We start from the raw sequence: 144,179 nt of genomic DNA on the forward strand, positions 1-144,179 counted from the left end.
TTACCCTAGAAATGGCCCTTACTTTCACTCTGGTCACTCATTTTCCTCATTTGCTTAGCCCAGCTTTCCCACAAGTCTTAAATGACATTTTAAACTAGGATTAACTCACTTTAGCCTCCAATTACCACTAAATCCAGATTTAGCTTTTCAAACCCTCAAAGCCTCACACTTTTCCACTCATATCACTACCATTCTCACTTTTTAACCCTAGGTTAGCTCTACCCTTCATCTCTATCAGTTTTCTATCAGCAATTTCAGCACACAACCATCACAAAGCATCATCATAAAACCCTAAAACAGAATGGGTAAATTTGACTCACATCAAACATGATAATTTTAGCATGCTTTCAACAAATTCCTTCACAAATAACTACCATAAGACATAAACCTAGTAAAACTACCCATCATATCTCCCAAACACCCAATACCCACGAAATCATGTGAGAAGAAGTCTACCCAAACCTGAAATTTGAAGTCCCACAACGTTGAGGTGCGCTTCACGACTCCGAAAATGGCTTCCTTTTGCGATTTGGAGTAGAAATGGTGAGTAAAGTTTGGAGCTTTGATGGAGGCTTCAATGGTGGAGGAGAAAGGGAGAAAAAGCAACGTGAGAGTGAGGGAAAAGCTTCTGAACTTTTTGGCTGAGTGAGTGAAGAGAGAGAGAACGTGGCTTTGTGTTTTAAAAAGGCTTTCTTTTTTTTTAAAGTTGTGCCACATGTCTCCTTTTGAGTGGAGCAAAAAAGGGCCCACTTTTTCTCTTGATGTGACTCATACTCAGCCACAAGAAGAGAAAAATCTGACCTTTTGAAATGCTAAAATCTTGCCTCAGTTTGCGTGCCATTTCTATAGTTCCAGTCCCTAGCGTTTCTTTGCACCCGTCGGGGCCCGTTTTCGAAAGTAAGCAATATATATATCAAAACGCTCAGAATGAAACCCCGAGCGTGGTTCAGAGGTTGGTTTTGTTAAATTTTAAGTTGCATGCAAAACGATAATTTTAAGACTAATTAATTGAGAATTTATCTATAACTGTTCAGTTATGGATTTCTCTTCGTTAATTAGCCTAACCCGCGTATCTTTCCCCCAATATACCTACTTCTACCAGGAGTATATATATATATATATACACTGAATAATACTTATATATAATTATTCAAAATGCATCGTTTACAAAATTCCGGGTAGAAATTTCCAGGATGTCACATTTTATGCTTTTTTCCCTTGCTTTTGGTGGAACTATTTGTCAGGTCATTAATGGTGAGTGTTGGATGGTGCTTCACTTGCTTTGTTTCTTTTCTTTGTTTTGCATGCAGTCAATTCTTTCCCCGTTGGCAGGTTGTCTATTAATCGGATGGTGGAATGGAGTCAGCAACTTAATGTGAGGTATGTTGTTGATCTTTTATCCATTTTTGGCCTGCCTTTCGTGGGGTTATTTGTCAGGTTATTAATGCTGAGTGTTCGATGGTGCTTAGCTTGCTTTGTTTCCTTGGTTTGTTTTCATGCAGACATCTTGCATTCCAGTTCACCTTTCCTCTTGCTGACACTTGCACTTTTGTGTTCTACATATGAGGTTTTGCTTTTGTTGCCTTCCTACTAAGTTTAGTTGCTGATCGAGGCCGTACCTGAATCAAATAAACATGAAAATGCAGTAACTAGGAAGTGATCCTAGGTCGTTTCCCAACGAGCAGTGACAAGCCAAATGTTCATAATATACTTGCAGTAACAGTAACGATGGGGGGGGGGGGGGGTTGGTTGTTTGGTAATTAAAGAGCAGAATAAATAAAATGGAATACGAAACTACTAATATTCAAAACGGGTTGTTTCCTCTGATTCAGAAGCCACTCTCTTATCCTGGGTTATGGAGAATTCGTCCCTAACAGTCAACCACTTAATCCAACCCTATTTCAATTTACTAAGCGAAAATCAACTTAGGGTTTTCAATACATGATTAGGCACCACATACACCAGTTAGCCCTTCGTCCATTAAGCATGAACGCAAGTTAGGCTCAGAGGCAATTAATCGAACACGAAGCGTGCACTGATTAATATTCACGAAATTGGGATAACTGGTGAAGGGAAAACTGCCAGGAAACCACATTACAAACGAAACCTCAAAGAGAGTTGGGCTTCGTCCTCAAAAGGAAACAACACCAGAAAATCTAGCCTTCCATGGATTCAAACAGAAAACGCAAATGGAACATGAAGCAGAAACGTAAATGACCAAGAACGTAAATGAACAGAAACGTAAATGAAAGTAGAAGAAGAAGCAAGAATGAACTCGTAATTAGAAGCAGAAAACGAAAATTTGCATTAAGAACGAAAACTGTAACAAGGGAACAGAAAAACGTGAAAACCTAAAACCAAAGCTCTGAATAATGAAAATAGCATAACCGAATGCCTTCACGAATCCCAAGGCAACTATTTAAAAAGAGTCACTCAAAGTCACTGGGCCCTATTACAATACTCTGGCCCAAAACGAAATAAACACTGAACAACATAAAATAAAATTGCGAATTTTCCTAATTAGAAATTAACTAAGGTAAGCGCTGCTTAATTTGCCCTCTTCAAGTCCACAACCAAAATCCGGATTAAGCCCAATGTTTCATTAATTCCTGAAATTAGATTAAAAACATCAAATTAGCTAAATGAGCCCAAATAATAAAACTGCCTAATTAATTGACAATTAAGATCAATCAATGATTAAAATGGTGCAAAAAGGGTTTAGAAAATAGAAGAAAATGATGGCACATCAAAACCCCCTATACTTAGCCTTTTGCACTCCTGGGCAAAATGAAACAAAGAACAAAATCCAAGGATATCAAAGAGAGACAAACAAAAACATTCATATATTTCTCAATGAACATCAAGGAATGAAAGGAATGGGTAACATCTAACATAAGGAGATCCAAAAAGTCAAGACATTCATGAAAATCATCCAAGCAACCCAATCATGGCAAAATAGTTAATCAGCTCAAGAATGAAAAGTGATAAAGCCTCACAAGATATACACTCTGTCTCTCAAGTGTCTAGGCTACTATTTACCCTCAAAGCACCCATGAAAGCAAACACCACATAGACTTGGCAAGATTCTAAAATTGACAATCAACCCACAAACACAGGTGTGGCGTCCCTAAATTAATGACTGGTTTAATAGTAATAATTTAAATAACAAAAACCATGGTAAATTTTTTTTTCTTCTTTTTCTTTTTCATTTCTTTCTCTTTTCACCATAACTAGGTTTAGAAGGAAACTCCTCACTACAGAGTCCTGAATGGCCAGTTCACAACTCTATTCGGAGTCATTTCTTTCTTACCGCTCATAATCTCTAAACTATTTTGCTGTTTCAAAAGGAAGAATGTACCAGCCATTACTTTAGGTCGTCACATGAAAATAAAAGAATAAAATACGGTCGATAAACTCTTTTACAAATAAATTTGCTAATGCTTTCTTTTCAAATAACAAGATCGATCATAAACGCATTCATCATTTAAAGCTGTCCAAAATATGGGAGTTTTACAAAATACATAGTGTCATCCAGAGCAAAGGTGTCCATAGTGGTGGCTTCAGCCACAAGTATACAATAATCAAATTCCTATACATCAGGTCTACCCATACAAAATAAAAGACTAAACCTAACAGTCAGTCCTAGATACACCCACCCTCAAAAATACACAAAACTAATCCAAGGAGCTGTCCACTCCACCGTGCGCTGAAGCGTCCGTGCAGGTTCATCTGGATGCACCAAAGAAGTAGCCATGAATCGAATGGTGCCCCGAAATCGGCACCTCGTGTTGCCTTCGAGGGTCTCCCAAGCTCCCTCTAGGCACTCCATCTCTACTCGATCACGGATTAGCTGCGCCGCCATCACGATCTACAAGAAAGAAAAGAAAGGGGTAGACTCTTTCACAAGAATCTAACTATGCCACCGCACAATGCGTCTCATAACCACTACATGCAATTAAAAGGAGTATCTTAAGGCTTTTCATCTCTGGTAATCGATTACACAGCCTTGGTAATCGATTACCAGAGGCTAAACTTGAATTACACAACCTCAGGACATGAAATATGCAAAAATGCACTGTGTAATCGATTACACATGCCTGGTAATCGATTACCAGTGACCCATTCCTCTGTGTAATCGATTACACAGGCTGGTAATCGATTACCAGAGGCTTCCACCATCTCCCAGTTCCCTTTTTAAGCCTGGTAATCGATTACACCCCTTGGTAATCGATTACCAGAGGCTTCCTTAGCTCCCAGTTCCCTTTTTAAGCCTGGTAATCGATTACACCCCTTGGTAATCGATTACCAGAGGCTTCCTTAGCTTCCTGACCTCGTTTTCAAGCCTGGTAATCGATTACACCCCGTGGTAATCGATTACCAGAGACCATCTTAGCCTCCTGTCTTCATTTTTTTAGCCTTGTAATCGATTACCCACCCTTGGTAATCGATTACCAGAGGCCATAACCCACATATCAATCAAAGTTCACAGCTGGCCAGCCACCACAAGCCTCCTTGCTTTGTGGTCTTTGTTCCTTTTATCTGTTGACTGCTAGGAGCTCACCTGCTTAGGTACATCACAGGTTCTCACTGACCGACTATGCCCGGGTTGGGACGGGATTGGTCAAGCTTGGTTTTGGGCAATAGCACCCCACCTGACGTCCCCAAGGTCTCCTGACCCCCGCGACATATCTCCAGGTACCACTCTGTGGTCAACAATAAAAGCAGGAAGTTTCACCCTTCAACACTTCCTCATCTCAAGCTTGTAGGATTATGGGGTACCCATCACATGTGGTACTAGGTGGCGGTCGGGCGATGGTGCACAACAAGTTTTCCACATCCACAATGCACGCATAAACCCACCATCCCCTGTTGCCCACCTCCAACTGAGCTCACGTACTCCCACGTAGCCCATATCCTCGTTTCTCTCAATACCGGGTCCCCATCAATCCTCCCAAGCTTCCACAACATCCAAGCAAAACAACATTTAAACAGCACAAGCTATCACAGCCAAGCAAAACAGGGCAAAGGCAGAAAAACTCTGCTCAACACACTAACCAAAATCACAGCTTTTCTCACTTAAAGACCCCAGTAACAATTCCTTCGATCCAATTCTTTAACCGTTGGATCGACTCCAAAATTTTACTGGAAGTCTATAGTGCATAAGCCTACATTTTGACCGTTGGGATCTACTAGCAAACATCCAGAACTCATTCTGCACTACTCTTTCCACAGCCAATCACACACAAGCATTTTTCTGCACTTGTGCAAAATTCTGCTGCACAATTTCACAGCAAAAATCTGCACAAAGTGCAGATTTCGAAAACCACACTTCCCCTCATCCAATCTTGCCCAAATCAAATCCTACAAGTCCCAAATCATGTATCAATCATGTCTAACCCAAAGTCAAGCTTCAAAACACAGCAACACAGAATCTAGGTGTCCAAAACCCCTCAATTCAATGGGTTTTCTAGGTTTGAAAAGTGAAATTTAGAATGAGGTAAATTTGAAGCAAACTCTCACCTCACACAAGTCCATAACATCAATCTAAACTTGCTCAAACTGAATTTACACCTAAAATTCCACCAAATCAAAATTTGACTCCTCAACACCCAATTTTGCCCTAGAAATGGCTCTTTATTCACTTTGATCATTTGTTTTTCTCTCTACCACAGTCCAAGCTTTCTCCCAAGTCCTAAATGACATTTCAAGCTAGTATTAACTCACTTTAACCTCCATTTACCACAGAATTCAGACTTAGCCTTCCAACTCTCAAAGCCTCACTCTTTTTCCACTCATAACATCACATTCTCACTTTCTAACCCTAGGTTAGTTCTACCCTTCATCTCTAACAGTTTTCCATCAGCAATTTCAGCATGTAAACATCACCAACATCATCACAAAAACCCTAAAACAGAATGGGTATGTTTAACTCATTCAAACATGGCAATTTCAACAAGCTTTCAACAAATGTCTTCACAAATAATCATCACACAGCAGAAACCTAGCAAGACTACCCATCATATCTCCCCAAACCCCATACCCACGAAAATCAAAGGAGAAAGAAGTCCACCCAAACCTGAAATTTCGAAGTCCCACTCGTAGCCACGCACTTCACGACTCCAAAAGTGCCCTCCTTTCGCGATTTGGAGCAGAAATGAGCACCAAAGGTTGGAGCTTTGTGTGGAGCTTCAATGGAGAATGAGGGAGAAAGAAAGGCAACGTGAGGGAGAGGGAGAGAGAAGGCTTCTGCAATTTTCTGCTGAGTGAAGAGAGAGAGAGAGTTGCTTTTTGGTTTTTAAAGGCTTTTTCCTCTTTTCTTATTATTTTATTCAAGCAATGCCACATGTCTCCATTTGAGTGGAGCAAGAAGGGCCCACTTTCTCTTTTGACTGTGACCCATACTCAGCCACAAAAGTGAGAAAAATCTGACTTTTGAAACGCTAAAATCCTGCCTCGGTTTGTGTGCCGTTTCTCTGGTTCCAGTTTCTCGCGTTTCTCTGCGTCCGTCGGGGCCAGTTTTCGAAAGTAAGCAATATATATATCAAAACGCTCAGAATAAAACCTCGAGCGTGGTTCAGAGGTTGGTTTCGTTAAATTTTAAGTCGCACGCAAAACGATGATTTTTAAACTAATTACTTAGGAATAAACCCATAACCTCCCAGTTATGGATTTCTCTTCCTTAATTAGCCTAACCCGCATATCTTGCCCCCACTATTCCTACCCTTACCAAGAACATATATGCATATACACTGAATAATACTTATATATATACAATCATTCAAAATACATCGTTTCCAAAAATTCCGGGTAGAAATTTCCAGGATGTTACAACAGGCACATGAGGATCAAAAGGTCTTTTAAGGTTGTAATGGGGCCAAGGACAAGGTATGGAGAAATATGGAATAAGTGGCTAAATCCGAAAGGAATAGAGGAGCAATGGGGAATAAGTGCATATTAAGAAAAAAAATAAGAAAATAAAAAGAAGTAAAGATAAAATTTAAAGATGAAGAGTAGAACCAAGAGTTTCATCATTCTTGTGCCATTTAAGATCTTATTCACTCAACTTTATTGCTTTTCTTTTTCTTTTTCCGAATTTTTTTTTTTCGATTTTTTTTTTTAGAACCCTATTGCCTTTGAGAAACAACATTTCATTCAGCATGTCCAACATTTAACCAATATACAATGTACATCAAGTATGACCCAGAATACATCATGAAGCATAGCCAACAAAACAAGTTGTCCAATGACACAAAAACCCCCCACACTTATTCCCAAAACAATTCCAAAGCTCCAAAATTCCTTAAGGATATGGTGATATCATGGTTTTTCACTTAAGGCTTGTAGTGAGCTTCAAAACAAGGAAAGGGAAACAAGGCTCAAAAAGGGCTATCAAAGGAATTAATTCAAGGTAAGTCCATTTGGCTAGAAGCTTATAAGAACAAAGTTGCCTCAATCATTTCCAAATATGCATGTGAATTAGGACGCATCAACAAGAATCAAGCCAAGGATATTGTGCAAGCAATCAATGGGGCAAAACACACCAAATGATTATGATGATGGATGGCTCAAATTCTCACAAAGGTAAACTCATCACTTTCAAATTGAGCTTTCAAAACTATCATGACATGTAGAGAAGAATCAAGGATTTCAAGTCACAAAATGTCAAGAACTTTTATTTTCAAAACAATTACCCATTTCTTGAACATATCCTATAATTCAAAGAAAAACATGCAAAATCGTACGTGCACACAAAATTGACCCAAAATATTAAACTAAAAATCCGACGAAACTAACAACATTAACAAATTAACACAACTAACAAATTAACAAAACCAACAAAACTAGCAAAACCAAAGAACACTCCCCCCCATACTTAAACAACACATTGTCCTCAATGTAGCACAATTAAAAGATTAAAAACAATTAAATCATCAAAGAGAATCGGACAAGTGTAATAAAAGCAAAGAAGGAGATAGGAAAAGAAAACTCCCTAAGTCATGGTGGAGGAAGAGTAGGGTGGAGTAAGGAAGTCTCTTCCACCACTACGTCCACTAAAGAAGGGTTCGTGAGGAATGGCTTAAGTCGATGTCCGTTGACCTTGAAGCTCTTGTTTGTGGAGTCGCTTTTGATTTCAACTGTACCATAAGGAAAAACATTAGTAACAACGAAAGGACCAATCCACTTAGATCTCAACTTACCACTCATGAGTCCAAGCCTAGAATTATACAATAACACTTTTTGCCCAACCACGAAGTCTTTTTTAACTATCATGCTATCATGGAACTTCTTGGTCTTTTCTTTGTAGAACTTGGCATTCTCGTAGGCTTCTAGGCGGATTTCATCTAACTCACTCAGTTGCAACTTTCTTTCCTCACCAGCTTGATCCATAGAGAAATTGCAAGTCTTCACTACCCAGTAAGCTTTGTGCTCAATTTCTACTGGAAGATGACATGCCTTTCCAAAGACAACCCGATAAGGAGACATTCCTATGGGTGCTTTGTAGGCAGTCCGATGTGCCCAGAGAGCATCATCAAGCCTGGTACTCCAATCTTTCCTGCTTGGCTGCACAATCTTCTCTAAAATTCGCTTGATTTCTCGGTTAGAAATTTCTGCCTGACCATTGGTCTGGGGGTGGTATGCTGTGGATACCCTGTGTACCACCCCGTACTTTTTAAGCAGGGAATGCATTGTCCTGTTGCAAAAATGGGTTCCTTGATCACTAACAATTGCTTTAGGTACTCCAAACCTGCAAAACAGATTAGACCTGACAAAGTCTGCGACAACTTTAGCATCATTAGTTCTAGTGGGCTTGGCTTCCACCCATTTTGAAACATAGTCAACTGCAAGGAGAATGTAAACATAACCAAAAGAGACAGGAAAAGGACCCATGAAATCTATACCCCAGACATCAAACACCTCACAGAATAGCATAGGTTGCTGAGGCATTTGTTGTCGCCATGTAAGTGTATTTCCTGCTCTCTGACACTGCTCACAAGTGCTGCAGATCTTCACGCATCTTTAAAGATGGTGGGCCAATAAAAACCACAATCAAGCACTTTGCGAGCTGTCCTTTGAACACCCAGATGACCTCCCGGTGCGGAAGAATGACAGAACTGCAGGACTGAGTCAGTCTCATGATCTGGAATGCACCGTCTAATGACCTGATCACTGCACAATTTCCACAAGTAGGGGTCATCCCAGATAAAATGCTTAGCATCACTTTTAATTTTATCTTTTTGGGCCTTAGATGCTAAGGGAGGAAAAACAGAGGCAACTAAATAATTGACAATGTTAGCAAACCAGGGAGTAGAAAGAGAGTCAGAAATACTATACAATATATACAAATGATCATCCAGGAAATCATCCCGAATAGGTGAATCCACATCAGATACACGTTCGATCCGACTCAAATGATCAGCAACTAGATTTTGTGCTCCGCTCCTATCACGGATCTCCAAGTCAAACTCTTGGAGCCAGAGCATCCATCGGATCAACCTAGGCTTAGAATCAGCCTTCTTCAACAAGTACTTTAAAGCTGCATGGTCAGTATAAACAATAATGCGGGTACCAAGCAAATAAGATCGAAATTTTTCAAGAGCAAAAACTATGGCTAGAAGCTCCTTCTCAGTAGTAGTATAATTTGCTTGGGCAGCATCTAAAGTCCTAGAAGCATAGTATATCACCCTGGGCAATTTATCAATTTTCTGAGCAAGGAAAGCCCCCAATGCATAATTTGATGCATCACACATAAGCTCAAAAGGGGTTGTCCAGTCGGGTGCCTGGATGATGGGGGTGGTAGTCAGCGCTCTTTTGAGGCAATCAAAAGCCTCTTTGCATCTGTCATTAAAGTCAAACTCCACCTCCTTTTGCAACAAGTTGGACAATGGAAGGGCTACTTTGCTAAAATCCCTTATAAAGCGCCTGTAGAATCCTGCATGACCAAGAAAAGATCGCACCTCTCGCACACAAGAGGGGTAAGGCAATTGTGAAATAACAGAAATTTTTGCAGGATCTACTTCAATACCCTTATTGGAAATAATGTGGCCTAAAACTATACCTTGCTCAACCATAAAATGACATTTTTCAAAATTTAGAACAAGGTTAGTTTCAATGCATCTATTCAAAACTTTTTCCAAACTATTCAAACAACCATCAAAAGAGGATCCATATACAGTGAAATCATCCATAAACACCTCTATGCAATTTTCTAAAAAATCACTAAAAATACTAATCATGCACTGCTGGAAGGTACCAGGGGCATTGCACAGGCCGAAAGGCATCCTCCTATAGGCAAAAGTGCCGAAGGGGCAGGTGAATGTGGTCTTTTCCTGATCCTCAGGAGCAATAGTAATTTGCATATAACCAGAAAAACCATCAAGGAAACAGTAGTGGGATTTACCTGATAGGCGTTCAAGCATCTGGTCAATGAATGGCAGGGGAAAATGGTCCTTTTTGGTAACCTGGTTCAGCCTCCTATAGTCAATGCAGACTCTCCAACTGTTCTGCACCCGAGTAGGAATTTGCTCCTCCTTCTCATTTTTTATCACTGTGAGGCCGGTCTTCTTCGGGACTACTTGGACGGGACTCACCCATTGGCTGTCGGAGATAGGATAAATGATTCCAGCTTGCAAAAGCTTGGTTATCTCCTTCTTCACTACATCAAGAATCACCGGGTTGAGTCTTCTCTGTGGCTGTCTCAAATTCACTCTCAGATTCACTCTCAGCATCAAATTCAGACATATGATCAGTACAATTTCAGGAAACAGTAGTGGGATTTACCTGATAGGCGTTCAAGCATCTGGTCAATGAATGGCAGGGGAAAATGGTCCTTTTTGGTAACCTGGTTCAGCCTCCTATAGTCAATGCAGACTCTCCAACTGTTCTGCACCCGAGTAGGAATTTGCTCCTCCTTCTCATTTTTTATCACTGTGAGGCCGGTCTTCTTCGGGACTACCTGGACGGGACTCACCCATTGGCTGTCGGAGATAGGATAAATGATTCCAGCTTGCAAAAGCTTGGTTATCTCCTTCTTCACTACATCAAGAATCACCGGGTTGAGTCTTCTCTGTGGCTGTCTCAAATTCACTCTCAGATTCACTCTCAGCATCAAATTCAGACATATGATCAAGTACAATTTCAGACTCAATGCATGAAGAGTGAGAGGCATGCAGATTAGAATAAAGATCAGTCATGTATTCATCAACAACATGGTCAATTATTTTAGCACGAAATACAGAAAGATCTTCAGATGGGTATTTCATAGCATCCAGAATATTAAAATGAACAGTTATATCACCAAACTCCATGGATAGTGTGCCTGCATAAACATCTATCTTAGTTATAGCAGTTTTCATAAAGGGTCTACCTAGAATGATGGGAACTGATCCCTGAGAAAATCCATCTTCCATATTCAAAATATAAAAATCAACAGGGAAAATCAGTTCACCAACTCTAACTAAGACATCTTCTATGAAACCAACAGGGTAGGCAACACTTCTATTAGCTAAATGAATTACCACATCAGTTGACTGCAAGGGACCTAGAGATAGAGAATTAAAAATAGACAGAGGCATAACACTAACAGAAGCTCCTAAATCTAGCATGGCATTGTCAAACTTACTATTCCCTATAATACAAGGTATGCTGAATGTACCTGGATCTTTGCATTTTTCAGGAATTTGAGGAACAGATTTACCAATCAATGCGGAGACATTTCTGCCCATGCTAATCCGTTCACTTCCTTTAAGCTTCCGCTTATTTGTGCACAACTCCTTCAAGAATTTGGCATATCTTGGAATTTGCTTTATTGCATCCAACAGAGGTATGTTTACCTCTACTTTTCTAAACGTTTCCAAGATCTCTTTCTCTGCCTCTTCCATTTTTTTGTTGGAAACTGCTCTTGGAGGGAATGGAAGAGGGGGAATGTGCTGCTTCTGCAAATCAGAATTACCTGTGGAAGAAGATTCACCTGCACAGAAATTGTTAGGTAAATTTTTGTCATCACCTTTTTCTAGAGTAGAGTGAAGTTTGGCAGGTTCATTTGCAGATGAGGAAGGTGCTACAGGTTGAGGTCCTTGACACTGCTTTCCCGACCTCAATGAAATGGCACTGACATTTTTGGGATTTTGGACAGCTTGAGAAGGCAGCTTGTCAGAATTCTGGGACTGTTGTTGATTCAATTGGGTAGCCAATTGTCCCATCGATTGGTTAAGCTCTGAATGGAGGCTCTGGTCTCTTGCTGAAACTGCATGTTTTGCATAGTCATTTGCCTCACAAGTTCTTCGAGGGAAGGTTGTGGAGGGGCCTCAACTGTTGGTTGTTTCTGGGGTTGTTGCTGTTGTTGGATTGGTGGAGGAATGTATGGTCTGCTTGGGCTAGCAGCATTTTGGAAGGAAGGAGCATGCTGCTGTTGTTGTTGTTGAGGGCTGGACCATCTGAGGTTAGGGTGATTCCTCCATCCAGGGTTGTATCTGTTGTTGGAGAGGTCATAATTGTTCTGCTGTGGTTGATTTTGCTGCTGAGGTTGAGGAGGTCTATTGTAAATATTTGCAGCATAAGCTTCAGGCAGCTCGATTGCTCCAGGTTGCTGCATGGAAGGGCAAAGGTCTGTATGGTGGTCAGCAGAGGAGCACAAACCACAAACCCTTGCAACAGGTACAGATTTCTGATTCAAGTCCAGCTGGGTTACCAAGTTAACCAATGCATCCAGTTTGCCTTCAAACTTCTTAGTCTCAGATGATGCAGCTGAGTTTGTAGCTACCTCATGCACTCCTCTAATGACTATGGCATCATTTCTGGCGCTAAACTGCTGAATGTTGGAGGCCATCTTCTCAATTAAATTTCTGGCTTCAGCAGGAGTCATGTCTCCAAGGGCTCCACCACTGGCAGCATCTATCATACTTCTCTCCATATTACTGAGTCCTTCATAAAAATATTGCAGAAGAAGTTGTTCTGAAATCTGAGGGTGGGGGCAACTGGCACATAGTTTCTTAAATCTCTCCCAGTACTCATACAGGCTCTCTCCACTGAGTTGTCTAATACCTGAGATATCCTTCCTGATGGCTGTGGTCCTAGAAGCAGGGAAAAAATTTTCTAAGAATACTCTCTTAAGGTCATCCCAACTCGTGATGGACCTTGGAGCAAGGTAATACAGCCAGTCCTTTGCCACTCCCTCTAATGAATGAGGAAAAGCCTTCAGAAATATGTGATCCTCTTGGACATCTGGGGGTTTCATGGTGGAGCAGACAATGTGAAATTCTTTCAAATGTTTGTGCGGGTCTTCACCTGCAAGGCCATGAAACTTTGGAAGCAAATGAATCAGTCCAGTTTTAAGAACATATGGGACATCCTCATCAGGGTATTGGATGCACAAGCTTTCGTAGGTGAAATCAGGTGCAGCCATTTCCCTTAGAGTCCTCTCACGGGGTGGAGGTTGTGCCATGTTCTCAGAATGTGCAAAATCAGAATGCTCAGAATCAGAATGCTCAAAATTATAATGCTCAAGATCAGGATGTTCAAAATCACCAATAACAGAATGCACAGATTCACCAGTAATGGAATGCTCAGAATGATCAAAAGGTATAAAATGATGCCTAACTAATCTATGAAATGTCCTATCTATCTCAGGATCAAAGGGTTGTAAGTCAGATGGATTGCCTCTAGTCATACACTACATTCAGCATGCACACAACTAGTTGCCTTGTCATGTAAATAAAGGTGTAGGTTTGAACTACAGCTACCCTCAAATGATATCCAAATGACTTGAAATTTTGTGAGCAACCTTATAAAATGATGAGAAGATAGCACAAAAAATTTCAGACAAAAATTCAAAGTCTAACTATGAAAGCTAAAATTGGTAGGTAAAGAAAAATAAGTGAATAAAACTTGAAAAATAAAAAACTTTTGACAGAATCGCTTTTTTTTTACGATGGAGACCTCAGCCGGCCATAGGCCGGCCGGCTGCCATGGCGTAGGAAATTTTTTTCTACCCCAAATGCATATATAATAATTGCGATTCTGATAACCGGAGCAAAAGTTATGGCCGTTTGAAGTTTTGACAAACACAAAATTTGCTAGTTTTTTTGGAACTTTCAAATCTGACCAAACTAAAGGCTCTAGCTATTTTTCCCACAAAATATGGATTAAAAGAAGTTACCACAAAAAAATTCAGCCAAAAATAACAACCCTAGCAACTAAAACAAAAAATCCCAAATAATTCAGCATGGGTGGTCGCTAAAATCCGTCTCTAATTGATTTCTACTACTACTTTGTTTTTCCGCAAGCTGATTTCTACTACTACTCTGTTTTCAAGCACAATCTTCACAGCAAAACACCCAAGACTGAAACAGGGGAAACGCTTAATGGGAAAACTGAAACAGAACACACATTAAACAAAATACCAAGACACTAAACAACACTAACACACATACTAACACAATACTAACAATTAAACATAAAACACGAAAGGATTAAACACACAACACTAGCTAGCTATTATGAACCTTTGGACACTGCTCCCCGGCAACGGCGCCAAATTTGATCGAGGCCGTACCCGAATAAAATAAACATGAAAATGCAGTAACTAGGAAGTGATCCAAGGTCGTTTCCCAACGAGCAGTGACAAGCCAAATGTTCATAATATACTTGCAGTAACAGTAACGATGGGGGGGGTTTGGTTGTTTGGTAATTAAAGAGCAGAACAAATAAAATGGAATACGAAACTACTAATATTCAAAACGGGTTGTTTCCTCTGATTCAGAAGCCACTCTCTTATCCTGGGTTATGGAGAATTCGTCCCTAACAGTCAACCACTTAATCCAACCCTATTTCAATTTACTAAGCGAAAATCAACTTAGGGTTTTCAATACGTGATTAGGCACCACATACACCAGTTAGCCCTTCGTCCATTAAGCATGAACGCAAGTTAGGCTCAGAGGCAATTAATCGAACACGAAGTGTGCACTGATTAATATTCACGAAATTGGGATAACTGGTGAAGGGAAAACTGCCAGGAAACCACATTACAAACGAAACCTCAAAGAGAGTTGGGCTTCGTCCTCAAAAGGAAACAACACCAGAAAATCTAGCCTTCCATGGATTCAAACAGAAAACGCAAATGGAACATGAAGCAGAAACGTAAATGAACAAGAACGTAAATGAATAGAAACGTAAATGAAAGTAGAAGAAGAAGCAAGAATGAACTCGTAATTAGAAGCAGAAAACAGAAATTTGCATTAAGAACGAAAACTGTAACAAGGGAACAGAAAAACGTGAAAACCTAAAACCAAAGCTCTGAATAATGAAAATAGCATAACCGAATGCCTTCACGAATCCCAAGGCAACTATTTAAAAAGAGTCACTCAAAGTCACTGGGCCCTATTACAATACTCTGGCCCAAAACGAAATAAACACTAAACAACATAAAATAAAATTGCGAAATTTCCTAATTAGAAATTAACTAAGGTAAGCGCTGCTTTATTTGCCCTCTTCAAGTCCACAACCAAAATCCGGATTAAGCCCAATGTTTCATTAATTCCTGAAATTAGATTAAAAACATCAAATTAGCTAAATGAGCCCAAATAATAAAACTGCCTAATTAATTGACAATTAAGATCAATCAATGATTAAAATGGTGCAAAAAGGGTTTAGAAAATAGAAGAAAATGATGGCACATCAGTTGCATATGCATGTTTTTTGGTGGAATTGTTTGTTTTTTGGCATTGATGTATAATATTTTTTGCGTCTTATTGATTTTGTTATCAGTTTTATTTAATTGTTCGTAACATTTATTTATGTTTTACAACTTATGCAGCTATTTCTGGTGCTGAGTGTTTGTTGGTGCTTTACTTGCGTCATTTCTTTGCTTTGTTTTTCATGTAGGTATATTCATTACAGTCTATGCGGCTTTGTGTTCAGCATATGAGGTTTTGCTTTTGTTGCCTATCGTTTCTTTGCTTTGTTCTTCATGTAGGTATATTCATTCTAGTATGTGCAGCTTTGTGTTCTGCATATGAGGTTTTGCTTTTGTTGCCTTGCTGCTAAGTTCGATTCCATGTGTATATGAGCTTTTGGTTTTCTTGCCTTCCTGCTAAGTTTATTTGCATGTGTATGTTTTTTAGTGGAATTGTTTTTTTTTTTTGTTGTCATGCAGGTGGTCCCTGAGGGTACCTTTTGTCCTTTGGTGGGGTTATTTGCCAGGTTATTAATGTTGAGTGTTCGATGGTGTTTAACTTGCTTTGTTTCCTTGGTTTGTTTTCATGCAGGCATCTTGCGTTCCAGTTCACCTTTCCTCCTACTGACACTTGCACTTTTGTGTTCTGCATATGAGGTTTTGCTTTTGTTGCCTTCCTGCTAAGTTTAGTTGCATATGCATGTTTTTTGGTGGAATTGTTTGTTTTTTTGCGTTGATGTATAATATGTTTTGTGTCTTATTGATTTTGTTATCAGTTTTATTTAATTGTTCGTACCATTTATTTATGTTTTACAAATTATGCAGCTATTTCTGGTGCTGAGTGTTCGTTGGTGCTTTACTTGCGCCTTTTCTTTGCTTTGTTTTTCATGTAGGTATATTCATTCCAGTCCGTGCAACTTTGTGTTCTGCATATGAGGTTTTGCTTTTGTTGCCTGTCGTTTCTTTGCTTTGTTCTTCGTGTAGGTATATTCATTCCAGTATGTGCGGCTTCGTGTTCTATGATGGAAGCTTGCTTGTGGGGCTTCTATGGAGGCTGGATCTTTGAGCTTCAATGAGGTCCTTTAATGGTGATTTTCCACCATGGAGATGCAGCGGAAGACAAAGGAGAAGAGGTGAGAAGAGGTGCCATCCACTAGGGAATAAGCCATGGAAGAAGGAGCTTCACCACCAAGATGAGCCTTGGATAAGAAGCTTGGAAGGATGCTTCAATGGAGGAAAAGAAAGAAGGAGAGAAAGAGAGAGGGGGGAGCACGAAATTGAAGGAATAAAAGAGGGAGAGAAGTTGAACTTTGAGTTGTGTCTCACAAGACTCTCATTCATCAAAGTTACAACAAGTGTTACACATGCTTCTATTTATAGACTAGGTAGCTTCCTTGAGAAGCTTTCTTAAGAAAACTTCCTTGAGAAGCTTCTTTGAGAAAACTACCTTGAGAAGCTAGAGCTTAGCTACACACACCCATCTAAAAACTAAGCTCACCTCCTTGAGAAGCTTCCTTGAGAAGCTAGAGCTTAGCTACACACACCCATCTAAAAACTAAGCTCACCTCCTTGACAAAATACATGAAAATACAAAAAAAAAGTCCCTACTACAAAGACTACTCAAAATGCCCTGAAATACAAGGCTAAAACCCCATACTAATAGAATGGCCAAAATACAAGGCCCAAAAGAAGGAAAAACCTATTCTAATATTTACAAAGAAGAGTGGATCCAACCTTGACCCATGGGCTCAAAAATCTACCCTAAGGTTCATGAGAACCCTAGGGCCTTCTTTAGTAGCTCTAGCCCAAGCCTCTTGAAGTCTTCTATCCAATACCCTTGGGGGGTAGGATTGCATCATTCTGCATATGAGGTTTTGCTTTTGTTGCCTTGCTGCTAAGTTCGGCTCCATGTGTATATGAGCTTTTGGTTTTCTTGCCTTCCTGCTAAGTTTATTTACATGTGTATGTTTTTTAGTGGAATTGTTTTTTTTTGTTGTCATCCAGGTGGTCCCTGAGGCTACGTTTTGTCCTTTTCAGATTGATGTCTAATATGTTTTTGGGCTTATTCATTTTGTTATCGGTTTTATTTTATTGTTCCTACCATTTATTTGTGCTTTTCTTCTCGAACAGATCTGGCTTATACAACTATTTTCTGGCTGTTGTAGGATGGTATTCATTCTTAGTTAGGAATTCTTTGCTCTGTTGCAAGTTGCCTATTAATCATTCGGTGGAGTGGAGTCACCACTTAAACCAGAGGCATTTTGCTCATCTTTGATGCATTTTTGGCCTGCCTTTGGTGGATCTATTTGCTAGGTTATTAATGGCGAGTCTTGGATGGTGCTTTACTTCATTGGTTTCTTTGTTTTGTTTTTGTGCTTTTCTTACTTGGTTTCTTTGCTTTGTTTTTTATGCGGCCAGTTCTTTTCTCCCTTGCAAGTTGCCTATTAATCATTGGGTGGAATGGAGGCACCACTTAAATCTGAGGTATTTCACTAATTTTTAGGCATTTTTCCCCTGCCTTTGGTGGAACTATTTGCCAGGTCATTAATGTTGGGTCTTGGATGGTGCTTCACTTGCTTTGTTTCTTTTCTTTGTTTTTCATGCAGTCAATTCTTTCCTTGCTGGGAGGTTGTCTATTAATCAGCTGGTGGGATGGAGCCAGCAACTTAATCTGAGGTATTTTGCTGGCCTTTTATCCATTTTTGGCCTGCCTTTGGTGGGGTTATTTGCCAGGTTATTAATGTAACTTATGGGTTAAGATTTCATGCTAGGTACTAAACTGTAATTAGAGTAACTTATGGGTTAAGATTCAATCTTTAATTTATTGTGCCATTGCTTCTTATATACGATATATCTAGCATATATGCATCATTGCTTCATGATGATGAGTACTAAACATTAATTAGAATGTGTTGTTTGATTGCTTCTGAATTCTGATACTGATGTGATATATCTAATATGTTCTATATCGAACATAAAGCATCATTCCTTCATGGTAAGTACTAAATTGTCATTAGAAAGTATCTTATTAGTTAAGATATGTTCTCTTAATTTGTTGTCATAAACAACACTTTCCACGTAACCAAATTACATCCGAGCCCCACACCTTCTCATTAATTCAATAAAAATAACATTGTTTGACTACACAGATAAGTTCCGAGATTGCAAAAACCGGATACAAAATCTGAAAGAAACACAGGGTTGGGGTGGTGAGACCCATAATTAAAAGGGACAAAAATTTATATGAATCAAGAGAAGTTGTTGAATCAAATGACAAAAGGATCGAACAAAGGGAATTCTCTTAATTTGTTGTCATGAACAACACTTTCCACGTAACTAAATTACATCGAAGCCCTACACCTTCTCATTAATTCAATAAAAAATACATTGTTGGACTACACAAAAAAAATCCGAGATTGCAAAAAACGGATACAAAATCTGAAAGAAACACGAGATTGGGGTGGTGAGACCCATAATTAAAAGGGACAAAAATTTATATGAATCAAGAGAAGTTGTTGAATCAAATGATAAAAGGATCAAACGAAGGGAATTGAGAGAAACTCCTGGTGGACTAGAACCACCAATTAAATAAAAATGTGCTCCAACAAAATCAAAAAGCAAGACAAGAAACCCACAGAGGTTCAACATTTCTTTTGGTTGGAAAAGTTTGAAAAAAAAGTTGCAAAACATGCAGATCACATATGAATATATATACGAATAGACGTTAGCCCAAAAAGAGGAACAAAGCCATAAATAAAAACAACCCATGGAAAATAATCGGACGCAGCAACAATCACGAGAAAAAAAATTGCAAAACATGCAGATCACATATGAATATAAATAATCCGACGCAGGGACATCCACGAAAATAAATAAGTTGTTCAATGTGCATGTCAAACGCAATGAAAATACTAATGTCATTGGATGATATCAGAATATAAAATTGTTCAAAATATTTAAAAATTAAAATTACATTTCTTCAAAGTTGATGTCGTCGTTCTCCCATTCAATATCTTTCTTATCCAGCAGTTCCCATGCATGGTCATCAAACCGGTAGTAGAAGACTACCTCATCTCCGGGGATCAATTTTTTTTCATCAAGTAAGTGGAACCATGGGTCGGCAACTGATGGGACATCATTATGGATGGTGATGTCCCAGTGGGTGCGTTTTGCCAGTCCTCGTTGAAGGGTGATAAATTTCTTTGAAGCATGGACAAATCTTGATGCTGCTGCTGGAAGTATCTGTATGGAAAATGAAAATGGAAAGGAATGGTCAAACAGTTTGATCAGAAAGGAATGAGCAGGCAATGGAACGAAAAAAAAAATCAAATGATCATAGATGATTAAAGGTGCAGTGAAACCCACCAAGGGGAGGCTACGCTGTATCATGTCCTTTGTGACATCAGCTGTAAAAATATATCTCCTTTTTTATATAAGGACCTTTACACACAATTGCCTCTATGTAGGTCCGATGACATGAACCGAGAAAGTAGTATTTTTGTCAGAAGCAACACAACGGAGAATGACACTCTCATTTAGATCGTGTGCCCTTCTGTATTCCTTTAGGCCATCAGCAAAAAAACATTTGCCACCGTGCCTCCTTACTCGAATGAAATATTTGTTGCCATCATAGTGGAATAAAACATACTTTGGGTATCTGTACAACCATTGCCTATGAAAAGAGAATGGGACTTGCAGAAGGTTCTACATTGAAAAGCAGTCAACAGAAGTAGACAATAAAAGAATGAAAAATTATGTTAACTAAATGATGTTTGTCAGTGCGAATCCTAACCTTTTGAACATGAAATGGTGCAGTGAATCTGATGATGGCTAAACAATTGGATGACTGCAACAGGAATGAAATAAAAATAGTAAGCAACCAAGCAATTAGAGGAAAATAGATATAACAAAGATTAGAAGGAGGAATCGCAGGAAAAAAGTTACAATAGTTGAGTTGGATCTGGAAGTGCTCAGGTTTGTATGTTTATTTAAGATACAAGGGAGTTTAAAAAGCAATGTGGTATATATATATATATATGCCACAACTGATAGAGAAATCTTGCGCCAATTAAATGGCCACTCCTCGATGGTTAATGTAGAATAGAGTGGCGAACAGTCGCAACTGATAGAGAAGTGTTGCCCCGATTAAATGGCGACTCCTCGATGCTTGGTGCAGAGTAGAGTGGCGAACAGTCACAGCTGATAGAGAAGAATTGCAACAATTAAATGACAACTCCTAGATGGTTGGTGCAGAAAAGAGTTGCAACATTTTTTTTATCTAAGTTTTTTATTCTTAATCATACAGGCAAACGCGAAAGGAACGAAAAAACTCATGAAGTTTGTTAATTTTAATCAACATTTATTAGTTTACCATTTTTTTACTAACACCCAATTTTCATTACTGCGTTTAATCAAATAAAAAATTAGAATCGATTGCATGTCACATATTAATATGCATATATGTATAGTTAAAACTCATATAGTTTGGTTACAAAAGCTTTGCCTCACACCACAAAATTGACTTTCTGAAATAATATATTTATTATACATAATATAATTACTTTGGTAACACCTGTCATATTAAATATATCGTGATTTTTTTTGTTCATATATTTGTTTTCCTGCATTTTTATAAATATCAATGTTGCTTCTGGACATTGAGTCAACAAAAAAAAATACTTTGGCTGTCTACACTACCACAGATACATTCACAATGATTGATATGACTCTCCATATCCAATTTTCCCATGCTGCATTGAATGCTCGACAATCCTTAAATTCATTCGTATTGCGGGACTTATACATTTTCACCAACCACTATGTCAATTCAACATTTATTCTCCACAAAGCACTTCTTCAACACTCAACAGATATTCAGTTTTCATTCCTTGAAGAAAAAATAGTAAAACTGCTCAGAGACTGGCTTCAGAATCATCCGCTGACTTAACGAATACAAGTAGCAGTTCTGATTCATCAACTGCTACAAGCAAGGTCAATGTCAAAGCAACTAGGTTGTTGGTTGCTCTACGTATTGGTGGACGTATCTTTTTTTTCTTAAATTGCTTCCAGGTGTCATGTGATGCTGGATTGCCGGTCCATTCTGTTTTCTTTCTTCTTCATTGTGTTTTGTTTTTTTCTTTCTTTGTTGCCTTTGTTTCTTCTTCATTTTGTTTTCTCTATTTCTTTCCTTCTTTTTTTTTTTGTTTTCCATCTTAGTTTGTTGTTTTCCATATCAGTTCTGTGTTTTGTGTTTTCCTTTATGCTTATATAGTTAAAGTTGAGATTTTTGTTTTCAGCTATTATTATTGTCCGTTTTTGGTTTTTCCTGTTCAACTTTTGTTTCGTCGATTATGGTTTTTGCTATCGGGATTTTGTTTCATCCATGCATGCTGTGTTTGGCAAGCAATGTTGTTTATTTTTGCTGTTTTGGTTTTGCCTTTTCAGGCTTTGTTTCGTGCATGCACTATGTGTTTTGCAGGGATTGTTGTTTCAACATGGATTTGGTATTTGACAGAGCAATGATGATGATGGGTCGAATGTTTCCTAATATCTATGCATGTTTAGTTGTTTCCTTTTTTCCCCAATTCTGGCTTAGCTTATGTCATTCGGTGTATGTTTTGGTTGTGTTATAGCCAGATACCCATAGGCTACAAACGCATCACAGATTCCATGACTAACTTAGCACATCCATAATTTAAAAGGAAAAGAGTGCAGTGAGCCAATCCCATGACACAAATTTTCCAATTAACATCAATCATGGCCATAACGAGAAGAATGTAGCACATGATTCTCCAATCAGCTTCATAACTATTTTAAAAAAAAACCATATATAACATGTTAGGAAATTGTTATTTGTTCTGTTTTTTCATGACTTTGAGTGTCTTATCACGTTACAAATCCTTTTTTTACCATTATTCTTTACCTCAATTGTGTCTGGATAGGGAATAATACTGCTACAATTCGAAATTTCGACCTATATTGGTCTCTCATATTCAATAATATTTGTTTGCTTTCTGGCCAACTGAAACAATCTGAAAACTTGGCCATGGCTTTTTTATTTTGATTGTTAATCCAGATTCCATTGGAAAGATACTTTATGTCAGCAGCCTATTTTCATCTCAATGTTTAATTCCAAAATAGACTTAATGTGAGCTGTTAAGTTAGGCATGAGTATTACCTTGAAAGTTTGATCCAAAAGATTATAACCACATTTACACCAATCAGAATGCTGCATAACTTTTATATTTGTTTAGTTTGGAAGTTTTTCATTTTAGTCATTCGATGATACATTGATTCATTTAATTATGTTGTTGTCATTCTCCACATATTTTAAATTTTACTATTTCAATACCATACTTGATTTATATTTTTGCATTTCCTCTTACTGCAGATTCAATATCAAATTCACACAGAACCATTAATCCTACAATTCACTACAGTATTCCGCAATGATATGGTAATGTTACATACCAATTGTTTTTATTCTTTATTCAGTTTCATATTTGCTTTCTTGCTATGATTTTTTTGTAGGACATGATAGAAGTTCTGTCTTTTTACCACCGACAATGGGCACCAGATTACCCTGAGTTAGTTACTTTTAGATATGACGGAATAACATACCAAATCAGGCTAAGGCAGCATCATGGAAAAGTCTACTTTGCGGAAGGTCTGGACGAATTCAGAAAATATTTATCAATTTTTGAATTTGTGATCATTAAATTCTTGGCATGCAACAACAAATCCATCTTTGATCTTTATTTCATTTCCTCACTGGAATGCCAGACTTGTGGGAAGCCACAACTTATGTCAAGACAATATATTTGGACAGTTGAAATCACACAATCGATGCTTGGTGCACCAGGACCATTGGTAACTGATGTGCCATCATTTTCTTTTATTTTCTAAACCCTTTTTGCACCATTTTAATTATTAATTGGTCTTAATTGTCAATTAATTAGGCAGTTTTATTATTTGGGCCCATTCAGCTAATTTGATGTTTTTAATCTAATTTCAGGAATTAATGAAGCATTGGGCTTGAATCTAGAATTGGGCTTGGACTTGAAGAGGGCAGACTAATTTATTCTATAAAATTAGATCTTATCTTATCTAGATATTATTTAGATTTGAATCTCTCATCTAGATATTATTTCATCTAGATCTTATCTTATCTTATCTTATCTAGATTTGATTTGATTTTACTTATGGGCTTGGATTTAAAACATATTTGTAAGCTTTGGGGCTGAAAAAAACTATATAACAGCACCAAGGTTCTAGTTTAGGGGGCCCCTCTCTCCCTCGCGGGAGACTCTCTCTCTCTCTCCTCTCTCTCTTCTATTTTTCGTTTTTAGTTTTAGTCTCTCTTCTCTTTCTCTTTTATTTTCGTTTTTTTTTTCAATTCCAGTTCAGACTTTTAGTTTTATCAATAAAATTTCATTCTCTATTTGATTAATGGAAGGCTAAGTCCGCAGCGTTGTTTTCCCTTGAGGATCAAGCACAGTTCTCTTTGAGGTTCTATTATTACTATCAAATTCTGTTTAGTTTTTCCTCTTCACTAATTACTTTGAATTTGTTGCTTTTAATTCATGCATGCTTAGTGTTTGATTAATTGTCTCTGCGCTTAATTTACGTTCATGCTTAATGATCGTTTATGAGTAATTGGTGTATGTGATGCTTAATCACATAATGAATGCCTTATGTTGAATTTCGCTTAGTAATTTAATTTAGGGTTGGATTAAGTGGTTAAACTGATAAAGGATAAACTCTCGTAACCTAGGATAAGAGACTTGCTTGTGAATCAAGGGGAAGCAACGTGTTTTAATTCTGATATTTTCTAATTCACATATATTCGCTGTTTAATTTACAAAAGCAAACAACCCCCCCCCATCGTTACTGTTACTGTTACTGCAAGTATATTATGAACATTTGGCTTGTCACTGCTCGTTGGGAAACGACCTAGGATCACTTCCTAGTTACTACATTTTAATGTTTATTTGATTCGGGTACGGCCTCGATCAGTAACAATGAAAACCTTTTTAATGTTGCTTATTAATTCATGTTTATATATCATGCTATTTTTTTCCCATGCAGAGGCTCCCTAATTGTGTCATGCCGCATGTAAATGCCTGTGGTCAACACATGACTATTCTTTGGAGATTTGGACCTCCATTACAGTGGAATGTCGTGGTGGTTGACGGTGGAGTTGGGCGTAGATATGTTGTACAACCATGGTATCAATTCCTTGTAGATAATAATTTCTCCCACGGTGATGAAGTGTCCTTCTATTGCAGGAGCATTGACAAAATATGGGAAATTGTCATCTGCCGGAGAAAGAATTGGGACTACTAGATTTAGTTTATGTGCTTTCATTTCTCTATCATTCTGTGTTTTATAAACATTTTTTCAACTGCATGGTCTCTTTCTTATTAACTTATTTGACTTTGAACATTAGATATATTATAAATGTTTAATCTTTTTAATTTTAAACATTAGCTCAAATTTTATTTATGGTTTGCAAAAGGAAAAAGTCTAGGTGGCAAGAAAATTGGAAACCAGGGGAATACAACTGATCCCCGATAACAAAGTCATCTGCTGCATCCTCTTCATCATTGTCCAATACAATGCAGCTTAATATGACTGTTAATTTGGTGCTTATACAGCTTTTTGAAATATATATCATGTCTGAATAGTTGACATTATTAATGCCTTTCATTTAAGTTCTTTCTGGCTATCCTTTCCTGCCTGCAGATGTTTTCATTTTATGAAGCTTCGACATTCTCTAATTTTTACTATATTCTGGTGCCTATCCATGTTTTTCGTCTCTGCTGTCATTTAATTGAAACAAATTATAAAAGATATTCTAGAATAAAACAACTGATTGTCGCATCACCATAGTTTTATCTTAGACATTACATGCTGCAGTCATTTCATGTTTATTTCATGCCTATTTGACTGCTTATGTTTTACAGACCGTGTAATTTCCATGTTATGTTAAGCTTGATTAGCATCACAGATTAGCCATCTTGTTGTACTGGTTTTTTCACATTTTATTCAATTATATTAACAACTTTGTTAGATACTTAACTCAATTCTAATCTTTTGTCCTCTGCATTTAGTTATTTAAGCCTCTATTTCTTTGCACCATCACCAAATATAACTTCTTTTGCTAAGACAGCATAGTCAAATGGTAAGTTGTGTTTTTTCAAATTGTCTCGGACAGCAAATCAAGCACTCATTTATATTGCAGTCTATAATAGCATTCAATTGTTATCACGTTAATAAAATGCTTATTTTGGCAAATTTTGCCTATACTGGTTTGGATATTGTTATTATTTTGTTCTGCTGTTTGAGCAAAATGGTGTATACTTCTGTAATTGTTATTATAACCTTATATTAATCGCTTTTCTATTATCCTAATTGTCTTGATCGAAATATGCAAAAACAATTTTTCCTTTTCTTTCCTTGCCATACAGTTATATCTATTTTGTCAAAACACTATATACCTATATTATTGTAATTATTATATTATATTAATCGTTTATCTATGATTCTAATTGTCTAAATCCAAATTTGGAACAACAATTTCTTAGTTTTTTCTTTTTTATACATTTATTTCAAAGTTAATTGATGATATATTTAATAACTTTAATTAATATGTAACCAATTAATTCATTCCAACTAGAACTAAATGTCTAAGAAAAAAAACTTTGTAACCTCTATTTATTCCAATTTTTGTAAGCTTTTTTTTAAAAAAAAATGACTATTTTTTATTTTTCTGATTTTGGAAAAAAAAAAGGACAAAAAAGAGTTGTTACCTGATCTATCAACCAAAACAGACTATTATTCAATAATAGCAATTTCTATTATATATTCTCATGCGCATTAAATTTACAAAAAAAATCATCTCATATATTTATAATTATTATTATTATTATAATATGTGACTCTTCACATACAATCCTCAAACGCACAAAACATTCCGTAGAAAACATACGCATAAAAACCTCGAAGGCATAAAAACCTTACAAATAGTTGCATATGTGACTCTTCACATACAATCCTCGAAGGCACAAACCAGTTAGTCAGTGAGTCTCCCACTTCTTCTTCAAAAACCATTCCGCTTCTACACATCCACCCAATTCGTTTTTACTCATTTGTATTTATCATCCAGAAGAACTTTAGACGAGTTGGTCAATATTTTAACCAAGGTATAGCACTAATCCCTGGTCTGACTCCCATTTCAACTCAACCGAGACAAGCATGGCTTCACATTCATCCTCGGCTACAAGCAAGGTTTTTTTTTGTCCTCTTTTATTCTATACATGGATTAAGAGCCTATTATCTATTATAGATGACATTTTGAGTGCATGCATACATATATTTTTGTTGATTAACATTACCCATTTTGACTCCCAAATTTAATTCCTATTTTGACTGCTACACCAGAAAAAGATCACTTTTTTTCCCTATCTCTTATGTTGCTTCGTATTAAATTGCAAGATGTTTCCATATATTGATCCTAATTTTTAGTACTCCCTCATGCATGTTGAATATTCTGACAACTTTAGGTTTTTTGGAATTAACGATCCATATTCAAGGGTTGTTGTCTGTTAGAGGTCATATATAAATCACTCTCCAAGTTTTATAACTTATAATACTAATTTCAGAACAAAAGCTTTTCTACATTAAAAATTCAGGGTCATAGAAATTCTGTAATACAGGTCATTCAATATTGTCTGCCCTAATATACACAATACAAACAACCTCGCTTTTACTTTGATATTTTCTTATGTGTACTATTTGTGCTTAATTTTTTCCTATCCAGTTTTTGATTAATTATTCCATGTTTTGTTCTATGACAAATTTAATTAATTTTTGTGCTATAGGACCGATCAAACTGGTTGACGACAATACGGTTTTCGGCTGCATTCTGTGTTTCCAAGGTCAGCATTCAACCATTTACCCTATTGTCTTATTTCATATGTAACAAAATTTTTTTAATTAATGTTAACATGTTTCCCTGCAGAACATCATTGAGGTTCCACTGTCTTACCATAGACAGTGGAGGCCATATTATCCGACGTATGTTTTGTTTCAGCATAATGGAACCACACATTTTATTAGGCTTCGCAGATATGGTAGCCGATACTTTTTTTTTATGGCCTCAAAGAGTTTAGAAGAACTCACGAAATTGACGACAGTGTCATCCTACGGTTTTTTAGTGGTGACAAAAATACCACCTTCGAGGTGGATGTCATTGGATCTATCTTTGGCCAACGTCGTCCAAGGTCGGTTCTGACAACCAAAAGACACATCTTTACAGTCGATGTCACCGAACACATGATGCAACAGAGTCTTCCTTTGGTAATTATTTGCTAGCCACCCAATTATGTTCATGCTATTAAATTATTTAGTTTTATTTTGGTTTAACGCTGGCCACATGTTGTTATTTTTCTCACCCCACTTTTCTTTATGACAACAAACCTATTCTATTATTTAATTTTTGTCTTAATATTGGTCAAATTTAAATTACCCTAAGTACTGTAAATACAATACAGGAAAAACATTCAGTCATATGCTCACTATTTTTTTTTCAATGCAGGTCCTTCCACCAACAGCTTTCAGTTTTTGTTTGGATCACAAAAAATTGTTCCTGTTTAGAGAGGCTATGGGAAACGTCAACAATGGAAAATCACCATGCACGATGGTGTCCCATCTGTTGCCCAGCCATGGTTCCAATATCTCTCTGAAAATAATTTAATGCATGGAGATGAGGTAATATTCTTCTTCAGATTTGACGAACATGTATGGGAAGTTGTATTTAGAAAGGAAGTTATATGGGATGATGAGGACCTTTCCCACTGAAGATAATGCGCAGACACCATGGACACAACCTCTTTTTTGTTTATTTCTTTTATGTTTTTATTAATTTTGTTACTCAAATATCTGTTATTTATATGTTGATTAAGCTTGGTTATCATTTGTCCATTTTATTGGTTTTTTGCACATTTCCACATCCCACTTGCAACCTGTTGGTTGCTCCACTTAGTGTTGCAAGTGTCTTCTTTTGGTTAAATTGGTTACAGGTGTCGTGTGTTGCTGTGTTGGCTCTGTTTCTTCTTCATTTTGTTTTCATCTAAGCGTTGGGTTATAGTTAAAAGTTGCCATTTTTGTTTTCAACTATTATTCTCCACTTTTGGTTTTTCCTGTTCAGCTTTTGTTTTGTCGATTTGGTTTTTGCTGTGGGGATTTTGTTTGACATTTATGTTTTCAGCTATTATTCTCTGGTTTTCGTTTTTCCTGTTCAGCTTTGGTTTCGTCGATTATGGTTTTTGCTGTACATCAGAAATACTATTATGATTATTATTTGCTCACCATTTTTTTCAGACTTTTTTCCCTGCAAGACTATTCTTCATACATTGTTTTCGACACAATTTATATGCATTTCTTCCCAATTTTTGTTTCCATTTTTAAAACAATTTTTTGTGGCTTTACATTTTAAATGTATAATGATACATGTCATATTGTTAATTATATCAATTGTAGATGTTTGAATATATATAGTTGGAGTTATAGTTTTTATTTTGTCATTCAATATATATAATGCATTTATTATATTTTCCCAAAACCGTGCTTTCTAATTATATTGATAGTGTCATTTTTTTTTTTTGCTGCAAATATTTATCATGGAATTTATAATGTTATTCATGACTTAGCATAGATATAGTAAATGATTAATATTAGTATGAATTATGGAAGTAAAATATGGTTACCATAGTTTGTTTTTATAGAAATTTTATATGAAAGAATAGATAATATTTTACTGCATTTGTGTTAACTGTTATTTTTTTCCAAACAAAAAATCAAAATTATTTTATCAATATTTCAAAAAAAAAAAAAACAATCTCCATTTTAGTATAACATGTTTACCACATTATTTAAATTTACCATGTCTGATTATTATATTGCTAATCTGGATTTAAATTTTCTTAAAAAAACCATGATATCATTTTCCTTACAAATGATAGGAGTCTATTGTTACAACTATATTTAAATTGGGCCTTCAAAGTTTACAAGAATTTGTCTTCTTTTGATTATCAATTAGCACAACAATTTATATTCTTACAGGAAGATTCTTGAATTCAAATTAAGCATTGCTGCTTAAACGATTTTTATTAAAAAAATAATATGCAAATTAACAAATGTTTTTTTCCTATTCATTAAAAGTTACCATTTCATCAAATTCTATTTTATTTTATTATATTCATTATTACTATTATTATTATTATTGTTATCATCAATAAACTCTAAGTCGGGTTTTTTTTTCTCCGTTGTTATGCTTTAACCTCAAATACTATCATTATTATTATACCCTGAATTTTTTAAAATAATATTGTAATAACCTCTATTAATACAAATTCAAACATTCCTAACTTTCACCAAGACCGCTTCACCTTCAACACTAAAATTATTAGACATCCATTTCTTAAATAATACACACAAATAAAACACATTCGAGGGAAAAAAATCCCTGTTTGTTGGTTTTTGGGTATATGATTCTGGCTCCAGCTGTCGCTTTCTGCATGCATTTGCGGTCATTCCTTCAACTACTACTCCAGCTTTTGCATGCATTCCTGATCATTCAAGAACAAAGAAATTCATACTCTGTCTTTGCGCATTCTCTCACGCTTTTCTTTCCTTGGTTTGGTTTCTTTCTTTTTGGTTTTTGTTCCTCCATTATTTAAAGTTCGATTTTGAAACTACTCTCAGGCTTTCCATTTTTGTACGCATTTGGTGTTTCCTAGACTTTTCTTGGTTCTTAGGTTTAAATTTTCCAACAACTCGAACTTTCCAATTTGTGTTGATTTCCTATTGTCGTGCATTTTGGTTTGAGTTCTTGCATTTCTGTTTTTGTGTTTACATTTCTTTACAATCACAACTGTTTTGCTTTGATACATGCATGTTTGGTGTTGTTTATGCATATTTGTTTGTTACCCTCTTTAACGATCGGCCTGTTGGGTGGTGTTTTTTTTTGTATGCTTTTAGCCAGGGCAAACAAAATCGGGTTTAAATTTTCCAGCTGGTTGGAGTTTCCATTTTGTGGAGAGTTCGTGTTGTCGTGCATTTTGGTTTGATTTCTTCTGGTTTTGTTTTTTTCTTTACATTTGTTTACGGTCACAGCTGTTTTGTTTTAATACATGCATGTTTGGTGTTGTTTATGCATGTTTGTTTCTTACTTTTTTTATGATCGGCCTGTTTGTTGGTGTTGTTTTTTGTATGTTTTTAGGCAGGTCAAACAAAATCAGGTAATAGCTAAGCTATCATTGCGAGAGTACTATTTTCCTATCGAGGTCACCTTGAATGGCTATACCTGCAATGTTTTTTGCTTGTGGGGCCTTAAGTTTTGGTACATATTTATGCATTGTTGCCTATTCGTTGTTTTTTTAATTCATGTTTTCTCTGATGTTATTCATCATGACAGAAATTTTTTATGTTTGATAGATACTATATATTCTTGTTCCTTTTTGGTGCTCCTGTTGGCTGTCGAAAAAAACAGAATCAGGTCAGCTCCATTATTCTTTCTATCTAATTCATCATATTTATAGTCTGACTTACCATTGTTTTTTTCAATAAATATCATTCTATTTGTTGTTGTTATCAAGTTATCTGATTGTTTTGTGGTTTCAATTTCTATGTAAGTGTCTGACTTTTTGTTCAGACTAATGGCACGTATTGCTGACAAGATAAAAACCATCGACGGATCTAAAGAAACTCTGAAACTTGCTGTAAGGATAACCGATCTCTGGTTTGTTGGGACACCGAGCAGGTCTGAACAAGCTGAGATGATCATTGTTGACTCTGACGTATGCTCTTAATTTGTTCTTTTTGTTCATGAATTGGTTCTGTTTGTAGTCGTTAATTAGATATTTGTATTATTCATAGGGTGATCAGATCCACGTGGTCTGTTAGCAAGACCAGTTAAAGGCATGGAAAATGGATTTGAAGGAAGGTTGTAGTTATGTGATGCACAATTTTAATGTCACCAAGAATGATGGATAGTACAGAGTTTGTGATCATCCATATAAATTTACATTTATTGGAGTTACCGTTGTCAAATAGTGTGGCTTAGATGGCGTTTGTAGATTTTTCAGATATCATTGTTGGCCAATTACAATTTGACCTATTAGTAGGTAAGCGCAGCTAGATTTACATTTCTAATTTCAGCACCAGTATTTGTGGGTTTTGTTTTCCGTTATTGATTTTTACTTGATTTTTTAGACATCATTGGTGTTGTTAACGAGGTTGTCTTTCGTCATATTTCACCTAGAAGTAAGAGAGTTGTTTTTAAGCTTATGAATTTGAGGTAAACGTATGATATGCTCTATGAGTTACTGACGGTTGTATCACTACATGGCTGTATGTTGTTAATTCATTGTTTGTATAATGAATTGTTTTGTTTTAGTAATGAATTGGTGTCTTGCACTCTATGGGACGATTATTGTGTCCAATTTCTGGGGGTATACTATGATATATAGTTAGTTGTTTTTCATCTTCATTGGATCCAACTTATGCTTTCATTTCTGAGTGGTACAGGATCCTATCCATGCTCGGTTAGCAATTCTTTGAAGGCTTCTAAACTGACTATTAACGAGCCACTGGCACCAATTGAAGAATTCAATCAGAAGTATTTGCCTCTTATTGTTATTAATATATGTTTTCTTCTTTTTCCTTTGGTCTATTATTGATTTTTTATGTATAGGCTTTCAGAATTGGGCATTGAGATCCGGTCAATTTTGACACATCGTTCCCAGTGGAGTTCACAGCCTTCAGGTTATGCTCAGTTACCATCAAGGGAGACATTCATTTCCAAGTCAAAGGCAAAGAGCATTTCTGAGATAAACAACCTTTGTGAAGTAATTCACTTATATATGTTTACCTGTTTATCGTTTCTTTGGATGCCTTCTACTGAATTTTATAGCTGTAATATTTCCTGCAGGAGTTTGTTTGTGTTACTGTTGGTACAATCACAAGGATTCTTATGGACAATCATTCATGGTGTTATCCATCTTGCATTCAGTGCTATAAGAAAATAGATGTCTATCTAGAACCATTTGTGTGCCCATGTGGCAAACATAATGATCGGGTTGTGCTTAGGTCTTTGTTATGCTATTTAAATATCTATGCCCTTATATTTATGTTTTAATTTCTTTTTAGTATTAAACCCTATTATATATGTTTCCACATATAGAGTTGAAGTCATGGTCAATTATAAAGATGAAAACACAAAATTTCTCCTGTGGGATCGTGAATGCACTGAATTGATTGGGCAATCAGCTGATGAAGTCAACACCCTCAAAATAGAAGTAGGTGTCTATAATTTCAAAATACAAAATTTAATGTTGGCATAATGTTTAATTTTATTTATGTTTTTTCCTATTCAAGGATGGTGATCTAGATTTAAATGCCTCCCCAAAAGCACTTGATAAACTACTGGGTCGTCTGTTCGCCTTCAAAGTCAAAATCCAGCCGCAGTATAAAAATTCTACTATTTTGAAGTGCTCCAGTGACTTAACTTTAATTAATGATGTTCTGGACATGTTGCCTGATGCTGAGGTCCTATTTTATGGAGTTGTTCCTCTTCATTATTGGTATATGTATATCTTATTTATATATGCTTATTTATTTTTCATTGACTCTACCAGTATCAATCAACATCTTACGCAGACATGTTCAAAGATTGAAGTTGCAACACCGTTTGATTCCAATGATCCTGTCCACGATGAATGTGTAAGTTTTAAGTTTTACCATCTTATTCCAATATAGTATTTTCATAGACATATTTGGACCAAGATTCTAATCCACATTCATAAACATTATCGAATGGGATCAAGAATCCTGACTGCCATTTGCATAAAGTTCAGCTTTTGCATCCACTTATTCTTATTGTTTGTTCTATCCAGCAATCCATTTCTATAACAGCAAACCATGATCCACTTATTGGACTTCCCTTGACACCAACAAAACGACAGTCATTTAATGAATGTGATGATGAAGCAAGAAGCTCCCAGATTTCACCAACTCAGCTATCGTCCAACAAATTAGCAAAACATGGGAAGATAGAATAGATTTTGTTGCTTAGAAATAGCCAACGCTTTTTGATTTTTTGTTGGTTTTTTGGAAATTGTAATTGAACTATCTTTGTTTTATTTTGGTGTCTAATCCTGGATGGCATCGGCTATTCCAATCTAACATCCTGTTTATTTGCAAATTCTAATAGAACTCTTTAATTTGTTTTATTTTCATCTATGATTCTGTCAAACATTACACTTATACTAGCATGCATTATTCCAGTCTGACATGTTGTTTATATCTTTTGCACAATGTTTAGATGTGTTAATTTATTATCCGAGATTATGATTTATTATTTTTTTATAACATATTTTAAAAAAAACATTATTCATTCCACAGTAACTGAAGCATGCGTGGATGATTTGTTGTTTATGATTAAGCAAATGTCTTGATTACCAAATTTGGTCAACGCCTCTGTGGATCTTAATAGCTTAAGCTTAATTTAATTTAAGTTAATTTATGATATGTATCGAGCAAAATTTGCTATCCACTTCCGCATCTATCCAGGAAGAAACAAAAATTGCTCTCATGTATTAATCATATAATTTTGTACACTTTTATAAAATAACATAAGCTATGACTTTAAAGAAGGGCAGACTAAATGTTTTATCAATGAATGCATTATACTTCTGTTCGTCACAACATACTTGATATTAAATTCCTTATCAATCAACACTTGTATCGAGCTTAATAGCCTAAGTTTAATTTAAGTCAATTTATCATATATATCAGGCAAAATCTGGTATCCAGTTCCGCATGTATACAAGAAGAAACAAATATGGTTGTCATGTATTCATCATGTAATGTCGTTAAGTTTTTAAATATTATACAAGATATTTTAAAGAAGCTGAGGGTAAATATTTTATCAATGAATGAATGCTACTTCTATTGCTTGCAACATATTTGATATGAATTTTTTTTATCAATCTTACCTATCCATGTCTATAGGTACATGTGTCATTACTATTTAAATTAAAAGTATCCAGATTTTGCCAGCTGTAAATCCCAAATTTGTTATTACACTCTTTTAGTTGCATTTCATTACTTACTGCTTAAGTTAATTATGATAGAGCTCATTTGAATAAGCTTTAACCAAAAAAAGTTCAACTACAACGTCCTCAACAATCCTCGCTGTTTGTTTCTGTCTTTTACCATTTGAGTTTGCAATATAATTGTTCCTTCCAACAACACTCCACTGTCCAAATATAAACTATAATATCATCAACTGAACACAATAGGAACATGGAAAACCATAGATTTATAAGCAAGTCTGATTCAACAAAAGCCAAGAGCAACAGAAAGCGTATTAGACAACAAAAAGTCCATCTTGATGTTCAGCATAGTGTCCAGGCAAGTCTCAATCCAGCTTCATCCCACACTGAAGATGATTATAACCAACCAAAGACACCACCTCATAGTGTTCATGCAATTGCCGATCGGGCTCCACACGATGCTGAAGATCATTGTGCGTTATCAAAGTTAACATTTTAGTATCTTTACATTCAGCTCATATCAGTAAATTATGTTAATACAATATCCATATATAGTTTGTTGTTAAAAGGTAAGAAATTCGTAGATTTGATGCAAGATTATAGCAATGCATGTCATTTCAACATTCGGATTGAATCATTATCATTATTTGCTATTTCTATCATGCTTTTTCTGTTTTGAAGTTAATATCTGCGATTCATCTGAGAATGAGACTTTTGGATCAGCAGAAGGTAGGATAACAAATCTTCTTCATTTGCTTATTAATTTCACTTCTAATCATAATACCTAATTGCAACTTTCGTAGAATCTGAGACTATTTCTTCAGTTCGATATCCAAACTGTGAATCCTCGCATCATGATTCTTCAATGGACACAGGAGGTAAATGTCTTATACAATTTTTTTTGTTTTTTAAATGACACAATAAAACATATTCTAAAGTATTCTACCAGTTAATGTTCTTATATCTATTTTAGTAATTCCTATTAAAAAAATCTCGATGCTTACGGTTATGGTCTAATATCTAATGTTATTATTCCAGAATATTTTGATCTTGGTGACCAGCTCATACAATGTAGACATTGTAATGCTAAAATGTGGTATCATGAAAACATATCAAAACGTTCAAATGCCTCAAGCCCACGATTCAGCCTATGTTGTGGAGATGGCAAGATTGAACTTCCATTGTTACAGAATCCACCTAAATTTCTGCAGCAACTTCTATTTGAGCAAAATACAGCTTATGCAAAAAATTATCAACAGAACATAAGAACTTATAACATGATGTTTACATTTACTTATGCTGGTATTAAATTTGACAAAACAATTGGTCATTCCAGAGGTCCTCCTACAATCAGAATTCAGGGTCAACCCTGTCACAGAATTGGAAGTCTATTACCAATGCCTGGAAAAGAACCTAAATTTGCATAATTATATATCTATGAAACAGAAAATGAAGTTCAAAATAGAATTAACATCATGAGGTAGTTAACAACACAGTGCCAATATAAGATCCCTGATTTTGATTGATGTCCATTGTTTATTTTACATTAACATCCGCTTAATTTTTGACATATTTGAATATCTGGATTTTTAGCCACTATAATGAAATAGAGGCACATATTGTCTCAAATTTGCAAAAAATGTTGGATGAAAACAATGCTCATGCAAAAAGGCTTTAGGATGGCAAGGGATAGATTAACAGACACTCAAGTGCATAATGTCAGACTCAAATTGATTGCTGGTCGAGAAAAAGATGGTCATACATATAATATACCAAGTGTCCCAGAAGTTGCTGCACTTATTGCAGGTGATATTAATGCAAATTCGAACAGAGATATTATTGTTGAAACTCAAAATGGGCAATTGCAGAGGATATATGAATTACATTGTAGTTATCTAGCTCTACAATATCCTCTATTGTTTCCTTATGGAGAAGATGGATATAGGACTGACATTCTACATCGTGATACATTAAGCGGGAAAAGAAGAAAAAGGAATCGTCTTACAATGAGAGAGTGGTTTGCTTATAGACTATAATGCAGACCCAATGAAGGTCAAACTCTGCTGCATTCTAGAAAACTATTCCAGCAATTTGTTGCTGAAGGATACACAATGATTGAATCCGAAAGACTCTCCTATGTTAGAAACAACCAAAAGAAACTCAGAGTTGATAAGTTCTATAGCTTGCAGCAGTCATCCGAAGCTGGAAATACAGAAGGTTTAGGCCAAGGCAAGAGGATTATCTTACCTTCAACCTTTGTTGGCAGCCCACGTTACATGGATCAACTTTATTTTGATGGCATAGCTATATGCAGTCACGTAGGCTTCCCAAATCTTTTTATTACTTTTACCTGCAATCCAAATTGGCTTGAAATTCATAGGCTGCTGACACCTTTGAATTTGACACCAATAGATAGGCCAGAAATAATCTCCCGCATTTTCAAGCTTAAATATGAGCAGATGTTATTAGACCTTACAAAGAATCACCTGCTAGGCAAAGTCGTCGCATGTAAGTTGATGCTAATTCCTATTTGTAGTGCTACAAATAGATAAGCAATTTATTGTAAATTATGTTTTCTTTAATACCTTTCTATTAATCATATTTGGTTACACTACAAACATGTACACAGTGGAATTCCAAAAACGAGGGCTTCCTCATGTCCATTTATTGTTATTTTTACACGCCAACAACAAATATCCATCTCCAAATGATATTGATAATATTATATCAGCAGAAATACCTTCACAGAAAGATGATCCAGAACTCTATAAATTAGTCCAAAATCACATGATTCATGGTCCATGCGAAATTTTGAGGCCTGCATCTCCATGCAGGAAGGAAGGCAAATGCAGTCGATTTTATCCAAAAAAGTTTCAGCCCACAACTCTTATAGATGGAGATGGTTATCCTGTATATCGTAGAAGAAATACTGGTCAGACAATAACCAAGAATGGTATTATAATTGATAATAGATGTATTGTACCCTACAATCCAAGATTGTTGAAAAAATACCAAGCACATATAAATATTGAATGGTGCAACCAAAGCACTTCTATCAAATATTTATTCAAGTACATCAATAAAGGATATGATAGAGTTACGGCTGTGATGGTACATGATGACAATGAAACAGTTTCGCATGCAAACACTCCAAATGATGAAATCAAGGAATATCTGGATTGCAGGTATGAACCAAGTTTAATATGTAAATCATCTTATGATTGTATTTTAAATATTTTTTATTAAAAATACATTTCTCCATGTGAATCTGCTTGGAGGATCTTTGGTTTTCCAATACATGGTAGAAAACCTTCTGTAGAGAGGCTACAGTTCCATCTTCCAGGCCAACATAGCGTTCTCTACCAAGACCATGATGATATTGATGATCTCCTCTCTAACCCAAGCATTTCTAAATCAAAATTTATAGCTTGGATGAATACAAACCAAGCTTTTGTTGAAGGTAAAAACTTGACTTATTCTGAATTTGTGACTAAGTTCGTGTATAACCAGAAACAGAGATGTTGGCAACTTAGGAAAAAGGGTTATACTATTGTCAGACTTCAATGGGTTTCTCCAACTACAGGGGAATTATTTTATTTAAGGATGATGCTGACTGTCTGTAGAGGACCAATCTCATTTGAAGATATCAGAACAGTTGATGGTATTGAATATTCTACATATAGAGAAACATGTTTTGCTATGGGTTTTTTACAGGATGATAGAGAATTCATTGCTGCAATCCAGGAAGCAAAAGACTGGGGCTCAACACCTTATCTAAGGAATCTTTTTGTATTATTACTTTTGACAGGTACCATGAACAAACCTGAAGAAGTATGGGAAAAAACTTGGCATTGGTTAAGTGATGATATTGTATATAGTCATCGCAGATCATCAAACACTCCAGGTTGGCTTACATATAGCTTGACACAGAAAACTTTAATCATAAATATTATCTAACTTCCTTTTCAAATGTCTTAGGATTACATATTGATGACTCCAATCTGATGAATCTGGTATTGCTTGAAGTTGAAAAGCTGTTACTAGTCAATCAAAGATCACTTAAAGACTATCCTTCCATGCCATATCCTGAGAACGCAAATTTACTAACACATGTAGACAACCACCTCATTTTGTCTGAGCTGAATTTCAACAATGAAGAACTTAGATCTGAATTCCTTAACCTTTTTTCTCAAATGACAGGTTTATATATTGTACTAACTTGCCTTCCTTTTTTTCCTCCTTTGTGTTTCACTCTGGAATTTCAACCTGTTATTAAAACCAGAACAATCTTTATGCCTACAGACCAACAAGCATAAATTTATAACCAAATTATTCAGGCTGTCAATAAAAATGAAGGTGGAATGTTTTTCTTATATGGATATGGAGGAATGGGAAAAACATTTATTTGGAAGACACTTGTAGCCTCATTGAGAGCTGACAATAAAATTGTTATTATGGTTGCTTCTAGCGGCATAGCTTCTTTGTTATTGCTTGGAGGAAAAACAACACATTCAAAATTAAAAATTTTTGTTCCTATATTTGAAGACTCGACATGCAATATTAATCAAGGAACACAATTGGCTAAATTATTGAATGAAGCAAGTCTTATCATCTGGGATGAAGCCCCCATGGCTCACAAATTTTGTTTTGAAGCACTTGATCGAAGTCTAAGAGATGTTATTAAGGCGAAATCAAGTGCTTATAAAATCTTTGGTGGCAAAGTTATGCTATTTGGTGGAGATTTCCGACAGATTCTGCCAGTCATTCCTAGGGGTAGCCGCTCTAATATTGTTAATTCAACTATTAATTCATCTTATCTATGGAATCATTGCCATGTTTTGACACTGTTGAAGAACATGCGTTTAGAAGCCAATACAGATGCAATAGACAAAGAAGAAATTGCAGCTTTTGCGAAATGGATCCTTAATATTGGTGATGGAACTGCTGGCCAGCCAAATGATAGCTATGGTTCAATTGAAATTTCAAAGGATCTGTCTGTTAATCACAGAATATGATGACTCACTCTATGCAATAGTTAATTCTACATTTCCAAATTTATCTAGCCATCATACCAATCCTGAATACTTTCAACCCAGAGCCATATTAGCTTCCACAAATGAAACCGTACAAGAAGTTAATGATTATATACTATCATTGATACCAAGTGATTATAACATACTTAATCTAATTCTTATTATATATAAATTTGGACTCTATGTCATTCTTATCAAACATTCTGCAGGATTACTAATCAAATCTATTAAATATTTTTTCTCCATACTGATCTTCTAATTTTTTACTCTTTTTATTCTTTATCCGATATGATAACCTAATAAAAAAATCACAAGTGACCAAATGGAATATATAAGTGTTGATTATGTGGACAAATCAGAAACACTAGAGAGTTCTCATTTTCGATCACTAACAACAGAATTTATTAAATCATTAACAACATCCGGTCTACCGAATCATAACATCAAAATCAAAATTAGATCACCTATCATGTTGTTGAGAAACTTAGACCAAACTCAAGGACTATGTAATGGCACTAGATTAATTGTTACAAACTTAGCTAAACATGTGATTGCAGCTGATATAATTTCTAGCAAAAATATTGGTCAGAATGTTTATGTCTCCTTCACAATCACCATGGCCTTTTAAACTTTTGAGAAGACAATTCCCAATAATGTTTTCTTATGCAATGACAATTAACAAGTCCCAAGGTCAATCACTTTCCTCAGTGGGCCTTTATTTACCTAAACCTATCTTCTCACATGGACAATTATATGTGGCATTGTCAAGGGTTAAATCAAAAAAGGCCTTAAAGTTTTAATACATGACAAAGACAAAAAATTCAAATTCTACAACCAATGTTGTCTTCATAGAGGTCTTTGCAAATCTTAAAAGGTTAATCCATTTCATATATATTCTCAATGATTAGTTTGTATGCTATAATATTCGATAGTTGCTTATTCATTCTCTAACATGCAATTAGATACAAAATTATAGCTGCCAGCTTTCGACACATCAATTCCAGTTCCTACATATGATAGCTCCATTTTTGCTACAACCTTACCAGATAATCCAGCAAAAAAATAGCTCAAGCCAAAAGTTCAAGATATAGGCAAAACCATATTCTTCATCCATGTACTTGAATAAATATTTGATACAAGTATTTTGCTTACACCATTCAATATTTAAATGTGCTTCCTGTATTTTTTTCAATTGTGAATCATAGAGCTCAATATATCTGCCATCAATTATAATCCCTTTGTTGGTTATTGTCCCATCAGCATTTCTTGACTTCTCATATTTCCCTTCTTCATACACGAACATAGAAGCCTCAAAATTCCACATGAATCATCAACCACATAATTTTGCAGTAAGAATAATATTTGTCTTCGAATTTGCATCAATATCACCTGCAATAAATGCACCAAATTCTGAAACCATTGGCATCGTAAAACTCTTTGAATTAACATTAATAGAGAATGGAAATATCTAAGGCAAATCTATTTTCCTGATATTTCATTCAATAATTGGTACTGTCCAGCAATCCAGCATATATATATATATATATATATATATATATATATATATATATATATATATATATATATATATATATATATATATGCGTAACATAGAAAGCCAGCATTCAATATTAACAATCATCCACAGCAAGTTGAATCATTCGATAAATGCTACTATCCAGCAAATACATAAATAACTTAATTCACATTATTTAATTAACATGATTTTAGGAAAACAAACTATATTTATACCATATATTCATTGATAAAATATTTATCCATTTCTAGAATACCAAATTTACTATGAAATACTATAAATACGTTTAAACAAAAAACTAAAAAAGATACTTAATCTTTAAATTCTTTACATGAAAATAAACAAGTTAAACTTTTTTTTTTACAAACACTTATTTCTTACAAATATCATCTAATATTGATCAATTACACCATATTTCAAGTCTTCCATTTAATCATCAGCATTTGTACAAACAACACTTTTGCTTCCCTACATTTTTTAAGATATATATATTGCTCAAGACATTCAACCACTGAAGGAAAAGCAAAAGGTAAAAGAAAAAAAAATAGACACACGATCTAAACCATGATTCAGCTCTTGGATAATTTACAGCATTCTGTGGTGTAAGGGAACAAATTAACTATTACCAAAATTCAACTGCCCCTACATGTCCAATCTACTGGGCCAGCATTCAATATTCCACGATTTCCAATTTACTTGCCACGCCTCAGGTCACATTTGTTGGCTAACCAGCACTTTATTGACTAATTTATAACACAAACACCATTTCCTTACAAACATTCACCTTTTTCAACTTTGCTAAAAAACAATAGCAACTGGACTCCAACTATGAGTTCAGACTCATCAACTGCTTCAAACAAAGTAAAATTCTTGACTCTTCTTTCCGATTTTGACTTCTATTTATGATTCTATGATGAAATTTATTATCTACATTTCAAATTTCCTCACTTGGTTGCGGAATCCTTATCGGCTTTTTCTTCTCTCTCAGTTAATGTTTTGAATGCATGCACCCATATATTTTATGTTTTATAGTTGGCATCCATTCGACATGTCTAAAATTATTCTGCATTAGGAACTATATCAATTATTTGGACTGTTGTTTCCGTATGACCTTCAGTTTGTCTGCTTTGGAAATTTTTTTTTTTGTTTCATGCATGTTGGAATGCATTCTCTAGCATTGCTTCAACTATTCTAACCCTGCTTCCTCTGTTCTGGTCTTTTCTCAGTTTGTTGATCATTTTTGTATCTTCATCACTTCCACTTGATTTTTTCGCCTGCTCACACCTTCCATTTTGTTATGGCTTTGCTTCAACTTCAACCTTTCTTGCTTTTTAGATTTCATTCCTGTTCTTGCTTACTCTGATCGCCCATTCCTAAAACTGCCATATCACAACTTAGATCTTAACTGAATTTCCTAGCTCATGAAACCATATTAAATAATTTCAGACTATCAACTATACTGATTATTTCAACTGTTCTTTTCATATCCTATTTATTTGTGCATGTTAACCTCCCTCATTAAATTTTGTTGTTCATCATTCTATCACCACAACAATCAAAACACTCCAGCTCAAGATTACTTTTTCTTACATATATCTTTAAAACATTCCATTAAACTTTAATTCTCTTTGATTCCCTTTATGTTTGATCAACAATTGTATAAGGTTATATCCATCTAAATGTCCTAATCTAGAATTACACATGTCTATAGAGGCTTAAATAACTAGATGAACACGACAAAAGATTAGAATTGAGTTAAGTGTCTAACAAAGTTGTTAATATAATTGAATTAAATGTGAAAAAATCAGTACAACAAGATGGCTAATCTGTGGTACTAATCAAGCTTAAGATAAGATGGATATTACATGGTCTGTAAAACATAAGCAATCAAATAGGCAGCAAATAAATATGAAATTACTGCAGCACAGAATGTCTAAGATGAAACTATGTTGATGCGACCATCAGTTGTTTTATTCTCGAATAGCTTTTATACTTTGTTTCAATTAAATTACAGCAGAGAGGAAGAACATGGATAGACACCATTTTTCTATCATTTCAGCATATTGTTCGACAATTTTACTCCTTTAAAATGACTAACCATATTTACACTTTATGTACCGGCTTCATAGATTAAACTTTATTGCTTTGTTTCTTCCTAACTCCACATCTTTGATTATTATCTATCTGAAAAATACAGCTATATTGGTTTTTATGTCCAATCTCATTCTAAGTAGAACTTCCATTTATCAGAAAACCAGCAATCATGCAGTTTAGAGCCACATTCCATTATGACAGGGTAATATTGGATTAAAACTCATTTCTTTTTGGTTTTCTTCCCAGCTTATTTATTATAATTTTACATTCAATATTTTCTTGCTGGACATCATAAAAGTCCCATTTTTTTTACCACATTCAGTGGGCACCAGAATATCCCGAATATGTTTGTTTCAAATATAATGGACTTATATATCAAATCCAACTCAGACTCCATAAGAGGAAAATCTTTTTTGCTGAAGGACTGAAACAACTTAGAAAAGAATTGGCGATTTATGAATCCACCATCATCCATTTCTTTGCAATCAACCACATCTCAATATTCGACTTTCATTTCAGTCCACCGCTGGAACACCATACTTCCGAAAGACCCTGGATGATATCAAGACAACATATTTGGACACTTGAAATAACACAATCAATGATTGACAAACCGCAACCTTTGGTAATGATAAAAAAAATTAGAATGACTCATATAAATACAAAACTAACTATTATTATTGTTTATCCTCTTTTGCAGAATCTTCCAAACTGTATAACTAGACATCTAAATGCCTGCGATCACCACATGACAATCCTTAGAAAATTTGGACCTCCGTTACAGTGGAATGTTATTGTTCTTGATATTGGAATTGACCAAACATATGTTCAGCAACCTTGGTATCAATTCCTTGAAGACAGTAATTTTTCTCATAGTGATGAAATCTCATTCTACTATAGGCATCATGAACAAATTTGGGTAATTATTATTAAAAATAAAAGAATTGAAATAACAATGATAGTGACTAAAGTAAGTTTAGGTTATTTCTTTTGTTTATTAATATTATCTTCGTCAATGAAATACAAACAATCTAATTATTATTAATATTACACATATTTGTGTTCATTTTTATTTTGTTTTATTGAATAAATTAAAATTCGTATAAAATAAATTACAAATAATTTGTGCATATGCACAGGTTACCAACTAATTTAATCAAATTACGGACACCATTATTCAGTTGTGTTATGATTTACCTTAGGCCAAATGGGGATCGCAAAATGCATATTGGGGAACAAAGTTATTAATTAGATCCAAAATTAAAAGAGTGATGCAAATCTGCAATACAAAGAAAGGTATACTCCTATCCCGTGATATACTATTCACTTTTTTTTTTAGGTGTGACACTATTCACTTAACTTTCGTGTAACTTTGCTGTGAACTATAATATAAATTTATTTTTAATTTAATACTTTAGGACCAAAAATTTCATTGACGCTATGTAACCACATAATTCCTTTTAAATTTTAGTGTAAACAATTTTCTGTTGTTTTTGAATGACTATAAAAAGAGGTAAGGATAATCATTGAGGCATGTTATTTATCTTCTATAACCTATTTTTTCACATGAAGGTCATTAGTCAAGGATTATTTTATGTATCGTTTTGAATATATTAATATCGGACAATAAAAGACAAATATCTAAAGAGTGAAATTTATAAGGAAATTTTTCAATGTTACCTAATCTTATTCATTTATCTGAACAAGATTCAGCACAACAAATTTTTAAGTCTCAAATTATCAACTTACAATTTTTAACTTAAAAAAATGTTTTTTTTTTAATTATAACGTTATATTACATTTTTTGCAATGCACCGTTCATTATTTAGTTTTATTTTAATAAAGAGATAGTATAGTAAGAGACAAAAAGTATATTTTACCGAATAAAATACTACTTTATTTAAAACTTAATTCTGGGACAGTTTTATGCCTGTGTTACACGTAAAACACCAATTGCCACGTACGTCCGTTTGTTTCTTCCCCTTTTCTTCCTTCCCTCGTCTTTCTGGCTTGTGTTTCAGTCTCAGTGCGACTCACGCCATGGTGGATTCATCTCAACTCCTCGAAGCAGCTTCTGATTTCGCTCACTACACAGGTTCCTAACTTCCCTATTCTTCACTTCCCTTCTCTTTGATCGTTACATTTTTCACTTTGTGAGTAACATTGCTTCGATTTCAGGGGCGCACAGCGATGATTCCGCCAGGGACTTTCTTAATCGCTTCCCTCTCCCAGTCATCTTCAGGTTTTATTCTTTTTCTCAATTTTGTTATACCCTTTTGCTCGTTTTGGGTCTTGTTGCTTGTTGGAGTGTTTCCTTGGTTTTAAAAGGGGCGCATTTGTTGTGAGTGTATGCATAGAATTATTCTTAAAAAAAAGGAAAATAAAAGACAAAGAAGTGTTAATGTAAAAAAAATGGAAATTTATTTATTTGTTATTTTGGTTTTTTGTGTTGAATTTTGGTGGAGCTTCTGGTTTGACATGTTTCAGACTTGTGTGCATTCAGTATCTTCTTCATGACTTGAATTGAATGCATTTTGAGTAAAACTATTGAACTTATTGTTCTGTTGAGGTACATTAGATTTTGTTTTAAAGTCTTGTTCAGTGGAGGACTATTTTTCATTCCTGTATGATTTAGTGTTGTAGTCTTTTTGTTAAATTCTGATCTTGGTCGTGAAATAAAGTTGGGTTTGTGTTCAGTGTTAATTCAAGGACATTATACATCCTTCTAGAGAAATTTTCCCTTGATTTTCTCTGTTAATTTTGCAGTGCATTACAGACTCAGTTTGATGTGCCTGGCCTAGAAAATACTCTTGTTACATGCCTTGAAAGGTTATTCAATACGAAGTTGGGTGCTTCTCTGATCCCGCAGTATATGGTTTGTGATATACTCCCTTAGCTCATCCATTCTATTTTTGGTTTTAGTGGAACATCGCTTGCTCGCTACACTGAAAGTAAACTGAAAATTTTCTGAAAGTGGTATTATTTGTTTTGCCAAAAAAACCTATCCACTTTACTTATAGTTCTAGTTGGTTAAGTTTTTTTTTTTTTTAAAAGAAAAAAATTAAATTCACAAAAGTGTGCTGGCAATAATTGACTTTTTTTTTTTTGTTTCTGTTTCTTATGCACCGTAAAACTAATTGAATGCGAGTTTCCTTCTTTCTCTGTGACGAGTAAATTGATCATTAATCTATGGGTGGATTGAGTGTTTATTTTACCTTTGTCTCTGTTTGCTAGCCCATGGAGTGTGATTGATCGAAGTCTTTTCATCCATTTAAAGCATATATCAGTTCTATTTTTAATTTGATATAATCATTTTCTATCTTCATATACCGTTTCAGTATTACAGGAATAGCAACATTTGAATCATTAAAAAAAGAATAGATAGAGTATATAAGATAAAATTTGGACTAAGGTGCAATAAATTTGGATTAGTAGGTGAAAACATGTGGAAAATTTCATATTAAACTATGAACAGGAAAAAGCTTTGACTTGATACATTTTGTTGAGAAGTGTGCACTCAACAATTAAGACCTGTGATGAACATGCAAGCAAAGTACATAAAAAAATGTATCTGTGCAGTTTAACCATTGATTGAAGAGGGCATTAAAAAATTGTTTTCTGTGTTCAAGCATTAATTTTCATTCTGCATACATAAAGATGCATTATTTCTCCTGTCACATCATATTATTCTTGTAGTAGTTATTCTTATTGCTTTGTTATTATGTTTTTGGTTCAGCCTTTTGTTCAAGTTGGTCTGCAGGCAGATTCTCAAGCAGTCAGATCCTTAGCTTGCAAAACAGTACGTGGATATACTTTATTTATGCCAAGTTTATTTAAATCCTTCTATTGTATGGACAATGAGATTCATCACCCTATGCCCCTCCAATAAAGACAAATATTTTATGTTTAATGGAATGTACTTTACTTTTTCCTTACATAGATCTTTGCAATATCTAGTTGATCAATCCTAAAAAATGATTTTTATGTGGTTTGACACGTAAGCCCATTGTGCACATGTGTAGAGATATAAAAATAATTTTAACTAATAGCTTAAGCTGTTAAGATAGTATTTGACATGATGCTATCGGGATCCTTTATGACCAAGTAAGTAATCAGGTATTCAATTTTTGACACCCTTTCATTATAAATAAAGATTACTTTCAGCAACAGGTAGAGTTTGCTTGAGCATTATCCATGCTTCAAGCCCAAAGGGTTGTTGTTTGAAGGGTGTTTTAGAGATATAGAAATAAGTGCAGACCTTCACCTAATTGGTGTGTGTTTGCTTTAGCTTATTTTGCTGAAATAAATACCTATTTTTTGTTAGCTTCCCAAGAGAAGCATAATAAAATACCTGGTTCCCAGATATGCAATAAGCTTTGGGGAGCGTCTGTCCTTGACTATTGCAACTTACTTTTTTAGTCTTTGCATATTCAATCATTTGCTTGCAACTTATTGTAATGTTGGTTTCTCTTACCATCATATGTGTGAATTTCCTTTTCTTCTATTATTTTACTCATATTTTCCTCTTATTATTCCGGTTATCCCAGTCCACTCTGGTGCTTCTTATTAAAGAATGCTGGCCATGTGGCTGTGCATTGGCACTTAATATTTAATAAAGCAGTTAGTCCAAGTTGTATATGCTCTTCAAATGGAAGTGAAATGGTTTGATAATTACCTATGAATTTATACATTTGGAAATAAATTTTGCTAGATATATTTTTACATGTGCAAATTACTAGTTATGTGGAACACTTTGTAAGCAATATTACTTTTATATATGACTTCAACTTTCAGGTTACATGCCTTATTGAGAATCTAGACAATGATCACAAAGTTGCAGCTAGTGTTCGTCTAATTAAAGACTTCAATATGTATCCTCTTTTGCTTGATTGCTTTATAAAGGGGTAAGTAGAGAAGTACTACGGGTTTGTTATCATTCTTGCTTCGCCAAAGTGTTTATTTCAATATCATGATTGTGCCGATGATTGAATTACCTACAACTAAGGGATTTGGTTAGATTGAGTGATTTATTGCCAATTAGGGTAAGCTGAATTAGTTAAGAATTCATTCCAAGGAGGTGCTTGATATTCATTCCTTTTTCATTTCTAATTGTTTAAGAAGACAGTATAAAATACATGGGAATGTAAGATCTCCATATTTTGTACAAAAAAGTTGGATTGGAACTTATGCAACAAAGGCTGATATTGATTATTTATAAAAGTGAGTGAAAACTTGTACTTGAGAATGTTGGTTCCCCTCACATTTAGGAGGTATTAGATGAGAATGAGATTCTATTAATTGGCTGTAATCATGTCTACTGGGAACTTAGATGCCACTATAAAAGTAATTTTATACCTACCACCAACAGATGCACCTCTTCCCATATATACCTATAGAAAATAAATAGGCACTCAAAACAAAAGCATGCTCAAATATCATTGACCCACTCTTATCAATTTTTATTCATTTTGATACGAACAAGAAGAATTCAATGGGTTTAGGCATCAATGATAACCGGAATTCATTGATGCCTAGATGAGAATGATGGTGTAGCAAACACCTCCATAGTTTCATATTGATGTCAACTGTATCCAACATTTGTATTTATTGTTGGTTTGCTGGTGCTTTGTATCATCAAGCATGATTTCCTCTGGTGCACTTCTGATGCAATCCTACCCCCCAAGGATATTGGATAGAAGACTCCAAGAGGCTTGGGCTAGAGCTACTAAAGAAGGCCCTAGGGTTCTCATGAACCTTAGGGTAAATTTTTGAGTCCATGGGTCAAGGTTGGATCCACTATTCTTTGTAAATATTAGAATAGGTTTTTCCTTCGTTTGAGCCTTGTATTTTGGTCATTCTAGTATTATAGGGTTTTAGCCTTGTATTTCGGGGCATTTTGAGTAGTCTTTGTAGTAAGGACTTTTTTTTTATATTTTCATGTTTTTTGCCATGGGGGTGAGCTTAGCTATTATAGGGGGTGTGTAGTTAAGCTCTAATTTCTCATCTCAAGGAGGTGAACTTAGCTATTAGAGAGGTGTGTGTAGCTAAGCTTTAGCTTCTTTAGGAATCTTCTTAAGAAAGTTTCTCAAGGAGGTGACCTTAGTTATGAGAGGGGTATGTGTAACTAAGCTCTAGCTTCTCAAGGAAGTTTTCTCAAAGAAGCTTTTCAAGGAAGTTTTCTCAAGAAAGCTTCTAAAGGAAGCTACCTAGTCTATAAATAGAAGCATGTGTAACACTTATCATAACATTGATGAATGAGAGTCTTGTGAGATACAACTCAAAGTTCAACTTCTCTCTCTTTTTCTTCTTCAATTTCGTGCTCCCCCCTCTCTCTTTCTCTCTCTCATTCTTTTCCTCCATTGAAGCATCCTCTCCAAGCTTCTTATCCAAGGCTCATTTTGGTGGTGAAGCTCCTTCTTCCATGGCTTATTCCTTAATGGATGGCGCCTCCTCTCACCTTTTTTCCTTTGTCTTCCGCTGCGTCTCCATGGTGGAAAATCATCATTAAAGGACCCCATTGAAGCTCAAAGATCCAGCCTCCACAGAAGCCCCACAAGCAAGCTTTCATCAAGTGGTATTAGAGCACGAGAGCTTCAAGTAGGTGCTCCTTAAACCTCCATTAATTTTTTGCTTTACCTTCTCTTCCATTGTTGTTTCTTCATTTTTTCTCCATGTATTTCCTCACATGTCTTGTGCTAAATGTTTTTAACATGATTCTTTAGAGTTTCCACCGATTAAACTTGTTATAGAAGCTAGATTTAATTTTCTATGGTTCAAATTTCTTGTTCTTGTTCTTGAACCATGAATTGTGTTGAGTTTAGGTTCCTTTCAGTTTTGTCTTGTTATTTTTTGTGGCTGAAAACTAAATCATAAAATTCTTACAAAAATATTAAAGTAGAAGAAAACCTCAAAAATCTAGAGTGACTTGTTCACCTATTGTAGTTTTGTCATAGAAGTCATGTCTAGTCATGAAACTTGTCACATAAGATTTGTTATGTTGTGCTGAATTTTATTTTCTTGTTTTTTTGTCTAACTCATTTGTTCATGTGTGTATGAAATTCTTTTAGCCTATTATTTGATTTGAGTCAAATCTTTCATGTTAATTAGTCCTTAACATATTCATGCAAAATTCTTCGAGAGTCTTTGATTGTGAACCTTTTCTTGAACTTTTAGGTTTCCTTATGATTGTGTCTATTGTGAATTTGAGTTTTGGTGATTGAATTGCTGGCTGAAATGTTGATCCTAAGTGAATATTGAACTCCTAAACCTATGTTAAACAATACTAGTGAGTTCAACATACATAGGAAGGTTGAAAGTAAGCCCAAGGCAATCAATATATCGTGCTTAAAAAAAAATCGTTGGTGCTGGCAGCTTGGACATACAAACTTGTAAAAATTACTGAGAATTGGTTACTTCGAATTTTGAGCTGAAATTTTTACTGAATTTTCTAGACATCTAGAAAAAAGTTAGAAAAAAAGAAACAAGTGATTTGGATAAAAGGAAAAAATACGAAAAATCACACAAGTTGACAGGAAAATCAGTATCCAGAAAAAAAAAGGTGAAAGGGAAATGTGCTTGTTGTTTTGGCTCAAAATTTATTCTATAATTGGAAATTTCAATTGAAAATTAGTGTGAAGACAAGTGCCAAAGCTAGAGGTTTGTTGAGTCTTTTTTTTTAGTTTTTTTACTCTACTCTAGAGCCATTCTAAGTTTCTCTTTTAGTCCTAGTTTGCTTCTATGTCTTTTTCATTGCTTTAATTGTTGAATAATCCTTGAAAAATTGTCTTGTTAAAACTCCACTGGTTTAACTTTCATTTCATTTTTTTTTTTTTGGTCTTTGGTTATTGCTTGTCTCTTTGTTTTCTTGTTTGTGAGTTGCCATATAGGGAATTGGAAAGGAGGATTGGTGTCATCCCTTGAAGAATTTGAGTCAAGAAGTAAGGGGCCAACCACCTTAAGAGCTATTGGACTAAGAAGCACTCCAAATTGAGTGAATCACCAAAGAGATAACAACCACCAAAATTGAGGATGTTTTGTAATTTTTTTCATTGGAAGTGTGTTGGGAGTCTCCAATAAGTTACCAAACTTCCATTTGTGTGTAATAATTTTAGGCAATATTTCCTTAGGATAGTGAGTGTTTTGTTCGGAACCTTGATGTGGTCATCCAAACACTCTTAGGATTCACTTAGTTTACTTTTCTTGCTTACTTTCATAGCTTATTTCCTTTACCTTCGATTGTCAAACCGCCTAGATAGCTTTCCTTTTATCAATTAGTTGTTTACCTTATCTGTCACACCTCTTTTAGTGTTTATTTTGGCTAGTTTCAACCATAGTTTCTTTTACCTTTTGTTTTCAAACCTCCTACAAGAAAGAACCACAACTTAGGAATCAACATGAGTCATCATTCATCTAGTGTTAATGACGAGGGTACTAGTCATAAAGACCCTTTATCTAGAATCTTAGATGAGTTGAGTTCCCTCAAGTTATGGAAAGAAAAACAAGAGAGAAAAGAAAAGGGAAAAAAAGAGTAAAAGAAATAAGTCAAGATGAAAGAAAGAAAATAAGAGAGGAAGAAATAAGAAAAATAATGAAAGAAATAAAAAGAGAAAAACATGCCTCCTATAGTAGTCATAACTCTTGCAAGAGCCTAAGTGAAGAACTTCGTGACTATTATGAAGGAAGACATAGGTCACATCTTAGACCTCACTTCCATAGAAGAGAAAAGGAAAGAAAGCCTCAAGAGGCTAACATTAACTTCTCATACTTCCATGGGAAGGACAATGTAGAGACTAACTTAGATTGGGAAATAAGGGTAGAGCAACAACTTAAAAAGAAGTCTACTTCAAAATCTTATGGCTCTCACTCTTATCCAAAGAAAGACCAAGGTCAAGGCATCTTAGGAGTGACACCTTCTAAGCCCAAAGATGATAAAGGGAAGATAATAGAAAAGCAAGCCCCTAAGGCTAGTATACAAGAGAAAACTAGCTCTATAAAGTGTTTTAAATGTCTTGGAAGAGGACACATTACTTCTCAATGCCCCACCACAAAAACCATGATTATGAGGGGTCAAGACATTTATAGTAGCCAAGATGAGCCTACTATTTCACCTTCCTCTAGTGAAAGTGAAGAAGCAAAAGGGGAAGAATCTAGTGAAGAAATCTACCCCCAAGAAGATGGACAACCATTAGTGGTTAAAGAGAAGTGTAAGGAGGTAAGTGTCTCCTCCAAGAGGTTAGCTAAGAAGGAAACTCATTTTACGATAAAGACAAACATTAAAGAAACTTTCCCTCTTAGACAACCTCCACATTTTCTCTTTTGTAAAAAGACACTTGCTAGCATTGCCATACCTCTTGGGCTTGAGTTTATTCCTCAAGTAAAGAAATTGTTGGATGAGGGTTTGGTTCACAAGAGCTTAAATCCTTGTGCTTTGTTGGTGCCCAAAATAGGTATTATTAGGCACAAGTCCCTAAAATAAGTGGTATGATGAATGTTTTGAGTGGTGCAACCCTCGTTTGTAAAATCACTCGTACACCTAACATCTTCATGGTGTGTGTACATAGGGACCCATTAGGTAGGTTTGTTCTTATTTTTAGTTTCAATACAAACTTAGATACTCATATGGGACACCTTAGGTTTGTTGTATTTTTTTGTAGGAATAATCAACATAAAAATACAGAAAAAGGTACGCTTTATTGCATTACTTTCCTTAATTTTGTAAATAGTGATCAAGGGGTTCCCACGAACCCTAAGAGAATAAAGGTTATTCCTGATTGGCGCACTCCACCAAGTATAAGGGAAATCTGGGGCTACCATGACTTAACAAACTTTTACAAAAGGTTTGTCCCATATTTTTCTATACTTGTAGCACCACTCATTAAGTTGGTGAGGAGCCATGTTCCCTCATGGGAAGATGTCCATGAAAGGGGTTTTCAGACCTTATCATACTCTAACATACCCAACACCACTAATACATATGTTTTTATTATTTTTACAGGTGTCGAGGGAAGGAGCCTAGAGTATAAAGAACCTTGGGATTTGAGGTCAAATCCTTTCCAAGGTGGAGGGGATGATGCAATCCTACCCCCAAGGGTATTGGATAGAAGACTCCAAGAGACTTGGGCTAGAGCTACTAAAGAAGGTCATAGGGTTCTCATGAACCTTAGGGTAGATTTTTGAGCCCATGGGTCAAGGTTGGATCCACTCTTCTTTGTAAATATTAGAATAGGTTTTTCCTTCGTTTGGGCCTTGTATTTTGGCTATTCTAGTAGTATAGGGTTTTAGCCTTGTATTTCGAAGCATTTTGAGTAGTCTTTGTAGTAAGGACTTTTTTTTTGTATTTTCATGTTTTTTGTCATGGGGGTGAGCTTAGCTATTATAGGGGGGTGTAGCTAAGCTCTAGCTTCTTATCTCAAGGAGGTGAACTTAGCTATTAGAGAGGTGTGTGTAGCTAAGCTTTAGCTTCTTTAGAAATCCTCTTAAGGAAGCTTCTCAAGGAGGTGACCTTAGTTATGAGAGGGGTATGTGTAGCTAAGCTTTAGCTTCTCAAGGAAGTTTTCTCAAAGAAGCTTCTCAAGGAAGTTTTCTCAAGAAAGCTTCTAAAGGAAGATACCTAATGAGAGTCTTGTGAGACACAACTCAAAGTTCAACTTCTCTCTCTTTTTCTTCCTTCAATTTCGTGCTCCCCCCTCTCTCTTTTTCTCTCTCATTCTTTTCCTTCATTGAAGCATCCTCTCCAAGCTTCTTATCCAAGGCTCATCTTGGTGGTGAAACTCCTTCTTCCATGGCTTATTCCTTAATGGATGGCGCCTCCTCTCACCTCTTTTCCTTTGTCTTCCGCTGCATCTCCATGGTGGAAAATCATCATTAAAGGATCTCATTGAAGCTCAAAGATCCAGCCTCCATAGAAGCCCCACAAGCAAGCTTCCATCAACTTCTATCCATTTCTCTCTATTAATATTTGTTGGAAGATATTGGAATTTGATTTCATCATCTTCAGTCTAACAATTCATATACTCTAATCCGTCTATCTCTGCAATCTAATTGCAACAAGTTTTTGTTGCAAATGTAATGGGTCTCTTGCTGGTTTGTGTTGATTTCATTTGCCAATTTACCACGTACTTCATGTGATATGTTTCATAATTTAATACTTATTATCAATGAACTAGAAACTATTGATATGATGCAACCTGATTAAGTCCTTGTAGCAAAATGTTACCTTGCTGGGGTTGTTCCTCTTCATTTTTAAAGTGTCCATGTGTTTTCCGCACAATTTAATAATTGTTATGAAACAGATGGAAACTGTTAACTCATGCATATTTGTTGTGCTATTAAATTGATAAAATCAGGTGTTAAAGTTGTTATTTCGTCTATTGATGGTAGACTTCAGTCATTGGATGCTTTAGATAGAGATGAATGTGAAACTGCACTTGAATCATTGGGTCATATGGGATCATGTAAATATGTCATGTCATTACCTACTTTTTAACACAATTTTTTTTTTATCTTGTAAGAAAATGGATTTTAGTTTATTATATTATATTGATCTTGTGGTCATAGTTATCAATATTGGATAACAATGTGGAGCAACCACAAGAGCACTATAGTGGGATGACCACTATTATGAATTTTATAAATATAATATAAATAATTTGTTTATATTACATACACATAAATGCTCAAATATTAAAAAAAATACTCATAATTAGAGACACATTCATAATTAATAATTAAAATTCATAATTTTAAGCCAAATACAGAAGTTAATAAAAAGAGTCAAGTAATATTCAAGAAACAAAACAAAGTATAGCAAGAAAGGGCTACGTAAGGCTACCTATCTGAACACAACAATGAAAGAAAGAAAAAACACAACATACATATTGAAAAAATGAATGAATAAATAAAACAGACCATAGACCCTGTGGTCACCTCTAGCTGGCCTTAATTGTGGCCTCTGAGGGGTTGCCATAAGGTTGAGTTAGGCCTCAAGCCCAAATTCTAAGATGGTATTAGAGACTATCTTAGATCCATTGTTGGGCCACCTAGGCACCTACTTGTCACATTCCAGGCCCATAGCCCTGAGCATGAGGTGTGTTGGAAAGCCGCCTTAATTGTGGTCACCCCTAGCTGGCCTTAAAGATATGGCTTAAATAAAACTTATAAAGCTTGTGTGATCCTCAGCTTACAAGCCAATTTTGTAGAGTTGAAATAGAACCTAAGCCCAAATTTTAGGAAGTTTTACTCTGGAGAGCCTTACATTCAAATGAAAGGCATCACAAAACAGTAAAGTTTGTGTGATCCTCATGCTTCCACAAACCCTTCCAATCCGTCCTTTGACTGAAACCCCAAAAATGAACACTGAGCATGTTTCAAAGCATTTGGACAAACTCATTGTTAGAAAATGTTTGCAACACCCAAGCCTTCTAGGTTCTGGCTGCTTCCTGTTACACATTTGTACATTTAGAAGCAGTAATTTATGAATCAATATGATATAGTACATATATGATTCTGTAGAATGTTCAAACTACTTAATTATCAATTTATATTTCATTATTGAAAATTGGTTTAATGAGAACCTCTTCCTTTTTAAATACTACAAATTTTAATTTATGGTTTTTGTGATCATAGATATCCAGGGAGCTACATTACTACTCTCAGGTTCATCACCTGCTGCTCGACATGTTATAGATGCTGCTTTTGAAGGACAAGGACCAACAGGGCATGGTAAACAGCTGTTTAGTGAACTGGATTCTTGTTCTTTTCTTTTCAAAGTGTTTCAAGGTATCCTGAACTAATGTAATTTGATACTCCCGGTAACTCCCATAGTCCCGTTGTATGTTGTGTTCAATTGCTTGCTCAGGCAGCTTGAAGGAGCATATTGCCCTCAAGGTTAAAATAGCTGAAACTGCATTTATGGTGCGTTGATGCAATTTGCAGCAAGCAGTGTTGTGGTAGTAATGTTCTGAATCTTGAAAGTGTTGTTTCCTAGGTTTATAGCATCTATTTTTGGAATCATGAGAATTCCCAGTTTACTGGAACATGGTTGCCTCGCTGACATCAATCTGATTGTAGCATTCAAGTAGTCTGTGTTTTGGTAACTGTGTGTGGACATGGCATTCAATCCCTAAGTAAAATGTGAAAACATTTACATTTGTTGCTACTGCTAATAATTTCCAAGGATAACAAAAGCAATAATCTAATTTTGTTTTTGTACCCTCTAGAAGGTACAATTCAAAAGAAAATGCATTACTTCTCAATTGTAGAAAAAGTTGGAATTCCATTTTACTTGGAAGATGTTATGTGCTAATAACTTCTCTTCTAAGTTGGAACTTACATGGTCTCTTAAATGGCAATCACAGGCAGCATTGCATGCTCTAGGAAATATCTCGGGAAAAACCAGATCCGAGAATAGCATCATACTCAATGCTGAAGCAGAAGTAAACCTGCGGCGCTTAATTTATGAAACAGCATCCAGAAGCACAAAGCTGACTCCATCGGTTGCCTATTTTCATTCTTTTAGTTTCAAGTGCTTTTTATTGGTTAATTTTTTTAAGTTCTATTTATAATGGTTTGGTTTCTCTTTGAACTAAAGGGACTAGGCATATATATGAAACTTTATCTAAGCTATAGTTTTGTCCTAACTTAATCATGACTAAATGTTAAAAAAGTAAAAGAGGACCACGCTGATCAGTACTATTAGTATCATTATCTATCTCTATATGGAAAGTAACTTTCAAGACAAATCTTAGTCACACGGTGAAAAGTCCATTGTGATATATGCTCATAACAAAAAATATGTTAACAGAAGTATATCTAACAAGTGACTGTATATTCAATAGTAATTGTGCTCCCTCATCATGTGGGAGCATCTTTGCTTCATGGATTTTAGAGAAAAAATTATTGATCAGTTACGTGCATTTTCCCTCTACCCAAGTCCTCTTAGAACCAAAGATCCTCAAGTCTACAATGTTCATCGAGTTGTCTTGCATAACAGCTTTTTAATTAAACATTGAAATGCTGCAACCTCACCAAGTTCATGCAATTTGCAGGGTCTTTTTCTGTCAGTACTGCAGCAGGATTCAGAAATGCGTCTAGCGGTGAGATATTCATATGAACTTCATATTGTTAGGTTATATGCACTATATTGTTTAAATAATTTCCTCAGTGCAAATACTTTAGTAGTCAATCAGTCTAGGTGATTTTGTTGGATGTAAATGCCAATTCCAGGTCAATATAAATCTAAAACTCAACAAAATGTTTATACTAGCTTCTTTGAAATTGTAAAAAGTCAATTTGCTGTAAAGCGAAACATAGCTATCAATAATGAAGCACTTAGGATTATATAGGGGACATATCTAGTAAGAACATTCTCATTTTAAAAATGTGAGAACTAATAAATTTGAGTTTTAGCTTTGGTTTTTAACCATGCTAAATGGCATTGTGTCATGTATAGCTGATTTCACCTTGTGAGATAAGGTTTGTTGTTGTATACACTTATACATGAATTATTAAGATAAGTTAGCTAATGGCCATATGACCACTTAAAGAAGTTACGTACATTTGTATTCTATTATAATTTAATGGTCTATATTTATTGTTTTTATTTCTTACAATAACCAAGAGTTCTCATCTAATATGTTTTCTCCCTATATAATTGCCCATGAAAAATTTACTAAAACAACTCTTATGCGATATCCCGTTTACATATTTTCAGGGCTATAGAATGCTAAGTGAATTGGTTGCCCGACCATGGTGCTTGATGGAGATATGTTCAAAACAAGAGATTATAAATAAAGTGACCGACCCAAGTACTGAAACCACAAAAATAGGTATGTATTATGCTTTAGATGGCTGTTAATATTGCCTATATAGTCATACCGTATGTTTTCCATTACTTTGCTCCAACTGTATTTTCTTAACACGCATGATCTTAACATATTCAGGTATGGAAGGCAGATATGACTGCTGCAAGGCAATACACAAGTCATTGACAGTGTCTAGTAGAGTTTCTGCTAATCCAGCTTTTGCAGGAATAGCTGCAAAGGTTAGATACCAGACCTTTCTGCCATATCATAGTTTTGAAAACCAAACCGGTGAATAATCCGGTCAAGGCATTGACTAATTGACCCACATGATCCCGTCCCTGTTAAAAAAATTGAAAATTTTAATATATATATATATATATACAAAATTATAAATAAAATTTAGTGTAAACAATGTTTTTAATCCTCGAATTTTTCAACATTTATGATTTTGATCCTTAAACTTTGCGAAGACTAGTCAATGTCCCTAAACTTTTTTTATCCAGTGTTTTCATCCTTTTCGTCCATTTTGACCATTAGGTGATGCGGAATGTTGTTAATGACGGATGGCGTAGCGGCAAATGACGGACAATATATATATATATATATATATATATATATATATATATATATATATATATATATATATATATATATATATATAAATATTAACAAAACAATAGATAAAAAATAAATATAAATAAAAAATAAAAAAATGGATTGCATTCAAATAAACTAAAAAATTTTCATGAGTTCACACAATAATTAGTAGAAGAGGGCTGAACAGAAAAAAAAAAAAAAGTAGAACCAAAAATAAAAAAAAGGGTGTCAAACAGGAAAAAAAAACAGAACAAAAAAAAACAAAAAAAAAAACAGAACCACGGTGTTGCCGTTGCAGTCTGTAGTCGTTGCCTCCACCGTCCATTGCTCGCGTGCGTGGTGCGTGGTGCTCCCGTGCTGTCGATCATTGCTCGCGTGCGCTGGTGCAGGGTGCTGTCGTCGCTGGTGCGTGGTGCTCGTGCTGTCGTCGCTAGTGCGTGCTAATTGTGTCGTCGTTGCGCTGGAGTTCTCGGGGTGCCGCTGGTGCTCGCGTTGGAGTTCTTGTTATTGTTTGTGCTTGCGCTGCTCATCTCATTTTCATTTGAAAATCAGGTTAGGGTTGGGTCAGGTCAGCCCAACACGACTCAATCTGTCTGTTGCGAAAATTTCAAAAAATAAAAAGGATCTTCCGTCATAACCGGCATTCCGCCACCACCGTTTAGGCTATGGCGGTCGTCATGAAAACCGCAATGCCACCGCTATTTGGTGGCGTTTTTCCAAAAAACCGTGCCACCATACCATCATGGCGCCGTCGTAACCGCAATTTAACAACACTGGTGATGCGTGACGTTGCTTTTATAATTATTTTATTTTATTACATTTTTTGGCTGTTAAAGCCACCAGAAATTACTTGAATAACTTATTTCAAGGTCTTGAACATATTCTAGCAGCTAAGAACCCTAGAAATTGTCATATCCCAAGTTCAAAATCAAACCTGAAAACGATTTGCCCTAATTCAAATTCTCCTATACAAAATTTCACATCCAGATTGAAACACAATTTCAATTCCAAATTCAATTTCTCCCTAAATTTTCCTCTTGCTGAACTCCAACTCTTCATCCCATGCAACACAACGATGGACCTTCCTCACCAGATTTGTTGCGATCACAAGAAAGGAAGAGAAGAGGATATTATTATTCTGCTCCATTCATTACATATCAAGCATCTATTATAAAGGCATCAAACAAGGATAAAAATGTGAAAATGGAATAACAAAATGAATGGAGTAATGGAATGGCTAGAAGCATGCAGCAGACAACTTATTCCTCCTTAGTAAATACGATCCTGCCAGCTCAGCACCTTCTAAAACATTCTGTTAGACGAAATCCACCAGGTACTTGGCTGCAATGATTCTGCGTTTGGGTCTTTGATTCGCGCCCTCAGTGGTGCTTGGCTGGTTTGCTTTCTCCTTCCTAACATTACCCCTTCATCAAAGAATACCTTGTCCTCAAGGTGATGCATCTTTCAAAGTTTCCCAGTCCTCCCATGTTGTATTCTCCGGAGGCCAGCCCTTCCACTGGACTAAAACAAGTGGTTTGGGTTCACTCGAAGTGTAATGCCATCGAGTGTTGATAATTGCGAGTGGAGCAATTACAGGCTGGTTTTCTATTGTCGTGGGCGGTAACTCCACGGCTGGCTCAGAGGTGGAGGAGGAAGAGTGGAAAGGTTTGAGAAAGGAGTAGTTAAAGGATGGATGAATATGAGACCCTTTAGGTAGTTGAAGCTTGTAAGCCACCATGCCAATCTTCTGTAGAACCTGCAAGGGACCATAAAAACGTCTAGCCAATTTAGAGTAAGATTCTCTTGTGGTTGAGGTTTGTCTATGAGGGTGTAGTTTGACTAAGATCCAATCTCTAATCTTGAAGCTTACATCTCGTCTATGATTATTCGCAAAATGCTTCATGGTTCCTATGCCTTGAGCAACTTCTTTCTGAAGCTTTTGAACATAACCTCTTGATTAACCAAGAAATCATCAACTGCTTCGACCTTCGATGACCCCATAATGTATTGAGGGGGACTTGGTGATTTCTTGCCGAATGTAATTCATAAGGTGAGAGTCCTATACTCGAGTGTTGGGAAGTGTTGTAGAACCATTCTGCCCATAGCAAGAACCTTCCCCAAGAAGAAGGATGTTTATGAACAAATGCTCGAAGATATTGCTATACAACGCGGTTCACCACTTCGATCTGACCATCGGATTATGGGTGGTAGGCCAACTCATTCTCTATTTGGCCCTACTCATATGAAATAGCATCTGCAAGAAGCGACTGATGACAAGGGGTCATGATCCGAGACCAGGCTTTGTGGCATGCCATGTATTTTACCAACAAGTTCCATGAATAGAAGAGCAACTGAGTGAGCAGTATAGTGAGAATGAAGCATTCCTAGATGAATGCCCTTAGAAAAGTGATCCACGACCATTAAGATAGCATTATGACCACGATACGCCAGAAGTTCTTCAATGAAGTCTAAGGAGAGATCCTCCTTAAGATCCTCTTTGAGATCCTCCCAAGGTCGAGATGGAACCGGAAATGGTGTACTTGGTGTGTTGGTAATCAATGCAATCCTTAACAAATTGCCAGACATCATCCTTAATTTCAGTCCAAATAAAGTTCTCCCTTACTTGCACCAATGTCTTTGTGATTCCAATATGCCCTCTTGTGCGGGTCACATGAAATTTATTGAGCAAAATTGGAATGAAACGAAGTCCTTTAGGTAGCCATATGCATCCCTTTTTGAGAATCAATCCTTGCACAGTGGTACAATCAGGATGCATCATCCTTAATTTCAGTCCAAATAAAGTTCTCCCTTACTTGCACCAATGTCTTTGTGATTCCAATATGCCCTCTTGTGCGGGTCACATGAAATTTATTGAGCAAAATTGGAATGAAACGAAGTCCTTTAGGTAGCCATATGCATCCCTTTTTGAGAATCAATCCTTGCACAGTGGTACAATCAGGATGATCAGTAAGATTGACCGAAATCTCTTGCATGAAGGTGATGAATTCTGGTTGAAGCAACAACTCATGTTTCAGCTCCTATAGAAAGGTGAAATCAACATGAACAAATTTCCAACGAAGGTCTTTGGAATGTTGGGGACAAAGCATCTGCTACAGCATTCGATTGCCCAGGTCGATATTGAATGGAATAATCATATCCAATTAGCCTCGCCAATTACATTTGCTGCTCTGGGGTTTGGATCACTTGCGTCATCAATTCCTTGAGACTCTGGTGATTAGTAAGAATGGTAAAATGGTGACCCAGTAAGTATTGCTTCCATTTTTTAATTGCGGCAATTATGGTCGCAAGTTCGCGAACTTAGGTGGACAAGCGAAGAAGCTTTCGACAAAAGGATTTGCTAAAAAACGCAATGGGGTGGCCTTGTTGGGAGAGCACGGCTCCCATTCCCACTCTGGACACATCTGTTTCGACCACAAAGTGTAATGCGAAGTTTGGCAATCTCAGGACTGGTGCCTTGCTGACAGCCTTCTTCATTTTATCAAATGCATTATGGGCCTCTGTGGTCCATGTAAACTAGTCCTTGGCCAAGAGTTGTGTCAAGAGAACAATAATTGTGGCATACCCTCGCATGAATCTGCGGTAAAACCCCAACAGCCCTAGCAATCCTTGCAAGGCTTTGATGGAGCAAGGGATTGGCCATTGTTGAATTGCTTGAACCTTCTCTTGTAAGGGTGCCAAATGTTGAACTACTTGAACCTTCTCTTGTAAGGGTTCCACACCATACTTACCATGTGACCTAAGTGGAACCACTTGAGTTTAGGCAAACGAGCATTTGGATAGCTTAAAAAAGAACTAGCCCTCCATCTGGAAAGTTTGCTCTAGATGTCACAGGTGTTCCGCAAACGTTTTGCTATTAATCAGAATGTCGTCAAAAAAGACAATGATGAATTTGTGCAAGGTTGGAATATGCTATTTATGGGGGCCTGAAAGGATGATGGTGTGTTGCATAAGCCGAAGGGCATGACGTGAAACTCAGTGGTTGTTATGAGTTCTAAAAGCGGTTTTGCTTACGTCTTCCTCCTTCATCAGGATTTGATGATATCCTTGTAACAGGTCTAGCTTTGAGGACCAGCAGGCACATCGATCGTCGTGTGATGGTGTTGAGAGCTCGATAGTGAACACAGAACTGGCATGAGCCATCTCTCTTAACCAAAAGAACGGGGGAGAAAAATGGACTCGTGCTTGGACCATATTTGCATCATTGATTCTACCTGATTCTCATTCTGAAAGTGTGGGTAAGGTAGGGCCACGCAAGGCTCCATTCATTAAGTTTCTCCTCCTGGAGCCTCGCGAGGGCCACTGCTTAGACTAGAGTGAGGGGTTGAAGTGCCTGGACTTCACGTCTAATCATCGGAATCAACAACTAAGCAGAAATGGTGCCAGAAGCGGACAATGTGATTGGCTAGAGATTCAAATTATGACAAATATTTGTGGTACCTCATTACAATCATACTTAATTCGAAGGAATTGTTTGATCTTAAAGGGGGTAATCGATAATTTTGCACGTGAGGAGTTATTTCTTGGTTTCGATTGTGTCGATTTAAATAAGGTTCCGGTGGAATCCTCATACTGAGAAGGAGAAATTCACCCTCCGAAGCCTGAAAAAGACCTGACCAAGACGATATCTAACCATTCCAAGTCATCCATTGGAATCAAGCCAAGGCTAGACCCTCCATATAGAAGGAGGCAATGGTGAGTCTTTCATGGTCCAGGGTGGAATGATATTCGAAGAATTGCATGATTTTAAAGACCCATTCTGAGGGATCAATCTCGTCAAAGCATGGTACATCCAACTTCATAGTGAGGATGCGAAGAAGGAGGTCCAAAACTGGGGTTAGCGGAGGAAGACAGGGAGAGTGTTGTCTGGTTTCTAGAATGGCCATTTTTTGGAGAAGCTCATCAAGCTTGGTCGTCATTGGGTCTAGGTAGCTTGCTTGTGAAGCTTCTATGGAGACTGAATCTTTGAGCTTCAATGAGGTCCTTCAATGATGATTTTTCACCATGGAGATGCAGCAGAAGATAAAGGAAAAGAGGTGAGAGGAGGCGATATCCATTAAGAAATAAGCCATGGAAGAAGGAGTTTCGTCACCAAGAATGTGCCTTGGATAAAAAGCTTGGAGAGAATGTTTCAATGGAGGAAAATAAAGAGAGAGAGAGAGAGAGAAAAAGAGAGAAGGGGAGCACGAAATTGAAGGAGGAAAAGGGGGAAAGAAGTTGAACTTTGAGTTGTGTCTCACATGACTCTCATTCATCAAAGTTACAACAAGTGTTACACATGTTTTTATTTATAGCCTATGTAGTTTCCTTGAAAAACTTCCTTGAGTAAGTTCTTTGAAAAGCTAGAGTTTAGTTATAAACACCCTTCTAATAACTAAGCTTACCTCCTTGAGAAGCTTCCTTGAGAAATTTCTTTGAGAAGCTTCCATGAGAAAATTCCTAGAGAAGTTAGAGCTTTGTCACACACACCCCTCTAATAGCTAACCTGACCTCCTTGAGATGAGAAGTTAGAGTTTAACTACACACAACCCCTATAATAGGTAAACTTCCTCATGCCAAAATACATGAAAATACAAAAAAATTCCTACTATAAGGACTATTTAAAATACCCTGAAATACAAGGTTAAAACCCTATAATACTAGAATGGTCAAAATATAAGGCCCAAAAGAAGGAAAAACTTATTCTAATATTTACAAAGAAGAGTGGACCCAACCTTGGCCCATGAGCTCATAAATCTATCATGAGGTTCATGAGAACCCCAGCTTCTTTAGCAGCTCTAGCCCAATCCTCTTGGAGTCTTCTATCTAATTCCTTAGGGGATAGGATTGCATCATCCGCTTCACCTTAGAAAGGATTTGACCTCAAATCCCGAGATTCTTCATACTCTGGGCTCCTTCCCTCGACACCGTAAAAAGAATAAAAATATATGTATTAGTGGTGTTGTGTATGTTAGAGTAGGGTAAAGTCTGAAAACCCCTTTCATGGACATCTTCCCATGAGGGAACATGGTTCCTCAACAACTTAATGAGTGGTGCTACAAGTATAGAAAAATATGGGACAAACCTTTTGTAAAAGTTTGTTAAGTCATGGTAGTCTCATATTTCCCTTATACTTGGTGGAGTGGGTCAACCAGGAATGTCCTTTATTCTCTTAGGGTTCGTGGGAACCCCTTGATCACTATTTAAAATATTAAGGAAAGTAATGCAATAAAACATACCTTTTTTCTGTATTTTTATGTTGATTATTCCTATAAAAAATACGACGAACCTAAGGTGTCCCATATAAGCACCTAGGTTTGTATTAAAACAAAAAATAAGATCAAATGTACCTAATGAATTCTTATGTACATGAATCATGAAGATGTTGGGTGCATGACTGATTTTACAAAAGAGGGTTGCAACACTCAACACATTCATCATATCACTTATTTTAGGGATTTGGTATCTAATAATATCTATTTTGGGCACCAACAAAGCACAAAGATTTAAGCTCTTATGAACCAAACTCTCATCCAACAACTTCTTTACTTGAAGAATAACCTCAAGCCTAAAAGGTGTGACAATGCTAACAAGTGTCTTTTTACAAAAGGAGAAAATGTGGTTGTCTAAGGGGAAATTCTTTAATATTTGTCTTTATTTCAAAATCTCTTTCCTTCTTAACTAACCTCTTGGAGGAGACACTTATCTCCTTACATTCCTCCTTAACTAAACTCTTTTTTTCTAACTTTTTTCCAGATGTCTAGAAAATTCAGTAAAAATTTCAACTCAAAATTCGTAGTGACCAATTCTCAGTAATTTTTACAAGTTCGTATGTCCAAACTGCCAGCACCAACGATTTTAGACTTCTGAATTTTTTTTTTTTAGCATGGAATATTGATTGCTTTGGGCTTACTTTCAACCTTCCTATGTATGTTGAACTCACTAGGCTTACTACAGTTTTAGGAGTTCAATATTTACTTAGGATCAAAATTTCAGTCAACAATTCATTTACCAAAACTCAAATTCACAATATACACAATCATAAGAAAATCTAAAAGTTCAAGTAAAGGTTCACAATCAAAGATTCTCTTAGAATTTTGCATGAACATGTTAAGGACTAATTAACATGCAAGATTTGACTCAAATCAAATAATAGACTAAAAGAATTTCATACACTCATGAACAAATGAGTTAGACAAAGAAACAAGAAAAATAAAATTCAACACAACATAAGAAATCTTATGTGACAAGTTTCATGACTAGACATGAGTTCTATGACAAAATTACAATAGGTGAACAAGTCACTTTAGATTTTTGAGTTTTTCTTCTACTTTAATGTTATTTTTAAGAATTTTATGGTTTAGGTTTCAGCCACAAAAAATAACAAGACGAAACTCAAAGGAACCTAAACTCAACACAATTCATGGTTCAAAGAACAAGAACAAGAAATTTGAACCGTGTTAACAACATTTAGCACAAGACATGTGACGAGATACATGGAGAAAAATGAAGGAATAACAATGGAGGAGAAGGTAAAGCTGAAAATTAATGAAGGTTTAAGGAGTACCTACTTGAAGCTCTTGTGCTCTGATACCACTTGATGTAAGCTTGCTTGTGAAGCTTCTATGGAGGCTGGATCTTTGAGCTTCAATGAGGTCCTTCAATGGTGATTTTCCACCATGGAGATGCAGCGGAAGATAAAGGAGAAGAAGTGAGAGGAGGTGTCATCCACTAGGGAATAAGTCATGGAAGAAGGAACTTCGCCACCAAGAATGTGCTTTGGATAAGAAGCTTAGAAAGGATGCTTCAATGGAGGAAAAAAAAGAGAGAGAAAGAGAAAGGGGGGAGCATAAAATTAAAGGAGGAAAAGGGGGAGAGAAGTTGAACTTTGAGTTGTGTCTCACAAGACTCTCATTCATCAAAGTTACAACAAGTGTTACATATACTTCTATTTATAACCTAGGTAGCTTCCTTGAAAAACTTCCTTGAGAAGTTTCTTTGAGAAGCTTCTTTGAGAAGTTAGAGTTTAGCTACACACACTCTTCTAATAACTAAGCTCACCTCCTTGAGAAGCTTCCTTGAAAAACTTCTTTGAGAAGCTTCCTTGAGAAGATTTATAGAGAAGTTAGAGCTTAACTAAACACACCCCTCTAATAGTTAAGCTCACCTCCTTGAGATGAGAAGCTAGAGCTTAACTACACACAACTCCTATAATAGCTAAATTCATCCCATGCCAAAATACATGAAAATACAAAAAAATTTCTAGTACAAGGACTACTCAAAATGTCCTGAAATACAAGGCTAAAATCCTATACTATTAGAATGACCAAAATACAAGGCTCAAAAGAAGAAAAAATCTATTCTAATATTTACAAAGAAGAGTGGACCCAACATTGACCCATGAGCTCAAAAATCTATCCTGAGGTTCATGAGAACCCCAGAGCCTTCTTTAGCAGCTCTAACCCAATCATCTTGGAGTCTTCTGTCCAATAACCTTGGGAGAAAGGATTGCATCAACTTCTCCCTCGAGCGTTTTTGGATCTAATTATGGTGTAAGAGTGGAAGGGAGCCTTTTTATAGGAAAGACAAGATCAAATGTGAAAAAGTTTAGAAGAATGAAAGGAGGTAACAAGGAGGGTTTTTAGCTCCGAACCTTGTCGTGTGCTGCGGGCCACCATTATAATGATTGTTGCAAGCACACATGCCACACGGACATTGAAATCGATAGAATTGCGAGGACCATGCTGCTGTAAGCTGACACCGCATGCTCTTCGTTCCTTGTTAGATGGATCATTGCTTCTTATTACCAAAATTGTGAGAACTACTATACACAATCTAACAATGAGAAATTAAAGGAAGAAAATGAGGCCATTAATGGTGATAAGGGCCCACAATTAACAGTGACAATGTTGTTTAGGGTTGTTGATTTGGGGATTTTGTTAAGGGTTTTTTTTGTTGATTTGATGATTGTGGCAAAGAAGAAAGATGGCTTTTGATTTGGGGATTTTATTTTTAGTTTGTTATTGATTTGATGATTGTATAGGATCTTCATTATCTTTGATTTGGGAATCAGGAAGAAGCAATTTCTGGCGATTTTTAAGCTACTAGAAACTGTTTGATACAGATTTTAAAGTTGAACTTACCATTTTCTAGCGGTTAAAAATTATCAAAAATTAAATAAAATAATAAAAACAATGTCATATAATCACTTAACAGTTAAAATGGACGAAAACATTGGACGGAAAAAAGGTTCAGGGACATTAACCAATCTATGCAAAGTTTAAGGACCAAAATCATAAAAGTTCAAGGACTAAATACATAGTTTACCCTAAAATTTATCGTGACATAAAATTATAGTAGACATATATTATGTTTGTACATCATACAACAAAAAGAAAACTATAGGTAACATAAAGAGTATATATATATTGTATTTATTTATTAAATAATTGTGGTGATGTGGTGGTAAGGTGTAGTGCTAATTCCAAGAGAATTTTTAGCATATTTTTCTTCAAATTGTGTAAACGTTATATGTATATGATAAATATAACATTTGTTGATATTATGCCATCTTGAACGCTTTGGAGCAGCATCAATGAGTGTTTATGCTACTACGGGACCTGGGTTTGAATCCAAGCTGGTTACAATTTCATTATTTTTTTGGAAAATTGGCTTTGAGCTCCGCAACCCATTTCGGGTCATTGCAATTGGCGGTTAATCCGGAAATCCGGCCTGGTCACACCGGGTTTTGCCGGGGGAACTCCAGGACCGATCCAATTTGCAACCCAACTCGAACAGAACACCGGTTCACGGTTCAATCGGTTGGATCTGTCTAGTCGACCCGGGTTTTAAAACACTGCACCATATTGTGCATGTGCATTTGAGTATTTTGAGTATCCTTTCCAGGCTTTTGTGCATCGGCGTGTTTGTATTGTGTTTGGTGTGCACGCACGTTAATGTATGTGACATTTTTAAGTGGGTTATGTGACATTCACCTATAGTTTTATGGCTCGTGTTGTTTTAATTTCTTGCACTAACCAAAAAATTTCACTTGATATGCCCATTTTTATACATACATACATAAAGGGAACAAGAAAAGAACAGCAGCATGCTTATTTGCCTATTCTTTTATTGAAGTGACAATTCAGTAATATTGCATGCAGTTGCAGGAAGCTGTTGAAATGGGTCCATATCTTATTAAAAGGCATGTTGAAGCTCAACCTGCTGTGATGACGGCTGATAGATTTTAGTTTTCACATCTGAGTGGTCAAGCAATACCTAATGGGGCAGATTTTCTTTTCTTGTCCCCTTCAAATACAGTGTGCAGTGCTATAGAACAAAAACCTGTTCCCCCTCAAATCTTGGAACTTGATGGAATGAGTATATTAATCATAGTTTTTTAGTGGATTATATTTCAATGGCTTTTGTCAACTCTAGCAAATATAGATATTCTTTTTGCCTTTGGATGCGTATTGCGTTTGTGAAGTAGTCTTTTTCAACAATTACATTGTTTACTAACTGACATATATACTGAACTTGCATTCAGCTATCATTTAGCTTATTCAAGTTCGATTGCAGTATGTTGTTTCTCAAGTTCTTCTCCAAGCAGTAATTTGTCTCTACATTAGAAATAGAAATATCATAACAGAAAAATATTACAGCAGTTTTCAACAAATTCAGCTTTTTATGGTTTTTACTAGTTTTAACGGAACATCGTGCTTATGATACTGAGCTTCTATGATGTATAGTTAAATTTGAGGGTATAATGTTGAGAAATATTCCGTATTGTAACTTTTGAATATTTAAGTTTGACAAATACGAGGTCTATACACAATTTTTTGGCAAAATCATGTGCTTTCATTATTTTTTTCTTGAAACAATATTTTGCATATTTACATAGCATACAATCCAATTAATTTGAAATGAAGCTCGTTTTTTTATCAGATTGGTTGTAAAATAATAATAAAAAATTTATCCGGTTTAGGTTGTAAAAAAAAAATTGACCCAATCCAAAATGTATGAATTGATTGAAGGGTATTGCTATTGGTACTATAACTTTTGCTAATAGTACTACTCAGGTGGATGCCTTTTAGGCATATTCTGAAATTGTCCCTTGAAAAATTGCATAATAGAATTGTGATTCTATTGTGTAATGGGGTGAAAAAAATTAATAATGAAAATATGATTTTGTTATATGCTTGTACAACATAATCATATTTTTATTGTTATTTTTTTATATTGTTAAATAACATAATGGAATCATGATTTTGTTGTATTATTTGATTACATTCACAAATTTGTAACCAAAGTATGATTTTGTTTTGTTATTTTATTTTTACCCTGACTAGGGAATGAAATCATGATTCCGTTGTATTGATTAATACAAAGGAATTATGATTTCATTGTGTTTTTTTAAGTGTTTTAATTTTTAAAAAGTAAAACTTAATGTTTTATATTGTGATTTAGCAATCATATTTATGACAGTCTGACAAGCCAACAATGTCCTTGTAGAGCTCAATGTAATTTGAATCTTATATTTTGTCGTGCAATCTTGGTTGTTGTTGATAATTGACTCACAATATAAGATGCTAATAAATACAAGTGGTCTGATTCATTGCATTGTTTTGATATTTCACCATATTGGGTTGAAGATGGAGGGAGTCGTTGCTATTATGTAATATGATGGTGATGTGGTATCAACTTATGAGAGGGTATTGTTTGAATATCCTAATGGTATCAACTTAAGAGATCATTGGTCTAATGTGTGGATCAATGGCGACAGGAAGCTTTAATGAAGATGATGAGTCTATGTAGCCCCATGTTTTTAATTGATCACATTATTGGACGTGTGTTGTTTAAACATAAATATAAAATTGTACAAACACATCATAAGTTGAATACATAAAAATAATAAGAAAACAACATCAATTCCCTCTACGACCACCTCTTTTTGCTACCTTTGTGGGGTTTCTTCCTAGCGGCGATCACTGCTTGACTGAGCTACATCCAACTGCAAGACCCTTCTATGTTATTAGTAGAAGTTGTTGTATGACCTGATGACTATCTATGCTATCAGGTACAACTCTCATGTCCAACAATCTCTATGTGGACGCTAACATTATCTAGAATTGATCCTACATGAATATTAACAATACAATTAGTAATTATTTTTTGATTAAAGATTAAAACAAAATGATGACAATATTTGTTTGCGTTACCTGACAAGAGTATCATCGCCTGGTACATAATCTGGTATTTGACCACCACCAGGCTATGGTTGATGTTGAGGTTGAGGCTGTGGTTATGGTAAAATATGTACAAGACTGCATGGTGCCTCTCCCTCTTGTGGCGGAATCAAGTATGGACGTGAATGCTCGTAATACCAAGGCAGATAGTCTATAGTGCATGCCCATAAAGCCCTATGTAGAACAACTATGCCTAATAGCACCACATGTTCCTCTCACTCGTTCCATGCCCTATAACACTTTTCATATGGAGAGGATGCCCAGGTGGCTCCAAGCGAATCCTCTATACGTACTGAACTATCTCAAAACCCTCTCCGATAGATACGACCACATGTTTGTCCCAACTTTGATGTAGCCAAAGTCCTCAAAAGGTCTGATGTCTCTGCGTGATGCATATGGTGACCAAAAAACATCAACCATCTGCAATCGATCCAAAAACTCCCTAGTCGCAACAACCTTGCCGGTAGCACTCAACATAAACCACAAAGGCGCAAGTGGGTGCTTGCGACCTTAATCTAGCACCTTCTCACTACAAGAAATGGTTGATAGATGCTCAAACACCTATTCTGTAAAACAAAATATATTGTTAGTGTCATATAATATTAAGAAACAAAGAATTATGTATACAAAAAAAAAAAACGATTCTTACAATGAGCAACGTCATATAACCTCTCATTTGTTGGTTGCCATACTTGCTTGCATATGACTGTTGATCATAAAGAAATGCAAGTGTAGTTGCTCCCCATGTGTACTCGTTGCAACAATCTAGATCACTGAGGTAGTGCAAGTAGCAAATGTGTACATGCGTCAAGCTCTTGTTGGCTAATATGGTATTACCGACCAAATGCAACAAATATGCCCTAGCTGCCCATACGTATGACTTACTAGCAACATAGGTGTGATACATCCCTTCTAACCAACTCAATGTCACTCTGTTGCATGCTAACATCACAACATCTGCCTCCTAGTCAGTCATAGTACCAAGCTCTAACCTCAACAAACCTTTGATCTCCTTCCTCATGTAGCTCATGTATGTGTGATCAAGGAGTTGTCCTAAGACATGACATGTCATCCAGGGTGATGGTCATCTCTCCAACTGGAAGGTGGAAGAAGGAGGTCTTCTTGTGCCATCTCTCAATAAAGGTGTTGATTACACCTTTATTTGTGGACTTGTATTGCACATCATGCATGCTCTTAAGCCTTGACCTATTCATGCACCCCTTCATAGTCAGCTAGGTAGGGTAAGGCATAACATTGCCACCATGGTTGACCAACTTTAGCTCTACTCTGAGCTCACTGATCCATACATGCCCAACTAGTCAGCTACATAATCCTTATAGGACTGAAGCAGCGTCAAAGTCCAAAGGATCTCCTCTAAATGAGGGTCTGATGATACAATTAGCAGGTGGTATCTGTGATTGTGGTTGTGGTTGTGCATAGAACAAGAATATTTCTAACTACGAATGATAGAAACACACCAAACACAATAGCATAGCAAAGGTTATACACAAATATGGACAAAACAAAGATAAAAGAGAAAAGGGAACATGAATGAAGAAGAAGTCATGATAAACATTGCACACTGATCGAATGGCTTAACTCTCTAACAAGTCCCCAGTGGAGTCATCATCTGTCGCAACCTACCCTTCGATGGGAGGGCGAGGCAAAAGGTAAAAGTGCGTCTTCTCATGAAGAAAACGCGTGGAGTCGCCACCAACGTTTATTTGAGAAAAACGTTAGAAAAACCAAAAAAAGCTCTACGAATTTTGAAAATAAGGGTTCGGGAGTTGTTTATGCATAGGGAAGGTATTAACACCCCACGCGCCTGTCACAAGGGACGACAACCTTTAATCGAGTGTGCATAACATGACTTCAAAATTATGTATTTTCCCATTTTATATATATATTTTTTGGGGTCGACAAGGGTGTTGCCTTTGCTCTTACGTATCCTCGGGTGCGATGAGGAATTCAAACCTATGTAGTTCTTTAAGTCTGAATGTTTGTGTGTTAAATTGATTTTTATGTTTTTGAAAGATTCATTTTAATTGCGAACAAAAAGTCGTTTAAGGCATTGGACCTTGAAACGATGTTTTAAATTTTGAAAAGCGAAGAGAATCGTTAAGGCGTTGAACCTTGAAACGATCTCAAGTGATATTTGATAAAAAGAAATTAGTTATGAGTTGGTTTTGTTTATTAACTTTCAATCTCTTTAAAGACAACTTGACAACACTAGTGATCGATTAAGATTGAACTTTACAAAGGAAAACGGGATCGCCGATAATAGATGTAGAAGATGAATGTGCACATAATAACAAGGGGGACCCCTAATGGTACATAGATCACATTCAATCCCTAAAAGTAAAACTAATCGACGGTTGCACGAAGAACGTAGAACAAGAAAATGACGTAGGGAATGATCGCGGTCGCGATTCAGCTTCATTTCCTCTTCTTTCTTCTTCTTCTTCTTTCTCTCTTCTCTCAATTCTCTCCACTTCTGACACTTGGACCTTTAGAACACCCCTAGGATGTGTATTTATAGGCAAAAGGTCACCTTGGGGCGATTGCAGCTCGCCTAGGCGAGCTGAAACTTAACCCTGAAGCAGTGAGCTCGCCCAGGCGAGCTAGTCCCTTAGCCTTGAAGTTATTTGGTGGCCCAGGTGAGTCAAATGCTGGCCTGGCGAGAGCTGGGGCCTAGGAAAAACAAGGACCAGACCCTTTTGCCCTCCTTTCTTAGTATCTTTTGTCTTCCTGATCAAAACACTGAATGGTTCCTTGCTTTGCACTGTAATTGGCGTTCAACACTGTAAGTTGACTAGCAAGGATCAGAAGATCAATGAACGATAGTTCTCGAACGAAATTAGGGTATGACAGTGGGAAAACTACCTTAAGGACAATTTGGTCTATTCTGACTATTTTTCATAAATTAATAGTGGGAGTAATAATTCCCTTGATTGATTTGGATTTTATTTTCTTCCAAATATAATTCAAATTAACCCATGAACACCCTTATGTAATGGTGCATCTAAGTTTTGTTCAAATAAAAATTGTAGTGCATCTAAGTTTTATCCAAATAAAAGTAAGAAGACTTCAACAACCACTTTTCTACATCAGACTTAAACAACATTTTGATCCCTACAAAATAGGTTTTTTTTTTATAAAATTATTGTAGTCATGGAAAATTCTTTTGTTTTTATCCTTTAAAGATTTTTTTTTATTCTGGTTGCTAAGTAATAACATTATATGATGATGTAAGAACAACGTTGCCAATCAAATAATTTATCATAAAAAATATGATTTATAAAAAAATTTACACGTGACTCTTCTTGATGATGTAAGAAGTTAATAGATTGTCAATATTGTTTTTAAGTTATATTATCTTCATCTAATATTGTTCCTTCCTTCCTTGGGAGTAATGACTAAAACCTTTAAAAATCTTTAAAGGACTAAAATAAAAAAACTTGTATTTTATAGGAACCAAAAAGTTATTTAAGAGAAATAAAAAAAACATTTAAATATGATTAGTCCCTCAGTTTTTTTAGAGGAGTCCCTCAAATTTAATAACTATATTTTTAACTCTTTAAATTAAAACTTATATTATTTAATCCTCTAATTCATGAAATGTATTTTTAGTCTTTCTAAAAACACACACAACACTGCAAATTATGCATTTTTAATTGCCAAAAATCAATTCGAGAAACTTGAAAAAATATTTTATGAAATTGAGTGATTAAAAAGTATAAATTTTATTTTTAAAAAATTCCAAAAAAATGAGAAATTAAAAATATATTTAAACTGGAGATGAAATAAAGAACGCAGCAAGAATATATTATACTATCTGAGTTGAGAGCCTTCAACAGATAACAATCATCATCCCCTCTCCCCAACGGATAAAGAGAGAGAAGGGTCCCTTCATTCTCTCACACAGAAAAATGGCAGCGTCAGTTTCGTGCTCATGGCTAACCCTTCCCTCCCAAATGAGGAGCCTCTCCCTCACATCCTCTTCTTCATCCCTTTGCATCTCCAATTCCGCTTCTCTCAGTTTCTCCAGAAACCTCTCACGCCCTTTCTTCTCAAAAGGTACCTTTTCACCCACTCCATCAGAAAGGGCGAAAGATTTGATTTTGGTTGTGTTTTGAATCATGGGTCTGTGTCGGGTATGGTTTTCAGGTAACTCCTTGTCGCTAAGCACAGTACTGAGGCGCGCGTCTGTGGTTTGCGAGGCTGCGCCGAAGAAGAAGGTGGATTCGGCGGTAAAGAGAGCGCGCCAAGCCGAGAAGCACCGCGTTTACAACAAAGCTCGCAAATCGGAGATTAAAACACGTACCAAGAAGGTAACCTTTTGTTTCAATTGAATGGTTTTGAATTGGGTAGAGTAGAGTGGAGAGTGAAATAGGATGGATAGTGTGTTTCATTTATTTCCATCTTACACTTTTTGTTTGGGATGGAATTAGTCTGTGATAACGAGAGAGTTAGTTTTATGCTGTTCTGTTATAAAATATCTGAACTATGAAGTGGTAATTTTATGAGTTGAATTTTCACACACGAAATTCAATTTATTAGAAATGAATTTTTGAAGAAATTATTATAGAAGTCAACAATCTTATCGAAATGACAATGTATGATTGTATAAAAAATTATTACACTGGTACCCGTTTTTGCATTTCATTTCATTCAATTCTAGTCATTCTTAGTTTTAGGTCTTGTTTGAATAAATTTTGTCAATTGACAGCTGTAAGAAAATAAGGAAAAAAGGTCTAATCAATTAAGCTTCCCCATAAGCTAAAATTAGCTTGTGCATAAGTTAAATCCAATTTTTGGAAAAGCTAAATGAGAGAGTTTCTATAAATTAACTTATGCAAAAGCTAATTTTTAATTATGGGAGAAACTTAACTCATTTTACCTTTTATTTTCTCCTACAAGTGTTTATTAAAATGGAACCATTTTGAGTATTACTTGTTGTGGCTGACCAATTGTATACCATGTTTAAGAATGCAATTTAGAAAAAAATCATGTTTTAGTCACTTTTATTATTAGTTTCACTATAGTCACTTTTATTTAGTTAAATTTTATGAAATTTTACTAAATTGTTAGTTTGATTATTGAGTTGTATTTGTGTTTTTTGATATGATTAATGTTAGTTGCATGTAATGTGGAACTCAGGTGACTCACATAGGGAAATGTGTTATGTATGTAAGAAAACGGGGAGGGAGAGAAAGAAGAAAAATAGATGGTGATGATATGAAGTATGACTGTAAGAGAGCTATGCGGGAGAATATGAGAAATGTGTGGAAATAACATATTCTCTTCACTCTAACTCGTTGAACTTGGAACTTACTGTGGCTTTGAGATCTGTGTGCAGGGTTGGTTTAAGTTTGTATCTAGTTTTTTCTCTTTTGGAGGCATGGATTTTGTTTACAGCCAAATTTTCTTTACATGTTTTGGTAGATTGCTAGCATAGACTGAAAATGAATAAGTATACTTTTCTTCATTTGTTTCTATAAAATTTTATTGATGTTCATATTAAATGAATGATTTGCTTTCATTGGAAAAGATTGTGATATCTTTTTCTTCTGGTGTCTAAAATTAAGTGGTCACAGGTATAGCAATAAAATAGTATCGAATATCCCTCTCGTCCCTAATACCCTATTTGTAATTTGTAACAACATAATGCTTGAAAAAACTTTTTGGTTTTCTATCAGCATGAAACTATTACTAGACTTTAGAGTGGAAGGCATGATTGCTCTTATTTGTCCCTTCTTTAGAGTCACTTATTCTAGCAAAGCGTGGCATGTCGTGCATGACGTGCATGATGTAAAAACACTTTAGGAATGCCAGAAGTACAAATAGGACTCTTACGTGTGATGTTAGTATGACTGCATAACGTGCATGATGAAAAAATACTTTACTGATGCCCCAAGTACGTGTTAGTATGTATTCTTGGTCAATTAGTAGTGTAATACAACTTACAGAAGTTCAGTCCATTCTAACCTAATGTAGGACTCCAAAAACAATTAAGAAACCTGATATCGTAGCAGATGATGTAACTGCAAGTGCTTATATTGGGCACTTTTGAACACTAAGATGTATGTTTACTTAACATTGTGAACCATAGTTGTGGGTACTTTAAACTGCATCAAATGCTTCTGATCTTGCTCAGGGTATAAAATACTCTCATAGAATACCAATTCTGTTTCTTGTCGAAGCTCGACTAATACCTCTCCTTATCAGCTCAATTTCTAGCATTTCATATGATATCATTTAGGGGGAGGGGGAGATTAATTATTTTTACAATCTTCTAATCAACTGTCTGCAGGTTTTGGAAGCTCTAGAAGTACTTAAGAAGAAATCAGATGCGCAGGCCGAAGAAATCCTCCCAATTGAGAAGTTGATTGGAGAGGCATACTCAATAATTGACAAAGCTGTGAGAGTGGGCACACTGCACAGGAACACTGGAGCAAATCGCAAGTCTCGGCTTGCCCGAAGAAAGAAGGCAGTGGAGATCCATCATGGCTGGTATACCCCAGCTCCTGAAGCCATTGTCTGAAAGAATCCTCTTGCTAGTTTACATGGAGTAAAATGAAGTGCCAGTGAAGACTTTATGCAGATTTTTTCCACCTCTGTTCAAACATTGTATGTAGTCTTTGGTGTTAGTTTAAATTGGTTTACAGTTCCATACTTCATGTGCACTATCATCATGTAGAGCCATTAATTTTAACAGCATCTTCGTAATTAGACTTTATTGTACTTTTCTCCATATTGTTGTATAATGCAATGCCTCCTTAAACTTAATAATACTTACACTGGTAAAAATTTGATGGTTGTTGTAATCTTGCACATGATAGCAGGTATTTGCAGCTTTTCTGGTAGAGAATTTGCTGTTTAAGATTCTTCAGGTGTAGCACCTTGGTAAGACGACCGGAAGGAAACTGATAGTTCGCAATAGCTAGGTCAGGTTTCTCTGAATATAATGATATATAAGCAAACTAACATTTAGACAGCTTATGAGGAGTGCTAGTAACATTCTAACATTTTTTAAAACACACCTTATTAATATCTGTTAAAATTTATAAAATTATGAATGGAGCTTATTAAATAGAGACTTAAAAAATGAAAAAAAAGGTTTTGTATTGAAACTGTAAAAAAATTTATATAATCGTCTAATCACAATCCATTATATATGAAAAGTTTGTTAGTTTTTAAAATAATTATCTGATAATAATTTAAACAGTGATTTGTAGTTGGATAAGAGGGCAAAATTGTTTTGTACTACATAGACATTAAACTCTAAAAAAAATATGATTTTCTTAATAAATTTTAGCTAATAATGATGTTTTCAAAGAGTGTTTGCATTTTTCATTAGTATATAAGTCATTCGATAACATCATCTTGGTTCCATTGGCGTTTGATACTTGGAACAAAAATGAAACAATTGGATTGTTATGTTCCATTTTCCGTTTTCGTTGGTTATACTCTTTTAATAGAGCTAAAATATAATCATTTTTGTAACCAAGTATCTCATTCTGTTCAATTTTTAATATATTAAACAACTCATTCTGTGGTTTGTTTCATTGTAGCTTGATTAACAAATTTATTCCTGTAACCTTCTTAATGGAGCTAATTGTGCGCCTTGGTTTGTTGAAGTATCATCTTTTCACCACAACATTTTGGCTTTTGTTTATAAATTCGCATGCCATCATTTATCATAATTGAAAAAAAAAAAAAGAAGAAAAAATCCCACGAAACAATCCAGGATGAACAGAGCAAAGAACTGTGTAAGTCGTACAAGGGGAGTGTTCAACCTAGAACGCGACTGAGATTTTTTTATTTCTTGTCAAGATTTGTTGCTTCCTGCCTTCAAAAATTGCTTCTTACAACTTTTTGGAATGCTTTTTGTTTTACTTTACAGATTAGCCGTTGCAGAAGTCAAAAGGTGAAATCAATCCAGAATATAACTTTACATCCCGAATTGGCCAATCCAAAAGACCAAAAGAGGTGCAGGAAGCAATTTTTTGGTACAGGAAGCAACAACTCTAACATTGTCAAGATTTGCTTATTATTGTTATCGGTTTAAAATTTTCATTATACCTGAAACTTGCATGTATCTTTTGGTATTCTTGGTCAACTCAAAGTTGTGGGTTACCTGAAACATGTTTAGAGTGGAGGAGAAATCATGGTGGAATTTTAGCGTGGGGAAGGGCACATAAGTGGTGATGGAGATCGGGTAGGGCAACGAAAGTCAATCACAAGTAATTTATTGGTGATTTATGGTGGTCCAATGACGAAAGCTCTAGTTAAATAGAGTTAAAGTTATGGATTTTTCTTTGTGCACCCAACTGAATTGTTGGTACATGCAACAAATTATTTGAAGGCACAAAAATGTCCTTCACTAAAAATTTAAAATCGTGCCTCCCTCAGCCTTTTGCTTTCCTCGCGATTGTGCTACTGTTCATTCTGTTTGTTGCATGAAACCAGCTCCACCGTCGCACTGTGAAAGCAGTCTATGAGTCCCTCATTGTTGCTCCGCTGTCATTGATTGTCCCACCATCATCTCTATCGTAAATTCTTGGGGTCCCTCATCGGTTGTTTGTTTATTATGATTGTGTGGATTGTGAAAGTAATCCGTATGACTTATACGGATTATCTAATCCGTATATATTTTTAATTTTTTTAATTTAATATTTAAAGAAATAAATTTTGTTTTAAAATTATAAATAACTTAAATTTTGTTAAAAAAAATAATTTTTAGTAAATAAATATATCTTTGTTTTTTTATTTAAATAATTACATTTATTTTATGAAGTTGGTTTTTAATAAAGAAGTTAAGTACTTTGTTTATTTTCCAAACAATGTATATATATTATTGTGATTTAATATTGTTTTTAAAAGTATAAGTAATTTAATTATATTTGGTATTTTGAATTTTTTTTTTATAAATTTGTTACATATCATAAATTCCAATTTTTTATTAGTATATATTTCAAAATTTAGTGTAAGAAGAAAATGTAAAATTTTAAATTAATTTTTTTTATTAATATAGCCGTATATATATTATTAGATTCATACTATTAAATATTTATATAAATAGTGTTTGGAAGTTTAAAATTATAATATTTTCATTACTTTAAAAAAATTTAAAGTTATTGTCATAGTAATTTGTTGAAAAATAAAATAGTGATTTGTTAGAAATAAAAACCAAAATTGTAGTTACATTTTGGTCATTAATTTAAGTTTACTAGAATTAGTTATGTGAGGTCTATGTATTTGAAAAAATAATTTCTATATGCATTTATGAATATATAAAAGTAATAAAAAAAGTTATTTAAAAATTAATAAATTTTTTATTTATGAATTAATAAATACTAATTGATTGAAGTAGTGTTTAAACACTTATATAAATTGTTATGACTATTTTAATGTGCAAATTATGGTTAAAATCAGAGGTTTGAGTTGAGCTTTAGGTAGAGTTATAGGAAGAGCCTTAGGGAGAGAAGGGAGTGGTGATGCTGATGAAGCCCCAGCAGCATAGGCCAATAACATCTGCACGTAGGCAATGAGAAGCTGCACCTATTGCTAAGGATGTTCAGCACGTGGATCATGTAGCTGATGAGGTCCATGAACAACCTGAAGAAACAACTGCTAATGATGTAGTTCTTGATGCTGAGGGTTTTCCAAGCGGGTCCCATGACACATTAGTTCTGATTGGCTATGTTCATCATGTTACAGTGACTGTTTGGAATGGAAAGATATTTATATTTTTAAATAAAAAATATTTTTGTAAGTATTTGTTATTATTTTTGAAATGATTTAAATTGTGATTTTCATGAATGTCCTCAGTTGAAGTTATCTTCTCATCGAATAAAGGTTGAGAAATTTGGCAGGCATGCTCCAAAGACTGAAGACTTAGTCGTTGCCACAAGATTAAGTCATTTAATCGCATGTTCCTTGGACACTGGCGATCAGGGACTTATATCAACTTTTGCGAAGAGGTAGCATAAGGAAACTAGTAGTTTCCATCTTCCTGTAGGAGAGATGACTATCACCCTTGATAATGGGCATCGTTGCTTCATCTACCCATCACAAGCGCCTTCCATAGCTTCGAGGCTCTTCGTATGGACGAAGCCATGTTGTTGTTAGTTGAATTGCGTGAAGTTAGTGCAAAAGAAGCAAGAGCTAAGGCAGTACAATGCCATGGGGCGTAGTTCGACTATCATGGTTGCAAGACATTTATCGTAGCAAATGTGATGCCGCACAGTGGACTGTAGCAGCTTAAGCATATTTGTTGCATCTGGTAGGTTGCACTCTCTTTGCTAACAAGAGTGCCACACACGTGCATCTGGTATTCTTGGACGCCTTTCGTGACCTCACTTAGAGTGGAAGCTATGCAAGAGGAGTTGCCGCCCTAGTCCATATGTATGATAATTTGAATGATGCATCCAAGAGCAGTGCAAGACAACTTGCAAGATATATCACACTTTTACAGATAATTATAATTGAATTGAATTTTTTAGTTTTGTTATGTATTTTATGTTCACTATTGTTTTGATTTTTCTTTTTTGTTTTCAAAATATGTGTAGTGTTGGATCTAAGAGCATTTTCCTTCTGTTGTTGAGTCTATTATGCTGAAGATTATGATGAGAGGAAATCATGTGCCTACCACTGGAAGTCTGGGAAGGCATTACCAGTGTCAACGTATCGGAAGCGGCTAGATAGATTGATGTCTGATCCTGTGTGATGGATTCCTTATGATGACCACCATGCATCCGTGCATATAGAGAATTCGAGTTGATTTCACTATTTTTTGGACACATCTGATGGGGTCCATCTGTTGTCATACACCAATTAGAAAGGGTTGTGCGATAGTTTGGGTATGTGTAGAGCATTCCTCCACACTTTGTTGTGTCAACATTATATGCATAAAAGATATTGATGATAGATGGATTCAATTTTCTGAATATCTTGCACCAATGGGTCAGATATGTGTTGCCCCTGGACAGTGTGCAATATATTACATGGAGTGGATCTACATAATTTCTCATCCCTTCATGAGTTTGGCACAGCTTGGGGATCCACCTAGACATCCACTTGTGGTGCACGATGACACATTTATTGAATTAGATATTCCTCAACACCCAGTGGCGGCAGAAGCTATGAACGAAGCACCTACAAATGCACCTGGTCATGTAGAGCAGTCTCAACATGCAATGGTAAAATATATTTTCAATTGACTATGTTATTCATTTTATTTCAACATGCATTAAGTATAAACCTTTTTTGTTGTTGTCAATGTCATAGAAGGCTTGCTAAGCAATAGCTGAAAGGTTAGAACGAATGCTCAACCTAAGGATAGTGACAAAAGGTACAAAAGCATACACTGTCACGGAAGATTGCCTAAGGATCGTTAGAGGTGTTACTATGGAACGCAATGTATATGCGCGATCGCAACGAAGGCGACGTATGGAAGACGCATGAAGACATTTAGAATTTATTACGTTTTATATGATTTTTGTATGCAATATTATTAGACAATGTTCATTATTTTTTTTTATTTGAGAACCTCTTTATTTATTTTTGTAACTACACAATGTTTATTATTTAATAACTCAGGAAACACTAGACCCTAGGTCGTGAATTAAACCATAAATCCTATATTTGTCACATAACAATAAACCCTAAGTACTTAATTAAAACTAAACCCTAATTAGTTACACATCACTAAACCCCACATATTCAAGTAACCCTAAACCTTAATAACACACGCAACACTAAACCCTAGGTATTATAGTAACCCTAAACCATTTAAACGTCCAATGAAATATATTATCGTTTTGCATGACAATTATATAAGTAACAAAATGTTCAATCTTCACTTAAATCAACAAAGTCTGTTTTCAACATCAACAAATTTTTGTATTGTTGCATTCTACTAATATATGAAGTAGGGCACTGTTTTGCCTGAGGATGACAATGTGTAGACCATAACAAAACTATTGGCGGTAAGAGACAACGGTCTCTTAGGAATATTTGTTACATATGGACATACACATTCAAATTATTATAACACAATTTAATACATAAATTAAACAAATAGGATGATCATGCATTTACTTGAACAAAATGATTGTCATACACATAACCGATAAATATTACACGATATATAGAACAATCGGTTGGTGGTTGACTTCTTAGAGAGAAAAACATCATGTTCTGTTGGAGAGAAAAAGAAACAAGGATGACATTATATCTTGATGTAATCAAATATCCCATGTCAGTTATATTCATCCACTTATCCATGATAACCATGGATAATCCATCAACAAGTAGTGACCGCTTTAATTCCTCAAATCTGTCTATGCCACCAAGCACGTTGATATACTCATCAGACCATTTGGCAAGTTCTTTAAGCAAATGGCTGCGCACCAAAGACCATGAATCTTCACCCATAACTAATAAGGCAGTAATTGCACAATACCCACAGTTACCGTCCGCTTTGACATCAACAATGTTTTCAATGGAATCATGACTGCATGGATGAAATTGATCCAACATCGGCATAGTCCTTCTTGGAATTGCTTGCTCAGATCACTATGCACTACATTTGACTAAAGAATTACTATTTTGCATAGAATGTAATGCATCAACATACTCCTGTAGAAGCAAGCTTCATGATGATGAACCAAGCAATTTTGATGATGCCAAAAGCCCAAGTGCTTGATTCAATATTGATTCAAGACTTCAAGATCAAGCATCAAGAATCCAATCCAAGATTCAAGAGAAGAAATCAAGAAGCAACAAGTCAAGACTTCATATAGGATAAATATTAAAAGAATTTTTCAAAAACCAAATAGCACAGTTTTGTTTTACAAAAGAATTTTCTCAAATTTTCTAGGTTACCAGAGTGATTACTCTCTGGTAATCGATTACCAATTGGCATTAATCGATTACCAGTGACCAGTTTGGTTTTCAAAATGTTTTCAAATGATTTATAATTTTCCAAAATGATTTTCAAATAGTGTAATCGATTACTATATTAGTAATCGATTACAAGTGAATCTGAACGTTGGAATTCAAATCCAATTGTGAAGAGTCACAACTTTTCATAAAATACATTGTGTAATCGATTACACCATTGTGGTAATTGATTACCAGTGAATAGTTTTAAAGAAAAAGTTAAGAGTTATAACTCTCAACATGGTTTTCTCAAAAGTCATAACTCTTCCAATGGTTTCTTTGACCATACGTGAAGAGTCTATAAAAGCATGACTTTGGCACACGTTCAAAATATATGTGATATTCTTAAAAACAATCATTTTTCACAAACTTTCTCTAACCACTGCCCATTGCTTTTTCTTTGCCAAAAAGCTTTTTAAAGTTTGTTTCAAAACTTTGTTTTTTCTGCAAGTGGAAATTCTGTAGAAAACAAAAATGTGCTATCTTTTCATTCCTTCTCCCTCTTGTCAAAAGATTTCAAAGGACTAACTGCGTAAGAATTCTTTTGATTCTTCCTCTTCCATTTAAACAAAAGATTTCAAAGGACTAACCGCCTGAGATATCTTTTGTTTCCCCTTACAAAGATTCAAGGGACTAACCGCCTAAGAATTATTTGTCTTAACACATTGGAGGGTACATCCTTTGTGGTACAAGTAAATCATGCATCTACTTGGGTTGTAATACTAAGAACAAGAGAGGATACATTTCTTGTGGATCAGTTCAAGTGGAGGGTACATCCACTTGGTTGTTCAAAGAGAATAAGGGAGGGTACATCCCTTGTGGATCTTTGCTTGTAAAGGATTTTACAAGGTTATTGGAAATCTCAAGAACCGGTGGTTGCTTGGGGACTGGATGTAGGCACGAGTTGTTGCCGAACCAGTATAAAAACTTGTGTTTGTTTTCTTCTTCCCTGCACTTTTTACTTTTCCGCTGTGTACTTTTTATTTCCGCTTTACTTTTTTCTAAGTTATTATTTCGATTCCTTACTTTCTCATAACTTAGTAGTAAAGCCAAATTGAATCTAGTAACATTAAGAAGGATAAGTTTTTTTAATTAGTCAAGACACGTTCATAATTAATTCAAACCCCCTCTTAATTATTCTGAGGCCACTTGATCCAACAAGTGGTATCAAAGCAAGTATCTTGAGAAAAGTTTCACAACTTCAAGATTCATGGCCTCCTCAAATTCTCTGTTTCCCGAAGGAAACTCCATCCATAGGCCACCTATCTTTAATGGTGAGGGTTATCACTATTGGAAAACCCAAATGCAAATCTTTATTGAAGTCATAGATTTAAACATTTGGGAAGCAATAGAAATAGGACCTTATGTACCCACTATAGTAGAAGCAAGCATAAGTACAACAACAGAAAAACCTAGAGATAAATGGACTAAAGAAGATAGAAGAAGAGCCCAATATAATCTTAAAGCCAAAAACATTATTACTTCTGCCCTAGGAATAGATGAATATTTTAGAGTTTCAAACTGTCTAAATGCAAAGGAGATGTGGGATACACTAAGACTCACACATGAAGGCACCACCGATATTAAGAGATCTAGGATTAATACATTGACCCATGAATATGAACTCTTTAGGATGAACACAAATGAGAACATTCAAAGCATGCAGAAAAGATTCACACACATAGTTAATCACCTTGCCTCCTTAGGAAAAACTTTTCCTAATGAAAATTTAATTAATAAAGTTTTGAGATGCTTAAGTAGGGAATGACAGCCCAAGGTAACTGCCATTTCTAAAAGTAAAGATCTTTCTTCTATGTCTTTTGCCATTCTTTTTGGCAAATTACAGGAACATGAGATGGAACTTCAACGGCTAAATCAAAATGAAGAAACCGACAAGAGGAAACAAAGCATAGCACTAAAAGCCTCATCATCAATGCAAGATGAAAATGAAGATGAAGAATCAGAAGATGAAGAAGACTTCTCACTCTTTGTGAAGAAGTTTCACAAATTTGTCAAGAAGAGAAGAATCGAGAGGCATCAAAATTTCAACCATGGAAAAAGATTCCAAGAAGACACTCCAACTCTTAGATGCTACAAGTGAAACCAACTTGGTCACATCAAAGCAAATTTCCCCTCAAACGAGCAAATTGCTTAGGGACTGGATGTAGGCACGGGTTGTTGCCGAACCAGTATAAAAACTTGTGTTTGTTTTCTTCTTCCTCGCACTCTTTACTTTTTCGCTGTGTACTTTTTATTTCCGCTTTACTTTTGTCTAAGTTATTATTTCGATTCCTTACTTTCTCATAACTTAGTAGTAAAGCCAAATTGAATCTAGTAACATTAAGAAGGATAAGTTTTTTAATTAGTCAAGACACGTTCATAATTAATTCAACCCCCCCCTTCTTAATTATTCCGAGGCCACTTGATCCAACAACTCCCAGTAAGACGAATCATGTTTTGTTGATCTTTGATGTTTGGTCATCGGTTTCTTCTAAGCACCTTTTGTTTTGACCTTTTGTTAAGGAGGACACATAGAGTTTAGATCAGGGTACGCAATTTCTCGAAGTTTACTCTTTAGAGTAACTTTTCCACAAACATCAAGTTCTTCAAACAGCCTGGATATGATTTTCATCTCTTCAGTTATGCTAACTTCGGGCTCAGATAACCCTTGATCTGAAAAACTTAGTCTCCGCCAAAACATATGGGTTACACCCAAAGGTATGCTACCGACAACATATCTAGCTAGCTCAAATGCACAAGAAAGACCATGAGTAGTTCTCATTACACATCCACAACGAGAACTGTCAATATTAGCATAACTCACACACTCATACCCAGCAGTAATTTGGTTTAAAGCATACCTTGATATCATGCCAAGTAGTTTTTTGTATAAGGTAACTTTAAGAACATGTCCAACCACATGTGTACTTGTCTCAAAAGATGTCTTAATTTAAGTGTGTTACAACATGATCATGTTGTTCATGGCTTCCCAAACACTACATAGGTCTCCAAGACTATTTTGTAGTAGTCTTTTTAAGGCCCAATGAGCAGATTCAACCCTGCATATGAAATACACAAAAAATAAACAAAGATAAGTATTTTTATCCATTAAGTCCTAAACCCTAAGCAAAAAAAAAGTTTACAATTTTCATACCTGTTGGTTGTTGTGTTTCCTAAGAGGATCACCATATTCGTCTAGGCTTTAACAAATCTTTCTTTGTGGGGAATTATCCATGTTTGGTTGACATAGTTAACAAACATTGGTCATAGTGAACAAACAATTTCAAACTTCTTAAGGCACTCATCGAACTCTTCCTCATAAGGACAATCAACCAAACTCCTCCAGGCTTCCATGACATAATCCCATGCGTTTTTTTGACCAACCAGGGATTTACACTTTGTCTTCACACTCTTATCAATGTGAAACCGACACAACAAGTTGGTACACTCAGGGAATACAGTTTTCACCACATTCATCAATGTTAGATCTCTGTTGGTAACAATAACTCCAGAGAGGGCATCACGTTTGAGAAAAAGACCTCGAAACCGTTCTAGAGCCCAAACAACATTATTTAGACGTTCTCCCTTCAAATAGGCAAAACCAGCAGAGAATGTCATCCCTGTTGGTGTGACACCAACAAAGTCAAGTAACGGGAGCCTATACCTGTTTGTTTTGTAGGTAATATCTATCAAAAATACCAAATTACAGGCATTGCATAGCTTTACTGCATCAGGATGACACCAAAAGATATCATGTACGACATCTTCATCTTGTAATCTATGCCAATGACTATACTGATCTCATTCAAGAAGCTTCATTAGTTGTTGCATTTCAATATCATTGTCTCTTATGGAAGAATGATATGCATTTCTTGCATTGTATATTTGCTTGATTGTTGTATAACTATTTACATTGTGCTCCTTTCGTGTTAGCAGAATATTTCTTAGTTTCACCATTGACTTTGTCATATCAACAATAATAATCTTATCATCCTTAGTCAATCGATCAACGTATGGATGTCCAACTAATGACTTGACCGATTCATGATTGTGACTCTCACACATTAACTTCACCATCCATCTTTGGCCTCCAACCACTGGTTTCCTACACAGCTTAAAGAGACACCCACATTTTCTACTGCTAGTATCTATTCTTACCAAATCTTTCTTCCTGGACCTATACTAACCACTCCTTTCACAACCAATTAAGACAAATGACGTCCTTCCTTTCATACCAGTATTTGTGTCTGACCTCATAATGAATGCCACAAAACCAATTTCATAAGCAACAGCTCGAGTCCAATTCAAAATATCATCACGGGTAGCAAACACCTACAATGCAATCCAGACATCTTTAGTCTTTAAGAGACATTCATTAACTTACTTTAACAACAAAAAAATCATATTAATGCTTGAGAAGTATTGAAGGCATAAGAAAAATCAACATGTTCTGATTTTACACCAACTTCGTCTTCATTTTGTTCATTCATATCAACTTCTTGAGATTATATTGTCATGCATCCATTGATCTTCGTCCATCTTAACAAAACATTGAAAAATTTCAATGACAAACAAACGACCCCTAACCATACCATACATATACTATCACACAATTTTTTTTTTATTTTTTTACTGCAATTAATAATATAAAACATTAAAATTGTTAACCATATATATTAAAAAACCAACAACATCAAGTTTTTCTACTCAAAATTCATAACCATATAATACATAAAAATTGATAACCTAACCATATATACTAAAATAAATAATATTATTGAACTTAATTGTAATTCACCAAATTATAAGCACTAAAAATAACCAGTTTTAAAACACAACGACTCAAATAAATTATAAGTCTAAATTATTTTACAATTAATACCACTTTCAAAATATAAAAACAAATACTTACAAATTAATTATCAAACTATACTTATTTAAAAATATTTAAAATAATAATACTAATTACATTTAAAATAAACAATAAAATAATTTTAAAAAAAAATTAAGTTACGGATTGTTAATCCGTAAGTTATATAAAACTTATGGATTATCAATTTGTAAATATTATATAACTTACGGATTCATAATCCGTAAGTGTTATACGCAGAAAAAAAAAAACTATCAAGTTGCAGTTTACTACCACCGTTAACAACCACATCAACCACCACCACTTGTCGACATATCTCTGTAAAATTTTCACCTCAACCTAAGCAGACACAATGGACCTCTCCTCTCACGAAAATGAATGAACGCGACGAAACCAACAGAATGAATGAGTCAACAAGGTGAAAGAAAAGGCTAAAATGAAGAAGAATACATAGGGGTATTTTTGGAATATCATAATATTGATGGATGCACAAGCAATATGCCCGGTGCACAAAGCGAAAACCTAAAGTTATTAAGAAACTACTGTAGTTGATTATGGATTTTAGGCTACTTTCCACGTCTTGGGTTGTAGTTAAGGTCCATATTGTGTTAACGTATTTTCTTCCCATATTAAGACAGGAAAAACCATTAGCTTTAAAAGATTGATCGTTATCTAGCTATTATGTTTCCTTTGGTAAGGCTTTTAAGGAGCTTATAAATTTCTTTGATTAGTTTATAAACTTATTTAATCAAAATAAACTTGTTTGGTATATGAGCTTATTTTACTAACTTATTTTTCACAAGTTACTTTTAGTAACTTATTTTCAAGTAGCTTATTTTGATAAATTACTGAAGTAGCTTATGAAAAATAAGCTAGCCTATAAGTTACTAACTTGATTCTTCTCAATTTAATCCTTATTATTTTATTTAAAATTTCAGTTTATCCTCTTATCAATTTAAAAATTCTCTTATCTTTTTTGTTTGTAGTCATGCAAGTGAAAGACATGAATATCCAAGTTCTCGTTGTACAAATAAAATATGAATGTTTAAAAAAAATTATAAAGAAAAAATACTTTTTATCTTTTGTTTTAAAATAACAGTATTAACAAAGTATTTAAATTAAAAAAAATGAGTTTTAACAATATAATTATAATAAATTATTTAATTTAATTTTCCTTTTCCAAAAAAATGAAAATTTTAATTTTATCATTTTTTATAGGTTTAAATATATTTTTAGTTCTTGCAATTTAATGCTTTTTTGTTTTTCGTCCTTTCAATTTTTCTTACGAGTTATGTTTGTTTTATTTTTCATCCTAAAAGTACTTTAAATAGTATTTTTTTACTGTTCAAAGCATTGTGTAAAGTGTTTTAAGGATGAAAAACAAAACAAACATAATTTGCAATGACTAAAAAGAAAAAAATTAATTTTGTAAGGACAAAAAAATGTTAATTTGCAAGGACTAAAAAGATATCCAAGCCTTTTTTATAATATAAAAATTTAAAAATTATTATCCTACTTTTTAAGATGATAAATTATTAGAAATAAAATTAAGAAATAAAAAATATTAAATATGTCTTTTTACGTCATTTGACAATTATCAATTAATTTATGAGCTAATCTTATTAGACGCTTTTAATTATATCCACTAATTTATAAAATTTTACCTAATTTCTAACTTTTTAACTCGTAACTTATAGCTAAGTTTTTAGCTAGTTTTTTTAACTAGTTTTAGTGAATTATCATATTGACATATAAGCTATTTTACAAGCAAAACTTTCCATGGTCAGCAAATTATTTATTACTCTGGTCTCCAATACAAGCAACAAAAAATTCTTATTTTTTTGTCTCAAATATAAACAAATTTCAATTTAAAAAATCTTATTTAATGAGACCATTCTAAAAATATCCTTCATTTAATAAGGTCAAAGATTTTTTCATGCTTTATATCAAGTTTTAATGAGGATAATTTAGGAAAAAATATTTTTTAATTGGGAATGACAAAAATTAATGAGATTAACTAACTTTAAACATGAATTTTTTCCTATATTTGAAACATAATTAATTAAATAGTAAAAAATTAGTTGAAAAGACATAATCAGTCTTAATCTATGCAAGTTTGCAAAGATAGAAAATCCATAATAAATTTGTAAATATAAATATAATATGTTGCAAATATAAAATTATTTAAATATATGTAAATATCTATCACTTTTTAAATATATTTTCTAAAATATTTATACGTATATCTACTAATATATAATTTTCATATAAATAAAAATATATTAAAATTATAATATTATAAAAATATATAAATTTAATGTCTATGACACGATTTATCATCAATACATACAATAAAAATGATATTTACATTTAGTTTCTACTTTTTAGACATATTTACTCTTCACCTGCTATAATTCACCCTTTAATAACTATTATAAAAAAAAATCAAATCATAACAGTTATTTTACATCTTTAGTCATTTTTTTATTTTTATTTGCTAAAAAAGTATAAAAAAATATTGAATATACTAGCATGTCCTTACTTATTTTCTCTCTAGTACTAATGAAATAAAAATACATTTGAATAAAATTTTATTAAACTTCATGATATGAGTATAATTTACCTTATGATGAAGTCTACCATGCGAAAGTGAAACAACTTTCACACCGTATGTTAGTTAATTTTTTTTTAATTGGGTGTTGATTAATTAAGTCGTATGTTTGGTTTTTAAAAAAATGAAGAGCCAGGATTTGGTCACGGCTATTGGTTTGTTACTTGCTTTGTTCCAGTATTACAAAATAGAAGCCTGACCGCAGAGACCTCACGAGCATCTGATTGGCTTGTCGTCTTTCGTACCCGATGTGCGTATCCCGAGATGACTCGTGCGGTACGACTTCTCATCTTCCACCTCTCGTGCGCGTAAGTGTATATCATTTCCATTTATTATCGTTGGTAATGTTTGGGCCCCTTCCTTTCCTGTTCGTTTGAACCTCTTTTGTTCGTTAACCTTCGTACCCATTGTGTGTTAGTGCTTGCATTGTTTATGTAGGGACTGTAAGGGTGTTGGTTTTCCCATCTTTAAAGTAGTTACCATTAGCATGTGGTAATTTTGGGTAGTTTGTTTGGCATACAATACAGAGCAATCGATGGCTGAAATAGTTGAGTGCACTTCATCCAGGTATATTTCTTAGGATTTCCCCCTCTTCAATCCTGTTTTTGGTTTCCCATGGTATTTGCTAAGGCTAGTTTTTTAAAGCTGTTACTTTTATTTGTGTTACAAGAGAATGTTTATAGTATTCATTTTCTTGCATGGTGATGTTTTGTAGAAAAAAATAGTTTTTGATCGTGTAGTATTGTTAAAAAATTCTTATGCAATACGTATGAAAAAAGGAATGGTTTGAATTAGGGTTGATGAAATGTTATATGGTTGGTTTATTGTAAGATTATAGAAGTCGTGTTTTGTTAATTTTGCAAGCAAAGATTTTTTGTTTTTTGTTTTGCATAGACGAACACTGTTTGTATAAAAAAAAATTGTTCTGGGTCTTTCAAATTTGTTGTTTTTTGCCGATGTTGAATTTTTTTTTTTTGCTTCCTATGAAATTGTTTGTGTAGCTTGAATATTCTAATGTAGCTGCCAATTTTTTTTCTTTCAGTTTCACGTTTGAAAAGGAAAAGTTCGAATTGACTCTTGTGTCACCTTTTTCTTCTAGATTAGGTTTGTCCTATGCTCCTGAGGGGGGCCTAATGTCGATGATGTATGGGGGTGGAAAGTTGGCAGAAGGGCTAACAAAGCTGGTTATTTTTGTGACAGATACCTTTCTAATTCGAGATCTTTGCAGACCTCTTATGGTGATTCATTGTTGTTCCAAAACAAATCCGATGTTGAGAAATTTATCCAATCCAATTTTCCGACCATGAAAATTGAAGAATTTTTTTGATTTATTTAGATGGAAGGTCCCATCAAGTGAGTTAAGTTCCACAAAAGGTTATCCCAAAAATGTTTGTTTTGATTATGGTGATCATATTTTCTTATTATATTTGGCTTGTTATCTATTTTTAATTTTAATGTTGTATTGATGTTATGTGTAAGTATTTTGAATTTCCCCATACATTAAATGTGTTGTATTTGATTCAGTTAATTTTTTTCATCCATGATTGTTTGTACCTGTTAAATTGTACAATATTTACTCCCATTATTTTTGTTTAGTTCCTACAAATTTGCAAAAAGGTGATAATTTTGGTCTGGATTATGTCTTGTAATTTGTATCCTATCTTTGATGTAGCTTATGTCGTTGCAAGTTGTGTTTGTGAGTTGTTTGTTTAATTTGTTTATTGATTTTCCCTTTATGCAGTCCATTTTGCCCTCGTTACTTGTCCACCAAATGCATTTGTGGGTGAAACACAAGGTATTGAACACATTGCCCGGGAAAAGAAATTGAAGCGAAAAATAGAAATTTGTAGTCAACCAAGAAGGAAATCGTTTAGATTGATGTTTGTTGGTCCACGTAAAAGAGGTGGGCAACATTCAAATGAGGTCATTGACTTGTGTGACGATGACGTTAGACGTTGTGATGATGTTATTGATGGATCATCTGTAGATAGTAAATTATAGTGGTGCAAGATGAAGTTGTCATCCTATCTTGCTTTAGACTTTTGTACTTTGGTGTCTTCTGAGGATGATGTTTTCCAACTTGCACAGCTTGCTTCAAAAGTTGTTAAAGATCCTAAGTTAACTGTTGATCAGCTGGTAGATTTGAATTTGGTGCAAGAAATTCCATTACTAAGTATTTCATTCCTTGACGCTAACGCCAAGTTTCAAGAAGCACAAAAATTCTTGTGATTGGGAGGAAAAGAAACTTAAAGTTTCTTGTCTGAAAAAGGAGTACATCAAATTGAAGGACAAAGTAAGAAAGACAAATGCAGTAATTGAGGGAATGATTTCAAGCATCCAAGAAATCAATGATAAAATTTTGCTACTCTAGGAGAAACTATTGGTGAAATCCAGTATACTTGAAGATGCGCAGAAGTCTAAAGCTAAGCTGAACTATAGGCTGGTTTCCACTACCAATTCAATTCCAAGCCTTGTTGAGGAGATTCAGCTTGGATTTAGTAGAAGAGCAAAATGGGAGATGGACAAAGGTAAACATGCAAAGGTTGCAGCAGACATAGAAGATAGGTTTTTTAAGCTGAAAGGGTTAACATTTTGATGAAAATGTTGTGCAGGTAATGAATTTGGTGATGATTTTGATAGAAACATTTCCTCTTTTGTTGTGTTTCACTGGATATTCTATATTGGTACTCCCCAATGGGATAACAATTTATCTTTTGTTTGTTTTGACTTCCTTTGAATCCGCGTATTTTTTTGTGTTCATTATGTCCACAACATTTGTGTAACAAAGAACAACATACCCACAACTGATTATGGTGACGATGAAAATTAAAATATTTGAATTACTTGGGATAGTCAAATTTAAGGTAATTTAAAAGTGACTCAATTGTTATATTTAGTCGTAAAGTTGAGTCTTTCATAAATTGTGTAAATTAAATAAATGTTTTTTGGTTAAATTAAAACGGTAATGAAGAACCACTTATGAAATAATAGACCTGGGAAATTTTGAACTGAAATGTAGTGTGTGATGTAGTGTAATTTGTTTTCGAACAACGTTATTTTTCAATGGGTCAATGATCAATATTTTGGTAACGTCGAATCCTTAATTTTTTAAGGCAATGAAATGAACAGGTAAATGTGTAGTTGTATTAGTGTATTGAATTTATTTTTCAGTTATTGGCATAAAAGTTGGGTTGACAATTCAACCAACAAACAACTTGAGGATGATTATACTAGACATTGTTACTTGATGAACACCACCTATCCTTAATCTTTTAACCATGAATTGCAACATATAGTATTCTGTAGTTGTTCTAATACATTTATAAAATATAAAATGAAGTACCAAGGGGGAATACCTGAACCAAATATTTCGACAACTAACAATAGAAATATATGCTTTAATATTGCATATGAACAACAATATTAAAGGTATATTAATGTGTTGCCCCAAAATATACAACCCCGTATAATTACGTAAAATAAAGCAGCCCGAAAAATTTATAGCAAAAAACATGACCAATTTTGGATTTACATAAAATCTAATGACATTGACGAAGTTGTTGTCAACAATTCCCCTGAAAGAAATCATCCCAATTCAATGCAGCAGCGGTGACAAGTATGCTTTTGTTGTCATTGTGTGCACCAAGAAGCAATGTCATTACAAGTTTCATTCTCACATATTTGTCATCAAGTTGTTATTCAATAAGAGCATTATTTATTGATTTCATCAGTAACCAAAAATATTTTGATGGATATCCGAATGAGTTGTCAAAGTCTTACCAACCCGTACAATATAGTAACAAATGAGTCTTCCATCTACATCCACTCAAGCACCCATAAACATGAATTGTCGCTGCAATATGTTTGACATTTTTTCAAAAACCCGAAAGAGTAAATTGTGTCGTCCCCTTAAATAAGAATGTGTGTAAACAAATATTAATTATTTTTTGATAAACTGTTAGCCTAGATCTATAGTTTGGGATTCCCCTTGGTTGCAGGATGTCTCAATGATCCATATCCTCTATTCCCCAACTAATGTGTAGTGTGTCAAAAACAGTAGTCAATACACATGACATGATGCAACCTTGGGTTCACCATGAAAATTATTGGTTCATTAATCAATAACTGTAATTTGAAATATTGACGTAAGTAGTGAAACCAAATTGAATTGTATATATTGGTTGCACGTACCATGGTTCTTATTGCTTGTCTTTTGTCCTCCAACGATTCAAGTGTCATGTTTGAATTCAAGTGGTAAAATTTATTTTCATCGATGCATATAACCATCAAATACCAATGACTGGTATCATCATAAATTGGTATATATCTGCATCCAAAATCACATTCGCATCAATGTTTTGAATATGTATTTTTGTATCCCCCATTAAGATTAACAAATTACATGATTTCGGCATGCATATGATGGCATGAAATCTTTCTCGTAATAGTCTACAAGTTTGTCGACGCTGGTTCCCGATAAGACATCAGCTTGTTAAGTGGTGAAAAATAATTTCCATGAAAACCACAATGAAGAACATGTATGTGTTAGCAATTAACAATGTTAAATTTTTCTAATAAGCTAATGTGATAGAAAAGGCATACTACCAAAGCCAGAGGGAGACACCATATAGTCTTATTTGTTCCATGAAGTTGGGAGTATGTTCTTTTTAAAGCCATAAACTAAACAATATGAAAATGCGTGTTACGCAGGTTAGAAAAGTAAATGGATGGGTTGGTGACATGATCTGAACATTTACTTAAAATGAAATCAATTAACGATTAACCTCATCAGCTATTGTCTTATTGGGACAGAGACTCTCAAAATGCCTTCTCGTGCCAAAATTGTTTCCAATCCGAAAAAGTATCTCCTTACCACTAGTGTTGCATAGCACAATCAATAATTATAACAAAACAAAGATTTGTTAATTCAATGTTAACAAACTTTTTCATCACTTTGGTGTAATAATAAAGCACCATTTTGTAACTATATAATGTTATGTCATTCTTTGTGGTTAATAATATTTCCAAAAACATGCGTTTTAGTTTACTGGATAAGATATATGAGTAATGCATGTATGTGTGTAACTAACCTTGTCTAACTTCGGGTTAAAAATATATGCACACACATGTGCTTTGTCGATGGACAGTTTCATGTCGCTAGTTGGCCTAAACACACACGACATCCCCTACATTAATGAAACAATGGTTAGGGAATGTGCAATTGTTTGTTAATATAACTTTACGTGGGCATCATAAAATATAAAGTTCACCAATCACTAACCATTGGAAGTAATTCCCCATTTCCCCTATTTGTAGTTGCATTTGTCCTTGGTTTTTCATGAACACCACTTGCCCTGATATTCTTGACTTCGCCAAGGTTGGCATAGATTTTAAATTTAGGCACACCTGACATATGTGGTTGACAATCAATCTTTGGCATCTTTAACATCCTTTCAACTGACCTACCGACACTGTAAGTCATCTTCCGAGATGGCAATGTTGTTTCAAAGGGTATTTTCCCCTGCATTTCCAAGTGACATTCATTTCATTAATAAATTAATTGTCGCCTATACATGACCGTTTCAACTTGGCGATAATGTCAAATATTGCGTATGTTACTAAACTTGGACTGAGTCTCATTGTTGTAGCTTCTCATAAAAGGTTTGTCCTTACAAAGTTCATCAGAAGTTGTGTTATTGTCGACTACTTCCCAAAGGTTGTTTGCTGTTGGTGGTCTAATGACTCTCTTTTTTTGTCATGAATGAACTTGCCTGTGACAAAAGTCAAATATTTTTTTGGGACATGAGCATCTTCATCTTTTGGGATAACAATGGTTTTGATGTTTTTTAGATTGGCTGAAGACGCTCGTCCAACACATCCGATTGACATTTTGGCTTCTTGGTTCGTGTCAAGGCATTTTGCGCTCAGTGAATTAGTTGTTTTTTTCGGAGGTGACGTGCTTTTGCTTCCACAAATAGGAACATGGTCTCTTGTATTGTTTGGAGAGCTACATGCCTCCTGTCAAACAATGTTGCATATGGCCTTCAAAATGTCCTTGTTTCTGTCTTCTAAGGCATCCAATCTCTTGTCAAGACCTCCCTCTAGCAACTACAACAGTATATACAGATTTAATAGGTTGCAAATTTCCATTGACAATGTTTACAAACATTATGATGAAGGTTGTACAATATGAACCACCTTTATTCTTTCTTTTAGGGACCATATTTTTTTGGTGATATCCATGTCTCCTGTTGAGTTGTTGTCGTGACAAAAAAAATGCATGTTTCTTCAGTTAGCAAATGAATCTGTATATCGAAATGTAATTTTATGGTCAAAACAATATTTTGTGTTACTTTTATTATTACAAAAAAATTGACATAGCAAGGTCATTCTTTGTGCAAAGGTTTTGTGGATGATTTTCCAATGAAGGTTTGGCTTCTTTGGAAGCATTGTCCTATCCCCCTATAGCTTTAGGTTTTCCAAATTCGCAAGGCCTATTAATCAGATAACGGTGCAATTAATGGCTATTTCAGTAAAAAATCAGCAAAACCAGGAAAGAGGTTGTATGCATAAGTTGTTAGTTGCAATGTCAGAATCCACTGTCATCTGTGGTTTCCGTTGTCATAGCAAGTGATTTGGTTCAAAACCAGGAAAGCTTCTCCATTTCCAAATGTGTGATGTTCAAATACATGGCACGACTACACATGAAATTACCTTAATTTTCATTCAAAAAATGTCAATAATAAAAATGTATTATTGATGTCAATTTTGGAAAAAATTTGCCAGCCAAAACATGTTAATTTCGTGCATGAAGTTGTAACTATTTTAAATTATTTACTTATGGTCATACACGACTTTATAGTCGTAAGGCCGGATTTCGGTTATTATTTTTTTTGGTTTTACGACTTTCAAGTCGTGGTTTAAAAATGTTATTGTTTTTGTGTCCATATAATCACAAAAATGTGTAAATAATTTTATCAGTTGTAATTTAAATAATGTTATTTTTTTGAATAACTTTTTTTTGCGACACTTACGACTTTAAAGTGTTCTTTAATGGTTTTCATGTGCCTTTAATTTATTTTCATTTACGACTTTGAATTGTTTTGGTGATAATTTTTAATGTTGTAATTTCATTCATTTCCCTATATTATACTAAATTAAAATTATTCAATTTTGTTATGTAAAGAAAGTGAACAAAATGCAACATATAAAAACTAAATTTTGGTAAAATATAAACAATTATTACCGTATGATACAAAGTACAAAAACCAAACACAACTTCATTAGTGTAATATTGTTTAAATTTAGTTCACATGGTTATACATAATTGAACATAATTTACTATCAACAAAAAAAAAACGTTGAAAAAATTAACAATGGCTCTTGAAAAATAATATTTTTGTATTCTTTGTATATAATTATATAAAGGTTTTTTTATAATTTATAAAAAAAATGTTGTTTTCGGTTAAAAATAAGACTTGTTTACCGATTTGCGACATAAGAAAACATTTTTTTAATAAAAATATACAATTGAGTACATTAATGCCCAAATAAGTAATTAATGAAATGTTTTCCAAAAAAATTATAAACACTTCCATATGAAAATTTGATATTGACGTGACACAGCAGGGGTTGGACAGAAACAATGTAGGAAGCAGGATAGTGTAGGACAGTTATGGCTTTTGTAAATTTTGACTTTTGAGGCAAGGTGGACAGCTGATAGTATTAGATGTTCTGTTGCAAATGAACATCACCATTTCCACATTATAGTCTGCAATGAATGGAAAATAAAAAGTTAACCCTCAAAAAATTAATGCTCCTTAAATTTTTTTTCAGATCATTGTAATGCCCCCTCATTCGCCAATAATATCGAAGGACAAAAATAATTTATGCCTACTTTACTGGGCCATTGTACCAAAATTGAAAAGAAAAGTAGAAAATTTTTAAAAATGACAATATGTGTGATTAACTAATGTTTGCGATGTGGATATTTTTAATGGATCACTACATGCATTATTTACTGAATCGATATTTTTAATTTATGAAAACACATTAAAAATATATATAATGAAATGATGAAAAAAAATCCAAAACGCATTCACATCATTCGTCTTTCCCACACAATACCATTCAAAGAAGATGACGACAATGACACTAAACGAAAGGTTTTCCGGTATACTTGGCCTTGTATGCATCCTTGACCATGTCCAACTACATTTTTAGTTGCGTGTTGGCATCAATCAGGGCCTGCAGTTTGGTCTCTAAATTTTGAGCATTGTAAAAGTTGAAGTCCCTTATTTGTTTTCCTGTGTGCTTACACAGTTTTTGGGCCAACAAGACAGCAACATCTTCCCTGGCAGCATAATCATGTATTCTAAAGTTACCCACAGAAGTGAGGGGATCGTCCAGGGTACTAATTTGTGCACATGCACAATATCTCCGGAATTGAACATCGTTTACGATTTGCACTTGATGCAACTAAATTTCAGCAGTCCCACATTAATTATGATAAAAAAGTTTGTTCAAAACTTTTTGCATGCTCTCTTGCAGAATGAACTCCCCTGAAGAAGTGTCCACAACCATATTCTTAGGAAGCTTGTCTATAAATAAAGTAAAGCAATGACAAACTTTAGCACGTGACGACTAACAATGAAATGATTATTAAACAAAGAAAATGAAAAACATGAAAATTTTTGTAACCATTTCCTTCTTTGTTATCGGAGACCCCAATGTTTGTGTGTAGGTGGAATCCTATGAATCAAAGGTCAGATCCATGACGAATACAAAAATTGACATAAGCATGTTCAGCTTCATCATATGAACAGTAAGACTCGTGATAGCTTCCATAAAATTGGTTGACCTGCTCGTAAGCTTCATTCCAGGTGAAATAGATTCCTTGTAAGCTTTGTTATGACGTCCTTTTTTGTCTCCATTCCCTGACATACCTGCCTCACAAATTTGGATAAATCGTATTTTTGGTGGTACAACTTCAGTGTGGTCGTTCAACAACCACACAATTGACATCCTGGTCAATGCATTATATAATGGTGTAAGTAAAACAATCAACAATGGTAATAATAACAGGTTGTTGCTTCTAACATTGAAAATTTGTGACATGACATGCTAGGTCTATAGACATCCCTTATTAGTTTTGCATGTGAACTACTCCTTGACATGGTTACACACCAATAAATTAGTGAAACTAGCCCTCGTGAACAATGCCATTTCATTTTCTCATCAGTAATCATTAAGAATTTGATGACACCATCGATAACATGTAGTGTTAATTGCCACGTCCTTGTCAATAACATTGAATAGCCAAAGGGTACTCCACAGCTGCAAGATTCTTTTGAAATTAAGAACTGACAGTAGTAAGTAAGGTCCAATCTATGAGTGGTACCACATTATCTGTAATACCAAAGACCCGACCTAACGCAGGAAGCCAACGCAAATATATGCAATGAAGTGATGCATGCCACGTGGATGAAATTCCATAACATTGACTACCACTTTAATTTATATTTTCCGAGTGCTATCAATGTTATATAGTATCATTTATGTCGAAATGGTGGTTCATTGTTGAGGTCATTTATTTAAATATTTCATCAATTGAGTGACCCACGTTAATTCACATTCCCAAATCCCAGTGAAAAATCATTGTTAAAATTAACTATGTCGTAACATCGGTAACATGGTAATGCCACAGCCAGGAGCCTCACATGTTGATGGCTCGTTGCTGTAGTTACAACACAATCATATTTCGAATGAAGTCTAGGGAGGTGGAGAGAATCATTCATCCAAGGTGTAGTACTGTGTGGGCTTTTACGAACCTTCATACTATTGACAATCATGTGAGATAACCAACATTTAGTAAGTTCTTTGATTGAAACGTGGAGACTCGAAATGCACACATTTCATTTTCCGCATGGAAAAGAACCATAACTTTAGAAGATGTCACACTACAATTGGGCTTGAAGATTGATGGCCTCCCAATAACTAGTGTTATTACCAATGACGTTCGTGTAGCTTGTCATGCGTTATTAGGGGACACTCCACCAGATAAGTATATTAAGGGAAAATCAATTTATCTTAGTTGGTTAAGACAAAAATTCAAGCAACTTCCTGTTGACACTGATGATAATGTTGTTTCAACCATATGATTTCATTCCATTAAACATGTTCTCCAGATTTGAATGAGTAGCATGTCTCCTTGTCAACATGATGAAAGGTCGTACTGATTATTGATGCAGCATACATGATGGACTAAGTTAAGGTTTCAACAACTCGTTTATTCCTAAGAATATCGCGGGTAACTTGTTGATTCGTAAGAATGTCGAGAGGTTGAGATAAAGGTTCAACAACTTGTTGATTCAAGAGAATGCCGAGGGTTGAAAATTGAGAAAAATCTCAAATTTTCATTCAATAATAATCTTTACCTATATTGGTCTTTAAGAAAAGATAAATCCTAATATCACTAATTAATATATTCCTAAGTTAATGTTATAAATATGATATATATATATATATATATATATATATATATATATATATATATATATATATTTATATATATATGATATCTTTATTAAAATGGAAAAAATAATATAATATATGAATATTCCTAATTTTTTTACTAAATCTTAATTTATTTCGGAAGGACACCTTCTTTAAGTAATTTCTTCATTTTGAACTATATATGAATCTCTTGGGACGTTCGATTTCAATACTAGAGTCCTAATATCCTCTTTCACATTTTGATTGCTTTTTAGCCCCATGATTACACCACATTTCTACATCAAATAATAATAATAATAATAAGACAAAATTATACTTTTGGTCTCCCACTTTTATTCCAATTTCGCATTTGGTCCTCCGATAATTTAATTCACAAATTTGGTCCCTTGTTTTATAAATTTCTGCAATGTTGGTCCCCGGACGCCTCAATTGGACATTGACCGTTAATCTCGTACATTTACTGTCACGTGTCAACGTCTGAGTGGTTCCTTGGAAAGGCTTGCATTTTTTTTACCCAGTTTATTTACGCCGAGGATAAATAGAGATTTTTGCTTGGCAAAAGCCTTTCTTTGTCAACAAAATCCCCTTTCTCTCTTGAGGCCCCCCCCCCCCCCCACCCCACCCCACCCCACCCAATGCGCGATGGAGTTGCTCTCACCGAGCCACGAGCCCAATGCATTAGCGCACGCAATCATGAATTGCTTGTAGTCGCCACCGTGAATATTATTTCCATCATAAAAAATGACATGGTTTCTGAAAACGTCATCTTCCTTCATAGGTTTTGGAACATTGCACTCTTCTTCATCTTCTTTAGTGAAGCATAGCCATGGACAACACCAAAGCTTCATGCACTTGAACTTCTGGGTGCCAATCTAGCGCATTTGGAGAAGGAATTGAAGAAACCCTAACCAGCGAGAGCGGAAATAGGTTTGGGAGAAGTGAGAAAAGATGGGAAATTGAAGGTAGAGAGAGAAAGTGAAGAGACAAGGTTGAATGGATTTGATCGAAACTTGGGAGGTGTTCTGCTGGGTTTCTTGGGATGTTGTTTTTTGTCTTTCTGTGTAGGGTTGCTCTGTATCTGAGCAAAACGAAAAATTCATACTTTTTGTGTGGGTAAAAAAAATGCAAGCCTTTCCAGGGAACCTCTCATACGTTGACACGTAACAGTTAACATCTAAGGTTAATGGTCAACGTCTAATTGAGGTGTTTGGGAACCAACATTATAGGAATTTATAAAAAAAGGGATCAAATTTATGAATTAAATTATCGGGGGATCAAATGCGAAATTGGAACAAAAGTGAGAGATCAAAAGTGCAATTTTACCTAATAATAAAAGACATATCCATGGTTATGAAATTGTGGAAGAGAATAAAAAAAATGTTTCAACTCTTTAATACTAAATACTCGAACGAAGAATTTTTTTTCACTTGTAGTGAATCTTATATAATTTAAAGGGGGTTGTCTCACAAGATATACATGTAATTTCTAAAGAAAAAAAAAATTAAATGACTAAAAATAAAAATGCAAACAGATAAACACACTTATATAAAAAAACACACAGTATTTTGAGGTTTTTGGTTAACAAAATTATGGAAGAAAATAAAAAATAAAAATGTTTTAAGTCTTCTTATTTAAATAACACTAGTAAAAGACTTATTCTTATCGTAAAAACTAATTCAAATCAAGAACGTAACAAGGCTAAATTGATTGAGTCGTGTCACTTTTTTTATATTTTCTTATCTATAAATGTTAATCGTTAATTTTATTAGTAAAAAAGATTGGATCATGTGACTTTTTTTCCGTCTTTTAATCATCTAATTTATTTTATATAATTATATTTACTTAAATATAGTGAATTATTATAAATCTTTAATAGTTAGTGATCAATTTCTAAAGATTAAAAAACAACAGCAAGAACGTATCATATATTGTTTTCTTACTTTACTGGATCGATAACCTATTTGTTTCAACTGTTACTCCTTTTAGATATTCTAATTTGTCACTTTACTCTGAAGAGGCACACACACCAGCACATGCATATTCACGAAACAATACTACGGATAACCTTTTTCAAGTGGGCTTTATATCCAATTCCAATCTCCTAACAAAGCCATGCAATAAATATGTAATATTCGGCTTTTCAAAATTTCACTGCACTGTGCGCCAGCGCCACAACAGAAGCACGCGCCCCGCCCCAATCGCGGTGGGTCCCGCCAGCCACTGAAGTTGGAGAAACATGGCCACGTGCTCCCTTCGCGAGCGCGACGCGTGGGGTTAGGGTAGACAAGACCTACGGAGGCAGCGTAGCCTTTAACGGCGGTTAAATCATCTGCGTTTTTTTAATTACTATAAATAAACGGAACATGACGGCAGTTTGAGGATGCTTCCCCCAGACATTGGTCGGCACGCTCCGCCTCATCGCCGCGTGAGACGGATCCGCGTGTTTGTGGTTCGTTGCATTTCGGATCCAACCGAAAGAATTGGATAAACAAGTGAATTTTTATTTTTTATTTATTTAATTCTTATAATTGTAATATTTTTTCTCTCCTTATTTATCTTTTTTACAAATCTTCCTATTACCCTTTTATGATAAGTTTTAAATATATTTTATATTTTAAAAAATTAAGCATTTTATCTTTTGGTTCAATACTTGCTATCAAATGTATTATTTTTCATTCAATATTTTTTATTAAATATTTTAGGATCTTGTTAACCAAAATTCTTACGATATTGATAAAAAAATTTAAAAAATAAATTTATTGAGTAATGTAATTTTTTTCTTCCAATAAAAATATTTTTATTTAAAATTTTTTAACCAATATCTTTAAAACAATGATCAGCATCTACCAATATTTTAAACTAAGACGTGCTTATATAGTCGGTATTTTAAATTCATTTAAACGTGCTTGTATATTCAGTATTTATTTTAGTTACTTTTCCAATTTTTTGGAAAAGTAATTTTAAAAGATTTAGATGTAATGAACTTAATCCATTTTAGACTGTGAGGACTAAAAAAATTTAAGAAATATAATTACAAAAATTAAAATAAAATGTTCCAAATTATAGAAACTAAAATAATTTATTTTTATAATTATAAAAATCTAAACTTTTTTTATTCCTTCCGTCTGAATATATGAAGTTTTAAAGACAAAAATTTATTTCAAAATATATATTATTTTATAAAATTAATATTATATTAAATATTTTTTTTGAATAAATTCTTAATGTGAATAGTATATAAGAAAAGTAAAGAGATAAAGAATATAAAGAATATATTAATTTTTTTATTATATTTTTTAAAATTCAATAAATTAATTGTATTTTTAATACTTGTCCAAAAATTTTAAATCTCATATATTTTGGAACGGAGTGAAGATTAATTTTGAAAGTTTTTCCTTTGGGTTGCACTCGGCGGAAAATGGGTGTGTGGTTTGGATGGTGACACGTGGTGGATTGGATCCCTAGCGGGGAACATGCATAGCCACCCCTACATCAATAGTGGTATCATGTACGGCCGTCCTTGCATCAAATACCAACCCATGCTCATTTGCTTTTAGTTTATTTATTGACTCGGTTTTGTATCTAGTAGTACGTTTTAAAATAAGGTAAGAGGCTGTGAAAGTAAAACAACTTTTGTATTGTATGTTATTTTTTTTTTTTTGATTGGGTGTTATTAATCTGAGTCGTACATTTGATTTTTAAAAAAATAAAGGGTCAGAATTTGGTCATGGTTATTGATTTGTTACCCACTTTGGTGTGCGCGTATTTGGGTTTGGTGTTGTTCTGTTTTTTAATGTTGGGACCCTAATCGCGACGATGTGTGCATGGTTGACATCGTGTAGTCATCTTTGGCTGTTATTGTTGTTGGTATATGCGGCGATTTAAAGTGTAAATTGAGGAGTGGTTCTAGAAAGACCATTTTTTCAACTTGGTTGCTCATGAGCTTGTTATTTGTTGGTTAAGGTGGGGATGTAAGGCTATTGAAAGGGTAAATTGATGATTGCTTCCGAATAGAAACAGAATTGGTTCCCATGGTGTTTTGTTTGGGGCGACAATGGCATTTGATTTGTCTAATAAAGGAGATGTTACGAGGTATGGTTATGTTTGCATGTTGTATGTTGTCTTCATTTTGTGGTTGTTGAGTTAATTTATTTTACAATTCTGCGTGGTTGATGATTTGTTTCCTATTGTTAATGTAGATGAATTCAGTTCAAATGAAAAATGATTTGTTGTTTGTTTTTGATCTGGTGAACAATTGTTTGTTAATTAATTTTATGGTTCAATTGATGAGGGCTTGAATCATTATTGTTGGTTGTCTAGTCGAAGCGTTGTGAACGCGTTGGAAGCATTGGAAATTTTATTGGTTGTGTCTAAAAGATGTGAAGAATAGAGAAGAACATTGCAAAGCAGAAGGATAAACAAAGACATACTGTAATAGACAGAAGAGGTGTCGTAAATTGTTTATGCTTATGATAGGTGATAAGTATCAAAATTTAGTTATTTTTGAAATTAAATTATTTGCACTTATCTTTCAATTGTAATAGTTTTTTTTTATAAAGTACCCTTAAATCTAGTTGTTTTATATATATTGTACATTTACTAATGTTGTTTAAATATGAAAGATTCATCCACGATTATGTAGGTTTTGATGGTTGTTTGTTAGATTAAGAAACAAAGCCAAAAAGAAGGGCAAAATATTCATTTTACAAAGATTTCTGACACCTAATTCGCCCAGGCTAGCAACCAACTCGCCTGGGCTAGTGATCTTGCTTCAACCCTAAGTAAACAACTTGCTTGGGCGAGCTGGTTACTTCAGCATTAAGCCACAAATCGTCTGGGCAAATGTTCCTACACTCTTTGGTTGTTTTCTATAAATAGACATGCATTGTTGAAGGAAAAGGACATCCAGCAGCATTTAGTAGCAGAGAAAACACGTAGAAGCTGAGGAAGAAGAAAAAGAAAAGGAAAAATGGAGCTGAGGCACTGCAGAGTTGTGACTGTGGATCACATCCTTCGTTATTTCTCTTGTTAGTCTTGTGCTCTACGCAATGATCAGTTAGTTTTTATTAAGGATTGAATGTAATCTTTGTATCCTTATGTATCCCTTTTGATATTATATATCTATGAATCTTTTCTACTCATTATTGGTTATTTCATTCTACTCGTAATGTTTGATTTTATTTGATCCCTAGTTTCATGAAATTGGATTTTAAGTGTGACTGAAAAGTAATCTTAGAATTTGAACTGAATGATTTTACTCTTTATGTTAGGTTGCTAGGGATAGAGCATAATGTTTTGATTGCAAAAAGCATGAGAATATAATTGCTGGGGTATTTACTTCATATGCGAGGGATCGATATTTGGTAAATATTCTTAGGCCTCAAGTGCGAGGGATTAACTTGGGGTAACTTAATGTGTGCATCAATAATGTTAAAAAATGATTCATATATGTTAATCTTATTAGGATACTAAGGGTATGAACGATGAAATCTAATCCTATGTTTTCTTGAATTAATTAAATTCGTTATTATTGTTTCCGTAATTTTACGTATTTCTGACGCACTAAATTCCGTTATTTTTGTTATTCCTGTGTTATTTTCGTAAATCCGTTATTTTCACATTTCTTTTATTTTAAGTTATCTTTAGTTACTTAAACCATACCAACGACATTTGATTAAATTTGTACATAACTATTAAACTGATAACCATTATCCGAATGAATTAAAGTAACTCAAGTCCCTGTGAAGACGAATTCTTTTTATAAATGTGCAACCTGCAATGACAATTGGTACACTTGCCAAAAGTCTAACAATAGGGTTGTTTGCTGGTGGTGGTTTTTGCGATTTAAATACATAGCTATGTTATTTTATTTATGATTCCGTCAAAGTTCATTTTGAATGGCTTATGTAAGTGAAGTAAATAGTAGGCTTAGATGTAGAGTGTGAAGTACTTTGTATGGGTTGGTATGTTTGTTTAATTGTTATTATGACTTATTGACAGAGTTTGGATGAGATGATGTTGCAATCTGATGAAAGTCGCAACATAGATAGATCTATGTTTGGGTCTAATGATTTTGATGGAAATGCATATGATGATGAAAGTATGACATTGGAGGGTCAAGATGGGGAATATAGAAAAGATGTTGATGACTGTAGTTTTGAAGAAGAAGAGTACGCAGAATATGAAAATGATGACGAGGTGGAATATGAAAACATGGGTGTCGATGATTTTTCAGATTTTAATGAAGAGGATCTAATTATTATAAATAGCATGGTTGATATTAGGATATTTCAAATGCAATCAATGAAGATTGAAGATGTTGCAAGATTGAGTTTTTCTGATTTGGAGATAACATATCAGTTCTATTGCTGGTACAATAGAATTGTTGGGTTCTTTGTCTGAAAGGATCACATATTCCAAAACATTGGTGGGGAAGTTGTCCAACAAACATATGTTTGCTCACGAGCTGGTTTTAGAACCGAAAGAGGGTCGAGGTTGGAGAAGTGAAAACGACTATTGAAGAATGTAACACGATGTGGTTGGGAGGCGATGTGTCGTGTGCATGTGGATGTCCAGACTTTGAGATGGTATGTGTCATTGTGGAATTTTGATCATAATCATTCTTTTTGGGATATGTTACAATCATCATTGTTACCTCTACATAGAAAAATTGGATAGTGTGATATGATGTAGATTTGTAATTTTACATAGGTTGTATTCAACCACCTCAGATTTATTTTTCTTTTGTGAACCTTGCTGGTGGTTATCATAAGGTAGGGTTTATAAGGAAGGATATTTATAATGAACAAGCTAGAATGAGGAAATTGAAAACAACGGATGCGGGTGGTGCATTAAAGTACCCAAGTCTATTATGTCAAAAGGATCCAATTATGGTTGTAACTTACACTGTTGATGAAAGGGAACGACTGCAATATTTGTTTTGGTGTGATGCTGAAAGTCAGATGAACTACAAGGTGTTTGGTGATGTCCTCACATTTGATGCGACCTACAAAAAAAAATAGTAGTTATGTCCATTCGTATTTTTTCAGGTGTTAACCACCATAACCATACTATAGTGTTTGCTGCTGCTGTTGTTACGAATGAGACTGAGGAGACATATGTGTGGCTGTTTGAGAAATTTCTTCAAGCTATGAATGGTAAAGCTCCTTTTTCGGTAATTGCTGATGGAGATGTTGCTATGAAGAATTCCATCAAGAGGGTGTTTCTGAATGCTCATCATAGGTTAAGTGTGGGACATCTTATGCGCAATGCAACCAGCCATGTAAGGGACAAAGGTGTCTTAAAATGCTTAAAGAGTTTTATGCTCAGTGATATTGAAGTTGTTGAATTTGAAGAAAGGTGGACGAACATGGTGGGCAAATATGAATTACAAGATAACCATTGGATCACTGATTTGTATGCTAGGAGGAAAACGTGGTCCCCGACTCATATCAGAGGAAATTTCTTTGCTGGCATCCAAACTACATCTCGTTGTGAAGCGTTCCATAGCCATGTTGCAAAATATGTTGATGTGAAGTTAAATTTGACTGAGTTTGTCGAACAATTTCAAAGATCCTTGACGTATTTTCGTCATAGGGAAACGATGGCAGATTTTTTTTTCCAATTATGGCAATGTTGAACTTGATACCAGTCTACAGTCCCTTGAAAAATCTGTTGGTACAATCCTTACTAAGGAGATGCTTTTACTTCTTAAGCCTACTATTGCAAAGACAGTTAGGTTCAAGGTCGTTGATTGCAAGGAGATGACAATGTTTAGTATTTACACAGTGGTGAAGTACCGCAGTGAATCTATTTGGTGTGTTTGTTATTGGCAAATGTCAAATGATTTCATTTGTTCTTGCTTTAGAATGGAGTCCATAGGGCTTCCATGTGATCATATTGTTTCTGTTTTACTGTGTTTAAATATTACAAATTTTCCTAATTCATTGCTTACTGATAGGTGGTCGAAGAATGCTAAGGAACCCATAAAAGGAAAGTACCTCGGTGCATCCTTATATTGGGAATCAGAAGATATTGCTAGATATGCAACATTGTTGCAATTATCTAGAGAAGTTTGTGAAGCTGGTTATCGTGTGGAAGAAGACTTTGATGATCTTGTAGTTTTGTTTTCAAACGAAGTTACGAGGTTAAAGTCAAAGAACATAAATGCAGGTGTTCAAAATGAAATGGAGACGCATGTTGAAACCGTAAATGAATTTGATGGTGTTTTGAATCCGCCTGTTGTACGAGCAAAGGGATGCGGTCAAACAATGAATAATGAATCCAATAGTCGAAGGAGGATACAAACATGTGGCATTTGTGGAGCAACTGGTCACAACAGACGAAAATGTACCGTTTTATCTCAAAATTCAATAGATGCAGGTGGTCGAGTAGGTATTCCTCCAAGTCACCAAACATGCAATGCTCCTAAAATGACAGATGAGTAAAATTATCATTTGGTATGTTATTAGTGACTTTGTCCTTTGTATGTTTGCCTACGGTTGTTATTTTATAATGGTTTACTTAAGTACTTATACATTATATAATTGGAGAGTTTTTGCTGCATAGTTTAGAATGGTTGTCTATTTTTTAATGGTTAGGTAAGTAGTTATTGACAACATATGGTGTGTCACAGTTCATGCAAGACCCAGGTTCATTTATTGCTTCAAGTAGCCAGATGCAATTTTGATTGAGGTGTGCGAAATTGTTGTGTTATTTTTACACATGGTTTATGGTTATGTTATAATAAAATAAATTTCATTATAACCAGGTTGGTTGATGGCAGGATGAAATAAATACAAGCTCTGAAATTGCTGACACTGTTGATATGAGTCTGGTTGCCAGGGTAATGCAACATCGTGCGTTCATATTGGAAGTCAACAGTATCCCAAGATGAAGCAACAACAAAAACTAGTAGGTTATTGTTAGTCGTCGATGTTTATGAAACGAGCAATTGAAATTAGGATTGGGATGTGTTTTTTTTAAACTGACAGTTGGTGGACCTTTTTTTTAGTTGCACGTTTAAATGATGCCCATTTATAAATGACAATAGAACATCATTGTTGTCTATTGTATGGACTATGCATTGGTAAAGTGACCTATGTTGTGTAGCCTATTAAGTGGTATTGTAAATGTTGGATGGCCTATGAAATCCACGTGAATGGGTTTAATAATATTGATCGAGGTCGTACCCGAATCAAATAAACATGAAAATGCAGTAACTAGGAAGTGATCCTAGGTCGTTTCCCAACGAGCAGTGACAAGCCAAATGTTCATAATATACTTGCAGTAACAGTAACGACGGGGGGGGGGGGGGGTGGGTGGTTGGGAATTAAAGAGTTGAACCAATAATAAAATGGAATACGAAACTATTAAAAACGGGTTGTTTCCTTTCCCCTGATTCAAAACCACTCTCTTATCCTGGGTTATGGAGAATCCGTCCCTAACAGTCAACCACTTAATCCAACCCTATTTCAATTTACTAAGCGAAAATCAACTTAGGGTTTTCAATACGTGATTAGGCACCACATACACCAGTTAGTCCTTCGTCCATTAAGCATGAACGCAAGTTAGGCTCAGAGGCAATTAATCGAACACGAAGCGTGCACTGATTAATATTCACGAAATTGGGATAACTGGTGAAGGGAAAACTGCCAGGAAACCACATTACAAACGAAACCTCAAAGAGAGTTGGGCTTCGTCCTCAAAAGGAAACAACACCAGAAAATCTAGCCTTCCATGGATTCAAACAGAAAACGCAAATGAAACATGAAGCAGAAACATAAATGAACAAGAACGTAAATGAACAGAAACGTAAATGAACAGAAACGTAAATGAAAGTAGAAGAAGAAGCAAGAATGAACTCGTAATTAGAAGCAGAAAACGGAAATTTGCATTAAGAACGAAAACTGTAACAAGGGCACAGAAAAACGTGAAAACCTAAAACCAAAGCTCTGAATAATGAAAATAGCATAGCAGAATAGAATGCCCTGCATGAATCCCAAGGCAGCTATTTAAAAAGAGTCACTCAAAGTGACTGGGCCCTATTACAATACTCTGGCCCAAAACGAAATAAACACTGAACAACATAAAATAAAATTGCGAAATTTCCTAATTAGAAATTAACTAAGGTAAGCGCTGCTTTATTTGCCCTCTTCAAGTCCACAACCAAAATCCGGATTAAGCCCAATGTTTCATTAATTCCTGAAATTAGATTAAAAACATCAAATTAGCTAAATGAGCCCAAATAATAAAACTGCCTAATTAATTGACAATTAAGACCAATCAATAATTAAAATGGTGCAAAAAGGGTTTAGAAAATAGAAGAAAATGATGGCACATCAAAACCCCCCATACTTAGCCTTTTGCACTCCTGGGCAAAATGAAACAAAGAACAAAATCCAAGGATATGAAAGGGAGACAAACAAAAACATTCACATATTTCTCAATGAACATCAAGGAATGAAAGGAATGGGTAACATCTAACATAAGGAGATCCAAAAAGTCAAGACATTCATGAAAATCATCCAAGCAACCCAATCATGGCAAAATAGTTAATCAGCTCAAGAATGAAAAGTGATAAAGCCTCACAAGATATACACTCTATCTCTCAAGTGTCTAGGCTACTATTTACCCTCAAAGCACCCATGAAAGCAAACACCACATAAACTTGGCAAGATTCTAAAATTGACAATCAACCCATAAACACAAGCACATGAGGATCAAAAGGTCTTTTAAGGTTGTAATGGGGCCAAGGACAAGGTATGGAGAAATATGGAATAAGTGGCTAAATCCCAAAGGAATAGAGGAGCAAAGGGGAATAAGTGCATATTAAGAAAAAAATAAAAAGAAGTAAAGATATAAATTAAACATGAAGAGTAGAACCAAGAGTTTCATCATTCTTGTGCCATTTAAGATCTTATTCACTCAACTTTATTGCTTTTCTTTTTCTTTTTTTTTTCGAATTTTTTTTTTTGAATTTTTTTTTTTGAATTTTTTTTTTTTTACTCTTTAGCCTTTGAGAAACAACATTTCATTCAGCATGTCCAACATTTAACCAATATACAATGTACATCAAGTATGGCCCAAAATACATCATGAAGCATAGCCAACAAAACAAGTTGTCCAATGAAACAAAAACCCCCCACACTTATTCCCAAAACAATTCCAAAGCTCCAAAATTCCTTAAGGATATGGTAATATCATGGTTTTTCACTTAAGGCTTGTAGTGAGCTTCAAAACAAGGCTCAAAAGGGCTATCAAAGGAATTAATTCAAGGTAAGTCCATTTGGCTAGAAGCTTATAAGAACAAAATTGCCTTAATCATTTCCAAATATGCATGTGAATTAGGACGCATCAACAAGAATCAAGCCAAGGCTATTGTGCAAGCAATCAATGGGGCAAAACACACCAAATGATTATAATGATGGATGGCTCAAATTCTCACAAAGGTAAAATCATCACTTTCAAATTGAGCTTTCAAAACTATCATGACATGTAGAAAAGAATCAAGGATTTCAAGTCACAAAATGTCAAGAACTTTTATTTTCAAAACAATTACCCATTTCTTGAACATATCCTATAATTCAAAGAAAAACATGCAAAGTCGTACGTGCACATGAAATTGACCCAAAATATTAAACTGAAAATCCGACGAAACTAACAACATTAACAAATTAACACAACTAACAAATTAACAAAACCAACAAAACTAGCAAAACCAAAGAACACTCCCCCCCCCCATACTTAAACAACACATTGTCCTCAATGTAGCACAATTAAAAGATTAAAAACAATTAAATCATCAAAGAGAATCGGACAAGTGTAATAAAAGCAAAGAAGGAGATAGGAAAAGAAAAACTCCCTAAGTCATGGTGGAGGAAGAGTAGGGTGGAGTAAGGAAGTCTCTTCCACCACTACGTCCACTAAAGAAGGGTTCGTGAGGAATGGCTTAAGTCGATGTCCATTGACCTTGAAGCTCTTGTTTGTGGAGTCGCTTTTGATCTCAACTGTACCATAAGGAAAAATATTAGTAACAACAAAAGGACCAATCCACTTAGACCTCAACTTACCACTCATGAGTCCAAGCCTAGAATTATACAATAACACTTTTTGCCCAACCATGAAGTCCTTCTTAACTATCATGCTATCATGGAACTTCTTGGTCTTTTCTTTGTAGAACTTGGCATTCTCGTAGGCTTCTAGGCGGATTTCATCTAACTCACTCAGTTGCAACTTTCTTTCCTCACCAGCTTGATCCATAGAGAAGTTGCAAGTCTTCACTGCCCAGTATGCTTTGTGCTCAATTTCCACTGGAAGATGACATGCCTTTCCAAAGACAACCCGATAAGGAGACATTCCTATGGGTGCTTTGTAGGCAGTCCGATGTGCCCAGAGAGCATCATCAAGCCTGGTACTCCAATCTTTCCTGCTTGGCTGCACAATCTTCTCTAGAATTCTCTTGATTTCCCTGTTAGAAATTTCTGCCTGTCCATTAGTCTGGGGGTGGTATGGTGTGGATACCCTGTGTACCACCCCGTACTTTTTAAGCAGGGCATGCATTGTCCTGTTGCAAAAATGGGTTCCTTGATCACTAACAATTGCTTTAGGTACTCCAAACCTGCAAAACAGATTAGACCTGACAAAGTCTGCGACAACTTTAGCATCATTAGTTTTAGTGGGCTTGGCTTCCACCCATTTTGAAACATAATCAACTGCAAGGAGAATATAAACATAACCAAAAGAGACAGGAAAAGGACCCATGAAATCTATACCCCAGACATCAAACACCTCACAGAATAGCATAGGTTGCTGAGGCATTTGTTGTCGCCATGTAAGTGTATTTCCTGCTCTCTGACACTGCTCACAAGTGCTGCAGATCTTCCACGCATCTTTAAAGATGGTGGGCCAATAAAAACCACAATCAAGCACTTTGCGAGCTGTCCTTTGAACACCTAGATGACCTCCCGGTACGGAAGAATGACAGAACTGCAGGACTGAGTCAGTCTCATGATCTGGAATACACCGTCTAATGACCTGATCACTGCACAATTTCCACAAGTAGGGGTCATCCCAAATAAAATGCTTAGCATCACTTTTAATCTTATCTTTTTGGGCCTTAGATGCTAAGGGAGGAAAAACAGAGGCAACTAAATAATTGACAATGTTAGCAAACCAGGGAGTAGAAAGAGAGTCAGAAATACTATACAATATATACAAATGATCATCCGGGAAATCATCCCGAATAGGTGAATCTGCATCAGAGACACGTTCGATCCGACTCAAATGATTAGCAACTAGATTTTGTGCTCCGCTCCTATCACGGATCTCCAAGTCAAACTCTTGGAGCCAGAGCATCCATCGGATCAACCTAGGCTTAGAATCAGCCTTCTTCAACAAGTACTTTAGAGCTGCATGGTCAGTATAAACAATAATGCGAGTACCAAGCAAATAAGATCGAAATTTTTCAAGAGCAAAAACTATGGCTAGAAGCTCTTTCCCAGTAGTAGTATAATTTGCTTGGGCAGCATCTAAAGTCCTAGAAGCATAATATATCACCCTGGGCAATTTATCAATTTTCTGAGCAAGGACAGCCCCCAATGCATAATTTGATGCATCACACATAAGCTCAAAAGGGGCTGTCCAATCGGGTGCCTGGATGATGGGGGTGGTAGTCAACGCTCTTTTGAGGCAATCAAAAGCCTCTTTGCATCTGTCATTAAAGTCAAACTCCACCTCCTTTTGCAACAAGTTGGACAGTGGAAGGGCTACTTTGCTAAAATCCCTTATAAATCGCCTGTAGAATCCTGCATGACCAAGAAAAGATCGCACCTCTCGCACACAAGAGGGGTAAGGCAATTGTGAAATAACAGAAATTTTTGCAGGATCTACTTCAATGCCCTTATTGGAAATAATGTGGCCTAAAACTATACCTTGCTCAACCATAAAATGACATTTTTCAAAATTTAGAACAAGGTTAGTTTCAATGCATCTATTCAAAACTTTTTCCAAACTATTCAAACAACCATCAAAAGAGGATCCATATACAGTGAAATCATCCATAAACACCTCTATGCAATTTTCTAAAAAATCACTGAAAATACTAATCATGCACCGCTGGAAGGTACCAGGGGCATTGCACAGGCCGAAAGGCATCCTCCTATAAGCAAAAGTGCCGAAGGGGCAGGTGAATGTGGTCTTTTCCTGATCCTCAGGAGCAATAGTAATTTGCATATAACCAGAAAAACCATCAAGGAAACAGTAGTGGGATTTACCTGCCAGGCGTTCAAGCATCTGGTCAATGAATGGCAGGGGAAAATGGTCCTTTTTGGTAACCTGGTTCAGCCTCCTATAGTCAATGCAGACTCTCCAACTGTTCTGCACCCGAGTAGGAATCAGCTCCTCCTTCTCATTTCTGATCACTGTGAGGCCAGTCTTTTTCGGGACTACCTGGACGGGACTCACCCATTGGCTGTCGGAGATAGGATAAATGATTCCAGCTTGCAAAAGCTTGGTTATCTCCTTCTTCACTACATCAAGAATCACCGGGTTGAGTCTTCTCTGTGGCTGTCTTCCTGGTTTAGCTCCATCCTCTAAATTTATTCGATGCATACATGTGGATGGGCTAATACCAAGAATGTCCGCCAGGGTCCAGCCTATAGCCTTCTTATGCTTCTTGAGAACTGACAACAACTTCTCATCTTGCTCATCAGCAAGGGAGGCAGATATAATCACTGGAAAACTCTTGCTATCATCCAAGTAAGCGTATTTTAAATTTGATGGCAGAGGCTTCAATTCTGGTGTGGTCGCCTGGACAGTGGTAGAAGGAGATGGTTTCTCAGCCTTTACCTCATAAAGAAAGTCAGAGGTATGTGTACTTCTTGAAACATGGTTAGTCCTATCTGACTCTATAAAATCAATCTCAAGAGGTAAAACACCACCACCAGGCATGCAATCAATATCACTCTCAGATTCACTCTCAGCATCAAATTCAGACATATGATCAAGTACAATTTCAGACTCAATGCATGAAGAGTGAGAGGCATGCAGATTAGAATAAAGATCAGTCATGTATTCATCAACAACATGGTCAATTATTTCAGCACGAAATACAGAAAGATCTTCAGATGGGTATTTCATAGCATCCAGAATATTAAAATGAACAGTTATATCACCAAACTCCATGGACAGTGTGCCTGCATAAACATCTATCTTAGTTCTAGCAGTTTTCATAAAGGGTCTGCCTAGAATGATGGGAACTGATCCTTGAGAAAATCCATCTTCCATATTCAAGATATAAAAATCAACAGGGAAAATCAGTTCACCAACTCTAACTAAGACATCTTCTATGAAACCAACAGGATAGGCAACACTTCTATTAGCTAAATGAATTACCACATCAGTTGACTGCAAGGGACCTAGAGATAGAGAATTTAAAATAGACAGAGGCATAACACTAACAGAAGCTCCTAAATCTAGCATGGCATTGTCAAACTTACTATTCCCTATGATACAAGGTATGCTGAATGTACCTGGATCTTTGCATTTTTCAGGAATTTGAGGAACAGATTTACCAATCAATGCGGAGACATTTCTGCCCATGCTAATCCGTTCACTTCCTTTAAGCTTCCGCTTATTAGTGCACAGCTCCTTCAAGAATTTGGCATATCTTGGAATTTGCTTTATTGCATCCAACAGAGGTATGTTTACCTCTACCTTTCTAAACGTTTCCAAGATCTCTTTCTCTGCCTCTTCCATTTTTTTGTTGGAAACTGCTCTTGGAGGGAATGGAAGAGGGGGAATGTGCTGCTTCTGCAAATCAGAATTACCTGTGGAAGAAGATTCACCTGCACAGAAATTGTTAGGTAAATTTTTGTCATCACCTTTTTCTGGAATAGAGTGAAGTTTGGCAGGTTCATTTGCAGATGAGGAAGGTGCTACGGGTTGAGGTCCTTGACATTGCTTTCCCGACCTCAATGAAATGGCACTGACATTTTTGGGATTTTGGACAGCTTGAGAAGGCAGCTTGTCAGAATTCTAGGACTGTTGTTGATTCAATTGGGTAGCTAATTGTCCCATCTGATTGGTTAAGCTCTGAATGGAGGCTCTGGTCTCTTGCTGAAACTGCATGTTCTGCATAGTCATTTGCCTCACAAGTTCTTCGAGGGAAGGTTGTGGAGGGGCCTCAACTGTTGGCTGTTTCTGGGGTTGTTGCTGTTGTTGGATTGGTGGAGGAATGTATGGTCTGCTTGGGCCAGCAGCATTTTGGAAGGAAGGAGCAGGCTGCTGTTGTTGCTGAGGGCTGGACCATCTGAGGTTAGGGTGATTCCTCCATCCAGGGTTGTATCTGTTGCTGGAAAGGTCATAATTGTTCTGCTGTGGTTGATTTTTCTGCTGAGGTTGAGGAGGTCTATTGTAAATATTTGCAGCATAAGCTTCAGGCTGCTCAATTGCTCCAGGTTGCTGCATGGAAGGGCAAAGGTCTGTATGGTGGTCAGCAGAGGAGCACAAACCACAAACCCTTGCGACAGGTACAGATTTCTGATTCAAGGCCAGCTGGGTTACCAAGTTGACCAACGCATCCAGTTTGCGTTCAAGCTTCTTAGTTTCAGATGATGCAGATGGGTTTGTAGCTACCTCATGCACTCCTCTAATGACTATGGCATCATTTCTGGCGCTAAACTGCTGGGAGTTGGAGGCCATCTTCTCAATTAAATTTCTGGCTTCAGCAGGGGTCATGTCTCCAAGGGCTCCACCACTGGCAGCATCTATCATACTTCTCTCCATATTACTGAGTCCTTCATAAAAATATTGGAGAAGAAGCTGTTCTGAAATCTGATGGTGGGGGCAACTGGCACATAGTTTCTTAAATCCACTGAGTTGTCTAATACCTGAGATATCCTTCCTGACGGCTGTGGTCCTGGAAGCAGGGAAAATTTTTTCTAAGAATACTCTCTTAAGGTCATCCCAGCTCGTGATGGACCTTGGAGCAAGGTAATACATAAGCCACTCTCTTATCCTGGGTTATGGAGAATTCATCCCTAACAGTCAACCACTTAATCCAACCCTATTTCAATTTACTAAGTGAAAATCAACTTAGGGTTTTCAATACGTGATTAGGCACCACATACACCAGTTAGCCCTTCGTCCATTAAGCATGAACACAAGTTAGGCTCAGAGGCAATTAATCGAACACGAAGCGTGCACTGATTAATATTCACGAAATTGGGATAACTGGTGAAGGGAAAACTGTCAGGAAACCACATTACAAACGAAACCTCAAAGAGAGTTGGGCTTCGTCCTCAAAAGGAAACAACACCAGAAAATCTAGCCTTCCATGGATTCAAACAGAAAACGCAAATGAAACATGAAGCAGAAACGTAAATGAACAAGAACGTAAATGAACAGAAACGTAAATGAATAGAAACGTAAATGAACAGAAACGTGAATGAAAGTAGAAGAAGAAGCAAGAATGAACTCGTAATTAGAAGCAGAAAACGGAAATTTGCATTAAGAACGAAAACTGTAACAAGGGCACAGAAAAACGTGAAAACCTAAAACCAAAGCTCTGAATAATGAAAATAGCATAGCAGAATAGAATGCCCTGCACGAATCCCAAGGCAGCTATTTAAAAAGAGTCACTCAAAGTCACTGGGCCCTATTACAATACTCTGGCCCAAAACGAAATAAACACTGAACAACATAAAATAAAATTGCGAAATTTCCTAATTAGAAATTAACTAAGGTAAGCGCTGCTTTATTTGCCCTCTTCAAGTCCACAACCAAAATCCGGATTAAGCCCAATGTTGCATTAATTCCTGAAATTAGATTAAAAACATCAAATTAGCTAAATGAGCCCAAATAATAAAACTGCCTAATTAATTGACAATTAAGACCAATCAATAATTAAAATGGTGCAAAAAGGGTTTAGAAAATAGAAGAAAATGATGGCACATCAAATATGCTCATGAAAATACTTTTATTTGGTCCTATTTGACAGGGGATGTTTATTGTAATGAATATATTTAATGGTTTACAATTACAAAGTAAACGTAAATAATTTAAGGAAACAATAGTGATATTTGGATATATAATTTTGCAACCCTATATGGATTGGGAATCTGTGTGGGATTACCAATTAAGAATCCATTGAGCCTCATATGGATTGGGAATCTGTGTGGGGTTACACTTTCGGAATCCGTAATATGTAAGCCCGATATGACTTGTGTAGGCCTAATACCAGTTGGTATTTTTTATGGGCTTCGTTTACGGATTCATAATCGCAAATCCGTAATAATTGTATGGGTAGCATTGTATGGCCTAACCATTTTACCAATGGTGACGAGTTATTAACAAATATAGTATATCAAACTCAATAAGGAGCAAAAATATTTTTTTTTCAAATCCCTTTTCACAATATAGAGTGAAAATAAAATTAATACAACCGAAACTAACTTATAACCTGTGTAGGAACTGTCCCCTCACGCGATAAATATCATATAATTCGATGTACAAACCATTGCACGTAATCCAAATTCTCATGCAAAATAACATTGATCATTTCACCTTACACAATGAAATGATTCCAATGATTCCATTTGTTTATCCAATGACGATGCTGGTAAGGCCAAAAGATATATGTTCGCCCTCTCAGATCCATGTCGTGTAATTCATCAAGGTTTGGGGGATCCGGTGGAATAAGTTGTTTCGTTCCAAACTGTCTCATGACTTTGTCAACTGGATTCCATTCAACAAATGCAAAACATATCAGCCGAGACTTTTGATAGGGCAATCATTGAAACTTCTACATGGTTAATTAATGCCCTTATATGGGGTATGTCATAGGGTCGCCACAAGAACTGCAAAACATAAAGAAGATGACATTAGATAATAACCCATTACCACAAATAAGAAACAAGAAATTGAAAAAAAAAGTAACACCTCGTTCATATGCAGTCTATAAAAAATGACGCGTATCAGTCGCACTGAATTAATGGGAATGTTTATTTGCTGATAGGGTCGACACCACTTTTGTGCGGGAGGAAATCCAAGTCCTTGTGTATTTCTTGATCAATAAGCTGATTTATTTGTGGGGCAATGCATGTAATGCAGTCCCACTCTCATGATTATAGTAACAACAAACATTCACCTATTTTAGTTTGTGAAGGTTTTACCGTTTGATTAAGATATCAAAATAGGGTTGCCAATACTGCTCCACCCCAACTATAATGACTTGCCTCAGTCAGATTACATAGCAAGAGGAGATACATAAAGTAAACTCTTGCTCCTGATGTATCCAGCAAGAGACATCCACCTATCATCATCAGGATATGACCTTTAGCATGTTGTGTAACAACATTATCATTAGTGTCAACAGGAAGTTGCTTGAATTTTTGTCTTAACCAACTAAGATAAATTGATTTTCCCTTAATATATTTATTTGGTGGAGTGTCCCCTAGTAATGCATGACAAGCTACACGAACGTCACTGGTAATGATACTAGTTACTGGGAGGCCATCAATCTTCAAGCTCAACTGTAGTGTGACATCTTCTAAAGTTATGGTTGCTTCTCTGTGTGGAAAATGAAATGTGTGCATTTCGAGTCTCCACGTTTCAATCAAAGAACTTACTAAACGTTGGTTAATGCCAATTTGTCCCATAGTTATAATATAAAAGAAGCCAGCTTCATTTATTTTTTTTCTCACATGATTGTCAATAGTATGAAGGTTCGTAAAAGCCCACACAGTACTGCACCTTGGACGAATGATTCCCTCCACCTCCCTAGACTTCATTCGAAATATGATTGTATTGTAACTGCAACAACGAGCCATCAACAGGTGAGGCTCCTGGCTGTGGCATTGCCATGTTACCGACGTTACGACAAAGTTAATTTTAACAATGATTTTTCACTGGGATTTGGGAATGAGAATTAACGTGGGTCACTCAATTGACGAAATATTTAAATAAATGACCTCAACAATGAACCACCATTTATTATTATTATTATTATTATTATTATTATTATTATTATTATTATTATTTGATGTAGAAATGTGATGTAATCATGGGGCTAAAAAGCAATCAAAATGTGAAAGAGGATATTAGGACTCTAGTATTGAAATTGAACGTCCTAAGAGATTCATATATAGTTCAAAATGAAGAAATTACTTAAAGAAGGTGTCCTTTTGAAATAAATTAAGATTTAGTAGAAAAATTAGGAATATTCATATATTATATTATTTTTTCCATTTTAATAAAGTTATCATATATATATATATATATATATATATATATATATATCATATTTATAACATTAACTTAGGAATATATTAATTAGTGATATTAGGATTTATCTTTTCTTTTCTTATATATTCGTATCAAAGACCAATGTAGGTAAATATTATTATTGAATGAAAATTTGAGGTTTTTCTCAATTTTCAACTCTCAGCATTCTCTTGAATCAACAAGTTGTTGAACCTTTATCTCAACCTCTCGACATTCTTACAAATCAACAAGTTATCCACAATATTCTTAGGAATAAACAAGTTGTTGAAACCTTAACTTAGTCCATCATGTATGCTGCATCAATAATCAGTACGACCCTTCATCATGTTGACAAGGAGACATGCTACTCATTCAAATCTGGAGAACATGTTTAATGGAATGAAATCATATGGTTGCAATTGCAGGTGGCCCACTTGACACAACAGTTGGTTGCTTTTCAATCGCAACCACAACACCATGTTCGTCTAGTCTTGGACAACGATCATCTAGTCTTTGATGTTGATGACGATTCTGACATTGACGACTTAATGCAATCCTACCCCGCAAGGGCATTAGATAGAAGACTCCAAGAAGATTGGGCCAGAGATGCAAGAGAAGGCCTTAGGGTTCTCATGAGCCTTAGGGTAGATTTCGGGTCCATGAGCTAAGTATGAGCCCGCTTATCTTTGTACATATTAGATTAAGTTTTCATTATTTATGGGCCTTGTATTTAGGGCTCCATAATATAGGTAAGGTACCCTAGAAATGTAGGATTTTTTAGCCCTTGTATTTTAGGGCACCTAGACTAGTTTTTGTATTAGGGGTAGTTTTGTAATTTCACATGCATTAAGTGAATATTTGATGTGTGTGGTTGGAAATAAATTAAATTGAATTGGGAGAAGCCCAATCCAATTAAATTTTAGAGGGGGAGGTGAGCATTTGCTTGCTACACCCCATTGTCACATCATATAGTCACATTTTGTGCATGTCCTTTATGCTTTGCATGCCTCATGACACCTAAACACACTTAGTGGAGAATCATGGACTTGATCTTGGATTAATGGGCTGAACCATAGCTAAAATTCATGATGTAAGCTCCATTGGAGCCTGTAGGCCTAGGATCTTCTTCATCAATGGATTCCTTTGCTTCTTAGAAGATGAATGGCAGCGGAATGGAGAAGGAAGAGAGAGAGGAGACGCCACCTCAAGGAGAAGATGAGTCTAGAAGAAGCTCACCACCATAGGAGGCCATGGATAAGAGCATGGAGGAAGAAGGAGATGAATGAAGGGAGAGGGAGAGAAGAACACGAAATTTTGTGCTCTAAGAGAGCTCTGAAATCTGAAGTTTAATTTTCAAATGATCAAAGTTGGAAAAATACACACATAGCCTTTATTTATAGCCTAAGTGTCACACAAAATTGGAGGGAAATTTGAATTTCTATTCAAATTTCACTTGAATTTGTGGAGCCAAATTTTGGAGCCAAAATTTCACTAATTATGATTAGTGAATTTCAGATATGGTTCAACCCACTAATCCAAGATCAAGTCCAAGATTCTCCACTAAGTGTGCTTAGGTGTCATGAGACATGTAAAGCATGAAGGACATGTACAAAGTGTTACTATATGATGTGGTAATGGGGTGTAGCAAGCAAATGCTCACCTCTCCCTCTAAAATTTAATTGGATTGGGCTTCTCCCAATTCAATTAAATTTATTTCTCAACACACACATCAAATATTCACTTAATGCATGTGAAATTACAAAACTACCCCTAATACAAAAACTAGTCTAGGTGCCCTAAAATACAAGGGCTGGAAAATCCTACATTTCTAGGGTACCCTACCTACATTATGGAGCCCTAAATACAAGGCCCAAAATTAATGAAACCTTAATCTAATATGTACAAAGATAAGTGGGCTCATACTTAGTCCATGGGCCCGAAATCTACCCTAAGGCTCATGAGAATCCCAGGGCCTTCTCTTACATCTTTGGCCCAATCTTCTTGGAGTCTTCTATCCAATGCCCTTGGGGGGTAGGATTGTATCATTCCCTCCCCCTTGAAAAGGATTTGACCTCAAATCTAGAGGTTCCATGGATAAGAGTGAGAGCCATATGATTTTGAAGAAGACTTTCTTTTAAGTTGTTGCTCCACTCTTATACAAAGTTGGACTAGCTCATCTAGGTCCCTATATGGAAGGAGTTCAACCTTGTCCCTCACTTCCATATTAAGCCCACTAAGGTACCTAGCTATGCTTGTTCTTTCCTCCTCCCTAAGTCCGGCTCTTAAAAGGAGTAGTTCCATTTGTTGTCTATATTCTTCAACACTCATACTCCCTTGTCTAAGCCTTTGGAGCTTGTCCATAAGCTCCCTTTCATAGTAGGAGGGAATGTGCCTCTTCCTAAGGGCACTCTTAAGATCATTCCAATACTCTACTGGAGGATCCCCTTGAATCCTTCGTTCCCTAACAAGGGAAGTCCACCAATAGAGGGCATACACTTGAAAGCTAAGGGTAGCCAATGGAACTTTTCTCTCTTTGCTAATATGATGGCAAGCAAAGAGTTGTTCAACCTTCATTTCCCAATCTAAGTAGGTCTCAACATTATCTTTTCCATGGAAATATGGGAGGCTAATGTTAACCTCTTGAGGCCTTCTTTCCTTTTCTCTTCTTTGGGAGTGATGTTTAGTATATGAACTGATGCAATCCTCCCTAGGAAGGGACCAATCACTAGAACCATGAGCAAGAGGCTCCAAGAAGATTGGGCTAGAGCTGCTGAAGAAGGCCCTAGGGTTCTCATGAACCTTAGGGTAGATTTCTGAGCCCATGGGCCAAGGTTGGGTCCAATTATCTTTGTACATATTAGACTAGGATGTCATTATATTTGGTCCTTGTATATAGGGCTCCATATTGTAGGTAGGGTACCCTAGAAATATAGGATTTTTCAGCCCTTGTATTTTTGGGCACCTAGACTAGTTTTTGTATTAGGGGTAGTTTTGTAATTTCACATGCACTAAGTGGATATTTGATGTGTGTGGTTGGAAATAAATTTAATTGAATTGGTAGAAGCCCAATCCAATTAAATTTTAGAGGGGGAGGTGAGCATTTGCTTACTACACCCCATTGCCACATCATATAGTCACACTTTGTGCATGTCCTTCATGCTTTTCATGCCTCATGACACCTAAGCACACTTAGTGGAGAATCTTGTAATTGATCTTGGATTAGTGGGCTGAACCATAACTAAAATTCACTAATCATAATTAGTGAAATTTTGGCTCCACAAATTCAATTTCAAATTCAAGTGAAATTTGAATTTCCCTCCAATTTTGTGTGACACTTAGGCTATAAATAGAGGTCATGTGTGTGTATTTTTTTCAACTTTGATCATTTGAATATTAAACTTCAGATCTCAAAGCTCATTTAGAGCACAAAATTTCGTGCTCTTCTCTCCCTCTCCCTTCATTCATCTCCTTCTTCCTCCAAGCTCTTATCCATGGCCTCCTATGGTGGTGAGCTTTTTCTAGACTCATCTTCTCCTTGAAGTGGCGTCTCGTCTCTCTCTTCCTTTCTCCATTCCGCTGCCATTCATCTTCCAAGAAGCAAAGGAATCCATTGATGAAGAAGATCCTAGGCCTACAAGCTCCAATTGAGCTTGCATCATGTGGTATCAAGAGCATCTTCATCTAGGTGATGTTTTTTTGCTTCCTCTATCTTTTTGTTCGGTGAATTCTCTTTAATTCCTTGTTCTTCATCTTATTCTCCATGTATATCCTCCATTGTCTTGTGGTTTGGTGCTGTTTAGAGTAGATTAAAAAAAAATAAACCGATTAAATCTTAGATCTACACTTGTTCTTGCATTTCTATGGTTCAAATTTTGTAGATCTACTCTTGAATCATGTTTTTGTGTTGATTTTAGGTTCTATCATTTTTCATTCATAATATTCTTGTGCTGAACCTTAGATCTAAATTTTCTTCCAAAATATTGATTAGAAAAAAAAACACAAAAATCTAAGTGTAAATCACTTAATCCATGTTGTCTTAGAGTCATGTTTAGTCATAGTAATTGTCACATTATGTTCTAAGTTTGTGTTGAATTTTTATTTTGTTGATTGAATTCTAGATACATTTGTTCATGTATTCTTGTCATTCTTAGCCTATCTTTTGAATTTTGAGTCTAATTCATGCATGTTATTTAGTTCATAACATGTTCTAAATCAATTCCTAGAAGTAGTCTTGTTGTTGAACTCTTTTTTTTTTTTTTTTTTTTTCTAAGTTTCCTACATGATGCCTATGATGAAGTTGAGTTGTGGTGTTGAGTTGTGGCTGGATTTGTGAATCAAATAAGTCTTAAGCTCTCTTGAATTGTGTTATTCAAGATAATTGAGCATAAGCAAACACAAATTGTAACTATCCAAGCCTTAAGCAACATAAACACTACTCTTGATTTCTAGGTTGAAATCGCTGGTGCAGGCAGCTTGAACATACAAAAGTGTATAAATTACTGGGAATTGGTCACTACGTTTTTTGAGCTGAAACTTTTACTGAATTTTTTAGACATCTGGACCAAAATTATAAAAAAAGAACCAAGCGATTTGGATTAAAGGAAAAATAAAGAAAAATCTCACAAGTTGGCAGAAAAATCAGTGTCCAGAAAAAAAAAAGTGAAAGGAAAGTGTGCTTGTTGTTTTGGCTCAAAATTTGTTCTATAATTGGTGCCTATTTTATACCAATCCTAGTTCTGAAATTTCAATTGAAAATTATTGTGAAAACAAGTGCCAAAACTAGAGGTTTCTTGAGTCTTTTTTTTTTTTTTTTTTTAGTTTTTCTACTCTACTCTAGAGCCATTCTAGGTTTCTCTTTGAGTCCTAGCTTGCTTTTTTGTGCTTTCCATTGCTTTAATTGTTGAATAATCCTTGGAAATTTGTCTTGTTAAAACTCTATTGGTTTAGCTTTCATTTCATTTTTTTTGTCTTTGGTTATTGCTTGTCTCTTTGTTTCCTTGCTTGTGAGTTGCCATATAGGGAATTGGAAAGGAGGATTGGTGCCATATCTTGAAGAATTTGAGTCAAGAAGCAAGGGGCCAACCACCTTAAGAGCTATTGGACTAAGAAGCACTCCAAATTGAGTGAAACACTAAAGAGAGAATAGCCACCACAATTGAGGACTTTTTTCTTTGTAATTTTGTAATTGGCAATTTGCTTTGCTTTCAAATTTTGTAACAAAAAGGCCTTTCATTGGAAGTAAGTTGGGAGCCTCCGCTAGGTCACCCTACTTCCATTTGTGTGTAATAATTTTAGGCAATTTTCCCTTAGGATAGTGAGTGTTTTGTTGGGAACCTTAAATGAGGTCATCCAAACACTCTTAGGATCCGCCTAGTTTGCATTTCTTGCACTTTAATTTCTTGCTTACTTTCATAGCTTATTTCCTTTACCCTCCATTGTCAAACCGCCTAGATAGCTTTCCTTTTACCAATTAGTTTTTACCTTATCTTTCACACCCTTTTTTAGTGTTTATTTTGGCTAGTTTCAACCATAGTTTCTTTTACCTTTTTTTCAAACCCCCAACAAGAAAGAACCATAACTTAGGAACCAACATGAGTCTTCATTCTTCATCTAGTGTTAATGGTGAGGGTTCTACTCCTAAGGACCCCTTGTATAAGATATTAGATGAGTTGAGATCCCTTAAGTTGTGGAAAGAAAAACAAGAGAGAAAAGAAAAAGGTAAAAAAAGAGTGGAAGAAATAAGTCAAGATGAAAGAGAGAAAATAAGAGAGGAAGAAAGAAGAAAAATAATGAAAGAAATGAAAAGAGAAAAACATGCCTCCTATAGTAGTCATGACTCTTGCAAGAGTTTAAGTGAAGAACTTAGCGACTATTATAGAGGGCGTCATAGTTCACATACTAAACATCACTCCCAAAGAAGAGAAAAGGATAGAAGGCCTCAAGAGGTTAACATTAGCCTCCCATATTTCCACGGAAAAGATAATGTTGAGGCCTACTTAGATTGGGAAATGAAGGTTGAACAACTCTTTGCTTGCCATCATATTAGCGAAGAGAGAAAAGTTCCATTGGCTACCCTTAGCTTTCAAGGGTATGCCCTCTATTGGTGGACTTCCCTTGTTAAAGAACGAAGGATTCATGAGGATCCTCCAGTAGAATATTGGAATGATCTTAAGAGTGCCCTTAGGAAGAGGCACATTCCCTCCTACTATGAAAGGGAGCTTATGGACAAGCTCCAAAGGCTTAGACAAGGGAGTATGAGTGTTGAAGAATATAGACAACAAATGGAACTACTCCTTTTAAGAGCTGGACTTAGGGAGGAGGAAAGAACAAGCATAGCTAGGTTCCTTAGTGGGCTCAATATGGAAGTGAGGGACAAGGTTGAACTCCTTCCATATAGGGACCTAGATAAGCTAGTCCAACTTTGTATAAGAGTGGAGCAACAACTTAAAAGAAAGCCTTCTTCAAAATCTTATGGCTCTCACTCTTATCCAAGGAAGGACCAAGCCCATGGAATTTTAGGGGCTGCACCTTCAAAACCCAAGGAAGATAAGGGTAAGACCATAGAGAAATACACCCCTAAGACTAGTTCCCAAGAAAGGACTAGCAACATTAAATGCTTCAAATGTCTTGGGAGAGGTCACATTGCCTCTCAATGCCCCACAAAGAAAACCATGATCATGAGGGGTCAAGACATTTATAGTAGTCAAGAGGAGACTACTTCTTGCCCTTCCTCTAGTGGAAGTGAAGATGAAGTAAGGGGTGAAGAGTCTAGTGAGGAAGTCTACCCTCATGAAGAAGGTGACCTCTTAATGGTTAGAAGGCTCCTTGGAGGTCAATCTTGTGCTCTATCTCAATCCCAAAGAGAGAACATCTTTCATACAAGATGCAAAATTTTAGATAAAACTTGTTCTCTCATTGTGGATAGTGGATCTTGTTGCAATTGTTGTAGCACAAGATTAGTTTCCAAGTTGAACCTCACTATCATTCCCCACCCAAAACCTTATAAACTTCAATGGCTCAATGAGCAAGGGGAAATGATAGTTAACCAACAAGTGAAGGTACCTTTCTCCATTGGGACATATAAGGATGAAGTTAATTGTGATATAGTTCCCATGGAGGCAGGACATATTCTTTTAGGAAGGCCGTGGCAATTTGATAGGAAGATCATTTATAATGGCCTAACTAATGAGATTAGCCTCACCCATCTTGGCACTAAATTTGTGTTGCATCCTCAAACACCTTCACAGGTGGCCAAAGATCAACTAACTATGAAAGATAAGAGGGATGAGGAAGAAAAATTAGAAAAACAAAAGAAAAAGAAGGATAGTAAGGTCTTGTCTTCAAAGGCCAGGGGGAAGGAAAAAGAGGGAAAGGATTCCTCCAAGAAGATTGTTAAGAAGGAAAATCATTTTGCAACAAAAGGTGATATTAAAAGAGCACTCCTTCTTAAACAATCTTTCTACCTTCTCCTATCAAGGGAAACATCCCTTAGCACTGCCACAATTCCTACATTTGAGACCTTACCCCCAAAGGTCCAAGAACTCTTACATGAATTTGGTGATATATTTCCCAAAGAGATACCCCCTGGGCTACCTCCTTTAAGGGGAATAGAACACCAAATAGATTTAGTCCTAGGAGCAAGCCTTCCTAATAGGCCAGCCTATAGGACTAACCCTCAGGAGACTAAGGAGATAGAGTCTCAGGTTAAAGAATTGTTGGAGAAGGGCTGGGTCCAAGAGAGCCTAAGCCCATGTGCTGTGCCAGTGTTGTTGGTGCCCAAAAAGGATGGTACGTGGAGAATGTGTACAGATTGCAGGGCCATCAACAACATCACTGTAAAGTATAGGCACCCCATTCCTAGACTTGATGATCTGCTTGATGAGTTGCATGGTGCCAATATCTTTTCAAAAATTGATCTTAAAAGTGGTTATCACCAAATCAGGATGAAAAAGGGTGATGAGTGGAAAACTGCTTTCAAGACCAAGTTTGGTTTGTATGAATGGCTAGTGATGCCTTTTGGGCTCACTAATGCACCAAGCACCTTTATGAGGCTTATGCATCATGTCTTAAGGGATTTCATAGGTAGATTTGTAGTTGTTTATTTTGATGATATTTTAGTGTATAGTAGGAGCCTAGATTTTCACTTAGGACATCTCAGACAAGTTCTTTCAGTCCTTAGGAAAAACACCCTCTATGCAAATATAGAGAAGTGTACCTTTTGTGTAGATAATATAGTTTTCTTAGGTTTTGTAGTTGGTAGAAATGGGGTCCAAGTGGACCCTGAGAAAATCAAGGCCATCCAAGAATGGCCCACCCCAAAAAGTGTGGGAGATATTAGGAGCTTCCATGGGTTAGCAAGCTTCTATAGAAGGTTCGTTCCTAATTTCTCTACAATTGCATCACCTCTCAATGAGCTGGTGAAGAAGAATGTGGCATTTACCTGGGGTGAAAAACAAGAGCAAGCCTTTGCTTTGCTCAAAGAAAAGCTTACTAAGGCACCTGTTCTAGCTCTTCCTGACTTTTCTAAAACTTTTGAGCTAGAATGTGATGCCTCTGGAGTGGGAGTTGGAGCTGTATTGTTACAAGGTGGGCACCCTATTGCTTATTTTAGTGAAAAACTTCATAGTGCCACCCTCAACTACCCCACCTATGATAAAAAGCTTTATGCCTTAATAAGAGCCCTCCAAACTTGGGAACATTACCTTGTTTCCAAGGAATTTGTCATTCATAGTGATCATCAATCACTTAAGTACATTAGAGGGCAAAGCAAGTTAAACAAGAGGCATGCAAAATGGGTAGAGTACCTAGAGCAATTTCCATATGTTATCAAATACAAAAAGGGAAAAACAAATGTGGTAGCTGATGCCCTCTCTAGGAGACAGACATTGTTTTGCTCCCTAGGAGCTCAAATTTTAGGATTTGATAATATTAGGGACTTGTATGCTTTAGATGAACATTTCTCTCCCATTTATGAGAGTTGTGGGAAAAAGGCCCAAGATGGATTCTATTTGGCTGAGGGGTATTTGTTCAAAGAGGGAAAGCTTTGCATACCCCAAGGATCCATTAGGAAATTACTTGTGAAAGAGAGCCATGAGGGTGGGCTCATGGGCCACTTTGGGATAGACAAAACCCTTGTCTTACTCAAAGAAAAGTTTTATTGGCCCCATATGAAGAAAGATGTCCATAAGCATTGCACTAGGTGTGTGGCTTGTTTACAAGCCAAGTCTAGGGTGATGCCTCATGGGCTATACACACCCTTACCCATCCCATCTGCACCTTGGGTAGACATTAGTATGGACTTTGTCCTTGGGCTTCCTAGAACCCAAAGAGGTGTAGACTCTATCTTTGTGGTGGTGGATAGGTTTAGCAAGATGGCACACTTTATACCATGCCACAAGGTGGATGATGCTTCCCACATCTCAAAACTCTTTTTCAGGGAAGTTGTGAGACTCCATGGTTTGCCTAGGACCATTGTGTCAGATAGAGATGCTAAGTTCCTTAGCCACTTTTGGAAAACCTTATGGGCTAAGTTAGGAACTAAACTTCTTTTCTCTACCACTTGTCATCCACAAACTGATGGGCAAACAGAGGTAGTGAATAGGTCTTTATCCACCCTTTTAAGGGCTCTTCTGAAAGGCAACCATAAGTCTTGGGATGAGTATCTTCCTCATGTAGAATTTGCCTACAACAGGGGGGTTCATAGAACCACCAAGCAGTCCCCTTTTGAGGTTGTCTATGGGTTCAATCCCCTAACACCGTTAGACCTCATTCCCCTCCCACTGGACACTTCTTTTATACATAAAGAAGGGGAATCTAGGTCAGAATTTGTAAAGAAGATGCATGAGAGGGTTAAGAACCAAATAGAGAATCAAACAAAGGTGTATTCAACTAAAGGCAATAGAGGAAGAAAAGAGCTAGTTCTTAATGAGGGTGACTAGGTTTGGCTCTATCTTAGGAAGGATAGATTCCCTACTAAAAGGAAATCCAAGCTTAGCCCTAGAGGGGATGGACCTTTTCAGGTTTTGGAGAGGATCAATAACAATGCCTATAGGTTGGACCTCCCAGAAGAGTATGGAGTCAGCACCACTTTTAACATTTCTGATTTAACTCCTTTTGCAGGTGGAGCTGATATTGAGGAGGAGGAACTAACAGATTTGAGGTCAAATAATCTTCAAGGGGAAGGGGATGATGCAATCCTCCCTAGGAAGGGACCAATCACTAGAACCATGAGCAAGAGGCTCCAAGAAGATTGGGCTAGAGCTGCTGAAGAAGGCCCTAGGGTTCTCATGAACCTTAGGGTAGATTTCTGAGCCCATGGGCCAAGGTTGGGTCCAATTATCTTTGTACATATTAGACTAGGATGTCATTATATTTGGTCCTTGTATATAGGGCTCCATATTGTAGGTAGGGTACCCTAGAAATATAGGATTTTTCAGCCCTTGTATTTTTGGGCACCTAGACTAGTTTTTGTATTAGGGGTAGTTTTGTAATTTCACATGCACTAAGTGGATATTTGATGTGTGTGGTTGGAAATAAATTTAATTGAATTGGTAGAAGCCCAATCCAATTAAATTTTAGAGGGGGAGGTGAGCATTTGCTTACTACACCCCATTGCCACATCATATAGTCACACTTTGTGCATGTCCTTCATGCTTTTCATGCCTCATGACACCTAAGCACACTTAGTGGAGAATCTTGTAATTGATCTTGGATTAGTGGGCTGAACCATAACTAAAATTCACTAATCATAATTAGTGAAATTTTGGCTCCAAAGTTTGGCTCCACAAATTCAATTTCAAATTCAAGTGAAATTTGAATTTCCCTCCAATTTTGTGTGACACTTAGGCTATAAATAGAGGTCATGTGTGTGTATTTTTTTCAACTTTGATCATTTGAATATTAAACTTCAGATCTCAAAGCTCATTTAGAGCACAAAATTTCGTGCTCTTCTCTCCCTCTCCCTTCATTCATCTCCTTCTTCCTCCAAGCTCTTATCCATGGCCTCCTATGGTGGTGAGCTTTTTCTAGACTCATCTTCTCCTTGAAGTGGCGTCTCGTCTCTCTCTTCCTTTCTCCATTCCGCTGCCATTCATCTTCCAAGAAGCAAAGGAATCCATTGATGAAGAAGATCCTAGGCCTACAAGCTCCAATTGAGCTTGCATCATGAACTATGGCGCCCTCTATAATAGTCGCTAAGTTCTTCAGTTAAACTCTTGCAAGAGTCATGACTACTATAGGAGGCATGTTTTTCTCTTTTCATTTCTTTCATTATTTTTCTTCTTTCTTCCTCTCTTATTTTCTCTCTTTCATCTTGACTTATTGATGTGCCATCATTTTCTTCTATTTTCTAAACCCTTTTTGCACAATTTTAATTACTGATTGGTCTTAATTGTCAATTAATCAGGCAGTTTTATTATTTGGGCTCATTTAGCTAATTTGATGTTTTTAATCTAATTTCAGGAATTAATGAAACATTGGGCTTAATCCGGATTTTGGTTATGGACTTGAAGAGGGCAAATAAAGTAGAGCTTACCTTAGTTAATTTCTAATTAGGAAATTTCGCAATTTTATTTTATGTTGTTCAGTGTTTATTTCGTTTTGGGCTAGAGTATTGTAATAGGGCCTAGTGACTTTGAGTGACTCTTTTTAAATAGCAGCCTTGGGATTCGTGCAAGGCATTCTGTGAGGCTATTCATTATTCAGAGCTTTTGTTTTAGGGTTTTACGTTTTCTGCTTTGATGCTACTGTTCACTTAATGCAATTTTACGTTTTCTGCTTCTAATTACAGTTTCGCTCTTGCTTCTTCTTCTACTCTCATTTACGTTTCTGTTTCATTTACATTTCTGTTCATTTACGTTCTGTTCATTTACGTTTCTGTTTCATGTTTCATTTGCGTTTTCTGTTTGAATCCATGGAAGGCTAGATTTTCTGGTGTTGTTTCCTTTTGAGGACGAAGCCCAACTCTCTTTGAGGTTTCGCTAGTAATGTGGTTTCCTGGCAGTTTTCCCTTCACCAGTTATCCCAATTTCGTGAATATTAATCAATGCACGCTTTGTGTTCGATTAATTGCCTCTGAGCCTAACTTGCGTTCATGCTTAATGGACGAAGGACTAACTGGTGTATGTGGTGCCTAATCACGTATTGAAAACCCTAAGTTGATTTTCACTTAGTAAATTGAAATAGGGTTGGATTAAGTGGTTGACTGTTAGGGACGAATTCTCCATAACCCAGGATAAGAGAATGGCTTCTGAATCAGAGGAAACAACCCGTTTTTAATATTAGTAGTTTCGTATTCCAGTTTACTTGTTCTGCTCTTTAATTACCAAACAACCAAACCCCCCCCCCAATCGTTACTGTTACTGCAAGTATATTATGAACATTTGGTTTGTCACTGCTCGTTGGGAAACGACCTAGGATCACTTCCTAATTGTCATACCCTAATTTCGTCCGGGGATTATTATTTGATGACATGCAACCTTTGGTTAGCCGCTTTGAGATACTTGGCGTCCTTTGTTGCACAAAAAATGAAGTCCCGAGACGTGTCAGAAATCAAAGGGAAGCAGGCTTACGCGATCCGTGAAATTCCGTAATGTGGCGGAAATCGAAAAGAGGTGTTTTTGCGTAATCCGTGAGTTTCCGTAACTTCTTCGAAAGCTAAAAAAGAGTAAATACATAATCCATAAGGATTCGTAACCTTGCAGAAGGAAAATACGTATCGTTACGAAATTCGTGAAGTTTCGTAACGTTACGGAAAAAGAATTACCAAAAAAGTAGAAGGGGGGTGCATTTAGTAAAAAGGGGGGGTACGAATAGCAATCTGGCCCACTTGGGCCTTCCAGATCCTTCCTCCAGAAGGCTGTTGCTTCTGGAGGAAGCAACCTTGCTCGCCTGGGCGAGCTGGGTGGCAAGCTCCTCCCCTATTTTGCTATAAATAGGGGGAGGAGTGAAGAAGAAAAAGGTTCAGCCTTTTTGGCACTTCTCCCTCTCTCAAAATTACTGAGGAAAATTGTTTCCGTGAAGAAAATTCAAGCCGAGGCGCTTCCGTAACGTTTCCGTTAGTAATTACGCGAAGATTCTCGACTGTTCTTCAAGATTCATCCTTCTTTCTTCATTTTCTTCAGTCTTCAACAGGTAAGTACCTCAAACCGAGCTTTTCAATTCATTCTATGTACCCGTGGTGGTCCACATTTTGTTTCATGTATTTTTATTCTCGTTTTCATCTACTTTTTATACCCCCTTTTGACGTGCTTAAGCCATTTATTTAAATCATTTCTCGCCTAATCTAAAAATAAAATAAATTTCCACCGATCATTTGGATTGTATCATCCGTTAATTTCGGTTAAAATGAATTCCGACCGTTCGGTCGTGCCGTAACCAAGTTGGAAATAAAAAAAAGGTAAAATAATAATATAATAATAAAAAAATACCCTTTTAGTAAAATAAAGCGAAAAATCAATCGGACGTTTTCTCTTTGGGATTTCTCATTCTTAATTGAATTGACCAATAACTAAAGTGAAATTAAGGCTAAAATCAACTCGCCTAGTCAAGCTCGTCCACAAAAATAGGATTTTGAAAGTTTATCATTTCAGTTTCTTACCAAGTAAAATGGATCATTTTTAAGGTCCAACGCCTTAAAATGATCACCTTTCAAGTAAAAAGAATCACTTGATTCACGCATAAGAAAGAACTACGTAGGTCTGATTTCCTCTTTGATGGAGGGTACGTAGGAGCAAAAGCCCCGCTTTTGTCGACCTCAAAAAATAAAAAGAAATAAAAGTTAAGGTAACACAATTTCCACAATTCTAAAAAATAGGTTGTTGTCCTTTGAAACAAACGTGAGAGGTGCTAATACCTTCCTCAAGCGTAAATACAACTCCCGAACTTAGAATTTTCATTTTGACCGGTTTCCTTCGGTTTTCCCGACGTTTTCCACAAATAAACGTTGGTGGCGACTCCGCGCATCTTTCCTCCTTTGGAAAGCGCACCCGTGAGCCTTTCCCTCGCTCGACCGCGAAAGGGCACGTTGCGACAGTTGGCGACTCCACTGGCGACTTTTTGTGAGTTAGGCCTATTCTAAGGAATTGTGGATTTGTGAAACTTCGTGTGTGCATTTGTTGAACTGTGTAAAATGTAAATAATTGTTGTATATTTCGCATTCTTTACACTGCATTCTAAGCACCCACGGGTTTGAGTAAAAAAAAGCGCCCTACACCCGGGTTCATGGGAATTTAAGGAGTGGAGGTGAATCTATCATCATGCTAGGTCTCCGACTTGCTTGATAATAGTGAAACCTCGTCTAGAGCTTTCTCTCTTTATAATGTGTTGTCGCTGGTATTCCATACCGCCACGATATTATTATCTTGAGTGATAATACCTCTAGAGAACGGCCGTGTGAGTTACAAATTGTTGGGAAGTAATTATTAGAGACCCCTAGATATTGTCCTATAGGTTCCCAAATAGGGGCAAAGAGCAAACACGCTCCTGTGCCATTCTTTCTCATGTATTTTTGGTTTATAGTTTTTGCTAGTAATGTTTGGTTTCTTTAGAGTAATACGTAAACCTTTTTAATGCTACGTTGAGGCGCCATCATGCCCAAAACATAGCATTAAAATTGGGTCTCTGCGGTCTCGTATGTATGAATTACCCCTTTTTCTTGTTTTCTTTCCGTTTCATGCATACGCATTGCATCATTCATGTCGGAGTCTTGATCCATCCCTTTTTTAGGTAAATGATGGGGACAAATCAAAACGGCAAAAGGATTTATCAAGTCAAGGTTAAAAGTCTAGATGTCACTAGCCTCAAGGAATTAGGACGATTGATGGGACCTCTCCAAAGGCAAGCCTTCTGCAAAGTGTACGGGAAGATTCTAGATTTGGCCGCAGTGGAGGTATTTACGGAAGCTGTCGTATCCCTCGCCCAATATTATGACCAGCCGTTGAGGTGTTTCACGTTTGGGGACTTCCAAATGGTACCAACTATTGAAGAGCTTGAGGAAATATTAGGATGCCCTCTTGGGGGGAGAAAACTGTATCTTTTCTCCGGCTTTCTTCCTTCCTTGAGCAAGATTGCGACTGTGGTTGGTGATTCAGCAAAGGAGTTGGATCGCACGAAGCAAACTCGGAACGGCGTAGTGGGCTTGCCTCGGAAATTCTTGGAAGGTAAGGCAAGGGATATGGCGAGCCAAGAGAAGTGGGGCCCGTTTGCAGATATTTTAGCTTTGCTGATTTTTGGGGTTGTCCTCTTCCCGAACATTGACGGTTTGGTAGACTTAGCCGCCATTGATGCTTTCCTCGCATATCACCATAGCAAGGAAAGTCTAATGGTGGCTATCTTGGCAGAGTTGTTTGACACCTTTGACCGGAGGTGTGAGAAAAACAGTGCACGGATTGTCTGTTGTTTACCCGCTCTCTGTGTGTGGTTGATTTCACACCTATTCCAACAAGACACGAGACACCCGTGTCCGCTTCAAAGCTATCGCTCATGCGCCGAAAAAGTAAGAGTCGATTGGGACCAACATTTGGCTGGGATAGGGGGCAGCGCGATCAATTGGTTTCCTCGTTGGAAGGAAGGCAAGGAAGGAGTTCTTTTCTCGTGTGGGGACTACCCTAATATTCCATTGATAGGGACTAGGGGGTGTATTAATTATAATCCCGCACTCACCATAAGACAACTAGGGTACCCCATGAGGGGAGCGCCAACCGAAGAAAGTCTTTCCCCTTTCCTTGTGAGGAATCTAGGCGCACAAAGTCTCAAGGCGATACAAAGAGTCCACAAGGCGTGGAGAAGTCCATTGAGGAAAGACAAGGAGCTTAGGGGCATCAGTAATGGCGTCATTGGAGGTTATCATGGATGGCTAAGAATTCACACGCGGGGGTTAGATTGGCTCTCCAAGTTGAAAGTTATCGATGAGGAGGACTTCGAAGCTCCGGAGGAAGATGAAGAAGTCCGAGCTCTAAAATTAGAGTTAGGGAAGGCAAGACTCGCCAAGGAGAAGTTCAAATCAGCTGCTACACACATCCGGAAGGAGTGCACCGAGTTACAAGAGGAAAACGCGGCCACTGCAAAAGCCCTTGAACAAGAAACCAAAAGGGCCTGCAAGGAGGAATATGGCCGAGAGAAATTCCGAGGAGCATTGTGGGGTAGCAACAATGAGCTCAAGCTCTGAAGAGAGGAGAGAGATCGGTCACGGGTGCATGGCATGATCTTAAAAGAAGAGTTAGTTGCCTGCGCGAGGTCCAAAAGAAGTTTGGCTCAACACTTGGAAGCCACGGAGCAAAGCATGCTAGCTATCATAGGGCAATACAAGGAAGGATTGAACCAGTCTATGGCCCATGAACAAAAGCTAGTGGAGGATTTTGCACAAGTGTACGCTGAAAAAGAAGCAAGAGGGAGGGTGATTGATGCATTGCATCAAGAAGCGACTATGTGGATGGATAGGTTCGCCTTGACCTTGAATGGAAGTCAAGACCTCTCGCGTCTACTAGCCAAAGCGAAAGCCATGGCCGAAGTGTGTACGGCCCCCGAGGAGATTCATGGGCTAATCAATTACTGTCAACACATGATAGATTTGATGGCCCACATAATTAGAAATCGTTAGGTTATCTTATAACACCTTTGTATAATCTTGGCTAGATGAAAGCTTTGTTCTTTTTATAAAATGAGAAGTTCTGGACTCATTATGTTACCTAAAAACCTTTGGGTGGATCCAAGTGCACCGATCATTCATTTGCATATTCATGTTTGGGTGGCATACTCACCTTTGTTTATTTCTTTAGGAAATTCATCATAACTAAGAAAACACCAAGGCACCCCTATAACACTCGATCCAGAAAAATGGATAATGAAGAGGGCGTGCAGGAACAGATGAAGGCCGATCTATCGGCCTTAAAAGATCAAATGGCTTCCATCTCGGAGGTCATGTTAAAACTCCAGAAAACCATAGAGGACAAAGCCACGGCAACCGCCTCCAGTACGGTTAGGGAAGCAGAGCCGGTGCTGCAACCCGCTTTAAATCTGGGCCGAGACAGAAACACGGCCGTGTTTGGTCGAAGGTATAGTCCGCAAGCTTATCCTTATGGCTTGCCTCCGGATTTCACTCCCCGTGCCGCCCCGGAAGATTTAAGCCAAGCCCCTACTTTTGAGGGGCAACTCATGCCTTATGACGACTATCCCGGGCAAGACGATGAGGAAGGAGATACCCATCTTGGCCCCCTGCTCCACCTCAAAGATCCGTCCCCACATGAACTACCCCAACCGAACATAGTCCGTCATATCCCGGCCTCACCCACACCCGTAAAAAAATCTGTTCCCTTCGCGGAAGATAAGGGAAAGATTGAGGCGCTTGAAGAGAGGTTAAGAGCAGTCGAGGGCCTTGGCAATTACCCATTCTCGGACTTAGCGGATTTATGTCTCGTGCCCAATATCGTCATTCCTCCCAAGTTCAAAGTACCGGACTTTGATAAGTACAAAGGGACGACATGTCCGAAGGGGCATCTTCGGATGTATTGCCGAAAGATGGGGGCGTATTCTACGGACGAGAAATTGTTGGTCCATTTCTTTCAAGACAGCTTGGCCGGAGCAGCTGTAGCATGGTATACCAATCTGGAAGCTTCCCAGATCCGATCATGGAAGGACTTGGCAACTGCCTTCATTAGGCAGTACTAGTACAATACGGACATGGCTCCCGATCGGAACCAGCTTCAGAGTATGACTAAGTGAGAGCATGAGTCCATTAAGGAATATGCCCAAAGATGGAGGGATCTCGCAGCCCAAGTTGTATCGCCCATGACGGAAAGGGAGATGATCACAATTATGGTAGATACGTTACCCACGTTCTACTATGAAAAGCTGATAGGCTACATGCCAGCTAACTTTGCGGATCTCGTCTTCGCCGGAGAAAGGATTGAATCTGGATTACGGAAAGGCAAGTTCGGATATGCTTCCAACAACAACAGAAGAGCCACAGTAGTGGGCGCGAGGAAAAAGGAAGGAGACGCCCACGCAGTCACCACCGCCCCAACGTGGATGAAAGCACCCCAAAATATCCAAAGCTTATACCAGCCCAATCCCCCAAATTTTTTAATCCGAGCCGGGAATTCTCTCCCGACTCAAGTAAAAGGACCACCCGCAGCAGAAAGAGCGCCGGCCCAACGCACAGCTCCAACCGCTCCCCGGCCAATTAATAATACAGCACCTGGCGCAAGCTATAAATATGCACAGCACCCGCCCCCGAAAGATAACTTCTCCCCTATTCCCATGGCATACTCCGAGTTATGGCCTTCATTATTGGAGAATCATTTGGTGGTGGCCATACCCGGGAAGGTCTTCTAGCCACCATACCCCAAGTGGTACGACCCGGGTGCCAAGTGTGTGTACCATAGTGGAGCTCCCGGACACAATATTGACTCCTGTATCCCGTTCAAGTATAAAGTGCAGCACCTGATTAGTGCCGGCTGGCTAGCGTTTCAGGAGCAAGCCCCAAATGTTAAAACCAACCCGCTAGCTAGTCATGGAGGGGCTAGCGTGAACGCCGTCGAAGAGGACGGGCCATCGCGGGCAAAGAGGTTAGGAGAGGTGGTTACTTCTAGACGCTTCATCTATCAATCACTGCTAGCGGTGTGCATGGTCTCCCGAGGTGGAGACGAAAGGGATGAATGTTTGTTTCACCTCGGGGAGTCGCATGACATGGAAACCTGTCCCACGGTGGAAGAATTGCTTCAGCGGCTCATGGATTGCGGGCAGCTTGAAGTGTCCATAGGAGGGAGGGAAGAACCACAAATTTGCATGCAGTCGGAAGAGAAGAAGGTTCCTCTAACCCCCAAGGCCCTAGTGATATGTTTTACTAGGAAAGGGACCGGCTCCACACCCATATACCCCCGGACGGCACCCAAGCCAACACCATTTGCATATCAAAGTAATAAGGCCGTTCCGTGGAAGTATAGCCCTCCCGCGTCCAGCGAAAGAGTTGCAACCGAAGTTGACTCCCTATCAGCTAAGGTAACCAACATCACCGGCCTCAGTGGCGTAACCCGCAGTGGTCGGGTGTTCGCTTCCCCTCACCCGGCGGAATTGCCCTCTAAAGGGAAAGCGCCCATGGTCCAAGAGCCCACAGATGTAGCCACCCCCTCGAAAGAAGTAGATACTCCAGTGGTAAGAGGGACCGAAAAGAAAGAGGGATTTCAAGGAATAACAGTGACTTTGGAAGAGGCCCATGAGTTCCTCCGCCTCATCCAACAAAGCAAGTTTAAGGTAGTCGAGCAACTGAATAAAACTCTAGCAAGGATCTCTTTGCTTGAACTACTCATAAACTCCGAGCCTCATCGTGCGCTGTTGATGAAGGTCCTTAACGATGCCCATGTAGCACATGATATCTCAATGGAGGGTTTCGAAGGTATCATTAATCATATAACCACCAACAATTAGATCGCGTTTGCGGAAGAAAAGATTCCTGTTGAGGGGAGAGGACACAACAAGGCTCTACATGTGTCGGTGAGATGTATGGACCACGTTGTCGCAAAGGTACAATCGAGCTTAAATGTAATGCCGAAGACCACTTTGGAAAAGCTTCCTTTTAGTGCGTCACATTTAAAACCAAGCTCGATGGTGGTGCGAGCCTTTGATGGTACTCGGCGGGAAGTGATGGGGGAAATCGACATTCCCATTCAGATAGGCCCCCACACTTGCAACGTGGTGTTTCAAGTAATGGATATAAATCCCGTCTATAGCTACCTCTTGGGAAGACCGTGAATTCATGCCCTGGGAGTGGTCCCTTCAACGCTTCACCAGAAATTGAAGTTCGCAGTGGGTGGACTTTGAGTGATAGTGTCGGGTGAAGAGGACATGTTAGTGAGCTGCCCCTCCTCCGCACCATACGTAGAAGCGGCGGAAGAATCATTGGAAACGGCTTTCCAATCCTTTGAAGTGGTGAGCTGTGCCTCTGTGGAACCAAGTTTGTCGCTACCTTCTCTCTCCAAAGCGGCCATAATGGTGGCGCGCGTTATGCTCAGGAACAGATTTGAGCCCGGAATGGGTCTAGGCAAGGACTGCCTCGGGAATGCCGACGTGGTCGATATCAAGGGAAATCCATACAAGTATGGATTAGGGTATGAACCTGGGATGCCGGGGAGGAGGAACGTGCCGTCAAGATTTCGGGCAGATAGGGTATGGCCCGGCCGTATTAGCCAGTGTTTCACCAGCGTTGGAATGGTGTCCGAGGAGGAGGTGGCAACAATAGAAGAGGAATTCCCTCAAGACCCACCAAGTTTTGTGCAACCATGCCACCCCGATTCCCAAGTGGGGAACTGGCGCGTGATAAGCCAGTCAGAAGTCTATACCGTTGATTCAATGTAATTAGAGCCTATAGATTTCCTTTCTCTTTTGTTTTGTGAAAACTACCTTATTAAATAAACAAAGAGATCTTGTTTCATCTGTTCTTGCGGTTCCACCTTTTCTCATATCATTTTGCATGTTTTTTGTTTCTTTTGTCTTGTTTGGTATAGATATGAGGGTCGATTCTTTGAGGATCCTAACAACGAGGGTTTGACAATAGATTTCGATCGAGATATAAGCCAAACGATAAATGAAGAAGAGGAAGAGGACGTCCTGTCACCAGAGTTGGAGAGGTTGGTCGCTCAGGAAGAACGTGAAATGAAGCCTCACCAAGAAGAAACCGAATTGGTAAACTTGGAGACCACGGAGGAAAAGAAAGAAGTAAAGGTAGGAACCGGTATGACCGCGCCTATCCGTCAAGGCTTGATAACCCTTCTTCAAGAGTATCAAGATGTCTTTGCGTGGTCATATCAAGACATGCCCGGTCTGGATTCCGACATTGTGCAGCATAAGTTGCCTTTGAATCCTGGGTCTTCCCCGGTTAAGCAAAAGTTACGAAGAATGAAACCCGAGATGTCCTTAAAAATTAAAGAAGAAGTAAGGAAGCAGTTTGATGCAGGTTTCTTAGCTGTGGTGCGGTACCCGGAGTGGGTGGCCAACATTGTCCCAGTCCCGAAAAAGGACAGCAAGGTTCGAATGTGTGTAGACTACCGGGACTTGAATAAGGAAATAGAGGTCTACGTAGATGACATGATTGCCAAGTCTCGGACTGAGGATGAACACCTTGTCAATATGCGTAAGCTGTTTGGAAGGTTGCGGAAATACCAATTAAAACTAAATCCAACCAAATGCACCTTTGGGGTGAAGTCGGGGAAGCTGCTAGGATTTATCGTAAGTCAGAAAGGGATAGAGATAGATCCCGAGAAAGTAAAAGCCATCCTTGAAATGCCAGAACCACGCACGGAGAAGCAGGTTCAGGGTTTTTTAGGCAGGTTGAACTATATCGCGAGATTTATCTCGCAGCTCACCTTTACCTGTGAGCCCATTTTTAAGCTGTTACGTAAGAACCAGGCGGTCCTATGGAACAGTGACTACCAAGAGGCCTTCGAGAAGATCAAACAGAGTCTCGCGAATCCCCCAGTGCTCATGCCACCTGTAACAGGAAGACCTCTTTTCTTGTACATGACCGTGTTGGACGAGTCTATGGGGTACGTGTTGGGTCGGCATGATGATTCTGGGAAAAAGGAGCAAGCCATCTACTATCTGAGCAAGAAGTTTACCGCATGTGAGATGAATTACTCTATGCTGGAAAGGACGTGTTGTGCTCTGGTATGGGCATCACATCGGCTTAGGCAGTATATGCTCAGCCATACCACGTGGCTTATTTCCAAAATGGATCCTGTGAAGTACATCTTTGAAAAACCGGCCCTCACGGGATGAATCGCTAGGTGGCAGGTACTATTATCTGAATTCGATATCGTTTACGTCACCCAAAAAGCGGTAATGGGAAGTGCCTTAGCAGATTATTTGGCCCAGCAACCCCTCCAGGATTA

General features: G+C 36.2%; 4 protein-coding genes, 1 long non-coding RNA gene and 1 other non-coding gene across 6 annotated transcripts; all 6 read left to right on the forward strand.

The window, feature by feature from the left end:
- The first annotated feature begins 12,956 nt into the window (after positions 1 to 12,956).
- Positions 12,957 to 13,063, forward strand: LOC112998601 (small nucleolar RNA R71). The gene has a single exon (XR_003263695.1). It is a non-coding gene; the product is annotated as a small nucleolar RNA R71 (small nucleolar RNA).
- An 18,733-nt stretch (positions 13,064 to 31,796) lies between these two features.
- On the forward strand, positions 31,797 to 33,792 carry LOC102660672 (uncharacterized). Its single transcript, XM_006593158.1, has 8 exons — positions 31,797 to 31,857; positions 31,946 to 32,030; positions 32,427 to 32,580; positions 32,664 to 32,821; positions 32,916 to 33,030; positions 33,110 to 33,280; positions 33,392 to 33,454; positions 33,628 to 33,792. Exons 1-8 carry the CDS (start codon positions 31,797 to 31,799, stop codon positions 33,790 to 33,792), a joined length of 972 nt encoding a protein of 323 aa, XP_006593221.1.
- Positions 33,793 to 35,038: 1,246 nt separating this feature from the next.
- On the forward strand, positions 35,039 to 36,824 carry LOC102660804 (uncharacterized). The gene is made up of 4 exons (XM_006593159.1): positions 35,039 to 35,261; positions 35,470 to 35,517; positions 35,592 to 35,666; positions 36,460 to 36,824. Exons 1-4 carry the CDS (start codon positions 35,039 to 35,041, stop codon positions 36,822 to 36,824), a joined length of 711 nt encoding a protein of 236 aa, XP_006593222.1.
- An 8,561-nt stretch (positions 36,825 to 45,385) lies between these two features.
- On the forward strand, positions 45,386 to 69,265 carry LOC100782437 (uncharacterized). The gene is made up of 14 exons (XM_041007237.1): positions 45,386 to 45,547; positions 45,631 to 45,694; positions 46,219 to 46,327; positions 47,189 to 47,251; positions 48,247 to 48,356; positions 53,106 to 53,134; positions 53,447 to 53,492; positions 55,462 to 55,537; positions 56,137 to 56,172; positions 56,808 to 56,945; positions 57,498 to 57,545; positions 58,163 to 58,277; positions 58,392 to 58,492; positions 69,011 to 69,265. The coding sequence occupies exons 1-14, from the start codon at positions 45,493 to 45,495 to the stop codon at positions 69,095 to 69,097; spliced, it is 1,077 nt and encodes a 358-aa protein (XP_040863171.1). The 5' UTR covers positions 45,386 to 45,492; the 3' UTR covers positions 69,098 to 69,265.
- Positions 69,266 to 74,945: 5,680 nt separating this feature from the next.
- Positions 74,946 to 77,875, forward strand: LOC100499656 (30S ribosomal protein S20, chloroplastic). The gene is made up of 3 exons (NM_001250923.2): positions 74,946 to 75,169; positions 75,260 to 75,423; positions 77,406 to 77,875. The coding sequence occupies exons 1-3, from the start codon at positions 75,022 to 75,024 to the stop codon at positions 77,634 to 77,636; spliced, it is 543 nt and encodes a 180-aa protein (NP_001237852.1). The 5' UTR covers positions 74,946 to 75,021; the 3' UTR covers positions 77,637 to 77,875.
- Positions 77,876 to 80,385: 2,510 nt separating this feature from the next.
- LOC121173134 (uncharacterized) lies at positions 80,386 to 82,622 on the forward strand. Its single transcript, XR_005887432.1, has 2 exons — positions 80,386 to 82,296; positions 82,385 to 82,622. It is a non-coding gene; the product is annotated as an uncharacterized lncRNA (long non-coding RNA).
- Positions 82,623 to 144,179: the final 61,557 nt, after the last annotated feature.

This window comes from Glycine max, chromosome 12 (genome assembly GCF_000004515.6).
Source record: "Glycine max cultivar Williams 82 chromosome 12, Glycine_max_v4.0, whole genome shotgun sequence".
NCBI lineage: Eukaryota > Viridiplantae > Streptophyta > Magnoliopsida > Fabales > Fabaceae > Glycine > Glycine max.

Bases quoted from the DNA above. Each gene is read 5' to 3' on its own strand.
- LOC102660672 (XM_006593158.1), top strand. From the start codon at position 31,797: ATGGCGTTTGTAGATTTTTCAGATATCATTGTTGGCCAATTACAATTT. The intron at 31,858-31,945 runs GTAAGCGCAGCT...TTGATTTTTTAG, and splicing joins ACAATTTGACCTATTAGTAG to ACATCATTGGTGTTGTTAAC. The intron at 33,455-33,627 runs GTAAGTTTTAAG...TGTTCTATCCAG, and splicing joins ATCCTGTCCACGATGAATGT to CAATCCATTTCTATAACAGC.
- LOC102660804 (XM_006593159.1), top strand. From the start codon at position 35,039: ATGGAAAACCATAGATTTATAAGCAAGTCTGATTCAACAAAAGCCAAG. The intron at 35,262-35,469 runs GTGCGTTATCAA...TCTGTTTTGAAG, and splicing joins ACACGATGCTGAAGATCATT to TTAATATCTGCGATTCATCT. The intron at 35,667-36,459 runs GTAAATGTCTTA...TCATGCAAAAAG, and splicing joins TTCTTCAATGGACACAGGAG to GCTTTAGGATGGCAAGGGAT.
- LOC100782437 (XM_041007237.1), top strand. From the start codon at position 45,493: ATGGTGGATTCATCTCAACTCCTCGAAGCAGCTTCTGATTTCGCTCAC. The intron at 47,252-48,246 runs GTACGTGGATAT...TTCAACTTTCAG, and splicing joins GATCCTTAGCTTGCAAAACA to GTTACATGCCTTATTGAGAA. The intron at 56,173-56,807 runs GTAAACAGCTGT...TGGCAATCACAG, and splicing joins ACAAGGACCAACAGGGCATG to GCAGCATTGCATGCTCTAGG.
- LOC100499656 (NM_001250923.2), top strand. From the start codon at position 75,022: ATGGCAGCGTCAGTTTCGTGCTCATGGCTAACCCTTCCCTCCCAAATG. The intron at 75,170-75,259 runs GTACCTTTTCAC...TATGGTTTTCAG, and splicing joins ACGCCCTTTCTTCTCAAAAG to GTAACTCCTTGTCGCTAAGC. The intron at 75,424-77,405 runs GTAACCTTTTGT...AACTGTCTGCAG, and splicing joins TTAAAACACGTACCAAGAAG to GTTTTGGAAGCTCTAGAAGT.